The 138216-nt window shown below is 47.1% G+C and overlaps 7 protein-coding genes across 18 annotated transcripts; 4 read left to right on the forward strand and 3 right to left on the reverse strand.

Annotated features, from left to right (window-relative positions):
• The first annotated feature begins 19011 nt into the window (after positions 1 to 19011).
• On the forward strand, positions 19012 to 66385 carry phf14 (PHD finger protein 14). 4 transcript variants are annotated; one of them, XR_010878884.1, is made up of 19 exons: positions 19012 to 19076; positions 19938 to 20054; positions 20800 to 21557; positions 22061 to 22202; positions 28868 to 29027; positions 29773 to 29884; positions 30638 to 30775; positions 31875 to 32021; positions 32199 to 32469; positions 32959 to 33065; positions 34172 to 34267; positions 36994 to 37100; positions 37481 to 37612; positions 38874 to 39024; positions 43571 to 43630; positions 43821 to 43942; positions 53818 to 53935; positions 56098 to 56475; positions 65328 to 65412. XR_010878884.1 is itself a non-coding variant. In XM_067255699.1 (18 exons), coding segments are annotated over exons 1-18 (2820 nt in total). In that variant the 5' UTR covers positions 19012 to 19075; the 3' UTR covers positions 65409 to 66385. The 4 variants fall into 4 exon arrangements, 3 of the variants coding, with proteins under 3 accessions (XP_067111800.1, XP_067111801.1, XP_067111802.1); XM_067255699.1 differs by lacking the exon at positions 56098 to 56475 and having other exon boundaries at positions 65328 to 66385; XM_067255700.1 differs by lacking the exons at positions 43571 to 43630; positions 56098 to 56475 and having other exon boundaries at positions 65328 to 66385.
• A 9144-nt stretch (positions 66386 to 75529) lies between these two features.
• glcci1a (glucocorticoid induced 1a) lies at positions 75530 to 92387 on the reverse strand. Of its 2 annotated transcripts, none has more exons than XM_067256171.1 (8): positions 91613 to 92387; positions 85617 to 85768; positions 82416 to 82505; positions 80071 to 80193; positions 79692 to 79844; positions 79294 to 79504; positions 78907 to 79027; positions 75530 to 78438 (listed from the first exon to the last, which is right to left on the reverse strand). In XM_067256171.1, the coding sequence occupies exons 1-8, from the start codon at positions 91959 to 91961 to the stop codon at positions 78102 to 78104; spliced, it is 1536 nt and encodes a 511-aa protein (XP_067112272.1). In that variant the 5' UTR covers positions 91962 to 92387; the 3' UTR covers positions 75530 to 78101. The 2 variants fall into 2 exon arrangements, with proteins under 2 accessions (XP_067112272.1, XP_067112271.1); XM_067256170.1 differs by having other exon boundaries at positions 80071 to 80196.
• Positions 92388 to 92713: 326 nt separating this feature from the next.
• On the reverse strand, positions 92714 to 100919 carry umad1 (UBAP1-MVB12-associated (UMA) domain containing 1). Of its 2 annotated transcripts, none has more exons than XM_067255804.1 (4): positions 100808 to 100919; positions 100324 to 100414; positions 96042 to 96127; positions 92714 to 94554 (listed from the first exon to the last, which is right to left on the reverse strand). In XM_067255804.1, the coding sequence occupies exons 2-4, from the start codon at positions 100400 to 100402 to the stop codon at positions 94276 to 94278; spliced, it is 444 nt and encodes a 147-aa protein (XP_067111905.1). In that variant the 5' UTR covers positions 100403 to 100414; positions 100808 to 100919; the 3' UTR covers positions 92714 to 94275. The 2 variants fall into 2 exon arrangements, with proteins under 2 accessions (XP_067111905.1, XP_067111906.1); XM_067255805.1 differs by lacking the exon at positions 100808 to 100919 and adding an exon at positions 100512 to 100554.
• Positions 100920 to 101106: 187 nt separating this feature from the next.
• On the forward strand, positions 101107 to 102295 carry rpa3 (replication protein A3). The gene is made up of 4 exons (XM_067256123.1): positions 101107 to 101368; positions 101612 to 101686; positions 101884 to 101995; positions 102082 to 102295. Exons 1-4 carry the CDS (start codon positions 101270 to 101272, stop codon positions 102162 to 102164), a joined length of 369 nt encoding a protein of 122 aa, XP_067112224.1. The 5' UTR covers positions 101107 to 101269; the 3' UTR covers positions 102165 to 102295.
• Positions 102296 to 106761: 4466 nt separating this feature from the next.
• col28a1a (collagen, type XXVIII, alpha 1a) lies at positions 106762 to 119777 on the forward strand. Its single transcript, XM_067256265.1, has 34 exons — positions 106762 to 106775; positions 107342 to 107487; positions 107658 to 108235; positions 108565 to 108624; positions 109345 to 109398; positions 109496 to 109540; positions 109678 to 109704; positions 110240 to 110284; positions 110373 to 110417; positions 111361 to 111414; positions 111508 to 111576; positions 111684 to 111752; positions 111936 to 112004; positions 112117 to 112185; positions 112292 to 112360; positions 112750 to 112818; positions 112995 to 113063; positions 113247 to 113318; positions 113475 to 113543; positions 114408 to 114479; positions 115149 to 115217; positions 115495 to 115563; positions 115675 to 115743; positions 115959 to 116027; positions 116171 to 116239; positions 116362 to 116430; positions 116662 to 116730; positions 116826 to 116906; positions 117108 to 117143; positions 117264 to 117300; positions 117532 to 118086; positions 118225 to 118403; positions 118493 to 118772; positions 119095 to 119777. Exons 1-34 carry the CDS (start codon positions 106762 to 106764, stop codon positions 119265 to 119267), a joined length of 3588 nt encoding a protein of 1195 aa, XP_067112366.1. The 3' UTR covers positions 119268 to 119777.
• A 366-nt stretch (positions 119778 to 120143) lies between these two features.
• c1galt1a (core 1 synthase, glycoprotein-N-acetylgalactosamine 3-beta-galactosyltransferase 1a) lies at positions 120144 to 136579 on the reverse strand. Of its 7 annotated transcripts, none has more exons than XM_067256447.1 (5): positions 136522 to 136579; positions 127226 to 127303; positions 121615 to 121955; positions 120688 to 121349; positions 120144 to 120472 (listed from the first exon to the last, which is right to left on the reverse strand). In XM_067256447.1, exons 3-5 carry the CDS (start codon positions 121841 to 121843, stop codon positions 120299 to 120301), a joined length of 1065 nt encoding a protein of 354 aa, XP_067112548.1. In that variant the 5' UTR covers positions 121844 to 121955; positions 127226 to 127303; positions 136522 to 136579; the 3' UTR covers positions 120144 to 120298. The 7 variants fall into 7 exon arrangements, with proteins under 7 accessions (XP_067112548.1, XP_067112550.1, XP_067112547.1 ...); XM_067256449.1 differs by lacking the exons at positions 127226 to 127303; positions 136522 to 136579 and adding an exon at positions 122514 to 122527 and having other exon boundaries at positions 121615 to 121772; positions 121874 to 121955; XM_067256446.1 differs by lacking the exons at positions 127226 to 127303; positions 136522 to 136579 and adding an exon at positions 124954 to 125051.
• Positions 123832 to 127982, forward strand: sdhaf3 (succinate dehydrogenase complex assembly factor 3). The gene is made up of 2 exons (XM_067256452.1): positions 123832 to 124194; positions 127544 to 127982. The coding sequence occupies exons 1-2, from the start codon at positions 124018 to 124020 to the stop codon at positions 127742 to 127744; spliced, it is 378 nt and encodes a 125-aa protein (XP_067112553.1). The 5' UTR covers positions 123832 to 124017; the 3' UTR covers positions 127745 to 127982.
• Positions 136580 to 138216: the final 1637 nt, after the last annotated feature.

The following is a 138216-nucleotide window of genomic DNA, read 5'->3' on the forward strand; positions in this document are numbered from 1 at the left end:
ATATATATATATATATATATATATATATATATATATATATATATATGTATAGCCCGACTCCCTCACCGCTATATGTATAGCCCGACTCCCTCACCGCTCAGCCATCTGACTATATAGTCAGATGGCTGAGCGGTGAGGGAGTCGGGCTAGTAATCTGAAGGTTGCCAGTTCGATTCCCAGCCGCGCAAAATGATGTTGTGTCCTTGGGCAAGGCACTTCACCCTACTTGCCTCGGGGAGAATGTCCCTGTACTTACTGTAAGTCGCTCTGGATACGAGCGTCTGCTAAATGACTAAATGTAAATATATATTAGATATCATTGTCTTGCCTTGGTTTTAGATCATTTTATTTTTAGTATGTAGCAGGTGTTTCCACTTTTCATTGTGAGGTGCAAACACATAACTACACTGCGTGTGTGTGTGCATGTGTGTGTGTGTGTTTGTGTGTGTGTGTGTGTGTGTGCGTGTGTGTACGTGTGTATCATCATTAAATGTGCACTTGTGTGTCGGAGCAACACTATTCCATTCAGAAATGTTTTACAGTACATAAACACTGCTCAGCCAGAATGGCGTCAGCTCTAGCCTCTCGCTCACTGAGGTGGCAAAACAATCAGCTTCCTGTCACACCGCCGCCTGGGCTCCAGAGCAGGGGGCTTGGGCTCTTGACTCCAAGGCCAGGCAGGGCGTTGCATGACTGGCCATCACTGGCACCAACACCCTGCCAAGTCAGCCCTCTGTCTTATCAACCCAGTCACAATCGTGCTGCCACTGTCGCTGCTCCTACCTTGCGGTGCATAAGCAATATTTCCACCATCATCCTCCCCAAACACTCCCCAGAGATTTATCTGGCTGTTGAAGTAGAAAATGAATATTTTACAGTTCACTTGTCTGATCAATTACCTACAAGCTGTTGGTGTATTTTGTGGCTGGTGGGAGAGAGTGGCGGTAGGTAGTGATGGAAAGGTCTATAGGGAACCCCTCTCCGCCACCACAACAACACAGAAAGAGCAAGAAGTTGTGAATGAAAGGGTCTCCAGCGGGCCTCTCCATTTTGTATGCACATAGCTCCGGAATTGTTGTAAAACAAATTAAAGCTTTCAGATGATAATTAGGCCTGGCTAATTTCTGGAGGTTACAGACACACTGGGTTGATTAGGATTTGCTAAGTGCTCCTTGATTCAAGGCCAATTTGAATATTTACAAGAGAAAACGACAGTGTCTTCTGATTGAGATCAGAATTAACAGGAGAGAGAGACAGACATAAAGAATGGAGAGGGGAGACAGGAAGAGAGAGCGATCGAGAGAGAGAAAGGGTTTGCAATGTTATCATTGTAGGTGTAATACAAAATGGAAAAGGTAAGTCAGGAAACTGTTTAAACATGAAGACAGCGTTACCTCCTGATACCTGGATTGCTCTCCCCCTAGGAAAGGTTACCCTGATGTAAAACCATCCTGATATCCTGTGTGATTTCATCCTAATTTCTTCCTGCCAGTTGTTGATTTTCCATTGAAGTTAGATTAATGAAGAGTGAGAATTATGTCTCAATCAAACTCTTCCATTGTCCCCACAATCAACCCTGTGATTGTCAAAGGCTACACACGCAACCAGGGAAAAAAGGATGCATTTGGCAGGTTATTACCTCAGAATTATTATGTGTCGTGGATGGTATTCAACGCAGTCCATTGTGTCATTTTGTATTGAGTATTAACCCTTAATCCATAAAGCAGTAAAAATGCATGGTGTCCAGGGGGTGAATGATTGTGACTAAGCTTGGAGGCAAACAGCATGAGTGTAATCAAATTTGAGATATTCAGCATCCGTCACACTGAGATTCACAAAGACTCTTGGTAGTCCTGCCATGGATTGTGTATAAAATTCAATCTGAATTGATTTTGATCTGTTCATCAAACGAGATTATCAAATAATCCAGGTTTAAAAAAAATGATTACAGGGGAAATCATCACACTGAGTGGGATTTGCGAAACTTTTGTGACCTCATTGTTGTACTGTTTCATCAAAATGCAGATGAATACATTGATTCTAGAATGGGGTGTGAGATACTGAAGTGCCCATGGTCAAGTTTAGCATACACTGTCCTTCTGTCCACCCCAGTAAATGGTTCAACAAATCTGATGGAACCCACAACAAATTCCCTGCCAGAAATGACAGGGGTTGGTGAGTTGAATTCTAGGAGCATAGGGCAAGTTTAAACATAATCAAAATCAAGATTGCTCCCAGATGATCATCTCTGCACGAGCAGGTTGGATTTAAATGGATTTGATTCCCCTCAAATCTTGATCGCGGTCAGTACACTAGGAGATGCTCGCTGAGCTGAACCTTTGGTTTGTCGTTTTTTCAACAGTTCCCATCTCATCTCAATCTCATTAGCCTACGAGTTGAACATCTGATAGAATTAAAAGAATATAATTAATTTCAGATCATTTCTGCTGCTGTATCTGTGTTATTGCACAGTCAGTTATTAAATGTTGCCATAGTGACAGCAAGGGAGAGAACAGAGTGCAGAGTTGAAAGTCAAATAGATGTTTTGGTACTTTGATGCCAGTCTGGGAGGCCTGAAAACCAACCGAGGAACACGTTTCCTTCATTCTACACACCATACATTTCAGAGGGAATTTGATGCGATGCATGAACTTACAGTATTTTCAACAAAGTACAGTACAGTATTTTACGGTAGACAACAAAAGTAGTCAATGGTTCTGTAAGGAGTGAGAAATCATATTGCAATCCACATTTGCATGTGGCTGAATTGTTTTGCCCTCTGTGAAGCTCTCGTGTATATTCCTCGGGCATGTCAAATCAACACATCCAAACTAATTGATTGTTCACTCTGTCAATCGTCTCGTCCAGAAATACACATCACGCTCCCAGCACCCCCCACCCCCTCAAACCCCTAACCACCCTCCCCACCCTCCCACCTACTCACCCCCGACCCAACCAGCCATCGGATTGCATCAGCAGAGTTCCAGGAAGAGGTTTGGTTTTTATCTGACTTCCTGATTGTTTTTCATTCCCAACCTAGATTTGATCTGTCAACCAACAATAGATTGGAAGTTGCTAGAATTTTTTTCTCCAAGCATGATGTAATATGGATTGCATGATTATCAAAGGAATATTTTACATTGCTTTTACCTATTTCACTGTTTAGCATTATTTGTTAAAGGTGCAAGATTTTCCTTAATTATTATTGATCACATCAATAACAGATTTTGTTCCTCTGTCCAACCAACTGTTTCATGATGACCTAAACATGAGACTCTGTTGGTTCTCTGGGAACAAGAGCAGATGTGAAGGCCTACCAGAGCAGGCTAACAGAGACTCAACAGAAGGAGATCTGTGGTAACAGACATTTGTTTTTCAATCAAGTTCATTTTCCTCAAATGCTTTTGAAAAATCAAAGGTACTCGATAAGTGGAATTAATTTGTCTGTACCCCACACTGAATAAAATCAGCACTTTCTCTCAATCATCTAATTTGTTTTTGCTTATTACGTAAATTAGGATTCATGTTGGTATGTCATCAAGATAAACAGCAGTGTGCTTTTATCTGCTGGTTGACTGAAGGAGATCAGATGTTGCCAAATGTTCCCTCATTTTTACTAAGATGCTAGAATAATTTTGCACCTCAAACTTTAAGGAAGCACTATTTACTGTACTCCACAGCAATACATAGAAAACCAACACCAGTATTGCAGTAAGGGAATGAAAACTCAGGATGTATGACCTGGTATGATCAAATATAGCCTTTTCAACATATACAGGGAGAGTGCTCTCTCCATGGGAAGCATTGTTCATTTCAAAGGAGTTGATCATTTCAGTTCTCTGCCAGGGAGATGCACTTGATAGTAGTTCTAATGATTTGGTGCCATTTCAAGAGCAAAGCTTGAAAGGGGTGGTCAGCCACCACAACAATGGCAGCCAACACAGATGACATCATTAAAGTACTGACTATAAGAAAGACAGACAGACAGATGGTCAGACAGATGGATGGCAGGATGAACAGACAGACAGATAGAAAGACAGACGGACAGACAGACAGATAGACAGACAGACAGACGGATGGACAGATATACAGACAGACTGACAGACATACAGACAGACTGACAGACAAACATACAGAGGAACAGACTAACAGACAGACAGACGGATGTAAGGGAGTGGAGGAGATGGGTGGTAGTGAGGAGAAGCATCTCTCTGCTGTTGGTTCTCAGCAGGAGAAATATTAATCAAGCGGTTATGCCCGCAAACTAAACATGTTGATGTTGGAGTGGAATGGGGAGGTCTGGTGAGTGAAGTGAGAAGGGTAACGAATAGTTGTGTGGGTGTGTGTGCATGTGTGTGTGTGTGTGTGTGTGTGTGTGTGTGACAGAGAGAGAGGGGGGGGGTGGTCCTGTAGACGGAGTTCTCCTCTGGACATTTGGAAGGCCCCCAGATAAACAGAACAGCCCAGGGCTCGGCAGGAAAAGCTTTGTAATAGCAGAACGCATCCTTCTGTCCTCAAGTGGGGCTTACTGCATTTGCATCTCACTTGCTTTCGCTTTGAAGATTCAAAGGTTTCTCTCAGCCTGGACACTTTGTGGGTCTCCTGCTAGCTACACTAAAGCAGACAACTGTGCACCTAGTGTAACCTTTGTATGTCAGTGTGAGATCATGTATGTCTGTCTGTCTGTGTGTGTGTGTGTGTGTGTGTGTGTGTGTGTGTGTGTGTGTGTGTGTGTGTGTGTGTGTGTGTGTGTGTGTGTGTGTGTGTGTGTGTGTGTGTGTGTGTGTGTGTGTATTAATTGTATTCTCTTTGATTTGTTTTCATTTTCTCTTTTACTGAAAAGGAAAAGGTGACATAGATGAAGGATATCCCAGCAGTTGCCAAGGGTTCCCTATTTGTTGATTACTCCTTGTATTGTACAGCTACAATGTACGTTACCTTAATTGCCTATTTAACATATTCATATTTTCTACTATAGTTTTGATAACAAATCAATTTAGTAAAGCAATGATAGAGTGTTTAAAGACTGATCCAGTACCATTACAATGCTAAATCTCTAAACTTATGAAAAAAGCTAAATAAAAAGTACCTTTTTGAATAGGGTCAAAAACTCAAAGCAGAAAAAGGAAGGAACGGTTACCACCATGCAGAAAATGTGCACATTTTATGTGCGCAAGTTAATTATGCCACTTCAGAGGAGCTTGTGAAAGGATAAGGAAAGCTGCATAAATTTAGCTGTAATCCAGGCAGCCAGAACTCATTTGCAGGGATGGTCTTATCTGGGCACTGCAGCTTTCTCACAAAATTAACCTTGGATATTTGGGCCCAATTCAGCAAGCGTTTGATTCTCTCTCTCTCTCTCTCTCTCTCTCTCTCTCTCTCTCTCTCTCTCTCTCTCTCTCTCTCTCTCTCTCTCTCTCTCTCTCTCTCTCTCTCTCTCTCTCTCTCTCTCTCTCTCTCTCTCTCTCTCTCTCTCTCTCTCTCTCTCTCTCACAGACACAAACCCCTCTCTCACACACTCTTGTACTCTCAATCCCTCCCTCTCCTCATCTGTCGTTTGCGCTCTGTACATCATTCCCTTCTCTCCCTTTTTCATCAATCCCTCTTCCCCTTTCCCCTTCTTTCTCGTGTGTTTGCGCTTTCTCCTCCTCTCTCTCTCTCCTCTCCCCCTCCCCTCTCTCTGAAGCTGTGTATTACAATGTGAATACAGCAGGCAGTTGAGAGTTTATCACCACACTGTTCGACTGAATAAATAAACAAACAAACAGGACAGAGCTTCTTTATGAGCATGTCGGGTGGGTCGTGGCGAAGGGGGGTGAGGGAAGGGGGGTGGGCGGTGGAAGTGAGAACGCACATGCCCTTCAGGTTCTTTGACTGTCCGGGAGAGCAACAGTACTCCTGATCCATTCGTTCTTTCCAAAGCTCTGGTGAGTTTCCGCCTGCTCTGTCTCGACTACACTGTGTTTGTCCTTCAGGTAATCATGGCCTGTCCCAGTTTGGAGTATCCTTGGAGCACTTGGAGTCAAATATACACAGTGCAGCGTCACACGAGTGTGTCAAATGAATACAGAGGCTGCTGTAAAAGTCATAAGACGCCATAAACATGCTGTCAACCCAAAACAGGAGCCCACGTGAGACCATGTTTGAGTCCCAGTAGATCGTTCCTACAGAGCTCTTCCACAGGCCTACTGCAGCAGTGGGATGAGGGAGTGAGAGCAAGCAGAGGAGGCAGTGAAGCTTATTCCTCTTGTAACCCCGACCCCACGCTGTCATCTCCTCCTCCCCCGCGCCCTCTCCTCTCAAATCATTCTGCCAGGCGTCATCTGGAGACTGATCGTCCTGACAACGTCACCTGTCCCCATCCGTAACACTAATGTCCCTGTCAGGTGACAGCAACAGTGGACATAAATCAGGCCCTCAGCCCGGCTGCTAATGGGACAACTCCTAATGTATGTATATCCCTCTCAACAGCACTCCGTATGCCGGAAACATATGCTAATCATACCGTGGTGTCCGTGAGGCATGAGTCTTCAAAGTCCCCCCCCCCCAAACCTCCCTACCCCCGCCCCCCCACCCCAAATCTAAAATTAAGATGTTATTTTTCTTTTCTTTTTTTTCAGGGAAGGCTTTGGAGTGCTAAAGCTTCTCATGTCCTCAGACTTGCTCTGAAGTTTCCCCCTAAGTCTTCATGTGTGAGTAAGAGAGGGGAGGATGAGTTGTTCCTGCGACCAGACTGATGACGAACAGATGGACCCTTTGGCTTCAAAGAGCTTTCACTCTTGCTACAGTCATTCCTAACTTTTTTTTACAGTTTTTCTCAATTGCTTAAACACTAAAACCCATTGGCTGAACAAAGTTCTCAGTTGCCTGAACTCATGTAGCTAATTGTGCCTGTCTGTTGTCAATACCTTAAACCATTTGACATGGTAAAACACAATTTGCAGAACTCACTTTGAATTTTCAGCAAAACTCTAAACACATTCTCATTTTTAAAACACATTCTGCACTCTAATGCACATGTCATCCATACTGGTAAACACAAATGGCAACAATCAAATACAAAATTGTCAATGTTGATTTCACTTGTTTCAAATGATGTGACACAACCAATATAAGCCAGTTCAGAGAGCAAACAGGTTGTTGAAGGTGGGAAAATATTGCTTGTGATGTCGACAAAGTGCTCTGGCCTAACCCAGCCCAAAGACAAGAAGAAGCACATTGATCACATGTTTACTCCTTTGATTTTTGTCCCTTTTACTGTAGTATTGTATACTGTAGCACAGTGCATTGTAGGCTGTATACTGTACAATGAACAAATTGTATGGCCCTGAACATTGTGCTTTCCATTTGTTACTGTAACAGTACTGACTGCTCAATAGATTTTGACTGGTTGCAGATTCATATCAACAAAGAACAAGAGTGAGTTGTGAGTAGTGAGATGCAGGGTACAGTACTGTATAGGGGTACAAGGAGGAGAAAGAGCAAAAAAAAAGAGCAAAGCAGAGTAGTCATTTATGAATGTTTTGAGCTACTATGATAGAACATGTTTTTGTTCATCAAAAGACAGTGACGGATAAATATGAAATTTGTTTTGAGATTACGTAAAAATGTAATCAATATGTTTTGAACAATGTGTTTTCTATTTTTTGGTGTGTTGTTTACTGACTGCTTGATAGTGTATATAATTGTGATCACTTTGTTTATGATTTGAGAGCAGTGTTTGATTTTAAGCACAGGTAAATCTGTTTTGAGGCGAAAGTTTCATTTTGCAAAAGGATTCAAAGGTTTTGTAAATAGTGCTTGAAGATGAGGTTTTGTGTTTACAGTTTTGAGAAAGTGGGTGACTGTTTCAAGAAATTTGTTTTAGCAATTGTGAAAAACTGTAAGTTAACACTCACTAAAACTATTGTGCATGGTGAGGCAGGGGTATTTATAAAGTGTTTATTTCCCGGGCAGAGTTATTTGGATAATCTATGCATATCTTAGTTCCTCATATTCTACAAACTGTATGTGTCCGACTTGACTAAGAAATCCAATAAAAATAAATAAACATGTTTTCTTTCCTCTCTCATTAATTCAAAAGCACGTTGAGAGGGATGGATGTTCATTAGCTAGATCTAAACAGTTATATACTATAGTTTATTTGCCAACAAATGAGCTGAAGTTCTGCTAAAGTTTCCAGATATCTCATCTTTAAAGAGCATTAAACTTACATAAGCACTTTACGTGTTTTTACGCCAGAATACATTCTATTCTTTGCTGGATGATGGAAAAATTACTTCCCTTTCCTGTCTTCAGCTTTATAACATCTCTGTGTAGAATGTGACAAGATGACACAGTGAAAGAAAATCTCTACAAAAAGATCCCACAGTTATTTTCTACTGAGAAGCAGGCTTCCCAATGACAGGCAAAAAGCCGTTCTTCTAGCTTTTTTTCTAATTGAGTGGAAGGAATTGGAAGACAATTAACTATGCTTTTTTATCTGGGGTGCGCAGTCTGAAGAAGGAGGTTCAGTGGCGAATGGCGGCGGGCCCGCCTGCTCTGCCAGGCACAATCTCTCTCTCGGCTTCTCACAAGCTTTGTTTATCTCATTTTTCAATTAACCTCTGCGATTTAACTCCCCTCATAAAGCCATGTGCATGTTTGCTCCAAAGAACAAATAAAATGGTGGTCCTCTCTCTCGCAGTCTCTCTTTTTCTCTCTATCACTTCCTCTCTCCGTGTCCCTCTCCTCTCTCTTTTACTCTCTCCCTCTCTCTTCCTGTATCTGTCTTCTGGTTGTGTTCGTCTCGCTGTGGCGTGGTGCTCTCTCAGAGCAGAGTGCTGTGCTCCACAGGGCTGCTTCATGGGGTTTTAGCAGGTACAAGGCTGCATGTGTCAGATCAAAAGGGTAAATCTGAGGCCGGCAGAGAGAGCTTTGTAGATAGGACAGCATTGTAAAAACGCCCTCTCTTCTACCTCTCTGGACTCCGATCCTCTACCTCTGTGAGTCTTGGCTAGGAAGACATGTCGGGATGTTTTGTTTGATCAAATGACAGTTTTTGACCTTTGTCTTCCCGGTACAGAAGAAAATGTCAATCAATTTAGGATTGAGTAGGACATTGTGTTTAGGACCTTACATATTTTCCACTTTAATCAAGCATGTTGATACTTAATATGGACATTTTAAAAGGAGAGTTGAATGTGTAAATAGTAATCATATATAAAATTTAGTCTTATTATTATATTCAAATAACCTTTCTTTGTCAAAGGGTCACAGTAATTATATATAATGATTTCTTTGAAATGAAATCCATTTTCAAATGAATCTATTGTACGACAAATGATGATATCCAAGCGCCAAAGCAGTAACTTGGAATCATTTAAATGCAGTCTCTGCAAATCTTACTATTGGCTAAATGAAGTTAAACCCCAAGACAGCCAAATGGACAACTCCCTAATTAATCATGTCTAATGAGGTAAGAGGCTCTGGAAATACACTGTGAATCTAAATGAATTAATTGCATGGATTGGATGGGACAGTATGGTAATTGCAACGAGAGTTTGCGCCGTCGCTGAGCGCCATCCCCTCCTGCAATCAAAGGCCAGTTCTGAAAATCAAACACAACGCTGTCTAGGGCTGCTCTGCTTCTGACAAGACTGTGATTGAATGAATCCATTATTTGCTGTTCAAAGAAACATACATTGTTTGCCTAACGCCCCCCCCCCTCCCTCCCCCCCCTCCCTCCCTCCCCCCCCTCCCTCCCTCCCCCCCCCTTCCCTCCCCCCCCTACCTGGGATGTGGGGAAGGTTTGCAGCGGCATTGCTGTTTATCAGAGCTGCAGTGCCCCCCCACACAACCCCCCCCACCCCCCCACCCCTCCGCCACCCTGTTATGGATGATCCTGGGGCGACGCTGCGAAGGTTGTCCCATCCTGAGGAGCATGTGCGGTGCTTATTTCAGCAGAAAGTCCCAGCAGAGAGCAGGCGTTTAGCAGCATAAGCACATGCTGTGGTGGATGTGATGTCAACAGTGGGCCTTTATTAGATCAATCTGACGCTGCCTGATACATCTGAAGCCTCATGATCTTGAACAGACCCCCGGTATGGCTACCACTCAGCAAGTTTGGGATAACTGAGAAACAGCCCCAATGCTGGGAGATGACACCAAAGGTCTTTGGCATACAGTATATTGGCATATTGGTGGAAATATGTGTTGAATAGCATGTACTGTTTTGATGTGCTGTACTTGTGTGTGAGTAATTAAACACTTTAGATAGTATATCTCACCCAACCTCCAGCTTTGTTGATGACGAAGTGTGATAATTGTACCCTGCATGGTCAGTGTGGCATTGTGGGGGCGGTATTTTCTTTGCAGTGTACTTGGGACGTGACCTGTCTGTGTAAATCCTTGTAGTCTTCTAAGCCCCCGGAGCCACAGGACTGTCCTCATACCTCCAGGCCCCAGGAGCCACAGGACTGTCCTCATACCTCCAGGCCCCAGGAGCCACAGGACTGTCCTCATACCTCCAGGCTCCAGGAGCCACAGGACTGTCCTCATACCTCCAGGCCCCAGGAGCCACAGGACTGTCCTCATACCTCCAGGCCCCAGGAGCCACAGGACTGTCCTCATAACTCCAGGCCCCAGGAGCCACATGACTGTCCTCATAACTCCAGGCCCCAGGAGCCACATGACTGTCCTCATACCTCCAGGCCCCCGGAGCCACAGGACTGTCCTCATACCTCCAGGCCCCAGGAGCCACAGGACTGTCCTCATACCTCCAGGCCCCCGGAGCCACAGGACTGTCCTCATACCTCCAGGCCCCCGGAGCCACAGGACTGTCCTCATACCTCCAGGCCCCCGGAGCCACAGGACTGTCCTCATACCTCCAGGCCCCAGGAGCCACAGGACTGTCCTCATACCTCCAGGCTCCAGGAGCCACAGGACTGTCCTCATACCTCCAGGCTCCAGGAGCCACAGGACTGTCCTCATACCTCCAGGCCCCAGGAGCCACAGGACTGTCCTCATAACTCCAGGCCCCAGGAGCCACATGACTGTCCTCATACCTCCAGGCCCCCGGAGCCACAGGACTGTCCTCATACCTCCAGGCCCCCGGAGCCACAGGACTGTCCTCATACCTCCAGGCCCCAGGAGCCACAGGACTGTCCTCATACCTCCAGGCCCCAGGAGCCACAGGACTGTCCTCATACTGTTCTGTGATTCTGTTCACGCGCAACCAGGAAGAAAAAAAATCAGGAGGCTGATTACCACTCCGCCATAATCCCTTTTTTCTGATCTCCACTGATTTTAGTTTAATATTTTCTCTCCCTACTTTCTAGAGGAAGGAATTATTCAAATAAAACTGCTCGGTGGAAGCCTGTTCTTTGCCCGCAGCCCGGAGGGGGAGGCAGGGGAGGAGAGGGAAGGGAGATAAATTGGAAGAAACTGTTAAAATGGCCTCCAAGGTTTCGATCCCTCCCCTGTTATTTTTTCCCATTCCTTTCTATCCTGCATGCTCTCCTTTCCTACCCCCTCTGGACAACTTAACCGCTTCAGGTCCTGTTCTCTCATAACCCTGGTAACTTACTCTGGGGTGTGTTGTTGGCTGATCTCCTAAATCAGGCTCTAGAGCTGAGCCCCGCGGCCACCCGAGCTCAAACCCTGGGTCTGAGTTGATAGCTGATAGCCGACAGATAACCGGCGTGGTTTGCATTTCATTTCTAGCAGGATCATGCGAGCAGCAATGGGGCAGAGGAGCTATGTCCTCAGAGATAAGAGACTAGCTGCTAAGCATTCAGGTAATATGTCTGACTGGGAGGAAGAGAAGGAGGAAGATACCCTTCCCAGCTCAACAGAGACAGTAGGAATCATAACTGCGTCTGAAATGGATTTCTTCAATGTTCCAAACTTCTCTATAGCATTGAAATGGAACAGGTAACATGGATTCAGAGGGTACCTGAAATGCATTCAACAAAAAGGTTTGTGGCAACATCAGCTCTTCTGGCGCTTCTCCTACATACACAACATAACTTCCTTTTTTTTGCTAACATCTAGAACAGACCTCATTAAAATCTACCTTGTTCTTACACTTTTTCCTCGCTACATGTAATGAAGAGTGGTGGCAGTGAGTGATGTACAGAGTGTTGCCCAGGGCAGTCCTGGCAGGCGGTGGCACTGAGGAGGGGGTGGGGTAACTGTGGGAGTCAGCAGAGCGGCTAGAGAGAGCACAACACAGCGTGGCTCCCCAGGCTTTCATCCCGGCCACAACTTTGTGCCCGCGCCAGCCTGAGGAATCAGGGAATCAACTTCTCAGGAACAGCTGTCCCCCCTCAGTCAACAGGAAAAACCAACAACAGACGAAGCATCCAAAGCTGTCCCCTTTGTTAAAGTACAGCTTTGCGGACACTGCCAATTGGCTGATTGTCGGCAAGTGAGTTGAGGCTACAGGCAGAGAGAGCAGTACAAAGGATTAGCATCAGAAGTCTGTGGTAACAAATAAAAAAAACTAAATAAATAAATATAGATAGAGAGATAGTAATGTGGTTACTCAATAAAATCAATAAAAACAGGGTAGCAAGCATTGCTTTCCGATGTAATGGAAATTAATCTTCTGTAAGGATATGGCTAAGATAAAACACAATATTAGGTTGCACATAAATGCAAGGTTCAATGTAAGAACTAGCTCTGTTAGGTTTGGTCAGCTATGAAGATACTGTTTGGCATGGCAAAAGATTGTTAGAGTTAGGGTGTGTTCACTGCCCTCTTCAGGATATCAGAAAGACTAGCATTTGTGTCACACTCACATACACACACACATACAAAGATTCTTACTCACCTTGTTGGCATCGGTAGTGTGTCCTCTGGGGGTGTTTGCACTTGGATGAGTGGACAGCTTAAATTAATTAACTAAATCTACAGTTCTGGCCTTAGGGGACATATCCGCTTATCTTATGTTTGACATAGATGAATAAACCAATCAATATATAGTCCTCCATCAAACTGACTGTGTTCTGTCATTGTCTCTTTATAACTTCTTTAATTTACTCTCTCTCGTCTTCTCCCTATGTTAAAGTTCTTTACCAACTAATTACACAGTGCAACCTAATGCACCCTGTGTGCTGTTTTCGCGTCTAAATGTGGTAAATAACTGCAGCGATCACCATTTGTCAAACAAACATGATCTAAACAAAGCTAATGATGTGTAAATTGTTGATGATACATTGTGAAATGAGCAAGCCCAGCACACTGTCAGAAGGTAATCACAGACATGGGGAAGACATAATCAGTAGGAAATGAATGAACATCTACGCAGCACACTTTGGCCTTGAGTGGTCTGGAGGTGTAGGGCATATCGAAGACACTTCACTGGATTGTGATTGTTCCAGTGTGCACCGCAGTGACTAAACACGTGCCGCCTGTCAAATTTGTTTCATTTCAGAATGAATAGTACGTGAGAGAAGTGGCAGTGAATGGTGGCTTATAGACAAGCAGACAGTAAGACTGTAAGACAGTAAGACAGGCAGACAGGCTGGCAAGCAGACAGTAAGACAGGCAGACAGGCTGGCAAGCAGACAGACAGACAGACAGACAGACAGACAGACAGACAGACAGACAGACAGACAAATAGACAAATAGACAAACAGACAAACAGACAAACAGACAAACAGACAAACAGACAAACAGACAAACAGACAGACAGACAGACAGACATAGATCCAGACAAACAGGCAGATAGACAGACACATAGACATGTCAGCAGTCAAGCAGGCAGAACATCGAGTGAAACATGAACGGTGGCTTATAGACATACAGAGAGGCAGACAGACAGGCAGTCTGTGAGGCAAAAAGACAGAAAGACAGGCTGGCTGGCAGGCAGACGTGCAGGCAGGCAGGCAGCTGAGCAGTACAGCTAGCCTGGCGCGTGCTGGACTCCAGCTAGAGCTCTGCCAAGCCGGCGTATTACCACTGCTAATCCCACAGGCTGAAGTAGAGGATCTTACATCAGAAAACAATGGCTCTCCCTCCAAAATCTGACAGAGGCGCAGCTACAGCAGCAGGCAGAGATTTAGGGAGTTTTGGGGGGTGGCAGTGTGTGCTCCATGAGAGGATTTGATGGTGGTTGTTCTGGCATTGGACAGAGGGCTGCTTATGCAGTCTTTGCTTATGCTTGTCTTTCCTTTTTGGGGGAAAGGAACACAGTACATATGTAGAGACGGAAGTGTCTTTTGTCAGGTAAAACTAAATATACCCCCATAGTTTAATTCCCGCACAGAACAACTCCTTAATCCTTGTCAAATAAAAAACTGACACCTAATACAGGGACCTCAACAGACACAACGTGTGGGCACTCTGAGGATTATGTTCTCCATTTTAGTAAGGAAAACGAGTTCTTGCTGGATGGATGTTGGATGTAGTTGAATGTTGGATGTAGTGTGAATGAAGAAATCGTTTTCTAACCTGAAATCTCATATGATCCTTTTCTTATTTCTCAGAGAATGAAGACATGTAATATGTTGTATTCCCATAAACTAATTTATCATGGCAAGAGATATCTGACGGAGCCTTACCTGTTCAGATATTTCAGTAAATGGTTCTGTTTGGGTAAAACATGAATTTCCCATATCAAATCTCTCTGCACAACAGACAGATTTTCCCCTCCAGGATCTGAATGAAGAAAAAAGACTTTCAATATGTAATTACCTTCCATAGACGCTGTTGTAGAGAATTCAATATGCACCTATGACACTTTCAGTGCATTGGGAAAGAAACAAATGTTTGTTTCACAGTGCAGAGGAGGGGGAACCACCTGCATTGTTCATCATGAGAAATGGGTCGAACACAAGCAAGCGAGATTGGAAGATGCTTCCTCTCATAGACAACATAGAGTTTACTAATAGCAAACTTTTACTCGAGACGTTTCAATGCAGTCTTTTTAATGGTTGCGTGAGCTACACTCACAATATTTTGTCATTCTTATTAACTGCATGGGTGCAATTTATTTTCCTCTCAGGCGATGGAGGTGGTTTGGAGTGAGGGCAACTCTGGTCGGAGCTGATAAGCTGCTGCTCGCGAGCAGGCCCCGCTGGAGGGACCAGATTTTCCGGGAAGACAATGTCCACTAGGTCAGACACACACACACACAGACACAAGTCCTATTTCTCACCCTCTCTCTCTCTCTCTCTCTCTCTCTCTCTCTCTCTCTCTCTCTCTCTCTCTCTCTCTCTCTCTCTCTCTCTCTCTCTCTCTCTCTCTCTCTCTCTCCCTCTCCCTCTCCCTCCCTCCCTCCCTCCCTCTCCCTCTCTCTCTCTCCCTCTCTCTCTCTCTCTCTCTCTCTTCTAGACATGTACATATTGGTCACATACAAACACGTACACAAGCACTGCAGTATACACACTCATAAACACATTCATGCAGTCATTCATACATTCTCATGCAGTCATACAATATCTAACAGAATACTGTAATTAACCTTTAGTAGGTGAGGGATGATGATGATTTTGCATGGCACGCAAGCCACATCATAAGACAGTTACTAAAGGACCAAATTAATAATATTCTCTCCTGCTTGTTTGTGTTTATTTCTGGGAAGGAAACGGCAACGTAACGATAAGGGAGAAAAACGACGACATGCACTCCACAGTCAGGAGCTCAGAGACGTCTATAAACTAAAAGAAGCACCGCACTGTCGGAATATGACAGCCTATCCATCAGGGAAATGGAACCTCTGTCGAATGCACCAAGGAGAGTGCGCCCAGAAGTTTTATAAATAGTTTCACATTTTTTAAGGAAATTGGAAGTTGTCAGACATATGCCATCCACCCTTTTTTTTTCTTCTTTTGGAATCTCTCCACCAGATGAGTTCACGGAACACGATTGAAGCATCACAGCATACAAACTAGCAGAGTTGAAAGGCAACCTGGAAGCAGGGAATCTCCTTGTAGTACAGTGCAAGGTGGGTGTATTCATGGCCATGTGCCACAGTGTGTAAGTGGTATGAGGTAGAAGGGACACAACTGCAGGAGAATATATTAATCTGTTTGTGATTTTCTCTTCCCTCTGCCACCTAATCCCAGTGGACTGCGGTTAACAAGAAACACACACAAGGAGAGATGGAGAAAAGGGGAGGGGACGGGGCGTCAGAGAGCCTGTCAGCGGTCAATGAAAAGGTTAATACTGGAGGGAACCAAAGCATTTTGACTTCAAAGACATTTTGTACTGTGTCTAATTTTGAGGATCGCCGTCAAAAATGGTCAGCGTGGCAGTTGATTAAAGTTTACCACTTCTTCACATTGATATGCTAGGTGGTCGTGCAAGATCACGAGCCAGAGGGTTCCGAGCAAACGCGCTCCACGGATGTGTAAGAGCCCTTTCATCTCACACATGGCACAGCAGTCGACAGACAAGAAGCAGTCTGCTGAAATATTGCATTATAAATGGGAGACTGTTTCCTTGCACTACGGCATACTGTAAGATGAATTACAACCGTGTGATTATGTCCTATCATTCCCATTCTTGCATCAGTTGCATAAGTTCTCTGTAATTTAATAAAGGGGGTGGGAGGGGTATAACTGAAAACAGTTTAGTTAGCTGGCCCATGAGTGTTGAAAAACAATACAATGCATTTTATAGATTATATTTAAACATGTGTCATATACAGTAAAAGGACTCTAAAGAAAGGTAAATTCTACAGAACTAGTATCAAATGGTTTACAACATGTGAACGAACAGATAATTCAATTTAAATGCAAAACCTTGAGGAGGAGCAAAGCAGTAGATCAATAGATGCCTTTCGTTACATGCTACACCGCGATTCATAAATAACATCCAACACAATTACTCCTTTTCAAATGAGCTTTTAAACTTTCTGCTGCATGCCCCGTCTTCATAGTAATGTTTTGATTTCCTAAACCCTGTGTTATTCTTGTTCTTAATGTAATTGGTTCTGTCCACCGGCTCATCAGGCTGACTGATATCAGCACTGGGACAGTTTCTCAGGGTTTCCATAGCTGCAGGGCTGCCAACCTCTGACTGGTGCTGCTCTTAAATCAACCCACAGTCGCTGCCACTATCTAACTTCATCTTCTCACGCACACCATCCAATCATTTTTGGTTATATATATTTATTTTTCTCTGAGGTAAAAGTGTTTCATTAAAATATGCATTTGATATTTATACCGTTTATTTGGTAGGCTTTCTGAATGTCAAACCCTGCTGTCTAATGCCCAGATGCTCTGTCAGTCTAGGTGTTATTCACAGCTGACTTCTTCAACAGCGGTATAGCAACACCTCTAGAGCACATCACAATGTGTTCACACATTGTTGGCACATGCATAAATAAATTATTTGCTTTATTAAATCATGTAAAACACACTTAAGTAACCTGACACCCAATCACCTTAATGAGAAATTACTGTCATTAAAGATAGATTATTTCAAATCACAAGAAATACATTTATTGCATCCTTAGTGTGGTCTTTGTTGTCATTTTGACAATGACCAGTTTAGAAGTTCTTTAAGTATCTCACCCAGGTAGAAACTGAGAAACAGTACAGTTTGTTTACAATAAAATAGAAGAAAAAAAAGGTACTACTGTATGTTGATGATGATGACAATCATGATGCATAAAATGGTATCCCAAAAGTGTTTTGATGCCAGGTGATAAAGAATTATGGCTTTCTCGAACAATACAGTGCTATTTGTCATCGGGCAAGGACAGTTGCAATCATCCCTTTCGTTCACCTTCCCCATCAGTCTTGTACTCGCCCAGTATCAGGATCAATCTAGACCCATTTATTTTAATTGTCTCCTGTTTGCTAAACTGGCAAAGTCAAAGGAGGACAATAGAAACAACCTAATTTTGAAAGCAAGCCAAAAAAAGCTTTTTTCCTTTTTTTTTTTTGACAGTCTGAACATTATGATGAAACAAAAGAAGTTATTAAAATGATGTTGCTACTGGCATTTCTGACAATCTTACATGAAATGAGGTTTCAAATTAATGTTCCACAATAGGATACCGCCGATATAACTCGTCAGAAATGTCATGTTTAATGTAAACTACATAATGATATTTGATGGTATTTCATTTTGAGATTACCAGTGCACAGCTGCGGGCACGAAACATTTTAATAGGATGTCATATCAGTCTGTGATATGGATCACTCAATATGCATACAACATTAAGCTTTTAACTGACTCGTGGACTATATGCACAAGAACAAGCTTTAGTACTTAGTGTTAATATTCAGTATTCTCACTTACTTGGTGGTAAGAGAGTGGCAAGAAAGAATAAATGAGGTAAAAAAAAGACACTTGACATCTGACCCTGTCGAGTCGGGTATTTCCAGTGGTAGCAACCAGCTCTGCAAACCAAGGTGGAATATTCCAATATTACTCAGCCCAGGTGCCAACAGGGAAGCCCAGTAACCATGGTATCGTCAGTACTCCCAGAGACTGCACTTAATTTGGTTTGAGAGCTAGAAGAAATACTAGCTACTCCATGTAAACATGGAGAGTTTATGGACCTTTTGTTAACTGATAAGGCATCTCTCTGAAAAGTAAGAGATATCTAGCCAAATAGCATCCACTTAGAGCATTGGAAATTATTTACCAAAACAGTCTTTAATCATTTAAGAACGAGTGATTTAATAATTGATAGGATAAAATACTAATGCTCAGGATTTGATCAAATATATTTTTTACAAGAAGTGATCTAATTGAAAAAATATGGAATTGGTTGACATTGATATATACAACATATTAATATTATGTATACTCTACATACAGCAAATAAAGCACATATAGGCATACAGTACATTTTGTAAAAATAAATACATAAATACTGTCTCTCATTAGTCAATCAGCTACGTTAAATGAAAGCTCCAATAATGAACAGGAACATGATGTATTTGAGCAGTTTTATCTCAGCTCTCTTCAGCATCAGGACCAGACAGCCGTTGCCATGGTTTCAACATCAAACTGCCTCAAACGTCACTACTCTGTTTGCTACGTCGTACACACGTTAGCTCCATGGTTTGAGGAGACGTTCTTTGTGTGCCATTGTTCGCACAAGCAAAATTGAGTGGGGAAAAAACGATAAAGTGAGTGACCAATCCTTCGATATTGTTTCTGTTTGAAAATTGGGCTTTACATGCAACCAATAATAAAAAAATATATATATTTAGAGTGACCCAAGCCTATATGATTCAATGCAGGCTAGCTAACTAGCTAGCTAGTTAGCGTACGGTGTACAAAGCGCCAAGCATGCTACTGTAGCACCTAGCCACCTGCTGTCTTTAAAATAATAATGTGTTTGTATGTTACATGTACATGCCAGCTCATTCACAAGGTAGCTAGCCTGTTAACGCTACCTGTTTTGAGACGCTAGCAAGCTTTCGTTAGACATACTTTACTAGCTTGCAATAGCGAACAAAGCGTTACAGTAGCTAGCTCGAATGCTAATTTGCTAACGTAGCTGTGTGGGGAGTCAGATGTTTAGGCTGTATGGGCCGTCCCGCAGTGCACCAGTTTTAGTGAATATTAATGACAATACGTGAGGTATCTACACATATTTACGTGTGCGCGTGCACATAGCTCTGACTAAATGAGACATTTAAGTAACTGTTCAACTATTGACAGATCTGCGCCGTACACTCCAGTCTAGTAAATAGACTGTCATATGACATTACATCACCTGGTGTCAGATCAGTTCGCCTTAAAATATTACCATCAGACCATGCTGGCATGTTGACGAGCTAGGTTGCTATTATGAACTGCTAACCAAGTGGCCTAAAGTGTTTTCCCAATGAATACAATTTGGATACAAAACCTCTGTGTTTTAAAACACCAACTGGACTTTGCATTGTGTATGTACTGTGACATGCCAGTGCCCCTACAGGTATTCCTGGATGGTAATAATACTTTGCAATGATCTACCATACATGTGTTTCATCACTCCCCAGTGGACCGTGGTTCAAAGCGTAGGCAGGTGAAGCCCCTGGCTGCCTCTCTGCTGGATGCCTTGGACTACGACAGCTCTGACGACAGTGATTTTGAAGTAGGAGAGGAAGGAGCCTCAGGTAGGTCCAGCCACCGTCAGTGTGGGTTTTTAAACTGTCGTTAATGGTTCATTATTTTGCTTTTTCACAGGGACAGTTGCAAACTGGAACCCGAATTGAACATAAAAAACAAAACAAAAACTGAGCAATCAGACTAAGCCAACCCTCACCGTTTTGTGTTTATCAATCACAACCTGCCAGTGTTTCTCAGTAGACTACGCATTACGTCTCCATTGTTGTTGTGTCTGCCGCCCCAGTCAGACACTGCTGAGGCGGGAATGAAGTCCTCAGCACCCTGCCTGCCCGTATCCACACAGAGCCGAGTGGCTGCCTCCCTAGCCCTGCCTTCCTGGCCCTGCCTCCCTGCCTTGCCCCGAGATGGGGCCGCTGAGGCGATCTCGCCCTGTCACTGCAAGGCTGCTGGACTAATCGCTCTGTCTGCTCCTGAGGTCTCCATCCTCCCCCTGTCTGCAGAGCCACACGCCGGCCAGGGCAGGCTGGCAACTGATAATGAGATTCTACTGCACTAGTGAACCTCCAGGGCTGTTGTGGAGTTAGAAATGTAGACAGCAGCGCTGACATTTAAATATTGCCTGAACCGCATTGCAGATTGCAACATGGCTATGTTGAATCGAACACACACAACTACAAAAAAAGCGCTTTTAGGCATCATAATAGCGGCGATATTTTCCCACCAGTCAAGCTGTTCATTTGCTTGTGTCTGCATCCATGTGATTTCCATTCTGCCCCGTCTGTCTCCTGTCAGGTTCAGAGGGCAGTGGCATTGGCAGTGATGAGGAGGAAAGCCCCGCGGGCTCCGACAGCGACTCGGACAATGTCGGATCTGCCGAAGAAGAGGCCAGAGAGCTGACCGCAGACGACACCGTCACCGAGGACGAGGAGAAGACCAAGGAGCCGGCGTCCTCTGACGGCCCCTCCAAAGAGCCGCCCTCCTCTGACGGCCCCTCCAAAGACCCGTCCGCCTCTGACGGCCCCTCCAAAGAGCCGCCCGCCTCTGACGGCCCCTCCAAAGAGCCGCCCGCCGAGGCCCCCAAGTGCCGAAGGAGGTGCGACAGGGCGTCCGACTCGGAGGCCGGCGGCAGCGGGACGGGGAACGGCGGAGCCGGGAACCCGGAGGAGGGTCCGGCGGCCGAACCCAAGAAGTGGAACCTGCGCAGGAACCGGCCCATGCTGGACTTCACCACCATGGAGGAGCTGAACGAGATGGACGACTACGACAGCGAGGATGACAACGACTGGAGGCCCGCCGCCGGCAAGAAGAAAGGCAAGGCCACTGCCCAGAAGGGCGGGAGCGGGGAGGAAGACGAGGGGAGCGGCAGTGAGGACGAGGAGGAGGACGACGACGACAACGAGGACGCCGAGGGCTGCGGGGACGAGGAGGGGGAGGAGCCGAGCAGCAGCGACAGTGATGACGTGAAGAAGCCCAAGAGGAAGGCGAAGAGCAGCAACGCCTTCGACGAGGAGCTGACCAACGACAGCATGACCCAGGAAAAGGGCAACGAGGTGAGCGGGGCTGTCGAGCATCTCGCCACGTAGCGGTTTGCGTAGCTCGTATCTGGGCCGGGCCGGGGCGCCGGGCCTTTGTCTTTAGTCCCTGGTCATGTCCTTAGTTTAGCAACGGCCCCCTCATCCTGTGGTTCCCCTCTCAAAGTTCGACACAGACTGGTCTTTTCCTGAAGACCCCGGTAAAGTTGGTTTCAATGAGAGTTCCTCTCTCTGGTTGCTTGATGGATGACCACATTGTTTACAGTATAACACCCAGCACTCAGTTATTGGGCTTTGCAAAGTTACCACATAATCCAATGAGAAGATTTGATGGTATCACAGAGAGACTCGGGGGCTTGCATTGGCGCTGCGCTAAGCGACTTACGCTTACTGTCTATCATTGTGTAGAGGATTTGCAAACTGTCAATAACTGGCTCTGTGGTCAGAGGCGTGAAAGAGGGATGGGGGGGGGGGGGAGAGAGATAGAGGCTTTACCCAGACTCTGCTTCCTGTTTCCCCAGGACACGCTACTGGAGCGCGCCCAGACCTGGAGCTCCCAGAGGATGGAGCACATCCTGATCTGCTGCGTGTGCCTGGGAGACAACAGCGAGGACGCCGACGAGATCATCCAGTGTGACAACTGCGGAGTGACCGTGCACGAGGGTAAGAACCCCGCCACAGGACCACCGTCAGGGCCGTCGCCGCTTTTCAAAATAAAAGCTCCGCTCTCCGCCGTGGAGCCCTAATTAGTCTGTAACTAAACGAGTGGTTCTAGATTTAGAGGACCTTTTAAATAAGCCAGGGACTCGCTTTAGGCCGTATTCATGGTATATATATGGGGGGGGGGGACTTTTTTCTGTGGACTTGGAGCTCCTTAGCCCTTGAAATTGCATTATCATCTAAGGGAGCTGGGGAATAAACAGAGAAGTGGGAGTCAGCTTCCTCATCATCTAGCTTCATCAGCCCATTGTGTCTCTGACGTGTTGGAAACAAAATCAATGACTTTTTAAATCGTTTCTGAGCCTTGGCCTTCCCTGCCGGACAGGCGTAGTTAACGCTACCCATGCAGGGTGGATCAATGTGACACTGCTAATTTTCAATTACTCCAATTGTATTTATTTATTTATTTGCTCCTGTTTTACTGATCTGGAGCACCTGGAGAATCCGAGGCAAGCTTTTCTGTCTGAAGAATTCTTCATGAAAAACAGCCTGTAGTCTGTCCTTTCGAGCGAGCTTTCTGAAAAAGTGTTCTAACAGGGCACTTATGCTATGGCATTGAAGCTGGTTCCTCAGATGAATGTGTGCCACGGGCAGGGACTCTTATTCCTGTCCTCCATAGTTGACGCTGCGCCTGGTCTTACTTTGCTGAGATTTGTCTCAGGTGTGCAGAGGCAACACACAGTATGGTTCATGGCTGATGGGATCAATTGATACAGTGACCCAGGGACCACCTGATGCAATCATTCATGGCTTCAGCCCTTTTCCATCACTTTCTCCATTGAGTCACAATAGAATATAAATACTTTGTTCTCCAAAGCGGTGGATCGAATCATTCTGGAATGCCAAGACAGTCTTGTTGTTGTGTTTAAGCCTCGGTACTTCTGCAGTAGGCAGCCTACTTCCTTCCAAAACAGCGTGCCGTTGGGTGTGTGTACAACCGACCATCAAGCAACACACACACACTTACCCTGCCCTCACACCCAGAGCCACCGAGACAAACGACTTTATCGCTCCACCGCTAGCCGCACTGAAGTAAGCTTGAAACAGCCCCGGGGCTTGATGTGCCACAACACCGTATTGCAAAGTCAGTCCTTCAGAGCAGCACACATGGCCCTGAGGCCTGTCCCATACGCAGCAACACATGTACGCACGTAGCAAGGAAACACTGTACGGTCTAACAAGATATCAGAAGCAGGACTTCCATTTATCTGGTCTCCTGCGTGCTCCGAAGAGACAGCGGGGAGTGGTTTGGATTGAGGGCCCTGAGAGACAGGCGACGGCAGGCGGAAGGAGCAATCACGGCCATTCCTTATCTTTCTTCCTCTGTCTCTCTCTTTATCTCTCTTTCGAAGATGGGCATGTTGTCAGGAATGTTCAAAAGTCTTTAAATGTCTTTGAATTTTGGACATGAAGGGAAGTTCTAAAATGAGCCTACTAATTCTAGAAGATAATAGCTTAATTTTACTGTCTGAGTGCACACTATGTAGGTTTACTGTTGTAGCTCCCCTCGCCAGCTAAAGCTGGCCAAATGTATTCTATTTGACAGTGGGAAAACAAAGCAATATGTGCTCCCTAACGCAATAGAACATGTTTATGTTACTTCAATGGTTCAATTATTCTGGCCCTCCCTTTATTTGTTTTCTAATGTCTTGCTCGATTATAGTTAGAATAATGCATTCCATTTCCAAGACCCTGTCTGACTATTAAGGAAATGGATTGAAATGGAATGGCAGACTCCAGGAAAGGCTTGTAGTACAGTCTTCCATCGTTTTGTTATTTGTACTTCGCAAAAAAACAAGTGGATGTGGGTTTGAGAGAAGACAATGGAAGACGGAGGAGAGAGAGAGGTTAGAAAAGTCAAAGCGAGCAAGAGGAGGGCGAGCGGTGAAAGGGAGTGTGAGAGAGAGAGAGAGAGAGAGAGAGAGAGCAGCTCGGCATCCAGGATGTTGTTTCTCCTTCCTTGGTGATAACATAGCTCTGAACTCTTCTCCCTCCGGTGCCTTGAGCCGGGGCGGGCAGGTCCAGCCCCTCCAACGTACAGACAGATGTCCCCCCCCGAAACAGCCCCACCTCGCCAGCCGCCTGCCACCCTCACGTGCCAGCTGCGCCACAGCCCCACCGTTGGTGGAGGGGGGACGGTGATTGGGGGGGCGGCAGGGGGGCACAGCCCACATGGCTGTCCCTGTCACATCGGCTCGCGTGAGCCCCGCGCAGTCACACGGAAAGGTGACTCGCTCGTCACGGAGGCGCTGCATCGCTGCCACGAAAATGGGCAACAGCCAAGGCCTCTCACACCCCGTGTGCCCAGCCACCTCGGGGAAGCTCGACGAGCTGGCGCGCTGCCACCTTCTGGAAGACTTTCCAAACAGCAGGGCAAGACGAAGGCCACAGCTGGGACTGTCGTCACGGCCTCCCGGTTTGGAACTTTTTGGTGGTGACGTTCAGTGCCTCCGTCTTCTCTGTATTCACGACACAAGCCGACGATGGGTCGAGGTTCTGGTTTCGTTAAGGAGGATGTGCGTTTCGGGTGGGGGAAAAGAAGAGCGACGCCAAAGATAAAGGACAAGGGAAGCAATAGGCCGGTCTGTTCTAGAAGAGGGAGGCCCGGCCGAGGATTGCGGAGGCGTAAATGAGAGATGGGCTGTCATTATCTGGAGCTCATGTGAGTCCGCTCCCGACGCTCGTCTTTGTTCTCGGGCGCACGGCGCGGTCGAGCCGTCCTCCCTCCTCCCGGATGAGAGGAGACGACCAGATGAAAGGAAGCAGCCGAAGTCCAGTGTGAGAGATCAAAAGCTGGGGATGGGGGCAGGAGGGCCTCCTCGAGCCCCGGGCACCCACTCAGACCCCCAGCCCTCCCAGGGCAGCCTGGAACTCTGTAGGTTGGCTGCTTTTGATTAGCATTCCTTTCCTGGCCAGAGGTTTAAGCGGACATCATTACCCACACTCCCACCATAGGGCACCTCACCACTTCTCGTGCCCTTCCCTAAACAACAGTTCTTTGGGTAGAAAGCCCAATTATTGAGTTGTTTGTTTTGTTGGGGGGGGGGAGGGTTGTCCTTGGTATCCTCCGAATGTCTTGTTTAGCTTTACTGGTAAAATGTAATTGTCGCTGTCCTCATTCAAAGGCGAGCAGCCAATAAAACAGGGCCCTCATAAAAGAACATCATTAATAGACCTGTTCCCATTCTACCACCAATTAAATCAGTGTGCTATTGATTTCCCCTTGTTCCTAATGAGTTCCACATCGTAAACTTAATTATTTTTCCCCAATTGTGCTGAATTCATTCAGGGTGGTAGAAGTTTATTTGTTTAAATGCACCAGTAAGAAAAGTTCCCGAAGCGACATTGTGCATCACATTTAGCAGACTCGGTTAATTATAATTTATACCTAACCAATCCAAAACGAAAATGCAAACTTGTGTTTGGGAGCGAAGAATGGCTTGCCAGTCATGGGCCTGAGTGTTGAACCCTAGCCTCCCTCAGCTCAGGTCTGGTTTGGCACGGTGTTTATCTCACATAAAGAAACACCCGGCACATGAACAAGGTCTTCCTCAGCGTCCGTGCCCTTGGTTCCTTCTGCTTCATACCAGGTGCTCAGGTATAAATTCACTCTACGTCAGCACTACTGTGTACGGTACTGTGTCCGAGGGTATCACTCACTTTAGGCTGCTTCAGGGAAGCGAATAGCGCATTCCACTCCTTGCCAACCTCCTAAGTCAGCTTCCTAAATGACAGATATACCGCATATGGCCATATTAAGTTAAGCTACATTAACATACCCAGTATGTTTTCCAGTTATAATGTGTGAATCTTGACATGCTAGGTGCCTTGCCAAAGCCTAGATGTTATATTTTCACTTCACAGTAAGACGCCTAGGCAGTTTATTGTGATTGTTCGGAATGTCTTAAGATTTTATGTAAAACAAAAAGATGCATTGTTCCGGGTTATTGTCAGTTTGAATGCATTTTCTTTTGGGTTGTCATTCATAACCACTCTTTTGTCAGGCTAGAGCACTGACTGATACGTTTAATTGAATTAACTGTCCCGTTGTTCCTTTTAAACAGGGTTAGAAACGAAAATTGAAATCCCAAAAATAAAAAGCAACCATTAAACCTTACATGCCCCTTAATTAGGAAATGATTTATCGCACCGATTAATGCCGCCCATGAAAATGATTGCATTGTTTTAAGAGAAGGGTGCTGCATTTGAAAGATCTCCCCATTTTGTCTGGGGTTTGAATTCATTGCTGCTGATTTACAGGAAAGCAGCTGGCAGTTTAGATTTCTCTCCTCACCCCACATCTGTCATGGAACCCGCCAATTACTTCACTTGTAATTGGTCTTATACAGGGACTTCGTTTTCTTCTCTGCCTTTTCCAAGCTGTTTGGCATGCTAGCTTTGCTTACGCAAGTGCTTTCAAATAGGTCCACTTAATTTTGAAATGAAACCTGTTGCCATTTACGGGTAAATTGAACTAATGTAAGTGCCTTCATCTTCAACAATTTGGATGGGTTTGTGTAATAAAATCAATATTTTGACAGCCAAAGTTAGCTGAATACAAGATATTCTAGTGAAGGGTTAGGCCAAGACCTAATGCAACTTCTAATGAGACGCTATCTTGGCTTTTCAAACCTTCCGTCACCCCAAACGATGTATTTATTTGATGGAAATGATTTATGAGTAGGTATTTGTGAATTTCTGAAAATGTCTACTATTTTGAAATATAATGTGTAGGGATGTTATAGGACCATGAGTTATACTATATACAGTAACCATTTTCATCAGAGCCGTCCTGAAGGGCGTCATAGGGAGAGTAGTGATGGAGCAGGTAACACAGGACTACTGCAGATGATCATGAGCAAGACGTTACTGTAATAGTGCTGCTCTAGCTCTCCATCACAAGGGGAAACACAGACGTGCTTCTGGAATTGTTTAGAACTGCAAACAGATTATTACGGTGAGATTGCTGCCAACATGAAAATGGGAGCCATCAGTACGCTGTCAAAATAACAGATTGCTCTTTCCCCATTATGAGCTGCCCATTATTTCAGTCCTTTATCCAATGGGACAATAACAAACAGCCTCGGCATCATGTCATAACATGCAAGAAAACACAAATACCCACACTGTAAACATCTGCTCAAATGTCAAAAAAGTGTTTGAAAATGGTAGAGTTACCAAGGGATGTGAGCTTGGTCAGTAGAGTGAATCCACTCCATTCACACCTAGTGAATTAGCTCAAATGCTATCTGGCACACCCAGTGAAAGCTACACTGGATCTCGACACGGTTGAAAGTACTTCTTGATTTAGTCAACTACCCTGCTGCCCCCTCTCTCTTACTGCCAAGCTCGTCATTCCTGACAAGGATAATCTTCACTTCGTGGATTACGAAGCTATCCTGTAGTCATCACTTTTTGTCAGCTTAGCTCATATTAGCCAGCACCCCATGGCTTAGCAGTTCCAGCTTTGTATCGCAGTTCAAAAGGAACATCGGAGATTTTCCTGCGACGGTTCAGCCGTAAGTCGGTTAAACTAGCGCGGTGAATGCTCAGGGCGCCAGTTCGATGGCTCAAAGCCCAATCAGTGTTAAGCGCCCAACTGTTGCCAGAACTATTCCAGTAAAGTCTTTCTTTGATAAAATAAATGACATTGACCTTGCCCTTTCCACATTCGGTGGGCAAACACAGATGAGTTTGGTAGGCGCCATGTACATGCTAGATATTTAAGGCAGCTCCATTCAGAGCTGAGGTCCTTGTTTGGAGGTTGTGGTGGAGTCCCAGTGACGTCTCGATTCGTTTCTTCCCCCATTCAAATCTTCAGCTGCGTCACTAATTACAATCTTTCAGCTAGTCCCGGAGAAACCTCCATATGACAGTCTGTGCTAAATGGCATGAATGATTGCAGTTTGAATGCACCACAGTGCAGGGCGAGTCTGGAGTCCCTATCCAAAAAAGGAGCTATAGAGGACACGCACACAGGAACACAATAAAGAACTGAATCAACAGTGCCTTCTGCCCAGTGTTTGCCTTCCGCGGTCTGACTCCCCAGTGTGGTCCACGACGACAGGCATGCAGAACATTGAGCTAGGGATTTTTTGCGAGTCTCTCGCGTCGCTCAGGAAGGCCGGAGGCTGGGTCTGTCGAATTAGGAGCCAGTCTGTTATCTCTCCAATGGAGGCAGAGAGCTGATTGCTGCCCTCATTGGTAGTGTGGAGCACGTCCGAGCGCTGTAATAGCCACCGTGGAAACGGCATCAACCAAGTGATTGTTTTGGCAACCCCGGAAAATTAAGAAGACAACTTTAACATGCTCTCTCTAGGCTTCTCGTCTTGTGTCTAAGGCCTCAATAATATGATCAAATGTGTCTATTAGAGAAGAAAGAGATTGGAAAAAGCGTGGAATAGAAGGATTATGATAAGAATACAGGGTGGGTGTGTCAGAAAGCTACTCTCTGACCATCCTAGTTACATGGTTCGACTTTATAATTGCACCATTGTAGGAATTGTCTGGTAAACTCTTTAAAGATTATCAGAATTCAGCGAACCACACTTGAAGGCCTGCTACGTCACGCAATATATCTAAAAAACAAACATGTTTATGTTCCGAAGGTTGCTATGGCGTTGACGGCGAGAGTGACTCCATCATGAGTTCTGCCTCAGAGAACTCCACTGAGCCCTGGTTCTGCGACGCCTGCAAGAACGGCGTCACGCCCAGCTGTGAGCTCTGCCCCAATCAGGACGGGATCTTCAAAGAGACCGACGCCGGGAGGTGGGCTACACAACACAGTTAGCTGACACACAGTTTGGTCTGTACGCTAAGTTTGTACTTGTGTGAAACAGTCAGACGGGCCTTAAAACATGTAAAGTTGTCATTTGTCAAGCACCAAGGGCTAACCCTAAATTGCGCAGGTACAGAATTGAAGAAACCTAAGGGAAAAGGAGAGGGGGAAAACAGGAGCAAGAATACAAGAATGAAAAGAGTGGGAGAGAGAGGAGGAAGGAGAGAGAGAGAGAGAGCGAAAGATAGAGGAAGAAAAACGAGAGAGGGAGAGAAAAGAGTGTGTTATGTGAAGCGTGGAGACTTCAGCCACGTTATCGCTGATAGTGCTCCTCAGCCAGCCTGCACCCGAATTTACTACTTCACTAGAGCATGAAAAACACAGCAAATTAAACTGTGGAGCGCTTGCTTGCTGGAGATGGATATCTTTATATTGGACTTCGGATTCTCTTCCCCAAAGTCTGCATTTGAAATTGTGTCGCCAAACTGTAGCCTGTGAACGAAGCTTCAGAAATCTATCTTTGAAGGGTTTCTTAAAAAAAAAAATGTCTATTAAATATTTCACTGGTGCTAATTCCACGTCGCCCTCTTGATATCTTAATACATAGAGCAAGGCCTATCCTTTTTCAGCTTAAGTTCAACTTTTTTTTCTTGAGCTGGTCATATTAAAACTGAAGGACTATTCCATGAATTTTGCAATTTAACTTCATTTTGTCTTCTTCACATGTTCTTTCAGATGGGTCCACGTGGTGTGCGCCCTCTATGTCCCTGGAGTGGCATTTGGAGACATTGATAAACTGCGTCCAGTAACCCTCACCGAAATGAACTACTCCAAATATGGAGCCAAGGCAAGTGTCAAAGACTTTGAATTGACTCTGGGGGGGAAATGGAAAAATCGAAGAAAGGTTTGCAAGTAATACTCAGACTGCTTTTGAAGTGTAATACAGATCAGCCTTTCTTAAACACCATTTCATGGTTTCCCCACGGAAATGCTACATATTCAAGTAAAGTGAACATGGCAGAAATATTATGTTTTCATCAACAGTATGACAAACTTTACTTTCAGTTATTCCAGCAATGCTACGGGAGGATGATCCACACTGACTTTGTTCAGGCTCAGCATAAGAATTATTTCATTTTGGAACTTTATTTGGAAACAGGAAATGCTGTGTAATATTGTAGTGTTTTATTGTGAGTCACTCATAAAGATTGGAGTGAAACAAGCCCTGCTGGGTGACTGTACAGCATGTTCTGTCAAATCAAGCAGTGTCTTATTTATAGAGTGAAGGTACTTCATGAGACAAAAAAAAAAACGCTTTTGAAGGTCAAAAACAAGGCACTTTATATGTGAATGACTAGAAGCATTTTACAAATGATTTCTGCTCCGATTCAGACTTTTAGCAAAGTGAAAAGTTGAGTTCAAGTCTTTTATTGTCAGATGCACAGAACAACACAAGGTCAGACTGAGCACTGAAATTCTAAGTGCTTCCAATATTACTAGTCTATTATCACGAAAATGCGAAGTCATTTGCAGGTTTCACAAATGGTCACCTTTTCCTTCCCGCCGCTGACTTCCGTGGCGTTTTCTCTCCGCGCTCTAGGAGTGCAGCTTCTGCGAGGACGCGCGCTTCGCCCGCACCGGGGTGTGCATCAGCTGTGACGCGGGCATGTGCCGCTCCTACTTCCACGTGACGTGCGCCCAGCGGGAGGGCCTGCTGTCGGAGGCCGCGGCGGAGGAGGTGAGACGCGGGGCCGGGGGACAGAAGTCACATGACCCACCGTTTGGCTCTGGAGACGTGGTGTGCTGGGGAAAGGAATTCTCCTTTGGGAAAGTGGGGAGCTTCGGATGGTGTCCGCGTGGCACATCCTGCTATTGACGGATCCATGGAATGCATTTTCAGACTCGATGATCTGCTTCTCCTTGTCAATAGACTTAGGTGTTATTTAGGGAGTCAGGTGGCTGAGCGGTGAGGGAATCGGGCTAGTAATCCGAAGGTTGCCAGTTCGATTCCCGGTCATGCCAACTGACGTTGTGTCCTTGGGCAAGGCACTTCACCCTACTTGCCTCGGGGAAATGTCCCTGTACTTAAGTCGCTCTGGATAAGAGTGTCTGCTAAATGACTAACATGTAAATGTAAAATGTATTTCAGTGGCTTCTTGGGCCAAGAGATTGATATTAAAACAATCATTGAAACCATCGGGGGCGCCCTGGGCCAGCAGAGGTGTGTTGTGATGAGTATGCACGGCGTGTCTGTGCTGTAGCTCAGGCATGCGCCCCGCGTCACTTACTTTGACAGCAGAAAGACGCTATGGCTGGCCCTGATAAACAGGCCCAGAAAAGCGCCTTCTCACCAAAATCCACTTAATCCAGTCAGCTGTGCAAAAGGCCCCTATCAACAGGTAAGAACGCTGATAGCATCCAGCCTAGCACCTTAAGCCTAAACGGTTCCGGGGGAGCCTGGAGCCTGAAAATGGCTGTGCCTTTTTGTGTGTTTTTTCTTACTCTTGACTGTGTGGTAGAAGAAAAGGAATGTAGAACGACCCTGCTAGAATTTCATTGGACCAGTGACCAGTCATTTGGAAGCAGGAAATGGAGGCTAGCCTTGGCCCTCATCTTGATTTGTATTCAGTTTTTACATGACAGTTTATTTTAAGTCCAGGTTTGTCCCATAATTGTTTCCCAGAAAGGAATGACATCTTGTGTACATAAATATTGCATCTCTACCTTGAAATGACCTGTACTTGTGGCGGAGGTTGCACCGGTGGAGTGCAGGTTGCATTCCAAGGCATCGTTCCAAAATGGCGGCCCATGTTTGACCCGTGTCTCTATGATTCCAGGACATCGCCGACCCTTTCTTCGCCTACTGCAAGCAGCACGCGGACCGCTTCGACAGGAAGTGGAAGAGGAAGAACTACCTGGCGCTCCAGTCGTACTGTAAGGTGTCACTGCAGGAGCGGGAGAAGCAGCTGGCGCCCGAGGCACAGGTCAGAGGTCACGGCTGCCATCCGCCCAATCTGGTTAGGTTCTAGATCACCTGAAACAAAAATGAGGACGATAAAGTTACACTCCGTCGTGAAGTCCACCGTGACCGGACCCAGGACGCCAAGGTCTGCGGATCCCCAGTTTAAGATGTGTCGTTGGGGGGATCTGTCCTTCCGCAGGCCCGCATCACCACGCGCCTGGAGCAGTACCGGGCCAAGGCGGAGCTGTCGCGGAACACGCGGCCGCAGGCCTGGGTCCCCCGCGAGAAGCTGCCCCGCCCCCTGACCTCCAGCGCCTCGGCCATCAGAAAGCTGATGAGGAAGGCGGAGCTGATGGGCATCAGCACGGACATCTTCCCGGTGGACACGTCCGACATCAGCGCCAGCGTGGACGGCCGCAGGAAGCACAAGCAGCCCGCGCTGACCGCCGACTTCGTCAACTACTACCTGGGTAAGAGAGAGACTCGTTAGCATCGAGCCATCCTGCATGCTCCCGTCTTAAGCACAGACCGCATTTGTCTATATAAAAATATATATAATTGCTCTCGTCAAATCACAGAAAAGGGCCTTTTCATAAAGAGCCACCCTTTTGAACCTCGTAGGAATCTGTTCCTGTCTTAGAGGCTTTTATCGAGTTCCTGCCTCCAGGCTCTTCAGAAAGACGTGGGGGGGGGGGGGGTTTCGAGCGGGTGCCAGACATATGCGGGCTCTCAGCATGTAGCCTTGCGTAAAGGCATTTTCTCCCCCAAATGAATAATGATGATGCCAGATGTGGTGGGAAGACGACTGGCCCGCCGGTAACCTTGAGAACACACTCCATTACCCCCCCCCCCCCCCCAGCAGAACGGGCCTATCTGCCATCAAAACACTCTCATAGGCCTCCTCCTCCTCGATATAGATTAGGATCGTGTTATTGATTTGTGGGCCCATTGCTATGCAGAGAGGAACATGCGCATGATCCAGATCCAGGACAACATCTCGGAGCAGAAGAGCCTGAAAGACAAGCTGGAGAGCGAGCAGGAGAAGCTGCACGTGGACTACAACAAGGTCAGAGGCGCCCGCCATCCCCACCCCCCCGCGCAGCACGCGCACGCCCAGACCCCCCCCCCCCCCAACCCTGTGTGTTCTGACCGCACCGCTTCACCCTCTGACAGGGCCTGCTTGTTTATGATCATGAATATGCAAGACAAGTCATGACGCCCGCTCCCAGAGAAAAGTCATATTTCTGGAAGGCGGAAGGGTTTGAGGGGCAGGTGCATCCTCCCCCAGGCATGTGACCTCGGTGGCGGGCGCGCGGGCCGCCTCGCCGCTCCACCGGCCACGGCGAGGGGGACGGCGAGGGGGAGGCGCAAAAGCGGAGGAGTAACAGTCAGAAGAGTTAATGTCGCGTTCAGTCTCGGGCCGCTCGTATTAAGCGTTATTAATGGAGTGTGTGTTGCTAATTGCGCCGCTCCACTTGCTTTTACACAGCCCCGGCCTTGGGGCCAGTGGGAGAGGAATGGCTGCTCAAAGTTTCACTGGGACTGATACGTTTATAATAAAACATTATCATAAAAAAAACCTATAAAAAAAAATGCCACGGTCTCTCTCATTGTCTGTGTGTGAGAGAGAGAGGTGAAGGCTCATCTCTCTCAGATTAGGAGGAGCGTGTGGGAACACGTTTGCCTTCCGCCTCCTCTTCTGGCCGCCCTGATAACGTAAAGCCCCGAGTGTTGGGCGGGGCGGACTGTGTTTGCCACCCAGATGTGCTGAGGAAGGGTCTCGTCTCCCTCCCTGTGGGCCGTGTCAGAGCTCCGCCTCTTAGCCGCCGTCTGAGGGACTCCTGGGATAGAGAAATGCCAAGCGCTGGGCTTTTTCCTCGGCCCTAAAGTGGGTCCTCTTGATGTTGCGGGTGTGTAAGTGGGAGTACAAAAGGGCTGGTAAGTGGGGGGACCTTGGGGTGGATGTGTGCGCACACGCGCACCGGCGGGATAACGAGAGTGCGGGATGAAAAGCCGCTCACGCTTTGTTCTCTGTGTGTGCGCTCCCTTTCTCTTTCTCTCCCCCTCTCCCCCTCTGCCTCTCTCTCTTTCCCCTCCTTCTGCATCTATGCCCCCCCTCTTTCTCTCACCCCCTCCTCTCTCTCCCCCCCCCCCCCCCCCCCCCCCCCACAGCTCTGTGAGACTCTGGAGGACCTGCAGGGCGTCAACGGAAACCTGAGGAGCCAGGGCCAGGTGTTGTGGTCCTTACTGGGTGGCATGCTAGGCCAGGTAAGCTCTCCCGTCCCCCTGCCCAGTCGGCCCCTAGCCCCAGAGCTGCTTACAAAGTTAGAGCAGAAGAGCCAGGCCCGTGCCTTCCCCACCAGCCCTCCAGACTCCGTTAGGCGTCCGTGTTGGAAAGGAATCGAGATTGCCAGTAGCGACTGACACGGGCCCCTGTTGGGTAATTTGGTTGCGCCATAAAAAGCTCCCCCGTTTGAAGAAAAAAAAAAAAAAAACATTTCATTTGCACTAACTGATTGACCTGTCATTTGCCATGAAGGCAAACCTGGTTCCCTAGGTGAAAGCTGTCCGCTGCCATGGCAACGGCGCGGAGCCCGAGAACCCTCAGCAACGCCTCTCTTTGTTAAAAGTAGCAGGGCGGCTTTGAAGAACCGACTGTCAGCCAACCAGTGGAACATGTTCACACTTAGCAGCTGTGTGAATTATTCGCCGTAAACAAGCGTTGCGGGTACGTTTGGTACAGGTCTCGCATGCCTGTGTTAGTGAACACGGGGGGGAAAAAATGCTCTCAGACAATATTGATGAAGTGTTGGAATCAATGTTATCTCTATTTAGATGGAATATCTCGAGAAATCCGTAGAAGTGTTGCTTGAGAGATGTTTATCAGAAGGACCCGTGGTAGGAAACAGTCTGTGTATGGTAACACCATCATAACACAGTCACTCAGCGCTCTGTCAGATGCCTGCGCGCGCGCGCGCGTGTGTGTGTGTCCCATGCTGTGATGAGGTGAGAATGAGAGCTGGGGCCTTGACAGACAGCTACAGAAGACAAGGCCAATGTTTCCCTCTCTTCCTTTCTCTCTTCCATCTTTCTCTCACTTGTCTCCCTCCCTCTCCATTTCTCTCTCGCTGTGTGTCACACACAGACACACACCCACACACACATCCGATGCATGCGGTCCGAGGGAGGCCTGTGTGATGTGTGCCTGGACAGAGCAGCGCGGGGGTGTCAGTGCGGAGCAAGGGAGGTGTGCAGGGTGGCCCACCAGCCAGCTCACTGCCCCCGGGGCCAGCTGTACCCCAGCCCTCACCCTCACCCTCCAGTGATGCCTCTCTGGTCCTGAACCTCCACCCCACCTCTATCCAGGGAGCTCAGACCTCCTTGTGGCCCGTATGTGTTTTACCAGGCCAGCGTCCCCCTGGGATGAGTCCAGGCACTGGCTGTAACACGGAGACTAGGAATACGAGGACCTGCCCGGGGGGGAGGGGGGGGCAGGCTGTGAGGCGTAGATGTAATCAGTCCTTCAGAAAAGCATTTACGTAAGCAGTTAAGAGAATGTAGAAGATGCTTGATTAACAGGAGTGTTTGTAGGAGCGTGGGCCCCTGCAGATAGATGGTAGGGAAGGACCAGAGGCAGGGAGCGAGGCAGGAGGAGCGAGGCAGGAGGGAGGCAGGAGGAGGAGAGAGGCCGAGGAGACGAGCGGGAACGCCGGTGAATCCGCAATGACCGCCATCAATCACGTAATTAGAAACGTGCGCAGTTTAAGTAGCAACATCAGTCAAGGCGCCGTTCGCTTTTGTGGCATCTATCTGCGACGTTTTCATTTCCGATTTGTCATTCCGCCACGCACATTACCACAAATTATTGATGTTCCCAAAGGGAGCCCCCGCATCCCACCCTGGGAGCGGGGGCCGTGTTTGCGTCCGTGCATGATTTACCCCAGGAACAACAACACCCTCCCAACTCGAGCACCGGCACTTGCGACTGGACGAGTCGAACCCCAGCAGGAAGCGCTGCCTGACTGTAGTGCGTGGACACGTACAGCAGTGTTCCAACAGGCTGCCGCTCATGTTGTTTATGCATGTGGGCGAGCATGCAGAACGCTCCTCCTCGGTAGGGCGCTTCTGACAGAGACCCTGGAAGGCACCGCCGCAGTCAGCTGACCCCCGCTCCCACAATGCCGTCGTATCCGTCCCCCGCGGCGACCAGCGCTCCGTCTGGCTGCCACTCGGAAGACGCCAGATGGCCCGGGGCCCGCCTGTCTTGACGCCTTATTTTTAGCAAATACCTTCAACCACCCCCCCCCTCTCCCCCACCCCCCGCAGCTCCCGCCCCCCCGCAGCTCTGATAGGTCCAGCAGGCTGATGTGAGGGTTTGTCCATATCAGTGATGGGGGCTTGTTTCCCTACTGGGCGGGTGCAGACAACTGTTGTCCACTATTAGGAGATAACCCTCTGCTCCGTAGCTCCACCCGGCCCTGCCGCCCCGGCCTCCGACCCTCGCCCCCACCGTGATGACCAGCGCTCCACGCTGCGGTGCAGACTGAGCGCGCTCAGATTAGAGACGCCCCCGGGGAGAATGCTGTCTGTTTGGTGGTGGCGACGGGCCGTACCAGATACCTGTTAACTTTTCTAATTAACCTGGACAGCAGCGACGCGACCACCATGCTGGGCAGGGGGCCCGGGTACCGACTCTCTCTCCGCCAACCCCCCCACAGGCTGCGTCAGTGCCTCTCGCCCCCACGGTACGCCTGTCCTTCAACAGCCGCCGGCGTCCGTGAGCGGGGGGGTGGGGAGGGAACAAAAGTTGGAACAGCACGCCACCCTCCTCCCACCACCGCTTGTTCATACGTCTCCAAACATACGAAAATATCACGGCGAGAAGCGCTCGAGTTCAGTCCGACGAGACGCGCTGCAGTGAAATCAGCCGTGTCGGGGGGGGGGCGCGTGCGTGTGTGTGTCTTTGAGGGGTTGGTGTGTTTTTTCTGCGACAGAAACTGAACTCTCCAGCTGTGCTGAGAGCCCCGAAGGAGAGGAAGCCGAGCAGGAGGGAGGGAGGAGCCCCGGGGAAGTCTCCCAACCTCCCAGCCATCCTCTACAGGTAACACCAGCCGAGGGACCAGGGGAAACACACCGCCAAGATTGATGGCAACTCCCCTTGGGCTGGGTTGAATTGTTTGACCCCATCGTTCCTTAGTGTGTGTGCGGGGGGTATTCACCAAGGGTTTGATGGCATATGCTGTGCTTTTATTGGAGGATGTTTTTCCAAAGGAGTTGTCGTTTCTCGGATCCTCTCTCCGAGTTGTGTTTGGATTCATCGTGGAGGTGCTTGTGTGTGTGTGTGTGTGTTTGTTTGCATATGCTCTCGGGTGCATCTGTGCCTGTTTTCACGTGTGTACGCGCTTGTCTGTGTGTGCACGGGCGCGTCTGTCTGTGTGTGTGTGTGTGTGTGTGTGTGTGTGTGTGTGTGTGTGAATGCAGCTGTGGGATCTGTAAGAAGAACCAGGACCAGCACCTGTTGCTGCTGTGTGACACCTGCAAGCTGTACTACCACCTGGGATGCCTGGAGCCTCCACTCACACGCATGCCCAAGAAGACCAAGAACAGCTACTGGTGAGACACAGGGAGAGGGGAGACTAGCCACGCACCAGGAGCACGCACCAGAGAGATACAGGGAGAGGGGAGACTAGCCACGCACCAGGAGCACGCACCAGAGAGATACAGGGAGAGGGGAGACTAGCCACGCACCAGGAGCACGCACCAGAGAGATACAGGGAGAGGGGAGACTAGCCACGCACCAGGAGCACGCAGGAGACAGAGAGAGACACAGGGAGAGGGGAGGAAAGGAGAGAGGGCGAAAGATAAGAAGGAGGGAGTGTGTGTTACATACCCAGATACCCGGACCAGAGTAGTGAGGTGAACTGATTGTGGCACATATAGAGTCTTGCATGTGAAGAAGAGGCGTCTGAGCGAGCCACGTGCCCTGAGAGAGCTCCGGGTCTGTTTGGCACCTGTATGAAAAGAGCATGTTGTTGTTCACATACAGAGACAAGACACATTGGTGTTCACCAGTGATTTGCTCACATTAAGTGTGACATTTCAGCTTGGCGCAGAGAAGGGAAAAATGTATTACACACACACACAAATATAGGCCTACACACACACTCGCTCACTCACTCACATACAAACATGATCTCAAAGCAAGATATCCATGTAAGGAGGTGTACAGTTACTTTGTGCTTATTTCTCTATGGAAGGAATTGTGTTGTTTCTGCCACTTAATGAGCAAGTTGATATCGTTTTTTTGCTGTGTGTGCGCGTGTGTGTGCGTGCGTGTGTGTGTGCGTGCGTGTGTGTGCGTGCACATGTTTGTGTGGCACAGCCAAGTCGTTGCCAGTGTTTGGAGTAATTCATTTAATCCATGAATAAGAAAAGCGTGATGCCGTTCTGCTTCACCGGGTGAAAATTAGACAGCATTTGAAAGATAGAATTGTGTGGTGGCCAAGTCATACCTAATTACAGGGATCCACATGCCCAGAAATGCACCCAGGCAGCAAGGTGCTCGTCCTGTTTCTAACCAGAGACACTGAGGACACCCAAGTTCACTCTGTGTACTTTACTTTGACTGTGAACACACCTGTCAGAACAGGCGCACTTGTCTGCCTGTATCGAGCTAAATATTGAGCTAAATAGCTCAATATTTATGAATGTAGTTATAAGGAGCATCGTGTCAGTCAATGGTATTTTGATTCAAAGAAATATGCGAGGACACGTCAGGAGAAGCAGGGCTCCAGGTTTGAAATGTTCTCACCGAGTAAGGGCTGCTTCCGAGGCTGACAGCGTCCTCTCTCTCTCTCCATCTCCTTCTCCCCAGGCAATGTTCCGAGTGTGACCAGGCCAGTAGCGACGAAGCCGACATCGCCATGGAGACGCTACCAGACGGCACCAAGAGGTCCAGGAGGCAGATCAAAGGGCCAATCAAGTTCATCCCTCAGGACCTGTCTCCAGAGCCCAAGAAACTGCAGGTGAGAGGCTCGGTGTGTATGGCCACACCGCAGTACATCACACTCTCACACGCACACACACACACACTCACACACCTCACCAAGCTGCTCCTCACGCACAGCATGGTCACTCTGGTGGGAGTTAGAGAACAGTCGACATTGTCCTTTTTTTCCCCCTTCTTTTCAAACACTTGAAATTGACAGCTGGCGTCACTAATTTAGATTTAGCCTAAGAAATCAGAGTAAGCGATCGATCTGTGCTGATTAGAAAGCATTGACCCGAGCCATCGTTAGTCTCACGAGTCTTCAGAGAGGTGACCAGCGTTCCAGACAAGGTCACAGCGTGGCCACCCAAAGCGACAACACCTACGGGCCCGGGACAACAAGTAAGTAGTGTGATGATGTCATGTGTCTGAGAGCGCAGCTGGGAGCGCTGTGGACACGTTCCACTGAGACAGCTGAACGGAGAATTGAAAACGGAAGAAGCGACCCCAACCTCGTCTCCTACAACGTAACAGGATAAAAGCCAGTGTGTGCGTGTGTCATGGTGTGGCGAAGCTCGGTTAATCCTCTGTTGCCGGGTAAGCCTACGCGTGCCGGGCCCATGCAGGAGCCCCGTGGTGTCTGGGATGCTGGGCTGTGCCGCCGAGGTCCTGCCTGTCAGCTGGGAGGGGCAGGGCGAGATAGGGACGCTAGCGTGTCTGTCTTCATGGATCCCACTTATCTGTCCCCTCCATACCCCTGATCCTGCGATCCTCCCGCCTTGCCGCCCGGCCCTCCTCCCTCAAGGAACACCCGATACTCATCTTGTGTGTGTCTTTTGCGCTCTCCTTGGTATTAAGGCACTGTCAATAACTCCCTCCCCCAGCCCTCTCCTCTCCCCCAGCCCGAGCCCTCTCCTCTCCCCCAGCCCCCTCTCTCTTCTCCCCCAGCCCCAGCACCCTCCTCTCCCCACCCCCAGCCCTCTCCTCTCCCCCAGCCCCCTCCTCTCTTCTCCCCCACCCCCAGCCCTCTCCTCTCCCCCAGCCCCCTCCTCTCCCCCACCCCCAGCCCCCCTCCTGTCCCCCCCTCCTCTCCCCCAGCCCCCTCCTCTCCCCCAGCCCACTCCTCTCCCCCAGCCCACTCCTCTCCCCCAGCCCCCTCCTGTCCCCCCCTCCTCTCCCCCAGCCCCCTCCTCTGCCCCAGCCCCCTCCTCTCCCCCACCCCCAGCCCCCTCCTCTCCCCCAGCCCCCTCCTCTGCCCCAGCCCCCTCCTCTCCCCCACCCCCAGCCCCCTCCTCTCCCCCAGCCCTCTCCTCTCCCCCAGCCCACTCCTCGCCCCCTCCTCTCCCCCAGCCCACTCCTCTCCCCCAGCCCCCTCCTCGCCCCCTCCTCTCCCCCACCCCCAGCCCTCTCCTCTCCCCCAGCCCTCTCCTCTCCCCCAGCCCTCTCCTCTCCCCCAGCCCACTCCTCTCCCCCAGCCCACTCCTCGCCCCCTCCTCTCCCCCACCCCCAGCCCCCTCCTCGCCCCCTCCTCTCCCCCACCCCCAGCCCTCTCCTCTCCCCCAGCCCACTCCTCTCCCCCAGCCCACTCCTCACCCCCTCCTCTCCCCCACCCCCAGCCCCCTCCTCGCCCCCTCCTCTCCCCCACCCCCAGCCCACTCCTCTCCCCCAGCCCACTCCTCGACCCCTCCTCTCCCCCACCCCCAGCTCTCTCCTCTCCCCCAGCCCCCAGCCCCCTCCTCTCCCCCACCCCCAGCCCCCTCCTCTCTCCCAGCCCCCTCCTCTCCCCCAGCCCCAGCCCTCTCCTCTCCCCCGCCTCAGCACGTCCGCAGAGCTTGTCTGGGGAGCCCTCCGTGCACTCTCACTGCCCCTGAGAGAGAATAGGCCTTCGTCAATAGAAATGACACATAAAAAAAAGAAAAGGATAATCTCTTTTTCCTATTCACATATATATATATATAACAAACGACATGCTGTCTCGAGGTGTGTGTGTGTGCCAGAGGAGCAGCAGCAGGCCTCGTCTGGGTTCATGTGTTTTCTCCGTCAGCTCCCTCCTGCCCGCCGGTCTGCAGAGGATCCTGCTGGAGTACCACAGGGATTAAGCGGCTTTTCTGATTTCTCTCTCTGCCGCGTCCGCCCTGGTCCACCAGCTTCAATGCAGCATTTATCTTCAAATGCAAGGCGCACGGTGGCAGGCGCTGAAAGGGCCCTGCTTTGCATTTTTAATGCTTTTACCAGGGCGCCCTTGCTGGCTCTGCTCTAAAGCCCTGTACCACTTTATCAGGGTTGGTTAATCGACCTCCCGCCGGCCTCTCTCTCCCTCTCTCTGTGAGTGTGTGTGTGTGTGTGTGTTTTTTCTGTGCGTGTGTGCGAGGGGGACCACGCTCTGGGGTCACATGGCCAAGCGTCACATGAAACATGGACATCTCTGGTCTTTGTTATGTCCCTCCAGCGTGTGAAACCTGCTCAAGGATCACCTCTAAATCCCAGTAGCATTCCTGAAATATTTTGTTTCTATATTTAAGACATCTAATATATGAATATAATCTATGTATACAGTGACTTGTTGCAACTCAAAGAACCTAATACATCCTAACCAGCAAAAATCGAGATCAATACACACTCCGCACTCGTGGGTTGTTAGTGCTTGTTCTGGTATTTTCTCAACCCCAAGCTTTACCTCCCCCTGCAACACTTCTGGGCCAATCAGAGCGGAGCCTCCCATATGAACACTGTCATTAGTCTACTGAGAGTCATGAGAATTAAGTTGCTACATCTAGTTACTGCTAGGGCCTATGTTCCGTTAATTATTCCAGTCCAGTGTGAAATGATTCATGGTTGTTAAAGATGCGATGATGTACTTAATTAAAAGATTGATTCTGCACAGGTTTAAATTTAATTTCCTCACCTGTGCAGAGCTTGTGATTAGGTGTGGGTGTGTGTGTGTTCCACTTGAGTTTGCATAGCATTGAGCTCTAATATAGATCTGTGTTGATCTTTTCCTGGCCTTTAATAGATTACCTAAATAGAATCAGCAGTAATGGAGAAATAATATAATAAAAGTCCTCCCTTTGTTTGGTGGAGCTGTTGTGAAAGAAGTGGCGAGGGTCTTCCAGAGCCAGTTGGCAATGTTCTTGCAGTTAGCGTTTATAATAATAAGTATTCCATCTGGCCAAGTGGTGGCGAGCCAAAGGCGACAGATGGAATTGTTTTCCCAATCTGTTTAAATATGTTGACCATTCCCCTTCTCCCCCTTAAAACCAAAACCAAAAAAGGCAGGCCGGAGTTGTGTTGCTCTTGTGTGTTATATCCCAACTCCCTCAGACGCAACTCCAAACGTGCCTCTGGTCGGTCGTTCAGGGCTTCAGCTTGGACCTCTTGAAGCATGTTGACAACGGAGCCTGGGAACCAGGGAGTCAGGTGGCTGAGCGGTGAGGGAGTCGGACTAGTAACCCGAAGGTTGCCAGTTCGATTCCCGGTCATGCCAACTGACGTTGTGTCCTTGGGCAAGGCACTTCACCCTACTTGCCTCGGGGGAATGTCCCTGTACTTACTGTAAGTCGCTCTGGATAAGAGCGTCTGCTAAATGTAAATGTAATCTGTGTGCGTGTCTGGCATGTCCACCAATCAAGTTGACTAGCCGGCCCCTGTGCAGGGGCCGGCTAGTCCTGTGAGCGGGCCCTCCTCTGTACACCTGCCTGTCCATCAGTCTAGAGGATCTGTTGGGTCGTGGACAAAGACAGCTCAACTCCTAGGAATAGGACCAGCTGGGCCCAACATGAAGGATGGGATTCATCCAGTGCAGGCCCTCGAGAACCCCGTTCTCACACTGCTCAGTACATGTGCAGGTCCACTCTCTCTGGTACACAAGCGCTTGGACTGAGACCAGACGGTCATGAAGGGATTCTCCCTCTACTCAATAATACAATTATGTCACATAAGTGAATGAGACCATAACGGGCTTAAAACAACAGTATTACCATAGTAACACATCCACATGTCACTTACTGTAAAGTCAATAAAACTCTTAATTTCACAATTACATTTAGATTCGGCAGCAGCAATTAGATTTCCATAGAACTGCAGCACCGCTTGCTGAACTGGCTTTTTAGTCTGAAAGTTGTAACTTTCTGTTGGGAACCATCTGTTCAAAGATGTGGATGATTTCCTCTCTGTCAATAGGAATGTCAGTCTGTATCCCAAGCAGCCGCCAGTCAGACCTGTAGCTCGTTCTTACCAACACATTCCCTCCCAATCTGTAAAAAAAAAAAAGCCTGCCTGTTGAAGTAGGACACGTCATTGCAACATGACAATGAGACTATCCTGACGGCAGACTCGAGTCAGACAAATCGCTATAATAATTCTCGGACTTTCTTATGATTAATTTGCTGCTGTTTTGTGCACACTTTGAATTTGAATTCAAATGCTTATTACATCCTATCAGTGTTTATTAATTGATGTTGAGAGGGGCACTTAATTTTTTTTGTTGAGAAAGGGCCTGGGCTCAAGCCCCCAAACCCCCCCCCCCTCCCTCTGCGCCTCCCTGGGTCTGGGATGAAAGAGTGACAAGGTTGTGTGTTCCACAGAGAACCAGAGGACAGAAGAGGAAGAGGGTGTCCATCTGTGAAGATGATGACAAGACTGAGGTACAGACCCTTGTCGCAAACATTCCCACCCTCTCCTCCGCTAAATCCCCGCCACGGTTTCACCCCAACCACATCCACCTCAGGGGAGAACGTTACGTTCTCCTGCTATCACGGCCTTTACATGCCTACTACCCCCCCCGCCACACAAACACAAACACGACTACCGTTCTAATCCTCCCTGTTTCCATAGGAACCGCCCCAGCGGGAGCGTCGCCAGCGGCAGGCTGCCCTGCAGAAGAAGCCCAAGGCCGACGACACCCGGACCGACTGCACCACCTGCCAAGGACCGGGCGATAACGACAACCTAGTGAGGTGAGTGACCACTTGTCGGGGGTGGGGGGGGTCTCTCTCTCTAGCCCCTCTTACACAGCCTGTTCAAGGCAGGAATGTCCCGCCTCTTCACCGCCTCGCTCGATCATACATGGAATGGGGAGGGGAAGGGGATAATTGTTGTACCGGCATTAAGCCGGCAGCAGAGGTAGTCTCAGAGCCATATCCACTTCTGTGTAAAAGGGAGAGCCGACATGGCGGGACTACACACACCAGGTGTTCTTGGGGGCAATAGTGCGTGATCGCTGTATAAAAGGGGCTAGAATTCTGTGTGTGTTTGCACTTGGTCAAGGGGGGAGAACTCTCTTGGGGCGGGGGGGGGATGATTAAAGTTCAGTCTTCATTAGGCTGCGTCCGCCTTCCCTCAGAGGGGAGCAGGGGGGGCTAGCAGCTTCCCAGGCCACCTCTATTGAGCTGCCACATACATTTGCACAGTTCATTAAGACGTAACGGACACGCTGGATATTTGGGTCCTCTCGGGTGACTCGCACCTTTAACAAGACCTATCTGGGACATCACTGAATCCTCTCGCCCGATCCCAACCTCCTCGCATTCATTAATTAACGGTAATAAGTGATTATGTATAACCTGTGCTCTCGTGGACTCAACAGTGGACTAAACTGTGTTGAAGCAAATGCACATATTTGTTTCCTTGTGGTTTGCAAACTGTCACTGGCTCGTTTTACCTTCATGTGTTGTTGGTTTAGAATGATCTAGACTTGCAAGGGGGGGCGGGGGGAGGGGGAGGCTCAAATATACCAGCTACAGTAGATGCCAGTCAGATGCTTCTACATGGGTCTTAACACGTGTGTTTGTGGTGGTGGTGGTGTTTAGCTGTAGTGGGCCCTAGGCCTGGTGTGATGAGCCAGTGTTGCAGGGGGAGAGTGTGGCGGTCAGGCTGTGAGGTGTGCTGCCCTGACTCTTTCTATCTTTGCGTTGCACAGGTTGTGAGAGCCGGGGCAGCCAGCTCAGCCAGCCCCCCTCCCCTCCCCCCTAACACACTCGGGACAGATGACCTTAGAGACAGAGAGAGGCTAATTCAGGCGTTGGAAGGATGGCATTGTGGGGGGTGGGGGGGGGGGGGGGAGACAGGGGTCAGGAAGTACCCCACCCCGCACCCCCCGCACCCGATGGACACCTGCGATCTCTCTCTGACCCAAACGGGACCCGTGGCTGTCCAACGAAAATTGAGGGAGAGAAGAGAGAGCGCGCGATGAACTCGAGGACTCGAAATACTTTCTGTTGAGTGGACGGGGGCTTGGTTATGGGATTGTGACCTTACTCTCCCTGTGGACTGCAGACTTTGGAAAGATTCCCGACACAAGATCCCTTCCTGAGTTTAGCTCCTATCAGACACTACGCCGATGTTACCTCTCATCCCTCATCCTTCATGGGCAGCCTGGCTCTCTCTCTGCCTCTCTCTCACTCTCTCTCTCTCCGTCTCTCACTGTCTCTGTCATCGCTCCATCCCTCCTTCATTGGGAGTCTCCACGCTGCCCTGCGGCCCCGAGTCCCTCCTCTCCCCGGCTGGCTCTTTCTCATTCCCCGTGCCGCCGTCGCTCCTTTGACCTCCCCCGCAACTTATCATCCCCTCCAATCAGTGGTATTGACGAAAGTCATCTGGGCCCCAATCACCCTGTTTTTCCAGCGTGAATGCCTTTAATTGCGGATGCACTTGAACTTCAGTTCTAGTCTCCCAGTGTTGTGGCGTGCCCGTAGAACTTTCTAGAGTAGAAGGAAAAGACGAGATATTGTATCATATGTAGGAACCACGAAGCCCTAGAGCATTCCATACGTAACATAGCAACCGCCCCTCCCAGGTGTTTTCATGTGTGTAGCCTAGCAACGTTACAGTTACACAGGTAATAGTAGTAACGTGCAGTTGTAGCGAGTAAGTAGCAGTAGAGGTCCTTCTAATATCCGTGTGAGTGTCCATGTCGAGGGACTTTACGACAGTAGGTCCTCCTTTACGGCGTGTTTGTAACTTGCCAGTTGACGTGACACATCCTCAGTAGCAGCCCTGCTCTCGTCTCCGGGGTCCCCCGTGCCCCCAAGTCACTGCTGTCAGCACAACAGCTGCCTCCTGGCCTGTCAGGCCTCCTGACGTGTGTCACTGCCCCCCCCCCCCCCCCCGACCCCATCCCAGCCTCATCCCCGCCCTGTCACTCCTCCGCCCCGCCCGGAGCCCCATACAGGCCTGCCTCTGGGAGCACCCCCCAGCTCCAGATACTGCTTGCGTCTTCTGGAAAGCCCAGCCTCATATCCCAGTGGCCCTCCTGAGGAGATGCAGAGGTCGCTGTGTAGGTTGACCCCCCCCCCCCCCCCCCCCCCCCCCGACTCCTCGTTGTCATGTCACCCCCCTCACCCCAACCCCCACCCCCTCCAGCACCCCTCCATGCACCCCGCCATGTAAAAGGAAGAAGAAAAAGCCTGCTTCTCTCACACACACTACAGACATTGTCCCTCTGCATGGCTGGCCAATATGTGATGTGTTCCCTTAGAGTGTTTAATCCTGATAGCTGATGTGTCTCGTGTACGCCGTATACAGTATTTATTGAAGAGGTCAACTGTCTCTTGTGCTCGTTCTTTTGATGTGCCTACATACTTGATTATTGTCATTGAAGCCTTTTTATTATGTCGTAAATGGAGTGGAACTTTTTTCTTTTTTTTTTGTACTTTATTTTTATGAGCCCCATATTTATTCGCGAGGTACATATTTGTTTACAGACATGCCTTGCGTGTGATTGTTTCTGAGACTAATATTGTGTGAGACATAACTGTGTTATTACTGTGTGAATGTCACCGCTCCCCCATGTGTACAGAACGTGTGTGTGTGTGTGTGGTCACCAGGCCTCTGGCCCCCCTCGCTCCCAGCATCACTTGAGCTCTAATAAACTCTTGACTTTTTTCACCTTATTGCCGCAGTGATAAATGAGTGTCAGCGAAGCAAATTAATTGTTTCTGAAACGCGGTGGCGGCGGTCCAGTTGTGCGTCCGCCGCCCTCTGTCACCACTGATTTATCACCCGGGAAGAGCCCCCGGTCTCTGGGTCGGCCCAGGAAGAGAGAGGGGGTGGAGGATGGGCTCTCACTGCACAGAGATGATCTGTTTATCTCAGCCCAGGTACTAGCATAACCCCCCCCCTCCTTTTCTCTTTCTACGTGTCTCTCACACATACTATCTTCAAGTTCCTTTCTCAGTATTCCTCCCCTGTCCCTCTCTCACACACACACACACACTTTTAACACGATCGCACACAAACGCAGCCAAATACATCAAGGGGAGGAGATAATAGAGAGGCTTCCAGGGACAATCTGGTTAACAGCATAACAAATACCTAGTGTGTCTGACACCGTGGAGAGCGGCAGCGATGCATCCAGCACTCCTGCATCCACTGAACACACAGAGAGAGAGAGAGAGGCTGGTGCTCGGGCCAGTCAGAGAGGAGGAGAGAGGCTGGGGTCAGTCAGAGAGAAGGAGAGAGGCTGGGGTCAGTCAGAGAGGAGGAGAGAGGCTGGGGTCAGTCAGAGAGAAGGAGAGAGGCTGGGGCCAGTCAGAGAGAAGGAGAGAGGCTGGGGCCAGTCAGAGAGAAGGAGGAGAGAGGCTGGGGCCAGTCAGAGAGAAGGAGGAGAGAGGCTGGGGCCAGTCAGAGAGGAGGAGAGAGGCTGGGGTCAGTCAGAGAAAAGGAGAGTGGCTGGGGCCAGTCAGAGAAGGAGAGAGGCTGGGGCCATTCAGAGAGAAGGAGAGAGGCTGGGGCCAGTCAGAGAATGAGAGAGGCTGGGGCCAGTCAGAGGGAAGGAGGAGAGAGGCTGGGGCCAGTCAGAGAGAAGGAGAGAGGCTGGGGCCAGTTAGAGAGAATGAGAGAGGCTGGGGCCAGTCAGAGAGAAGGAGAGAGGCTGGGGCCAGTCAGAGAGTAGGAGAGAGGCTGGGGCCAGTCAGTGAGAAGGAGCAGAGAGGCTGGGGCCAGTCAGAGAGAAGGAGAGAGGCTGGGGCCAGTCAGAGAGAAGGAGAGAGGCTGGGGCCAGTCAGAGAGAAGGAGAGAGGCTGGGGCCAGTCAGAGAGAGACAACCTCAGGCCCCCAGGTCTCTGAGAGATGGAACCAGCGCAGCGTGGCGATCTGTAAATGCCCCCCATCCCTCACCGTCCCGCCCCTGGGCCCAGAGAGCAGGCGGACACACAGAGCCCAGCTCCAGCTGGGATCTTTTCTCAGGACGAGACAGGGCCAACGATTGAGGGAGACAGAGAGAGAGGGGGAGGGAGATGGAGGAAGACAGCGGATGGAAGGAGGGAGGTTCTGGAAGAGCAGTAACCTTTCCGATGATGAGTGCGTTTCCCATTACTGATCCTGACACGGGATCCGGGGGAAATGATTTAATGGCGGCATTTTGTTTTTGCTGACTTCACCCTTCTACCCCCCCCCCCCCCCTCACCTCCCCTCCCCTCCTCCCCCCCATTAAGAGAGAGCGAGTGCAGGCGCTCGGGCCGGGGCTGTGTGGGAAGACTGGCCAAGCAACTCCAATCTATTACTCCCCAGGCCTGTTCCATCCCCACTGGTTCCTCTGCAGTGTGGGCCCGCTCGGCTTACTTCCTGGATGCGCCCAGCTCCTTCCTCTCTTCCTCCTCCCGACATTCTCCCCCTCCTCGTGTCCTCCCTTTCATCAGCGACGACGCAGGGCGTCTTCCCTCCCTCCGCCCCTCTCTGCGACCACACCGGAGGTGCCTCGAATCCTGATCGGTGCTCTGTTTTCCCCTGCACATGCTCCGCAGTCAGGGAGGAGTCGACGTGCGGCAGGCTGCCTGCGCTGCTCTGTGTCGGGGGCCCGGAGGGGGGGTGCCAGGCTGGCCGGGGCCGGGAGTGAGGGCTGGAGCTGTGGTTGGGTCAGCAGAGCGAGGGAGGGGACGGAACCTCTGCTGTCCGAACAGCCTGCCTGCCTGCCACCCTCCAGAGCCTAGTTCACTGAGGCCCCCTGCTGGCAGACATGGGGAACAGCAGCCTCACACTCTTCCACGTGAGGTAGAGCCCCTCCACCCCCACCACCCCCCCGGCCCGTCCCAGCGGTGAATGAATTGTGTCCTAATGAGCTAATGAAGGCAGTGTCCATGGCAGGGGTCTCTCTCCAGGACATGGCTCCAGCTGCCCATTCATTACCCCTCCCCCCACCCCCTCCTCCCTCTTGTAAAACAATGGCTCCTTAATAATGTCGCAGCGCTCCAACAGTAAATCAAAGAGTGGGAGGTGAGGAAAGGTCTGATAATCCACTCCTTTTCTATAGAGAGGATTCGCAGAAAAAGCCACCAGCGCACTCTGTCATGGACCGAAGTCAATGGCTGAGTGCTTTGTGCCATATTGATCCTTGTCCCGTGGCCCCTCCCTTGGTCATTCCGCTGCCCTCTTGCGATAAATTCTCCCGCCTTGTTTCGGCCGCCAACCACTCAAGCCAGCGGGCAGACGAGAAGAAGTTTTTAGGCTGCGAGCCCTCTGTGGATACCTGGACTCCCTCGTATGTGGCCCCAGAGCGGGTTGTAAAGCAATCTGCAACACACCCTCCTGCTGGCCGGTTCAATGTGTTGTCATGAGGCGTTTGTTGGCCATGTCGACATGCTGAATACTTGGGTCGATACTTTGGAGCAGCGGCGCTGCTTGTAAGGCAGTGATAGTGTGCGCCTGATGACGGGAGAGAATGTAAACAGACTGTTTTTTGTTTTTCTAAGGCCTACTCGGAACCTGTCTGTTTCTAGCTAATCCACGCGAATGCTAATTAAAATTGGTTAGCAGATCCTGCCTCGGAACAAGTAAACAACACTTAATTACAAGCGTTTTCACCACTAATCTTTTTGCGACTCTGCTTATTGAGGAAGTGTTTTTCCTCCTTATCAGATGTGGGTGCATGCACTGCCCCTCGGGATTGGCCGCATCACAGATTCCTTGGAAAGGCACCCCCGAGACATCCCAAGTGGATCTTTTTCGACGTGTTTCGACCATTGACATGTTGCAAAGTAGAGCACACTATTTCAAGTCTAGGACCGCTCAGCCTCACTTCACCTCGCTGGAAGACCAACACGTAGTTGGCTCCCTCCACCTCTTACACAGACTGCGTCACAATTAGACAGCTCTAATTCCTCTGTTTCTCCTTAACATCCAATTAGAACTCAACCCGAGTACTTCAGGAATCACTGTGATCTGACTCCAATCCTCTAGCTGATAGAACGGTTGATGATTCAATTAACATTTGCTCATCCCCGTCCGCGCGCCAGCCCACAGCCCTCCTCAGCAAGTCCCTTTGACTTCCACCCCCTCCAGTCCCCTGATCTGGCATAGTGTCACATCTCTGGTGTGCTTTAATGGAATCGAGTGAGGCGTACGAGAGGAAGCGTAGACAGGGGCCAGGAAGAAGACCCCCTGGGGACACACACAGCGCAGGTCCCACTGTGTGTGTGTGTGTGTGTGTGTGTGAGAGAGAGAGGGAGAGGGTGGGTGGGTGCTGAAGAGCTGGATGGGAGCAGATCAAGCCCAGCTCAGACACCCGGGAAAGCTGGGGGTGAGGTTCCCGAGCGGGGGACGGGCGGAGCGGCGTCCCTGGAACCCTCCGCGGAGATGAAACACCAGATGAAAGAGGATACAAGTTGCCAGCAGAGTGGGACATGTGTAGCGGACACAACAGAAGAAAAAAAAAAAGGAAAAAAAAAAAAACAATCAATCGTGTCCTTTCCCCTCCCCAACCTCATGCCCAATAAGATTACATCAATCAATAACCTCTCTTATGAGGGATTGGATTGTGTGCTTCCAGAGGAGGGGGGGGGGCTGCTCAATTTTCCCAATGATTAAAGCGGAGCCAAATTGCTTAGATAAGATCAAGGACCTTGCTGTGCCGGGGCCGTGAGGGCAGTGTGGGAGGCTGATAGAGGTGGGTGCTGGTGTACCAGAGAGACAGTGGACAGATTCAGGGGACTGTGTACATCACATAGCTTAACTCAGTTACCCAGTCAGGACCTCAGCCGTAGTCCCTGGCAGAGGCATCGCTCATCCTCCGAGCCAAGGTGTCGGTGCATGTGGTACGCCTTGATGTTCTGCACATGTGCAGAACATTAGAATGTCAGCTGACATGACGCAGTTAGCCCTTCTTGAACGCCGGCAGAAAACATACGTGCCGTCATTTTGAATTCCAATTAACTGTAATCACCGCCTCCCCCCCCCTCCCCGACCCGCATCACTGAGCAGTGTTTTTAATTCAAAGATGTGCGGCGCGATACAACAACAAACGTCACAATAGGTTCATTACGGTAAAGCAAATGAAAGAAGTGAGCGGCAAATCGTGTGGAGCTCGGCTTCTAAAACAGCCCAGCTCCCTCGGAGCCGGGGCAGGGCTGGGGTGACTCCAGCAGGGAAGGGGGCTTCGCGGGCCATTTTCCTGCTTCTCAGAGATTCATGGGGAATCAATCAGGGGGGGGGGGGGGGCGGTCTGTGTTCAACAATAGGAGCGTGCTCGTTAGTGTTGCACACACACTTGTGGTCGTTTGTCTTCTTTTCACAGGATGGCCACTGGTTTGTTGGGGGGCTGTGCTGCCTCCCTCGGTAGATATGCCGTCTCAGCCCGTCAGTGCTGATGTACACCTTGTAAGTGTGTGTGTGTGTGTGTGTACAATGTGTGTGTGTGTGTACAGTGTGCGCGTGTCTGTGCCACAACATGTGTGTGAGAGCAAAGACAGTGTGTGTGTGTGCAGCCACATCCACCTGTGTAGACAGATCTTTGCTCAAAAGTAACAGCTGCTAAACCCGGCCTCTGGAACTAGTAAGACAGCGATTAGCCCCATGCAGGCCAGTGCCAAGTCACTAAGCACACGAAATCCACCGTAGTTAGAGTGTAACTAGTATATATGCACACTTTTTTTTAGTCCCTATATTCATCGCCTCCTTGTCTACATATGTTCTTGTTATGTGTTTATAGGGCTTACTTTCTACCCTTAACCAGCTCATTTGTACTTGATTACTTAAGGCAGCTGTGTTTCGAATCAAGCGCATCACTGGTTAGGTGTTCTACTAACGAGTGACTGGGGATGTCTACCCAAGCATTTAATATGACTTGAGCGAAGCAGCGCTTTCCTCTGAACGGCCCTTTATTTATTTTATTTTTTGTTCCCCCCCCCCCCCCCCTTACTTTCAAGGGAGATCATGTAATAGAGCCTGCTCTGAGTTGACAGTCTGTCGCCGGGGGCAGCCCGTTTCTTCATTGCCCTGTCACTGTGAATATATGGTGGAGATACTGAGCTCAGCTCACACAGACAGAGACCGAATGCAAAAGACGTGGCTATGTGGAATGAATTGGCAATCACACTGATAAATGATGGTTGTGTTCTACCTCTGGGGGTTCAAAGAGGGATCCCTTCCTCCACAGGAGATGAACTTAGAGTACAGGTACACGTGAACATCCTTTGGCGACATTTACCACGTTAACGGTGTTGGAATGGGAAGTTTCCCCATCGTGTCCTTCAGTATAATGTGTTTTCTGATTATTTCTGGTTTTGCCTTGAACCAACGACAGTCCACCGAAATGACGAGCGTGAGGTGTCGTAGCAAGTGAGCCAGGGCCAGATCACAGTGGGCCCAAATTTTGATAGCACAGAGCAATAAAGCGTATATCCGAATCGTACGACCATTTGGGCCCTTTACACTTCCACAAGTCCCACCCTCCTCGGTCTTCTTTGTACATCATCACAACCAATGAAACACTGTCCACCGTGACTCTAACAGCCACAATCAATTTGTAGGAGCTGTGAATGATCACCTATTGATTTCCCACAAAGGCATGTTTATTCTATCGACAGGCAAAAGGAGGGCTTTGTATTCCAACTTAGGAGGAGCTGGTGAGAGTTTAATGATGTGGGCCTAGTTAGCGGCGCTGCCTGTGAGTCATCACCATCGCGGTACTGCAGAATGAAAGAACGGGTGATGTTTGTCCAGGCAGTCTTCTAATTGGTCTCGCTAGTCAGCCCATTCCATTTACAGAATATACCTAAATGGACATTCTTCAACCCCAAAATATATTTCTCATACACTGCCCTTGAGTTTGAGTAGAGAGCCACGGCACTTTCCTCTAGACTCCTACAACGCTGTTTGTTGAGACCGCCTGCTTTGCGGCTGTTTGCCAGGTCAGAGGGGATTTATCTCTTCTGGGGCGGACGTCTTTCTTCCTCATTAGAGGGAAATGTGGACCTAGCCTTTCTGCGATCAGAGGGGCACTCTGGAAGATCCCGCAGTGAAAAGGGCTCGTCTGACAGGAGGTGACAGGTTCACTTCTCTACACGCATACTGGGACTGGAAACACAAGGTAGCTGTGCCTGTACCCTGCTCCTGAGCGGTGTTTGGATCAGGTTTCAGACAGATTTACTGCTTTATTAAATAGCAACTCAGCAACCCAAACACCCACGACTGGAGCATAGATAGATTTCTGGGATTCTGGGGAGAGATCGGGGGCTTGTTAGTAGCATGCGAGGCCGCTTACTCGTTCCTCGCTTGTTCAGAGCGTCGTCCACCACACACAGGCAGTGTTGAATGACCCCTGTGGCTCAATTCAAGGACGCCAAGGCCGTCCAACTTCAGGACAGCAGACAGGCATTTGTTTGAAGCTCATATCTATCAGTCCCTTGATACTATCCACCGCCCATGTAAGGCCGTGATCATTGTGTTTTGAATCTATTAAGAATCCCATGACTGACAACTAAGTGTCTTGTCACCATCTATCTTGGTAAGTGAGTGGGGATGGGAAGGAATCTCTTATTTATGGTGTGTGGGAAGGCACGCACGCACACACGCAGGCACACACGCTCGCCCGCGCGCTTTAACCCCTCTCTTCCTCTAGGTGTGACGAGTGTCGTCTCTGCTACCATTTTGGGTGCCTGGATCCTCCCCTGAAGAAGTCCCCGAAGCAGACGGGCTATGGCTGGATCTGTCAGGAGTGTGACACGTCCTCCTCCAAGGTGAGTGTGTGTGTGTGTGCGTGTGTGTGTGTCAAGGGGCACTGGTTGGCTGTGAGCTCCAGCAGTTTTGGACCTCATCACATTAGGTTTGACATTAAATCACGACAGATAGCCGTCTGAAAGGTGTCGACGCTCCATTGGAGGAATTTTGTAACTTTTTTATTCATGCTGCGCATTGGATGGAATTTGATTTACAATAACTCTGCTACGGAGTTTCTGTCATTGATTCTCATTCTTCAACCATAAGCTACATGACTGTTTGTACTACAGGGCATCATTACCATGTTTTGTGACTGCTGGATTTGCCCTTTTAGAAAGACACTGTTTCGCTGTAGCAGTTCAATGAATAGGTGTTCAATAAACTGTATACAAATCTGAAGATTTTTTTTCTCACAAAATCATCAAGTGGACAATTCACATTTCCTTCCTCATGAATGCTCTGGTGCAGTTAGGGTTAGGTCTGCTTGTGTGGTTAAGGTCAGGGAAGAGATCCTAAACCAGAAATCGTTGCACTTTGCTGCAAAGTTTTTTGCAAGCATTTCTTTTTTTTTTACTGCATTCCTGACTGATTCGCATAACACAGATGCCTACACTACACAGACGTTTCCTGTGTACACATGAAAAAGACAAACAGGTTTGCTTTGGTGCAAAAATAAACAGGCGTACGGCTTCCAAAACAGTATCCTAGTGATCCTACTACACATCGCGACGTGCTGTGTGCAAATTCTGAAGAAAAGTTGTCACAGCAGCATTTCTCCACCCTTCTCTGACTGGGAGTCTATCAGCTGCCACATCGCCAGAGTCACGCAGGCATGCCAAATCCCTGCAGCTCCTGCCTCTCTAACCCGCCACTTCACCACAGCTGGAGACACGGCCGTCCAACCAGGCTTATCGTCTTCTCTGGGCTCTTAATTACGGATCAAAGGGGAAAGTCTCTGGCGTTTGAAGTCGCACGAGCGTTCCGACGGCGGCGTGGACAACAAGCGGCGGTTCCGGTCTTATTCACCGCCGCCTTCCTTCCCGACTCCCTGTCTCTGCAGCTGCGGCTGGGCCATCTCAGCGAGCCACGGGGCGGAGCCCAGATGGCCCACGCCGCCGCAGGCATGTGTGCCCGTGCAGCCTCTCCCTCCAGTGACACGGCACAACGCATTCTTTTTATGATGTTGTGTCCCCGAAAATGGCACTTCCCACCACATGCACGCACTACAATTTCTTCAAAAATATAAATGTTTTCAATATTGAATTACGGTGTAATCAAGGGTAGCGTGTGGATGCTTGGAAAAACCTAATTACGTTGATAAATGCGTCCACATTTCAATTTCTCTGGGAAAGGGCAGCCTGTCCTGCCAGGCTCTGTCTGGGTGGAAAATGGGGGTTAATTGATGTTGCCAGAGACGAAGAGACACATAAAAGACAGAGTGGAGATGCTGCAGAGTGGAAGCGCAGCTCTAAATTACAGGAGCAACGGAAAGGTTAAAGCTCAGTTCAAATGTTAGATGGCGGAGGACCGACTGCCTTCCCGTAAAGATCAGGGGCTCCAGCCCCTTCAGGGAGAAACATCGCTTGACACGGTTCGATCTCTCCACAGAAATTGGGACCGTTTATAAAGTGCATGACGGTAAATAGTTGTTTCTTGCCCAACGTGGCGATGCTCTCTACGCTAACAAACATGTCATGATGTTTCGAATGGATCGCAGTGCAGAGACAAATCCATGCGAATGGTTCGTTACATAGGCCCGTGGCCCATCGACACCGTTTGAAATTCCGGTCATATAAAGACACATTGGAGTATTACAACCCATAAGTCTAAAAGCCTGTGTCTTTCGTAAAGAGGGCTATTATGTCAAAGGGGAAGAAGAGAAGCCTAAATTGGTCGCCTGCTGTTAATTTGTCAGGAGTATATGGTTCTGAGCTGAAGCGGGGGGAGAGCGACTTGTCGAGGCAGAGAAAGGAGCTGTTAGCTGTGGGAGGTGGAAGGGGGGCACAGGGATTAAACAAGCCTTTGCTTTTTAAATGTGCTCGCTGGCACCCTGCTGAGAGAGCAGCCAGTCTCTGGAGGCCCCCAGGACCCCACTCAATCCTGTTTAATCACCCCGCTCCACACACACACACTGTACTCTCCCCCATCTTTGCCTCTTTTCCCCTCTCTCTATCTCTCAAAGGTCTAAAGCATGGCTGCTCCATTCCCACTGGAGTAGCGGATCTGTGTGAAGATGCTCCACCTCCTCCTTCCTCCCACTGCCTTCATGCTGCTCCCGAGTCCTCCGCACTCACCCCCCACCCCTCCACTCCCCCAGTCTCCTCACCCCCAGCAGGCAGCGTCTCCGTGGTGACAGAGAAGGGGGAGAAGGCTTGACATGTCGTTAGCGAGGCCACTTTTGCTCCATCCCCAGCTCGACGCACGACAGCGTCTGCTTTGTTAACATGTGTCACCATCCAGTACGACTGGAAACCTACACAGCTTCTGTGACTGTACGGGCTGTACTGTACTGGCTGTACTGACTGCATAGGCACTGGCTTGGCTCAGTCTGAGTGGACAGGTAATAACATTAGCTTCAAAAGCTTCATTTATTCCAGCTAGTGGCTGTGTGTGCCAGTTCATTACAGCTACAGTGGCGTTTAAACCTCTCACATGTGTGCGCCTGCAGTGGTTTGTAGGTTTAAGAACGAGCAATGTCCTTTACTTGATCAGGCACAGTACTAGTGCCAGACCTTTTAAGGCCAAAGGTTTTCCGTGCTCTCTAATGGCAGGAAGTGTGGGAGATAATTGACTCTACTCAGGAGCTGAAAAAGCACTCTGAAGATGAGAGCTGTATTTAAATAAAGTTTTATCGTCTGCCCGTAAATGCCATGCCGCCTGGCATCTCGCCTGTAGGGTAGGAAGGATTTTTTCATGTTGTCATTTTTTTCTTTTTCTTTAAATGCCATCTTTAAGTGCAGAATCTCACCTGACCGTCTCAAGTGTGATTTAGTCGTTTGAGGAGATAGCGGGGGTCAGCACTCTGTCTGCCTGCCAGTCTGGAATGAGGAAGTTGCTAGTTGCCGGGGATGCGGCTAAGTGAAATGTGGTTGGTTAGCCTACCTACCACCCAGCCGCATTCACTCCCCGGCGTTGGGGAAAGAGAGCAGCTCTCCAACAGGTAGGTCGTAGAAACTAGCTTGCAGCGCACAGTAGCCTGCTACATGCTTCTAACTGTGTAATTCGAGATATAACTTTGGGCTGCTGATTAGACATTTTTCTTGAACCAATTGGATTCATGGCCCTGCAGTGTGGTGTCCCCACCATCTCTCTGGATGCTTTGGTCTGTCCTCCTAAAGGTCACATTAAATGGAATACTACCTCAGAGGTCTTGATTAATGCCGGAAGGGTCGCGGCATCGGGCATTTGTCTGTGTCGCTTTGTGTTCTGAAATTGTTTGTATTATTAATTGTCTGGAAGAAGGGCTGGTGGTTTACAGGTGTGTAGGCTTGCTTGTCGGGGGGCGCGCGCCCACACACACATGCTCACTGGGACAATAAAAGGGTTTATTAGACAGGCTTGAGTTCATTACGGAGGCAGTGTTTCCCTCTGCCTGTGTGGCTTAGATAAACCTCTCGCCAACCAAGACCACATCCCTCCCTCTGTCACCCCAGGCCCTCGCCAAATTGATTCCTGTAATAAAGTGACAGTCCTGCTGTAGTATATGGATGGCCTTTAATTCGAGAGGCTGGGGCTGGAGGCACTTGTTTTAAGCTTTATTTACACCCTGGTGGGGAGGCAGGCCTGCCCCGCTCGCCTCCATGATGAATCGGGCAAGAGCATCTTGAGGGGAGTTTAGAAATACCAACTGCTTTAAAGTGCACCAGCAGTAGTTAAAACGCCCGTCTCAGGACTTGTGTGGGAAGTGCTGCTTTTGATACCGTTTGGATTTGTCATCAAAAGGCTTGCAACTGTTGCAATTACCGCCATGAAAGTGATTTCGCCCCCCCCTCTTCCTGTTCCTTTAAGGCAACGCTGACAACAGCGACGCTTAATTTGTTTGTGAAGTTCTAGCGTGACCTTGAAGTCTTCACTTGTGTGTTTAAGTGATTGAAGTTGCGTTTTTGGTTGCCGTGCTTGTCTCCCCCCCCCCCCCCCCCCCCTTTTGACGACCATCCACTTTTAACGAGTCATGTGCTCACGCAGTGTGTTCATCATTGTTTACAGGGCTCGCCGTTAATGTTCGGTTTGATGTTGTTCCCAATTCAGAGGAAGATTACCTTTACAAGCAATGCCATCAATCAGAGTCTTCACAGCTTGACCTGTGAAACAGCGTAATTAAGTTAGCCTAATTAACTTAATGAAGTGTCACGCTCCGCTGGCTTTACCAGAGAGAGGAAATTGAAAGAAAAATAGGGATCATTACTCATCGGATGTAATGGCATTCAGGATGCGGATGATGAGAGACCCCCCAAAAAAGAAAGAAAATACAGGAAACATTTTGCATCCATCGCAAAGGTCTTATCAAAGCGTGGAAAATACTGTTTAAATCTGACCATTTTGACCAAAGAACTTTGAAGATATTGTAAGATACTTGATAATATAGTGAGCCATGGCTGTCATTTCGAGTGCCACCTGAGTGAGGGAAATGAGGAGGTCTTCCTGTATAATCTCCCTCCCATGTTTACCCCGTCCATGAAGGCATGAGTCCACGAGGCCCACATCAATTGGCCCCAGTGCAGTCTCGCTCCCCGGTGGGTCGAACTCCTGACGCATGATAAAGTCATAAATGAAGGTTGTATTTCAGACTTGGTCCGAGTTTAACCACAGTTTAGTGTGATTTAGAGGCTAGCGGGGAGGGCCAAACTAGCCTGCGGGGACTGGCAGGGGGGGAGGAGGGGAAATCAATGTGCAGGAGTCACTTTCATCACTTTAACTAGACGGCTCGGCCGCCCACGCCCCTCTCCGGGGCCAATTTGCGGAGTAAACAGGAGAGTGTGCTGCAGCGCTAGGTCCCCTGTGTACACCCCCACACCCCCCCCCACACCCCCCCACACACCCCCCCAACACCCCCTGGCCCATTACTCTGGGCCATTTTAATAACACTGCTACAAGGGGCCCGCTGCATGTGGCCACTTACCAGGTCCTCTTCCAGCTCCTTACTGTAGGACCTAACGACCATCGCTGCCAATGGGGCTGGGAGACCCGCCGTCTTGCTGAACCTCACCAGGAACCCCAGACCTGCTGAGGGGGTGGAATCCCCTCTGATCCCCAAGCCCCGGGCTCTCATAGGAGACTCACTTAGTTTACCCCTTGTTTACTGTGTCAGTGATTCTGGTGCTATTGTCTGGAAGGATTACCCTGTTTGTTGGCTTGCCCTTGTATCAGCAGTTTGGCCTACCGCTATCCAAGTGCCACAGATTTATAGAAAGACAGTGGAGCGATTCTTTAGCGACAGCAAGGAAATGTATGATGTGGCACCTGCTCGTGTTGAGCTAATAGCTTTATTAGTCGAGGGATTTCGAGATTGGGAGTGGAAGAAGGGTTGCCTCCCCAGTTGACAGACAGGCTGCAGGTAAGCGCAGCGCCTCTCTCCCTCTCCCCCAGACATGCATTATTAATAGACACAAGACTGCAGTTACCTTATCACTTCCCTAAAGGTGACATTGAGCATTTTCCGCCTCCGCTCTTACACATTCTTAGCCAATTAAGATGTTGGTTTGAGAGTTTGTGGTGTTGTGGTAATCTGCCACACATTTTGTTGTTTATGTTTTAATGATTAATACTGGTGTAGACTTTGTCTTTTTTTCCCCCTATTTGTGTGGAAAGTGCCTGTTATAGAAAGTGGAAGTTGTGGAAGAGGCTATGAGGCAGTGATGTTATTACTACACACTCAAACACACACACACTCCCACACAAGCACCTGGTCGGAGGAGTGTGTCTTATCGATGCCATAAATCACACTAATAGGGATCAGGGGAAAGCCTCCTGTTCATGTTACCCAGGCTTCATAGACTGTCCCCTCATGAAGACTCCATCGCTTCACTTATTCGGGGCCCTATCGCTTCCTCCACGAGGGGAACCATTTAGGAGGCGCACCCACAGGTAGAACCCCCCACCTGGGCCGTGTCCTGCCTCTCCCTGCCAGGAGGTTCAGGGCTGGAGCCTCTAGTGAGATCGGTCACTAGCTAGTCATATAATAGCTCTCTAATGCAGCCCAGTCCTCACACTCACCTGAACTCTAGCAATCTCTCAGCACCCACAACTCACTGCTTTTCAGCTTACCTGACATTTGGTCGTTTTCTTTCTGATTTGTTTTGTCTTCTCAACACTACTCAGCAGTAATAGCGGAGACATGCGGCCAATTTGCCCACAGTGACGAAGCACTCAGCCTTGTTTGTGATTTAGTGCTATATTCTAAATGACTCAAATTGGAAACAGAGAGAAAGCGCCTCTCCCCACCATATATTCTGTACTTGGAGCATCAGCTCTTATCAGACAGAGGATAAAAAAGCCCGCTTGTGAATTTTACCTCTGATTAAATTAGCCGTCGCCGCGGTAAGTTCACCTCTGTATCTGTCACGCCTCACTAAAATGGAAATTCGTTTCTCGGAAAAAAGAGGAGATTAATGAATGCCCTTTGTAATAAATGAAATGGGGAATTGCAAATATGCCCCGTCATGAAATTTAATTGTGCTTTCTGGTGACTGGTTTGGGCGAGGCGATGGGATAGCAGACGAGTGGGAAGGGGCAGGGGTGGTTCGTTGTAGCGCGGAACGCTCTGTCTGAACGCCGCTAATGATCCCACTGTTTATGACTGACTGCCGTTGTGTCGTTTCATGAATGGCAGCAGGGTGTTTAAGTCACGCCGGTGCACACAGTCACTAGAGTATCGTATATGTGTATGCTGTATATATATACATACTCAGTCACACTTACACACAAACACACACACGTTGACGTTCCCACACACACCATATTCCCACAGGAACTGTGGGAGTTTTGATGATAGCACATTGACTGTCCCACATTATCCTGAATCATAAACATAATTTCCCTTTGTTAAATCCTCTCCCCCCCCCAAACCCCAACACGTGTCTTTTTGAAAGCCACACACCAGGATGTCACTCTTGTCACGCTCGCCGTACCCAAAGTGAGTTGGACGGCTTGGTGGGGAGCGAGGCCCAGTGCTGCTCCGTCTCTGGGGGTCTGAGCCGAGCCAGACCTGGTGTCTGGGCTGAGAAAGGACTTCTGATCTTCCGGTGAGCTTCAGCGTCCGACCCGACGGCGTGAGTGTTGGGTCAGGGGCACGGGTGTGTGGCCCGGGTAGGGCGTGGCTGCGCTCAGACGGGGCAGGGTCGATCACAGGAGACGGAGGCAGGAAGGATTCCCCTTCGTCTGCAACATGCACGTTGTGCACAGTAGACACACACACACAAGTACATACAATAAAAGCCGAAAACACGATAAGGGAAATAAGTCATACTAATTAGCTGCTAATTCTTTTGAGGGCTGCGCCCGCTTGATAAAGAAAGCCAAAGCTTATTAAAGTACACGCAGCGCTGTACATTTAAAATTCTTTTACAGCATTATTTTTAATCCCAGTTTATGAAGTTGACTGCGTGGGGGAGGGAGGGGGGGGGGGGGAGGGGGGGAGGGGGGGGGGGGGGGGCGGGGGTTTATTCATCTTTGGAAGGATTGCATTGCTGCAGGCGGTGGGGTTCTCCGCCTCAAACACATTAGCGCTCGACAGGCCTTTGTTGCCACCTAGGGTTGGGTCTGCGCTCTCCTTCTCATGCTGCCTCACGTGAGCAGCAGGGAGCGAGGGGGGCCGGCTGCTTGTGCCCTTTAAGAACACCCAAACTCAATTAGAATGAAAAATGTGGCATTTCATTATCATGTATGTGTAGTAGGGAGGGCCAGAGGCTTTGCGACGCCATGGAAGGAGATTGGAGGGAGGGGGGGTTGGGGGACGGGGGGACTGTTCTTTTCTCCTGTCCCTCCCGCCTCCTGTCTCCCCTCTGTGTCTTCCCCTCGCCAGCCTTCTGTCTCTCCATTCTCTCTCCTCCCTGTCCCTCCTCTCAGAGGGACGTGAGGGACATGGCCCTCCATGCAGGGGAGCTGCCTTCAGGCTCCGAGCTGAGAGGGGGAGCAGGAGTCTTGCCCGTGACTCTCCCTCTTTCTTCTCCCTTTCTCCTCCCTCCTCTCCCTTTCTCCTCTCCCTCCTGTCCCTCTCCCTCCTCTCCCCTTCTCCTCTCCCTCCTTTCCCTCTCCCTCCTCTACCTCTCTCCTCTCCCTCTCTCCTCTCTCCCCCTCCTCTCCCTCTCTCCCTCTCTCCCTCCTCTCCCTCCTCTCCCTCTCCTCTCCCTCCTCTCACTCTCTCCTTTCCCTGTCTCCTCTCTGCTCATCCTCTCCCCACAGTACAATTGTAACACTGTCAGAGTGTGTGTGTGTGTATGTGTAACAGGGATTACACTCCTTCATAAAATCCCAGAAACCCCAGTTGATTGGTGTAGTTAAAATATGACTAACAGCTAGTCTTCTCCAACTCTTCAAGAGTTTGAGATTGCCTCTGCAGCCTCACAACTGGGTAAGACTGAGGGTTTGAGGACGGGCCCTCTAACCCACGACCACCTCCCGCCCTAGGGGTGTCAGATGGCTGAGCGCTTAGGGAATCGGGCTATTAATCAGAAGGTTGTTGGTTCGATCCCTGGCCGCGTCAAATGACGTTGTGTCCTTGGGCAAGGCACTTCACCCTACTTGCCTCGGGGGGAATGTCCCTGTACTTACTGTAAGTCGCTCTGGATAAGAGCATCTGCTAAATGACTAAATGTATATGTAAGCTAGCCACCCTCTGAAAGGCAAAGCAAGAAGAACACAAACAGTTCAGGAGAATACTCCTGCAGTCTTAACCCCTCTCCTCCCCTGCCTTCCCTATCCCTCCCTCTCATAGGATGATGGGACTGGCAGCTGTCTACTAGCAGGGGTGCAGCAGTAGGGGAGAGGCAGCAGCTCTCAGTGCAGTCCAGGATAGGAGTCCCTCAGGCCCCAGTAGATAGACTGGTGGGAGGAGCTGATGTTGGAGAGAGGAAGATGAGGGAGGGAGAGGCATGCCCCGCAAATCAGTCCCTGAGAGGCCGGGAGCACGGGTGTCACCCCTCACCCCAGGGACAGACACTCAATCAGGGCAAGGAGGGGAGGGAGGCTCAGCTTTATGAGATTGTTAGCATGCACTGGCCCCGCCTTCCCCCCCCCCCCCCCCCCCCTTGTTTCCCATTTAAGAGCCGACCGGTCTTCCGATAACCGATGGCGCCACAGGTAATTGGAAAATTGGCAGGCTTGTCAAGGGGACGTGGTGGATGGCACGGAGGATGCGGTGGCGTGGCTCGTGAGTTGTTGACCTCCACCCCCACCCCCAACACACCGTCTCCACCACCATGGCCACCCCCCCCCCCCCCCCCCCCCCCCGGGGGAGATTTATACACCCACCCACCTCCCTATGGATCCACACACAGAAAGGAGCCAGAGTTCAAGAAAAAAAATGAACACATTTCTCGTGGTGGTGGGGGGGGGGGAAGAGGCCACGGGGACCCAAAGACAAGGCTCCAGTGAGTGAGGAGATGAAATATGGGCCGTCCTCACGTCCAGGCCTGATTTACTGCTCATAGGGAGGTCTTAACTGCCAGGAGCTACGGTACACTATCGGCACAGTAAGAGGTATTTATAGGACCTCTGACGGCTCAAGACACCACCTGGGAGAGGAGCTGCTCTTTAAATGCTCCATTTATCCCGATTAGCTGATACTCTGTTGAAAATGGGGGAAGTGAGTTGGCTTCTGTAATTAAATAATGTCAAGTTCTTAAAGAACAAATGCCTCATGTCTACTTCCTCCAACACGGCACGCTGAGAGACAGATATGAGGATTGCAATCCTTGTGATGTCGATTGATCTTCTCCAGGCTCAGAGAATATAGGTAATTGGCCTACATAGGAGTGAAGTACATCAATGGTTATATACCCTGTACCCTAGCTAACCTTACTGAAGATGCGTTTTCGTAATTTCGTATGGGCTTATTTTAATCACAATCAGTAGATCCACTATTGCCCTACTGTTAATGTATTCTGTCTTATTATTCATTCATGTCTTCCTTCTGTAACATATACTATGTTCTTATTGAATATCGAACACCTGTTGGCTGTATGTTATCTTTATTTCCCCCTTTCTACTATGAATTCTGTCCTCCGACCCATGCCTCAGAGAGAGACTTATGTTATCGACACCGTGCGTATTGCCTGTTCATTATTCTTGTCAAGAGTGTTTAGATTCTCTCCAATCTGCAGATTGCTTGATACTCATAAACCCAGAACCGAACAGTCACACCTTTCGGAAGAGACGGACACAATCAGTAACATTACTGAAGATGTATTCATAGCTAACCTAAAGCAGTGTTTCTAGCAAGTGTTATTAGAGGAGTACGTATATAGTCAACCTTGTAGTGTGTGGCTAACCTCCAGGAGTGTGTGTAGCCCAGCCACAGGCAGGCAGGCAGGCAGGCAGCGTTTCAGGGAGGTGCTGTGGGCCTCCGGTCGAGGCTGGGTGCTGATCACACATTACTGGGAGGAGATGTGTTTATTAACCTCGGGAGGAGAAGATAATTGCATCTGTCAGACTCGTTTAAGCGTCACTGCAGCCATCGGCGACGTCGCTTTCACTTTGTCATCGTCCCCCCCCCCCCTCCTCTCTCTCTAACTGGGCCCAGTCTGGGTCTGCCCATGTCTGGGTCCTGCCACCCAGACCCTCGCCTGCTCCCCATCGGGAGGCAGGGCGGGCTGTTGAGCGCCCCCTGTCCACAGGTCTGGTCCAGACATTTAGGTATGATATTTGATGAGGAGGATATCAAATATTGTTTCGGTACAGTGTGTGTTTGTATCTGTAGTTATTTCAATCCATCTTGGCGTGATCATCCTCAATACACTTCAATAAGTGTACGTTGGAGCGTCCCAGGTTGTCAGTGAGAGGCTGCAGGAGACCCAACACGGCTCCTTCCGGCCCGCTGCATGCACACTGAAGACGTGGGATGGTTTCTTAAGTCTTCCTCAGTTCTCCTTCCTCCTCCGTTTTGAGGCCGTCCATCTGAGAGTCGGACGGTTTGAGAGCGCTCCTTTTGGATTCTTGTTTTCACCTCTGTTAGCATGTGGTCATCAGGGTGCAAATGAACGACCGTCTAAGGAGCCATGTGGTACCCCCTCATTCCAGAATCTCAAGTCTTTAGCATTAAAGAGTTGGGGGCAGGGTGCATCCCAGCCGACAGAAGTGTCTTAAGTGTTTAGAAAAGCGCTATACAAGTTGAATATATTATTATTACCATGGCAACATGTAGGAGAAAATATTTGACACCAGTTTGATTGCTAATCTGCTCCTTTCTTCTTTCAGGAGGAAGAGGAAGAGGAAGAGCGGGAAGGGGAAGTGGACTACATCAAAGAGGAAATGGCAGAGCATGAGATTCCAAACTGAGAGAGCAGCGAGACCGTCCAGAGCTCACAGGGATCAGTCCTGCAGTGATCATCATCTCCCAGGACCTACTTTGTACAGTATACAGTCTCCCTGTCGTGAGGTTGCAGCACATCTCCTCTGGTCAGCCAGACGACAGATTGAGATACCACTCACTTTAGTTTTGTAGCCAGAGGAACAGTATATTTAAAAAATAGAAAAGAGAAAAAAGAATGTCTTCTGAATGGTGTTGCCTTGTCGGGAGAAGCAGCAGTATTGTTCTGTATTTTCAGAGGAAAGGGCTCAAGTAACAGGAGATGGTGACGTTGACCTCTTGTTTATGCATAGCATCTCCATGAAGCAGCACATTGATGTATTCAAAGGGGTATTCTATTCCGAAAGGCCCGCTGAGAAGTCACGTTCCCAGGGACACCAGAGGAGAGAATCTGCAGCAGAGTTCAACTCAGGGAAAGTGTCTGGTTGGACATGTTCATAAAGGCCACCACGGATTTATGAGGCCAACCTTAACCTTTCCCTGCAATCTATTTTCATACACTAATCAGCGTCCAATGTTTACAGTAGCCCATTTACTGTGGTGAGGTCAGATCAGAGTGGTGTACAATCATTCTGCAAAACACTGTTTCAGGAACACCATGTGAAAACCATGGTCATTTTGTCACCAGTTCAAAGAAGATTGTTTTTTAATCTGGTATCTCCTTCAAATTTCAGGACCTTTTGTATGATTTAGTTAATATATCCTGTATAATATTCTGTCTAAAACATACCAGTACCCTAAAATAAATATTTTAGTAGCACTTTATTTGAGCATTATTTGATTTGTTTAAAATGTAAATGGTCTCAAAAAAAGGTGCGACATTCAGTACTATACAATTACAATATATTACCTCTTGAAGTGATACCAATAAGTTTTATGTTGGGGTTTTTTCAAAGCTAAATGTGTGTTTACTAAGAATCTGTATTTAGATACTTTATAAAAGTGACAGTGCCAATAAAGGTCACATGACAAAAGCCTCCACCCTGGTCTGGTGTGTACGGTGGAAGAGGCTCCACTGTTTACAGTATACAGAGGTGGGGGAGGGGCTCAGAGGGTTCAGTCACCATAAACACAGGCACACATACCGCACCCAGTCTCTCCCACATTCATAGGTGTGTGTGTGTGTGGGCGGGGTGTGGTGTGGTGTGGAAAGAAGGGGGGGGGGGGGGGGGGGGGGACTGGCTGTCGGATCTTTATATCTTGTCGCCTCACAAACCCCCCCCATGTCAAGGCACCAGCATTCTGACATTAATGCATTGAGGGGTGTAATTCCAATTTGTTTCAAAGGAACTATTAATTTGCCCATTTCAAGGCCAGGCAGGAGGGAACCCCTGTAACGCCACCGAACCGTGAAAGACATTATCTGGGGGGCTCAGACTTTTTGGAGGAGACATGTAGAATTGATGCGCTTTCATGGGAGGCGTCGACACCCGCGGACATTTGAGCCGGGCTCCCCGCCGCCGAGCGCCCAGCATGCCTTCTGAGGAGCGATGTCATTAGGCCTGTAATAACAGCGATGGGCGCATTAATGACGGAGCAAGCCCGCTCTGGCGTCCCGCGCACCGCCAATCTCTCCTCTACACCTCCGGCATACTAAACAGGCCCTAATGACACCCATGCAGCCACGCAGAGAACGGAGAGCGGTGCTCAAAAGCCAGCTGTCTAGAACTGGAGAGCACTAGTTCATTTGCTATCGAGTGTGTTTTTAGTGGGCCTTTTTTTTGGTTGACTTGATGTGCACTGCAGCCCTCCACACAGTCTCATGACAGCTCAGGAGGCTAATGCTCTGATGGCCATGATGCGCTCTAACGTATTGTCCACATTATCCAAAATATCGTCCACAGTCAACGGCTGTTTCTAATGCCATGTCCTTTATTTGGACTGCAATGCGAAATCATACCATGAAAATGTTTTTTTTCTTGCTTTCTCTAGAGAACTAAGTTTAACAGACTATTGTAGATGCTTCATTCACTGCAGCCCAGAGAAAGTTTAGGCTAAGCAATAAAAGTTTTGCAAGTGGCGGCACTTCTCCAGGTTACGCAGTAGATTTATTATCCTGCCAGATCTTAATCAGGGGTATCTTTGTTCTGACAGTGGTGCCCTCCCTTGCCTCACCGCTACCTGCCTCCACCTAGCTCATGACTAATACCCACACTGTTTGCTTGTGATATAACAGTAAAGATTTACTTAAGTGGCACTGCGACATTTACGGGGAGATTTGAATGTTCTTCTGTGCTCTCTCTCTCTCTCTCATCTCTCTAAAACTCTTGAGTGTCTCTCAGTTTTAATTGCTGGGGATAATTCCTAAGATAAAATCTCCTTGGTATGGAAGAGGTACCTGATTGACCTTTTCTAAGCTCACGGTGTTATGACAGAGCTTTTCTTCCGCTTTATTGGTCTGGGTATGTGTGTGTGTGTGTTCTGAGGGCATGTAATCTCTCCCTTGCTGCGCCACAGGAAGAAGACACTCATTAAGAGAGAGGGTCCTGAAAAGGTTCCTGACACAATAGAATCTCCCTCTTCTCTCTGCCACATTAGTGACGCACACAGGTGGGACTGAATTAGTTCTGAGAGGAAGAGGGGAGGGGGCGGGCGGGCGTACAGAGGTCTTCAACACCACCACACATGGGCCACCTCTGCTCCTGTTCCTAAGAAGATGCACATGCTGAGCCTTTGCTCATTAACTTAGAACAACAGCCCATGATTTTGCCTCGCTCACGCCCCGGTCCTATTGTGACAGCTGCAACAAGGAGCAATCAGAGGGCCAGCACAGGAAGGGTTATAACGCTGATATATTTAGAGATGTGTTGTAAAACAGCCGAGTTGGATTCGGTTTATTTTTCAACGATTAAAACAGGCTAAAGGCGGAACACGTTGGTTCCTAATATCACCATTCCAGTAGAACGCCAAGAACGTCTGTAGTGCTATAAATCCCCGGTGTCGTTACAGCAAATCTCCCATGAGGCAGTGTCTCTGTGTCGGTTCCTTTCCCGGTGGTGTGGGACTAGAGGGAGCTTTTGTCCTTGGTTCATGTCAAATTTACACTCGCATAAAAAGGTAAATACTCCACAAGGCCGCTCAGATACGAACTCCTGATTGGCTCTCTATTACAGCTTTATGGATGCTGTAATTCACACAGACACTAGCAAGCCTCATAGAGAACAGTGTACCTGCGGAGGATGGTGACATGGTGATAGTGTCCTGGCCTGTAATAGGCCCGCGGCACAGGTGACGCAGATACCTAAGATTTATTGGTTGTTATGGTTATCTGCCGCTCCAGGTACAGCTCGTAAGCCTAAATGCTGGTTATCATTACCTGCTGTGTTTTACTCAACAACGCCAAGGTTAGCAGTTGTCAACACAGTATTATCATCAGAAAAATGGCCGCCAACTTTGCTAGAATAAAGACTGCGTTTTAAGGTTGTTGTTGTTGTGGAACTCAGACCCATAACTAGTCTCAGATGTTTTGACTTTTTCAGTGGGTGTCGACTATACAGAAAGCCCCACACATATGCACACACACGCTCCATGAGTAGATGACCCTCAGGGGGCTGATTGATACATGCTTACTGGAGGGTGTGTGATCAGTCATAGGGAGTGTTGGTGATAGTGGCTCTCAGTTGGAGAGTGTGTCCCTCTCCCAGGAAACACTATCTCCCAGCAGCCCATAAAACACCCTGCTCAGAGGACATGCAGGAGCACAGCATGCCACCAAACACCATTCCTCTTACTCCACCAAGGACAGGCACATCACTTATGTCAACTCCTCACTTCCTCCCCCGCTCAAACGGTTCACCTTATATTTGCTTGGACTGCAGCAACTTACCCACGACAAGCCGACAACCTTCCACCGGTAAATTCGGATCGAGTTTGTTTCCTCCCTTTTGGGCCCTTTTAGTACATCTCCAGGCATCAGTCTGGGAAGGTATTAAAACTCCTGTTAAAATACCACCCACTGTTCTCTGTCAATAATGATCATATTAACATGACATTGTTTAGGCTTGGAGTCCAGCCCTTGTTGTGTGTTTATGTAAAAGACAACCAATTAACTCAGAGGAGAGATATGTTATCACCCTAAGCTCAAAATGAGGGGAAAATAGCAGTCCAGCTAATCTCCTCTGCATCCCTTCAGCGTTCAGTAATAAATGATCTCTATCTGCCCACTTACTGTATACTAAGACCTCTCGTAATTTTCCACACTATTTCTCTACAAATCATTAACTTCACGCTTAGAACACCCAATTATGTTAGATTTACAGAGATGTCCACCTTCCACTGTTTCTACCCAATCGATGGTCAAAAGGACATAAACTGCTAGATTTAATGCCAATGGTGCACAAAGAAATGTTCTTGCCTACTTGCGTGTATTTCAGAGTCAGGGTGAGGTGAAGTTACTTCATCTCACTTAAGTCTCGTCCTGCCAGCGTTTGCCTGAGCGTTATTAAATCGCCTTGGCGTTGCAGTGCTCTCCATGACCTGCCAAGGATAAAGAATCTGTTTACTGTAAATTGCACCCCACTCCCTCTCAAATACCATCTGCCATACTGAACAGCGCTGTGCTCGCAACCTCTAAAAATAGACTCTGATTGGCTCCTGATGAGACAGGGGTCCACAACACCCCGAAAAAAACCTCACCGCTTGTCTGGGATTCAGTCGGTGGGCTGTGGGTTATCACCATGTTCACCTCTTCCAAGACCAACTCGCGTCTCAAGTCATTGGACTAATTTGGCGTGAACTTAATGAAGCTGTAACGTTTGTGTGTGTGTGTGTGTGTGTGTGTACACTAGTGTCTGTTGACACCAAGCAAGTAAGTGCGAGAAGCAGGCTTTTTTCTCCTCTTTCTAAACAGGCTGGTGACGGATGCTCGGATCATGCTCGGTGTAATTGGCTTCTGCCAGCTTGTTTTACAGCTCTGTCTCTCTGTGCTGTGATTTGTCAGTTGCTGATGCAGAGGGCCCCACCTGTAGCTAGAAAGCCATGAGATGCAAATGTAGCAGGAATGTATACCCTTGCATCTGTTGCCTATGCTCAGCTATTTGTTTTCTGTATGTGTACTACAACCCAGCACTACAACCACATGGATTACGTCATAGTTCTCTGTTTTTCAATAGAATGGTACACCATACCTTGACACCAGTTATAGTTTGTGGCATACAGTAAACTAGTATTAAGTGAGTATTGAGTTTTTACAGCTTTGCAATCCCAAGACAGTTTGGAGTGAACTTGATGATTGCTCTTCAGCACTCTGTTAAGGTTGAGCTGACTTAAAAATCAAAAAAAGAAGTCTGATTCTCGACTGCCCTCCAAACTATAGAACTTTTCCACCGATGCAGATAAAGCAGCTCCTTGTGAAAGAGCTGAGGAATCCATACTAATCTTCCAGAGGCAGAGCCCATATCTCCAGCTCGGCACATATTTAAAGGTCATCTGTGGTTTTACAAGTGGAGGTAATGGCGTTCCTACATTTCCATGAATTGGCTGATCTGTCACTGAAGGCTTGTTTATGAGCCGTTTGTTCCCCGGAACGCTCCTTCCCCAGTGCAGAGCTCATTCCAGCCACCATAAAATACACAATTGCTCCGATTCATCACTGAATTAGTGGGAGCATGACGGCTCCTGCCAAGCGGTGGCGCGCTCGCTGATCCAGGTACAGCCACAAACTATTATTATATTAACTGATTAGCAAAGACTGTCATCTCTGGGTGGCTACTGTAATATTGGCCTAAGTTATGCCCTGTGTCTATATGCCCTAGGCCATATAAGGTTTATCAGGCCAGGTAAACAATAGGTTGATGTTGTTACAGAATCACTTAATAACTATTGCTACAAAAGTAAGTCACGTTTTTTACCAGTTGATTTGGTAATATTCATAAACCAACATTCATAAATGCAACACACATAGTGAGATTTATTGAGCACTGTGGTGGCCTATGGTCCACTGTATCGTGTTTAGTTCACACTTCCTAAAAGCAATTCTGTTGTGTTCTTCAGGGCATCCTAAATGAAGTGCTACCCCCCAGAAGTGAAGTCATATTTCTCAGGCTTACAGGGTTTGTTTCGATGTTCTGAGTTCCCCGGCCGGCCTGCCTGACTGAGGAAAAACAGCTATTTAAGCGAGCGCAAGGGTTCTGGAGACGGGGACAAATGCTTAGTCTGCTCCCTGTGTTCGGTGAAAGGTCGTTCCTCACCGCCCAACGTTTCCAACTCAGTTCTATCTCTCCCCTCCATGCTAGTGGGTGATATTGCCATGGTGCTACGCTGTAATTTCCTTACATTTTCTCATCTTTATCTTCACCTTTGGTTTCCTGTCCATGAGCAGAGCTTGTCCTACACACAGCCAGCCGTGTAATCTCCCACTCTAAAGCTGCACGTAAATGAGTTATTTTTCAGGGTCGTCACCTCTCTTACACACCTACACGCACATACAGTACAGTATTTTGCAGGAAAACACACACTCCCACAAACACATATACATTTTGAAATGAAACCTTGCACTCTTTTTTTTTGGTTCAACTTTCAATCTCACAGTGAGAAATGTAGCATTAGAACACTATTTTTGCTTTGCTTTCAATATTTACTTGGTCCTCAACTGATAGGGATGATGGCCAGAGAGAGATCATCCATCATGCTCATCCACAGTGACACCTGTCAGCTTTCTCTCCGGGGAGAGGGGGTCCTTCCAGCCAGTCTAGCTACAGAGCTGCCTCTGACTCGCACAAAGACAACCTCCAGCACCTTTCACAGGATGAAACGGCCTGGAACAAAGGTAATAGACATCAGCGCTCCTCCCTCCCTCCTCCCCCATTCGTCAGTGGAAGCGTTGGCATCACGTCCAGGCGACGTCATGGTGGAACCGCTCCCTCTGCCTCGGGGCGACGCGGCGAGCCCGACCCAGCACTTGAGCGTTAGAATGTTCTGGAGCCGGGACAGCTGGCTCCAGACGCCACGGTTCCAGCAGAAGGCGAAGGAGCGGAGGAGGCCTGGCGTCCGACTGGCAGGCACCTCCCGTCCCATCACGCCCGCAGTCTGAGCCCCACACGATAAGCCCTCATTACCATAGGTTTATTTTCTCCTATTGAAACGGCTGCTAAAACAAAGGCCGGTTGATTATTTTTGCCTGATCGTTGTAGCATTCAAGCCGTCTGTTTGAAAGGGGGAGAGAACAATGCCGTCCCTCATCGGGAAAAGGGAGCCTGACATGCACACAAGGCAGGAAGGAAGGCAGGAATACTGACGTGAGTTCAGCCTGTCCACTCTCCACAATGGGCCCATGAGACAGAGACAGACAGACAAAAGAGCTGAATCTGACAGTCCTGTCCATCCACTCCAATGGCCGCCGTCCCTGGAGATGATGGCCTGGCTTCAGAGACCTTTTCATTCATGGCCGACATTTACATTCTGACTGATCTCAGTGTTTGATGTTTGATTGTTGATAGATTAATGGTTGTCGATGAAACAATTGGAATTCTGCAATGAGATTCGACATGTGAAAGGATATTGTAAACATATTGGTATTGGACACAGGAGTCTTGCTTCCTTTCCTTGTTTTTGTTTTCGACTTTTGTTGAAATTATCCTGAAACTTTCTGTTCATTTTTGTCTACCTCTTGAACCTGCTTTTGCGTAATGTATGATACTGTATCTTCCCCTGTCAATGGGCTACTATTAATACACTATTAATACACTACTAATACACCATGAATACACGATGAATCCTATTCCAGGCCAATGTAGGGAGGCTAGAGGGGAAGGAAGTTTGCTGTTAAACCTCTCAGGTTGTAGTCTAAGTGACTGGGTGAAGGGGCTCTGATTGAGGCCAGATCTCTCTAACGACTCAGTAATCAGAGGCTTAATTGCAAAGTGTGGATGAGGGTGAAGGGTAAACGCATCTGTATGTCTGTCCGTTTTTTCGTTCAATGTCTTTGTCCCTCTGTCTGTCCATCTGGTCATCTCTGCCTCCAATCAAGCTATTGCATTTAGTCTCATTTCGATGTTTGTGTTGACTGCATAGTGCCAGTTAGCAAAGCAACACATAATGCATTATGGGTTATTTGTAGTCATTGAATTCCAAGCAATGTACTGTGTTAGCTTTATTCCTTAATAGATGGGGATTATTACCATGCATGGAATTGACTTTAAATTGGGGAAATGCTGTAGCAACACAGCTAAGAGGGACAGAAAACAGCGGATTACAAGGGTTTTTTCACTCCATAATGTGATTTTAAAGTAAAGAGTCTTACCTTTGTAACATGTTCCCAGTAAGGCTGGTGGGAGGTTGAGATTAGCAGAGAGAATAGAGTTTGGGACAAAGCCGATTAGTTGGAATTGAAACACAGCCAAATTGAGTTTCTTCCCTTTTTTCAAATGCTGTTGTTCAAAATGTAAGATTAGTTTTGTTAAATAGCATGAAGTGAATTGTTTTAGTTTTTTTGTATTATAAATATTTTATGTCTGACAGAAAAAAACAGACTTTTTTCAGTTTTCATTTTAGCAGAGACATAGGTTTGTTATTATGTGAAGGGCTTTATTGAATAAAATAATTGATATCTTACCAGAGTGGACATTTCTGAGTTGATCTGGTTTACCATTTTCTTTATTTGAATTGACATTTTATAAATCCAATATGTGTTTGTTAGTGGGCGTGAAAAATACTTCCAGTCTTGCACTGCCATCTGCTGGTTACTAACCCTGTGTAACTGTATTCTAAAAGAGACACGTCAGGGAATAAATAAGAATAACTAGTCAAGCTAAGGACACGTCACAATTCAGTTTGTAATTATCTTAAGTAAGCTTTATTAACTTACAAAAGCATAATTGAAGCATGGCTGAAGACATAAACCCTCTTCACAGGGTAAAAAGGATCAACTATGTTCTGCTTGTCTGCAAATTGATAGACATGGATTGTCAAATAAAACCTTTTGAAAAAAAAAAATGACATTCTGTTTTAAAATGTAAATAATATTGGAAGCATGTAGTCAGCTGGGAAAAGTTGGCAGGAGGTCCGGCAGACCATAAGTGATGACTATGCCTTGTTTTACAATATCTCAGTGGGCATAACCCACAAGGAGCTTTTTGAGTATCCTGAAGCGTGAAGTGTGCTCGCCCCCAATGAGAATTATTACACAAACTGGCTCTTCCAAATCCTGCCGTGTCATTTCCTGATCCGATCAAATGAGATCGCGGTCACCTCTCTGCAGTCTCGCCGAAAAGTCGAGGATGTCTCTCACTCGACCGGCTACACGTCTCATCTTGTGCTGAGACCTCGTGTTACTTTGAGGCTATATTTACCTGTAATGGTACTGCTCTCTGCGCCGCTCGTCATTCCCGCTTCCAGCATTCAGGGTTATCTGTGAACCTGTCACTCCATCCAAGGCCGGAGCCGCGAAGAGACGGTGATTTATGCTCCTCTCAGGGTAACATTCAATCCACCACAAAGAAAGAGAGAGAGGGGTTAGAGCGGTGGGATGAGGCGCAGGGGATGAGTGGTGTTCAACCGAGACACATCCATTCACCCCTGACAGGGAGATGTCATCCGGGAGTTAAGCCAGGGTAGTTCACTCATAGTGCTGGGTAAGTGTATGGTCTGAGGTTCAGGAATTCACTGTGAAATATGTCTTTACCCTAAATCATGTGTTGTGTGACTCCAGCCCACAGTAATGCCCATAACTCCCTACTCTCACAACTGTGTATTTCTCCCCAGTGCATGTCAACCCCCATACATTAGCCACAGTTTAAAATAATGGGGACATGTTGTTTCTTATTCTTCTATTAAACCCCAAAATATCTTCTGTATATTTAGATAGTCTTTATCCATGCCAGAAAGGCATGTATTGGAGAGCAGGTGACATGGTAAGGTCAAGCTACCCTGGACTGACTTTTCCAATTTGAGCATCTCTCAGCCACTAGAGGGGGTTCTATAAAATGTGACTCACTGGTCCATTCTTGATCATTTACTGTAATACAGGCCCCATCTCATCAGCCTGTCCTATACATCTGAAAGAAAAGACCTACCTATAATGTCTTTATAGAATCCACATATTCATACTGCACTGCAGGGTCATGTATCATTCACACATTCCAGGGCCTGTCCCTTCGGTTCTGCTAATAACTTTATTTAAATAAGACAGATCTCTATGTTGAAAAATACAAAATAATTAGCCACACACGGCCATCCCATTACAGAAAACAATTGATCCTATGGTGGCATCAGGAACAGTCAGCAGAGCACAGTGCCTGGACGGTAACAGTGGACCTATGTACTGTACAAACAGTAAGCAAGCTTTCGGTCTAACGCCGGCAACACAAGCCTTTGTGCACACACCAAGGGCAAAGTGAGATATATGTGGGAAACCAAATGCACTACGTTTTTTTGTGTGTGCGTGTGTGTGTGTCATGACCTAATAAGCTAACCTTGCAACAGTGGGAACTACAAACACAGAGTTGGAAAGAGGCTAGTTTCACTGTGAGTGTGGCTGTACACAGGACTAGCATTCTGGAGGGCATCACAGGACTAGCATTCTGGAGGGCATCACAGGACTAGCATTCTGGAGGGCATCACAGGACTAGCATTCTGGAGGGCATCACAGGCAGGGGGTTTATTTGTGCTGTTGTATAGATATACTGTATTTGTGAGCTGTTTTGATTGCATTACCCCCTAAATAGCAGGTCAGCAAGTTTCCCTAAATTACAGTCAAGACCTCTCCCTCTTCTGTGGCCTAGCACACAATGTTTTCGAGAAGTGGCCATAGCAGTTGATCGCTTTATTGCCAGTGTGCGTAAACTTTGACTGCAGGTTCAGTGTGGACTCAGACCTGGTGGTCATGTGCTCTGGTTACTGCCCAGTGCTGGTTTTCGAGTTGGTTAATGGCTTCCACAACAAGCCGAGTGCTGACCTGACTCCTTGAGGCCTAAGAGTACAACTAGGGAGGGTTGAACAATAACAAACAGCTTTAGAAGGGAAACACCTTCTCTATTATTGCACACGTCTAGTTAACCAATGACATCATGATGTCAGTCATTGGATAAGCTATATTTTTGATAATAAGGTGCTGGATTGAAATCAAATAAAAACAACATGGAGATTCCTCCCTTTTAAAGCCATATATATCTACAGAGTAGGATGAAAGGAGCCTCAATGCGGAATTTCCTTGAACCCACAAGATATTAAAATAAATAATGTTACTTTTGATTATGTTCATCTCTTAAATGTCTTGATAAGTTGAAGCGTCGATCATTTACGCTTGGATAAGTGATGTTCAACGCGGTACATTGTTACTACCTATAGAGGAACTCATTTTGCACAGTAGACAATACGGAAGGCTCCCCAGAGCTGCTTTGTTTGAAACAAGTGTGCCAACTAACAACACGTATGGTAGAAAGGTGGTCAAAAGGTGTCAACCTCCCTCTCTGTGATCTACAGTTGAGATACATTTGAATTTGGCTTGAGAGTAATTTGATCTCTAAACAGAGGAAGTTATGGAATTCGTTTTCTGCTTAGCTAACAGCTAAGGTTTGAGCGTGACATGTTTATGTGTGATTTTTAAACAGTCTTCGTACGGGCATCACCTGAATATAACTGTCTCTCCTGTAGCTGTTTCTCAAGAAATTGTCACTGCAGGTTAAGACGTGACTTTAGATGACATCAACCACTCAGTTCTCTACCGAATGGTTGACGGTTCCTACTACACCACACCTATGGCTATTCTTACTTCCCTACAGCATGTTTGAACTAATCTCAGTCAACACAACCAGGCATCAAACCTCTCTCTGTCTGTCTCTCTCAAATTGTGTTCCTGGACCACAACTCAACACCTCCACTAACAGGACTAAGAGGAGGCCACCAGAGTAGACTGTCAACACACTCCTTCAGTCTGCAAGCATGGGTCTGGGAAAAGGACGGCACGTGGCAACATGGAATGTCTAGGGAAACCCCTTCATCTGGAATGAGAACGCGCGTAAAGCGATCCAAACTCTTCTACTTTGAGCTACAGATGTTTTTATGGACATACATTCCAAATTACCTGAGTCTAGAGTGAGATACCTGAAGCAAGGCCATAACAGACACTGTGCAACGGATCTGGCCATTTTGTATGTTTGTCCATTACCTCTTCTCATTTTGTGTTTTGCTTCCTTGTTTTGCATTGCGTATCTTAAAGTGGGTTTCGAAATGTGTTGTGGATAGTGTAAACATAATCCTGAACAGTATAGCTGTTTTCCTGTTACATACGTACATAACACAGCAAATACACCGTTTTCAATTGAAACAAGCCTTGTTATTCTTTTCATAGATATATGAGACTATAATATGTATAGCGAGAGCTTATTCATACTGTGAATGTTGAAACGGAATACAACACAGAGTTTAATCTTAAACATACGTACTACCAGTTTAAAATGCATGCCGCCCCTCTATTCGTGGTATTTCATTCTTCCCTCAAACGTTGGCATATCTATCACTGGACAGATCACCGCGTCCAGCCAAGACGAGAACAGTGCTTTTAAGAATATTCAAGGAACAATAAGGTGACTTTGTCGTCTTGTTTTGTGGGTGTTGTTGGTGTTGTTGCTACGCCATGCAGAGAGTGGGGTTCAGCACAGAGGGGGACAGAGGGAGGAGTCGCTGACGGTGAGTGGGCATGGAGCAGAGGCCAGCTCTGCTCCCGTCTAGCTGATGGCCAGGCCGTCTGTCTGGGAGGCAGTCTCTGGGGGCGGGGCCGCCCCCTGCGAGGGGGAGGCGGGGGCCTCCGGGGGGTCGTCTGTGCTGGTGCTGGTGGAGACCTGAGTGGGGACACAGTGGGGCGGGGTGCCGTACGCGGGCCCCGAGGAGGCAGAGCTGGGGCCGGCCTCGGGGGCGGCGTCCTCTTGGGGTTCCGAGGCGGGGGCGAGGTGCAGGGAGCCGGGCAGCCTGACGGGGCAGAAGGCGGAGCCGGTCGAGATGAAGTTGACCTTGTTTTTGTCGGGGCAGGAGAAGAGGGGGACGGACGCAGACTGCTGCCTGGAACTGCAGAGACAATGTGGAGAGACGAGTGTTGACAGCCGCTTAGTTTTAACCCTGGGAGTGTTTGTGTTAGGGCTGCTCATTAACAGGCTCCAATCTTAATCGTGATCTTAATCTTAAGGTAGAATAGGAGAGCATTCGACCTGGTGCATTTTTATTAGTGTTAGTGTACCCTGTGTACTTCCCCTTGACTAGCATTTGTAGCAGAGCGCTAGCTAAGCAGTAACAAGCTGGAGGTGTGTGCATGTAACATGCCCCAGCCTGGCTAACAGTTTGGGCTGCCAGTGGGGGGTGAAAGCACACCGCTAGAAGGGGTGCGCTGGATTGACAACCAAGACAACACCAAAGCATCGTTGCGAAACGGAACGCGGCGCGATAATCGTTTCATCTCAATTGTCTTGTTTTCACAAGCGTTGGAAGCCAAAATTGGACTTCAATATCAGTGCCCGGCCCTGGTTTGTGTGAACCTACCTCTGCTCCTCGAACACTTTGATCTTCTCACAGCCCTCCGGAGGCTCCCGCTTGAACATGTAGCTGTTGTTTGGCTTCGGGGATGAGGCAAACTTGGGCAGTGGTGAGCTGCTGCCACTGTCTGTGTACAAAGAGAGAGAGAGACAGAGAAAAGGAGAGATGGAGAGAATGAGAGTGATAACAACATTTTAACAGGGAACCCTCAGACATAAATATCTGCGGCAGACCTAAGACGATATAGACATAAACTATTTTCACGGTAGCTACTTTTGATCCATTTCACACCCCTCCCCCAGGGGGTGTGAAGGGGGCAAGACAGGAGAGGAAAGGGGGGTAGTATATGGAGCAGAGTGTGAGAGGGCCTGGGTGGGGGGGTGGGGGAGCTACCTTTATCGTGGTCGTAGAGCAGGTCGTCTGCGGAGTAGGGGCTGCCGTCGTGGGAGCCGGGCGGGCAGGCGGGCGAGGGGCAGGGGGACAGGCTGGAGCAGCTGCTGGAGCGGCCGGGCACCGAGGGGGTCTGCGTGTCCACGCTGCGGGAGCTGCTGCTGCGCTGCTGGGGGGGGAAGGGGGCTCGCCGGCCGTCAGGCACCTCCAGAGCCTGGAGGCGGGGGGAGAGGGACAGCATGGGACCCTCCAGCCGAACACAGGCCGTCTCCATGTCCGACTCGACGGCACGTCGACATCTCCGAGGCAAACTGGCCACAGCTGTGCAGTGACTGGGCGTGTATTGTCGCATGGGGCTGAAAGGAGGGTGCGTGATTGGCCGGTTCCCCCCCTCCACCTACCTTGAGCTCCTCCTTCTCCCCGTTGTCTCGGATGAAGACCTTCTCCAGCTCGTGGTTGATGCCCTCCATGCTGCTGGGAACCCTGGAGATGGAGGGCTTTGGCACCGTGATGTTGGTGAGAGCCATCTGGGACGACTTCGACATGGATGAAGGCTGGAGACACACACACACAGGCATACACAGGCATGCACATGTTACACACTGATAGCCGCTGCGTTGTATCTAAACAGGACGCAGGGTACACTAGTAGTTCAAATCACTTAAGCCCCTTTTGACAGTCTCTGGTTCCGTTTAAACACTGAGAATAAATCGAACAACCACTTTGGTGCGGTCGGTTGCCAGGTTGGGGTGTTACCCGGGTGGGCATGTGGAGCGGTACCTGAGCGTGGCTGGTCGTGGTGAAGGTGGAGGTGGTGTACTGAAGGGGAGACAGGCGCTCCTTGTCTTTGCTGTGACGACCTCCCTGCTTACTGCGCTGGAGCTGCTGCCGGAGCTTGGCAATCTGCTGGAGGAGGAGAGGAGGAGGAGAGGAAGAGGAGGAGGAGGAGAGGAGGAGGAGAGGAGGAAGAGGAGAGGAGGAGGACAGGAGGAGGAGGAAGAGGAGAGGAGGAGGAAGAGGAGAGGAGGAGGAGAGGAGGACAGGAGGAGGAGGAAGAGGAGAGGAGGAGGAGGAGAAGAGGAGGAGAGGAGGAAGAGGAGAGGAGGATGAAGAGGAGAGGAGGAGGAAGAGGAGGAGGAGAGGAAGAGGAGGAGTGAGACAGTGAGACAGTGGTAGCTGGAAGAAAAACTAAAGCGGCAGATGGTTGTGTGTTGATGAACAGTCAATGTCATCTGCGTTGCTCTCAGGACAGTAACTCCAAATGTCCATCAGGTGTCGCTGGTATTCTAGTTGAAGACCCTGGCAGATGTTATGGATGCCTCACATTACTACAGTAGTGGGCTTAGCTGCCCTTGTCTAGCTATCAGAACTAGTGGAAAAACAAGACTGACTGTGTCTGATCTCACATTGATCTCATATGTAAAGGAGAAATGGTGAGGTATTAACTGCAAAGAGTTTTAGTATGGAAATGTCTCTTAAAGAATATTTACATATAGACATTACATATAGACAATGGACTATCGTTTGCATAGATCCGTAAAACACCTTTTTGAAGGTGCACTGTAGGTCTATGGAAGAGTAGATTTGTAGATGAAAGTGTGTGTGTACGTGTGCCTATGTAGATCAAGATAGTTCAGTAGTCTAATACACAGGGCTGTTTCTACACGGTAGAGAAAGGTAGCTACGGACATGTTCAGACAAGTCTCTTTTCTGTGTCTCACACACACACACACACACAGAGTTCTTCATTAACTCTTCACCCAGCCCCGGTCCCTCTGCACACTGATCCACAGCACTATAGCAACACAACACTCAGGACCAAACACACACACCACAGCCTAACATGGCCCACTTCTCAAAGGAGCCTATGTCTGTGTGCAAGGCCTGATACGCTATTTCTTGAGCCATACAACCTGCTAGTCCCATAAGGAACTATCTGCTTCTCGATCAGTCAGACGACTCACCTCCGACGTTAGCTTTCAGTAAGAACACAGCGAGAGGGTGACCTTACAGTCAGACTGTGGGTTGCTAACAGTGAAAATACTACTGTAGCATCTGCAACGGGCATGAATAGGCCTGTGTTCCTACTACAGGGCTGGTCAACGCAAGTCAATAAACATGCCCTAAACCCACTTAGGCGGTGTAAGCCAGTGGGTGAATGCACACGACATGTGACTGAAACCCAAGAGTGTGACCAGTATCCCATTAACCGGTACCAAAATAACGCCAGGAATGCAAGTTTGTGTGCTTAGCGAAAGATGGCGGTCGGAAAAACTACACCTGCACCTGACATGCAAATGTGGAGCCAGTGCCTGCCAATAATACCCAGCGACTGCCACGAGTCATCAATCAGAGAAAGAACCAGGTTGAGGGGGCCTTATCGGTTCTCTCTGGTAGCCTATATTCCACACCGGCCCGACTGATATCAGTGGCTCCCTCTCTCTCTCTCTCTCTCTCTCCCTCTCTCTCTCTCTCTCTCTCTCCCTCTCTCTCTTTTTCCCCCTTCCTGGTGGTGTGTGTGTCAGCTGTGCTCCACCACAGCCCTGCTCTGTTACTCAGTAGCGTGCCAGTGCACACATATTTGAGCAGCGACTAGGCTGTTTATATTGTCCAACTCCACCCCCCCCCCCCCCCCCCCCACGCACCAGACATCCATCTAGACAGGGAGGCAGAGAGGAGGGAGAAAAAGAGGCAGAGAGAGCAGACAGAGGACAGAGGGAAGGCAGAGAAGAGGCAGGGAGGTGAGGCGGGGAGAGGGGACAGGGAAGAGGCAGAGAGGTGAGGTAGAGAGGAGGAAGAAAGGAGGAAGAGAGGAGCCAGGAGCCCGAGCCAAGCGGAGAGACCATAAATTGTAGTGGGTTATGGCTGTTGCGGAGAGGGGAAGTGGGTAGTTAGAAGCGAGATAGTGTTATCTGCCGCCTCCCTGCCGTGGTAGAGTATCGTCAGGGTGGAGCTGAGGGAAGATGATAAGACAAGGGCGGGCGCCCACCAACACCCAACGTCACAAACTCTCAGGACTGCGAAATTCTGAGGTCACACAAATAGTCCCTAAAAGCCAGTGGCCTATCGAGGCTTCTGTGTCAGGTGTGCCGGCGTGTGTGTGTTGCTGTGTGTGTGTCCAGTACCTCTTTGAGCTGGTCGGCGCTGCCCCAGGACGCCGAGCGCTGGTGGGTGCTCCGCTTTTCTCTCTCTTCTTCACTCCAACATCCGGGAGTCTGGAGGTGAGATCACACGGGACGTCAGCCTTGCCCACGTCCCGTCATCAGCGCCGCTTACGGCATCGTTATCGCTTCACCATCAAATAAGAATAGGACGGGACACGGGCAATCTCCACGGGACAAAGTCCGCATGCACACGTGCGCACACACATGCCGCACATGTGCACGCACACACTCACAAAAGGACCACTCAGGAGTGAAAGATGAGCTGAGCTGAACTGGGTGTGCCAGTGTTTCTCTACACCGTCTCTCGCTCTCTTTCTCTGACACACACACACACATTCTCTCCTCCCTGACACCCAGAGGAAATTGAATTGCTGCCTTACTCATCTTAATGGGCATGACTCAAAGGACCGTTTGTTTATTTTGAGCACTGAGTCAATTACTAGAGAGCCTGCATTTCCAACCCTCCCTCTCTCTCTCTCTCTTTCTCTCCCTCTCTCTCTCTCTCTCCTTCTCTCTCTCTCTCTCTCTCTCTCTCTCTCTCTCCCTCTCTCCCCCCCACCACGCTCAGACCTGCTCCACTTGGTCACGAGAGATGATGAAGTGACACTGGCCAGAAGATTAAGAACTGCAGACAGAGGACATCTCTTTCTATCTGCGCTGACTTGAGATCCCGTCGGTGCCACACACACCCTCCACCCCGAACAAGTACACACACACACACACACCCATCCCCACCGCCCTGCTCTCTACTTTACACAGCAGCAACCCAGGAGCATCACACCACCTCCATCTTCCTGGCGAACATTCTAGAAACGTACAAAACACCAACTGTCCCCCTCACCCCGCCACCCCAGCCCCCACCAGAGCCACTGGGCGTCCATACGGACTTGACAGTAGGCTCTTAATGCCAGGTGGTGGTGTGACCCACCAATGCCCGGGACCCCAGCAGCGCTCGAGATAGCTGGGGTTGGCAGTGCTGCTGTTGCTCTGGGCAGGACGGGAGGCGGGGCAGGCCAGCCATGCCATGCCACCAGCCACCACGGACCTGGAGCAGAGGGGGGGAGATGGGGAGGAAGAGGGGGAGGGGGGAGGGAGATGGGGAGGAAGAGGGGGAGGGGGGAGGGAGATGGGGAGGAGGGGGGAGATGGGGGGGAAGAGGGGGAGGGGAGGGGGAGATGGGGAGGAAGAGGGGGAGGGGAGGGGGGAGATGGGGAGGAAGAGGGGGAGGGGGGGGAGATGGGGAGGAAGAGGGGGATGGGGGGGGGGGAAGAGGGGGAGGGGGGGGAGATGGGGAGGAAGAGGGAAGAGAAGAGTTGGCTGAAGAAAGCGTTGGAGGAAGCAGCCCAGACACGGTCAGTGGTGGTGGTAGGCCTGTGTGCGAGGCTTGTTTCACTGACATGTTTTCAGTCGGACGGGGTGACTGAGCTTTGATAAAGAGAGACTCTGTGTGGCTCGGCTTTCCCCAGGGTGAGGAGAAGAAGCCGAGGGAAAACAGCTTGCCACCGAGGGAGTGATGAGAGGTTCAAGGCCAATGCTGTTTGCCAATGTTTGTTGTTAAATGGCTAGTTCCTCTATTCATCTTTGGTGAGACGTCCCATTTCAAAGGTTGTCCCTCTGCAAACAGGTCGGCAGCAGGGGCCAGGAAATGGCGAGGCGACCGCTTTGAAGACAGCGTTTTTCATGTGCTCTTGAAAGCGGGCGAAGAGAAAAACCACACGCGTGCACAGACACGCACTTTGTCTTTATCTCTCCCTTCTCTCTCTCCCTCTTGCTTTCTTTCAGAGAGAGACGCTCGCACATCCACATATCACATGCAGTCGGACCTCCCCCACATCCCTCTCTTTATCTCCATTCCTCTCCCTTAGCCTTCACTTTGCTCTCTTCTAAGACTGGACTGGACTGTGACCGCATACCGACCCCTCCTAGGTCCACCTGCCCTGCATGTGTCCTGTCAATGAACAAACATGGCGGGGGAATTCCAGGTTTTCCGTTGGTTAGGCTTGGACATACAGTATGAATAGTGCCCTTATGGTGGTAGCATAGAATTCCAGGCCAAGCACAAGTCTAGTACGTGTTGCAAATGTGTCAAGTTTTTTGGTGAGTTTAGAGCGAGAGGATGAGAGAAAGTGAAACAGACAGCTTAACGTTTGGACGTTTTTTCGAAGGATTAAAGCTGTCACAATTGATTACAGAAGCATACACACATTTGGCTATATGGTTGTTTGCTGAAGTAAATACGCCGGTTGCCGAGCAGCATAATAAAAACAGGATGTATGTAATGCGGGTTGTCACTTGTGACTGACACAGATGACTCTGGTGGCACAACCTTGCAGCTCCATGGGGAAAGTGTTGCAAGTCCACCTTTCGACAGAACCAAATGCCATGCGAGCGGGTTGTGTTTGTACTGCACACCTACCCTGCCTAGCTAAATATCTACTTCAAAATGGACGTTTACACAAGTCAGCTCACGTCTGTGGCTACCTCGCAAGTTAGAGTCCTACTGTTACAGGTCACAATATGGAGCAGGAGTTCCCTGAAACAGAGCACGGAAAGTACAGGAAAAGGAGCAGGAGGAGAAGCAGGAGGAGCAGGAGGAGGAGGTCGGGAAGAAGAGAAGGGAAGAAAGAGGAGGAGAATATTCTAGAAGTGGTAGGAGTACTCTATTGACAGGAGCTCGCAGGTCCTTCTAATCATTATCAGGCCGTGGCGTCCATGCTAGTGCCTGCCCTGCTTCATAACACACTGTGCTGCAGAGGAGAGGCTGTCGACTGAAGGCCAACGGATGCGTAGGTGGTAAATGTCACACTGCCGGGAGGAAAACAGGGTGGTGTGCAGAGCTGTGAGAGAGAGACCACGGGAGGCTAACCACTCGGGCATACTTCACAGGCCTGCAGGCCCACAGAGAGGATCTTTAAACACACTGGAAGAAATGCTGATGGGGTTGTTGTTTTTTCACATCTCTTCAGACATGGCATGAGCAAACTTAAATAGTGACAGAGTGGGCTCGTACTTCCTCATGACAACAGCGTGGAAACACTTCTGCTTCGTAGTACCCTTTGCATATCGGTGTGCCAGACGCCTCTCTGGTGGAAATGCCACATTCATCTCTGTGGGGAGGAGCAGTTATAATGTGAAACCGTGGCGCCCAGGAAGCGGGCCTACCTGTGTGGATTTGTCTTTCATGCAAGAGGGGTAGTGCACGTGGGGGTCGCGTGGCCAGTGTCCTGTGAGGTAGGGGCCTGTGATGGTGCCCAGGGAGGACGTCCGGCGGATCGCTCCCGAGTTACGCACCTGCTGGGCCTTGGAGCTTTCAACTGCAGGGGGAAAGCAGACACAACACAGAGAAGCCGGAGATCAAATACGCGAAATACTTTGTGAAGCGCTGTAACCTTTTAAGAGGAAATAGCTCCTTTTCCACTCAACAATGCAGTAAAGAAGTAGAAAGAAAAAAACATGCAACATGCCCGGGTTTCCAAAATCCTTCCAAAATTCCAAATCTTGTCACCATTCTTCACCTGCTGCTTCATTAAACTGGATGAACTAGAAAACCTCCACCCACATTTGTAGCCAAGGAACACCTGAAATCAGATCAAGGCATCTGACACGCTCTTACTCCGCCCTCTACCCTCTGCACAGGACGGGGAGTGAGGCTGCATACTGAAACAGGCACTGCCTTGATTTGGAGTTATTGACCAGAGGTTGATGTTGTTGCCCTTGAGGGGAGAGACTCTGTGTAAGTGAGGCAACCGTACACCTGATGAAAATACCTCACAAAACCCTCCAGGCAACACCAGACTCGAGGAACTGTGTCAAGGTCTCGTGCTTTAATGACAACACTCAGTGCTGTGGGCCACGATTCCAGGGTAGAAACAGCAATATTTACACCCTTGTAACCCTCCGGTCGTGTACAGGTGCGGGTCCATCTTTGCACGCCTCTATGGCCCCTCCTATGTCTGAGCCAATATGATTTGAGGTGTAAGAGCAAACTTCAAGCCCTTTTTTTAAGAAAAGCAAACAAGGTCCCTGACCTCAGAAAAGCTGGATAAACAGGAACGGTTTCTAGGAACTACATTCCAGGATGTAGAGGTAAAATAGATCGGCCTGGATCTGTCGCTACAGTAGAATCCATTCTTTTTTGTTTAGATGAGTCGACCAAAACCAATCGCTCATCTACGTCAACCTGACGTAGATGCAGCCGTTCATCTTGCATTCTGAATCACATGGACTGACGCCCCAGATGGAATGGTTTCCAGGTTTCCAAGACAGATGCTGGATCCCCAGTGGCATGTGGTGTTAGAATGCAGAAACTGTTCACAAGCATGCCCTTCCCGCCGCTTCCTCTGGCATCAGAAGCTGTTAAAGTGAATTGACATCCACGAGGCAGTGTGAGTGGTGCGTGTTCGTGGTCACAACTTAGCGGTAAACTCCGACTGACTCCTGCCCACGATTGGTCAAAAGCAGTTGGCCAACTGTAGGCTGGGTCCGTGTTGGGTTGGTACCAGGCACAGTGACCTCAGCCTCCTACCCTGTGGCCCTATTGGATTGAAGCTCCACTAAAGCCAAAAGAGGGCCGGGTCAGCTGGTGCCAATCCAGGGGATTACAGCTCCGCTCTTTAGGGAACTCATTTAGACTTGGTCGTGATCTCACACACGGTGTAAAGGTGTCAGATCTCCGAGGCACAGGATGGAAGAGACCCACTGAGGCTGAGCTTCACTTGCAAGAGTTGTGTTTTGTCTCTTTGAAACCCCCTTAGTCAGCACGTCTGGCTAACCACAGCAGGGAAAACGCGAGGCCTGCAGACCGCAAACACATGCAACCTCCATCCGTCCACACGTTATATGTGTGTACAACGTTATTTATAGGATTCATGGCCTCCTTCGTTTACTTGTTATTTTGTGATTTTTGTCACACTGTACTAGTGTTGAATTGACATACAAGTTCCTATGATCTACAAAATGCACTAGTGTGCAACACATTTTAAAATAACTAGAGGGGGCAAATATAGGCCATTTAAACCCCAATCTATGTTGCTGCATGGACTAGCCTAACCCTTGCCTTGGTGTGTTGTGCTCCAGCTAGCCTTGTCTGGAGCCTTGGGCTGTGCCTGTTCTGGTTAGTTAGTGACACGTAGGGGATTATTGCTCATGAGGCAAGGTGGAACTGGTCTGATCTCCAAATGGGACAAATGTTCCACCGGGCAGACAGACAGACTGGCAGCCAGGCAGCCAGACAGACAGGCAGGCAGGCAGGCAGGCAGGCAGCCAGACAGGCAAGCTGCATTGGCCAAAGGCGTTTGGTGTCAGTGCCCTGGTACTTTTTTTTCCAACCCATTTTTTACGGTTTCCTGAGAGCAGATGGAGCGAAAGGTGCAAGGCCATGCCAGGAGCTCTCACTCAGCAGGGCTCAAACAGGGACAGGCCCAAATTAGGCCCAAGAGATAATGTAACTGTGGAATTATCTCCATCTCTTTCCTACTGCAAATTCTAGACGATGCAACGATGTAAAAATTATAATAATAACAGTTTAATTAGTTTAAGTATTCATCAGAAAACCAAATATCATTAATCTGTGCATGGAACATGAACTATATGAATGAAATACAGTTACTTTGTTAACATCCCATAGCCATTGCTTCTTGTCACTCACTGCCTATATGAGGATAATCAATGTCAAAATCCTAGCTGCCTCTCGAGTCAGTGTCTATTGTGGACCCAAGATCGGGAAAGTTTGGGTTAACTGGACCAATGCAGAACGACTGGTATTGCAACAGAGCCCGCTCTGATCACCCGCTCCATGACTGAGTATTGCAGGGTTCTTTACCAAAACATCTGGAGTTGAGATATGCAGGTTAATGAGAGCCAGGAAAACCTCAGTCAGCACTCCATCACATTTGTGCAAAACAGCAATGAAATAGGAAGATGATCATGTTCTCTACGTGCAATATTGTTCATTTAACAATGTATGAAAACGCTACTTCCTGTTATTAAAATGGCTGCCTCAGACAGCTTTTGGGCCTAAACTGAGTGAGAGTCATGCAACTGTCATCACATCATTAAAAACATTCCCATTGCGAGAATGCTTTCCGGCTTTTTCAATGATTCCAGTCAAACAAAAATAGACACAAACAATGGAAGGAATATCTCATAATAGCACTGGGTTTGGTGCAGATACAATTCTCCAGCAAAAGACACTGTATTCATTGTAGAGTCCATGGATACTTAATTGACAATAGGGACTGAAAGTATGTAAGAAATCTTGGCTAAATCATAGCCTAGCCTACTAAGTAAAAATGGCATACCCTGATGACTCAAACTTTACAAAGTAATACTGCTGAAATGTTTGAATGAGTGTCTTCAACAGCTGCTCTGCACTGAGTTACTTATTAAAGCAGTAGGCTCGATTTAGGCCTAGTAGGGTCATGAGAGAGGCTGTGAGAAAGAAGCGCAGCTGGTTCATGCAGGGGACGCGAGACCTAGCGCGTCACTAGCAATCGTCATCACGCGTCAAGGCACACCTTCCTAATAGGGTGGGGTATATAGCAGGGATCCCGGCACTTGCGTTGCTAGTGCGACACAGACGCTCTCGGTCTCCTGCGGCCTCCGCCTCCCCGGCCTCCACCCTTTGTCTGTTTTTTTTTTCTTCTTTCCCAGGGGGAATGCGTTCGCTGCTCTCTGCCCGGATGTGAGACACGGCGTCTCAGGAGACACGGCGTCTCAGGAGACACGGCGTCTCAGGAGACACGGCGTCTCAGGAGACACGGCGTCTCAGGAGACACGGCCTAATTATCGGAAAGAGCACCACAGTCACTATATATCCTTCTAAAGCCATACTTGCCTGCAAAGTAGCCTATGTCTATACTAGGATATGAGAGATGAGAATAGGGGAAAGGCATCCTGTGAGTGGTGCTCGACAAGGTATGAGAGTAATCCTATGCACATGGACGCCATTCAGTTCTTCTTAAGGCAAATGTCTTGCAGATGGGTTAACAAGTCCAACAAACAAGACTCTCCAGGAAGTGGGCCATCTACTGTGATACATTCTTTCATTTAAAAGTCCACTGAGTGCGGAAGTCAACCGTTTCATGGATTTACAACCCGGTAGTTAACTGTTCAACGGATACACTTCACTCCCTTTTTGTCTCTGTTTAAAGATGATCATGGTTTTAACACAAATATATCTCTGGCTAAGTGGTGTAAACTCTCAATTTTGCAGTATACATGGTATAATTTGGATCATTTAAACTGTACATGCCAAAGTAATGTATTCTAAATCACTCCTTACTTTCCGTCCTCCAAAGCTTGGTTTACAGAACGTATGCTTAAAAACCTGTAACCATAACAACATACTTTTACTGCTTCACCACCCTTCTCGCCTTAACCCCATCATTAATACAAACGAGTTTGATAATTGTATTCATGAATACATATGAAAATGGTTAGCTTTGTAAAGCTGCATGACGTAGCATAAGTGTACAAAAATGCCTGGGATGGTTAATATAATAATAGCAGGGAAGGTTACCTAGCTAATAGACAACCCAGACCTGAATGGATGATAGCATTTCTGGACATTTTAATAGCCTGAATCCCCTGTAAATGTGTGGCATTAGAAGCACCATTAGCCATAAATGATAGGAACAGTTTGTGCGCAAACAGAGCTGGGGCTTAGGTGTGATGGGATCACTTAGAATCTTAAAAGGTCATGTGTTAGAATGTCACCTGACCTTTCAGAATCTACCAAAGTAGTGTTCAAGATATGGTCCCTTGATCATGGGGACTGACTGTCCAACCCAACCATGTTCTATTCCTAAGAACAGAAGGTCAGGAAACTTTTGCCAAGAAGAAACCATTTTACCTGAAGGGGACACTTCTGGGATAACATTTTCCCAACAAATGCACAGCATTGTATTCAAGCCAAGGGTGGTTTTGATGCCAGAGGACTCATGTAAGAATATAAGAGTAGTGTGTGCCTATAAACTATTGTTTTACTAGAACCGCAACTACAAAAACATCCTCATTCCACCTTTTAATGATGGTTGTCTGCTGGGATATCACTAAACAGGATGTCAATGTTCAGTGACTAATCTGAACACTGACTTTCTGGGTGCAGAGAGTGGGCAGATACCAGCAGATCTGCCTCAGTCAGTCAATGTCTACTATAGAGCTAGCAACACCATCACTGAAAATGCTTGTGCTGAAAGTAAGAGACTGATAGCAAACTAAGACACATTATAGCGGATGAAGCAGATGTTAAGTGCGGATCTATCTATGCATCTATATAGATATTATTTATATAGGTATAATCAGTGTTTTCCTCGGGAGGAAATAGTCTTCTGAATATGTCCAGGACCGTTTATGAGTGACAAAGACACCATTAGAGCAACTCTGTTCAGTCTTTCCAAATGTTTGCAATAAGAGCAGCATTCACATATTTGCAAAATATTTTTTTCTGTTTTCGTCTGATATGCGCTCGTGCTAGGCCCCGATGTTGCCATACGCGCGCGACCTTCCAATTGACGACGTAATTCTTTCCATTTCTTCAAGCAGTCAACAAGCGTTTAAATGGTCGACACACGTAATCCATATCATGCATATTTAGCACTGTATCAAGCTCTCTTCTGTATCAGCATCGTTTCTTTCGCTGATAAAATGAAAATACCAATGCTTTTATCCTGGCACGCTAGAGGTAACTGCATACTCATCACTGCCACGATTCACATCCATAACACAGTAATAACAAAATATCTACCTTAATGAGCACATCTGGGTTATTCAACGGATCTAAAATACCGGATTATTTTTAAACACTCAGAGCTATGTTGATCATGACACACGGATTCAGCATGTATGAAACATGAGCAACGTACGATACGCACTAAAAAATCCCTTTAATGCATGCAATAAAGCACTTGGTTTAGTTCCAATAACATTCCATTAAACATAACCATGGTAATGTAGCATGTAATGTAGTAATTCGTGGATACATTAATGTTAGCCAGCGATATCTTGCTACCTTGTGATGCTATGGCGTCTTAAGCATCCGTGCGACCCCCCAATCTGACCCAATTAGGACGGTAAAGCTAGCTAGCTAGCTGGCTAGCAACAAGCTATCATGTTCTGGTGAATGCAAAAATGGATTCGACACTTGACAGATACTGCACCTTTTAACACAGGAGAATTTGAACACCGCTCAGGTGAGCCCTTGTCAGGCGGTGAGGGTCTCTGCCTTGCGACCAGTCTGCCTTCGGAGCAGCTTCCACCCGCGTTTCCAAGCAGCAGCTGCGTCGGGCTGGTGGGACTGGAGCAGCGGGATGTCGTCGGTCCTGTATTGCTCCCAACTGAGAAGGATGAGGAAGAGCGGGTTGGGCTGTGTTGATTACCACGCAGGAGCTGAAACGGCACCGTGGCACGAATAGGCTGCAACCGGATCGTAGTGCTGTTGCTGCTACAAGCTGGTGAGATGGTCGGAGAGCTGTCGCTGCTGCGTTTGCTTGCTGATGATGCTGACATTGTCACGGTTAAACACTTCCAAATGGCAAACTTAAGAATGACAATTAAAAAAGCCTAAGTGTTTGGTTAACTTAAACAGGCCTCAACTTCAACTGCCTTGTGTATTTCTCAACGTAATAAAAAGCGGACTAATAACCGTAGCAACCTCTTTACGAGATGACTAAGTTAGCCTACTTGGTGAAACATTTTGTTTACACACTTATCAGTCCAAGCCTGGTCAGTTGTATCGCTAGACTGCTCCCGACGTTACATTTCAGCAATGTTTCGACTACTTATCCTTTTCCTAAACGCTTCAATGCTCTGCGTTACGATACAAACTATTAGAACATTAAGAAGTCCCAATAAAACCAGTAAGTCATTTAAGTTTGCAATACTAAGTTCAGTACTCAAAAAACAACGTTCCGACAATACTAGTATCCTAGTGAATTTGCGTTCTGTGTCTCAACCCCCTGTACTACGATTACTCGTTACGTTCAGAATCAGCACAACCACCACTGGTTGACAGATAGGGGCGGAGTAAAGTCACCATACTGTAAACTTGGTTGGCCAAAAAATACATGGAGTAATTATTCATTGGTTACAATGTATCTATACATTCACCAATGGCTTCAATGAGGATTACAGTAGATTGGATACGATTGTAAGCGCGTCTGCTTTACTAAATATAATTAGGCATTATACTTTCATTCGGTATCATACAGGTCCAGGAGCTGCAAGCAGTGACTCAACGACACAATCATTTAATTACAATATGTATTTGAAATACTTCTAATCATAAAAATCTGATAAATTGTAAACCACATCCAAACTGTTAAAAGATTGATCATCGAAGGACAAAAAGTTAAAGAGGTCAAATATAACCATCAAAAGTCACGTGACTAAAGGTGAAAGGTGTTCACACAGTGGGAAAACAAAATGTCTGACAGAAAATGAACACGTTCACCTTTAAAGTGCCATATATTCTTCGTTATGCTTTACAGTTTTCCGTATATGTATTTAAAGGCACAACAGCATCAGATAATATTGTTGCAAGTAACATCCTGACACAAAACCTAGTGCAAATTGTTTGCAGGCTCCAAAATCGAAATTATTAAATAAATGAGTGTGTAGTACACAGAAAGGATTCATGCTCTGAAAACAAACATCTCCTCTGACAAAAGAATGAAAATAAATTAGAGAGAAATAACATTGACCAGTAAACAGTTGCACAGCACAACCAGTCGTGCAAATAAACACCATAAACAAAGCAAAACACACCAAGCAATAGCTAAATCATAAACAAGCTATGAGCATGCTCACATTCAACCTAATATGAGGATGTAGGACATAAAAAGAGCATTGTTGAATCTACAGTGTTTGATCAGAAACACAGATTCTGTCTGGATAAATTCCTGACATGTAAAACAGTAAACCTGATTTACTTTTGGTGAAATATCACAGAAAAAAAAATATTTGATTCCATAAGTGGTCATAAAAGTGTAAACCATAATGGGTTTGATATTGTCCTGATTATACAATCGTTCACATGTAAAACACAATGGGCACGTCAACTGTCAAATCTTCTGCATTAATGATGGGGAACAATGTAAGTATACAAATAGCAATGCAGAAATAACCATACAGTGTTAGGGAACATAACTCAAAAGGTAAGGATGATTGACTAAAGGCCACAGAAGTCTTATTAAACTTCAGACAATAAATGTAGATGAGAAAGCATCTTTGGAAAGAGATATGGAACAGATGGGCTAAAAGTGCTACATTGGATGTTGTAGGAAATGCTGGCTACACAAAAATGTTCACAGCATTTCCAATGTGGTTGGCAAAGGTAAGCTAAGCTCATATGAAATCTCCCACATATATAGGTTCAAACCTTTAATCCCTAAATCAACAATTCCCATTCTAGTAGAACCATACAAATATGACTTTATGGAACTATTCCTTAATAAATGATCTATAGCTATCATTGGACATTAGACTAGCAAGCTGTAACAGCTTCCTGAAACAGCACAGAGTTCAAAGCAAGTGCTTTAGTCATAGCAATAGCAGATACTAAATGTTCCTGAACATCTCCTCTCTCGTCATAACCACAGTACTACATGAACCTACAGTGTGTGCATTAGAGCCAGGATTTGTGGAGATCCCACCTGACAAACACATGGTCTCCAAGTGGACCATACCCAGGTTTATCACTAACGACAGTCAGCGGTCTCTGAGCCCCTGTGAAACCAAACATTATCAAGAACCAGGACGGTCCAGGGCTGGCAGGACTGGCAGGGCCGCAGTTCAACGTCCGCCGACAGATGGAAGAAAAAAATCACAGGTCACAGAGTACAGAGTTCTCCAGCGTGAAGTCGTAGTGGAAGTTGGCAAGGTTGTCGTTGATGTCCCGGGACAGGCGCAGCTCAGGTAGGAGGGGGAAGCCGGCCTGCATGGCCAGGATGTGGGGCGCCAGGGTGAAGGGCACATCTCCCAGGAGCTCCGGGAGGGACAGAGCCACCTCTACGGTGGCAGGCCCCGGGGATGACATCACAGGAGGGAGGACGGGAGGGAGCTGGACCCCCTCAGCGGTTCTGACCGGGCTGGGACAGAACGGCTGGGGAGCAGAGGAGAGAAAGTGCGCTATCAGTTAGAGGCGCTGCATTTGATACCATGTTTGCCATTAAAAGCTATCCTGACCTCCAATCACATTTTAAAGGCTGTGTCAAGTGATTCATTTGCCACTCCCTTTACTAGCCTCCATTACAGTTTGGTTCAACGGATGTGGGAAATAGAGGCCTGGGCCACAGCTGGGTCACAACCTGAACGCCACTTATTGGTGACCTTCAAAAGTTTCCACACTGGCCTTGCTAATAAACAACAATGTGAAACACTGATCTCTGATAGGGATGTGTTCACTTAAGTAGGCCTATATTATTCGGACATCCAGAATAAGCCTTTGATAGCTAATAGACACATTGGGGGGGACGGGGGACGAAAGAAATACAAGAGGTAGCGGGTTGTTGATTAAAAAAAAGAACTGTTTCACTTTAAAGGGACTATGGAAAAGAAACCTGGGGGTGTGACACAGCTGAGATGAGGTTTCACTGTTGCCTGTGCAGCTTTGCAACATCCTAGCTGAGGAAGGAAGTCACATTAACAGCTGAAGAGCACCACTAAATGCAACCAGACAGCACTCCTATAGACACATTGCCACGCCGACGGTTTGACTACCACATTCAACTGCTGACATTTCAGCTGCACAAACAGAAACTATCATATCATACCACACGTACACGTTTCATATTTACAACATCTACTCCCCATATATACATACGTGTTGAAATAGGGTTGTTGAAGTTTCACGCATTATCCGGAATGGCCAATTAGTGTCTTGGTTGTGCTTTGGCATGTAATTATGTTTAATTCATTTTTTGTATGTTCCTGCATCACAGCACTTCCTGTTGCACTGTGAGTACATAGGAGGGTAGGGCACTGTGGGCACACTCTAGATTTTACCAGCTGTGTGCCATACTCCAGTGACATGTCACACTATATGGAGCTTATAGTTCACTGCACAAACACACAAAAACACACACTCTCTCATAGCTTCCATTTTCCACCATGTCCTTGATTAAACTCACATGATTCCCAACACAAGAGGCACCAAGGCTCAGAAAAACCCCTTGAAAATAGTGAGCAGAAGCCCTCGAAACAATAGAGCTTTTCTGTGGCACCATATGTCCCGGCCCAGTGTTCCAGGCAGCGTGGTGAATGGCAGTGGCATGTGTTGGCCCTCGTGTCTGGCCCTGCCAGCCAGCACCTGTCAGACACACAGCGGTACTGACTGTGCAAGTCCGCCCAGTAGGACTGAGATGAGAGAACCGACAGCCATTTTAGCACCGGGCTGCTAAGCTCACACACGTCTGTTCCACTGGTTCTGTCCAGTGCACACCATATGGGAGATGACTCCCAGGAACGGTTAAGTTACAACCGCCACACAGAGAGGTTCTCTGGGTGGATCCACCTCGTCATGGTTTCAGATTGATTTCGAAGCTGCTGGAGGTTACGGGCAGGCCTGCTCTATTGTGTGGAGAGAATCACCTTTGAAGGCCCCACGATGACATTGGTGGCTAGCTGGCTGGTCTTTACGGTTTGGGTCTTCTGCCATTGCTCCTCAGCCGTATCACCTGGAGAGGAAACGAGACAGGCGTTAACGATGTGATCAAGTCCAGGTCAAATTCTCCCACTATGGGCTACAGAACTATGCCCGACTGAGGTTTCAACCTCGCTCCAACCCTAAAATAAATGGATCTGACATGGATCTATGTATTTTTTCCCTCAGGACGTCCCGGTCAATTGCGTAGATTATCTGTGCTTAACAAGTGGTTTTCTGAGCACATTAATGGATTAGAAAGCATTACGACTTAACACAATTCCGCAGCACACTCCTATGTTGACCATTCGTCCAGCTCCCACCATTCCAAACTGCTGTTTACATAAACTGGGCCACATCCTCATTCCACTTGTGTCGTGTCACTTTTAGGACAATTGGGCATATGCAATACACATTGTCCCGATAAATAGTCTCTGCCATTCCGCTGCACCCATTCTTCTTTAGCGGAAATCGAAGCAACAGTATTGGAACATTTATCAAACCAGAACATTATTATTGTACCACAGTAATGATAATGAAAACAAAAGAGGAAAAAAAACCATATTCTAGATATTCTAGTTCCAGTTTGGGTCGACCACATGGCCAAATTGTCAATTGATTAAATAATGCATTGGGTGTCAGTGCATGGTTCTAAGTGACACATCTCTGAGCCTATTCATTGGATCCCTCTCTTGATAAGCCCAGTGTCATACTGTGTTGGTGAGAGGAGAGACAGAAGGAGTGTGGGAGAGAGATTGCTAGTCTGTCTCCCTGCTATTCTCTGTCCTCCAGGGCTTAGGCAACAGATCCCTCCTTCCTTCCTCCTGCTCCTCTCCCCCCACCCTGGCCGCGCTCACTCGGCAGTGTGGAGTCATTGTCACTGATCTCACTGGCTGCCCTTGATCTGAGCTTCGTGTGTCGACACAAACAACTTTCCAAGAGAAGCTCCTTGAGAGAGGGGAACGGAGGCCCACAGCGCCCTGAGGAACGGCCTACTTCAGCTTTCAGTTTATTCTGTTTTAAAATTCACATCTGGTCTGTCTTGGGTGTTTATTAGGGTATATCTATTACCACTGGGAGAGACATGTTATCTTGCTTCCTCTATGACAATATTCAGATGGTGCCTTCAATGTATGGCTGTCATTTCGCTTCGCAAAAAATAGACCTATCCACAATTTCCTGACCAGATTTAGGCATAGGCCTAAAACGTCCACAACATCTGTGAGTGTATTTTTTGCACGGTCTCAAACAGTAGAACGCAGGGGCCCGGGCCTAGTCCAAAGCACGCAGAGCAAGTTTCCCGAGGACAAGGGCATGCAGCACAAATAAATAATGCAATGTAAAGTAAGCCTGGGCTATATTCTCCCCTTTAAGTGCAGTCAGCATATTCTGCATGGCCTTGCCTTTGAGCTCAGTGAGACAGGGCATATGTTCAATAGCGTGCCGGAGTTCATCCTCTCCAGTCCCTGAAACCACCAGGATGAAAAGGGCTTTTCATACACCTTCTGCTTCATGGTACAGGGAATTTGTTACAGCATTCACACAGTCAGACCACATATTTTTGGGCATCAGCACTTGCAGAATATTTCCTATTTTGTCGATTGGACAAAGGCCAATATAAACACTGTCAAAGGCATTTCTTTTAGTAAAATGTGAATTGGATGGAGTCTGGTCAGGATAGTTGTTAGAGGTTTGAAAAGGCCTGGCTTGAATCATGCAGTGATCTATTTTACACAGGAGAGTCCGAGAAAGTAAAGGGATCTGGGGACCTGGAGGACACAGATACACAGCGGAGACGGTTCTGTGAATCTTGACCAAGACTTACTGATGTTTGAATTGTTAAACAGATGGGTTTAGCGTTGGCAGGTTTTTCCTAATGAAGTTCAAGCCTGATAGGAAGGAGTTAGGAAACCGACCCACTAATGCCTTGTAAGGGTTGTCGCTGCTGGCTGCTCTTCAGGGAGGTGCTAAGTCACAGACACCATTTGATAACGACGCACAGCAGATACAGCCCATCTCCGGAACGCTAAGCACATACGGAGAATGATCTGTCTGACAAAGCTGTGGATGCAACATGGAAGTCATTAGCCTTGATCCTCTGGGACCGTGATGGGAGAAAGTTGCGTGTACCACTCCCAAACCAGAGCTGGAAGCCTCTTACGCTATCCAGGCCAAATAATCAGCCACATGACCTACGGCAAGGCTTTGTAAATAGCACATCACCACACCATTGTTTTATTGCCTAAACAGTGCACTCCAAACTTGCAATTGTCACACAAAAACCTTGAGGGAGCATTCAAGATACTTTAGTGTGACTGGGACACCCAGGCACAAGTGAAGCCATTGTACGATGGGAGAGCTGAGAACTTGTGAGTCTTGAACCCCCCCCCCCCCTCTAGAAGAGGCACATCTGCTTATGACTTCAGCCAGCCTGGCCTGCTCCTCAAGGAAGAACGAGAGAGAGTGGGGGAGAGAGAGATAGAAATAGAGAGGGAGGGAGGTAGGGAGGAAGGGAGAGCGTCAGCTGCAGATACACAGACCCATATCCTGCCTTTGAGGCACTAAAGACTCACACAGTCTGACACACGGCTGATTATGACAGTGATGAGGAGAGGAATACTAAGCCTAATTCCTTCTTCACCTATTCCATCTGACAGAAGGCTACTTGATTGTAAAAGCAGACCAAGGCTATAAATCAATGCCATACAACAATGTAGTCTCACAAATAGAGATTTAAAAATCACTGTAAAGCTCACATTTAACACATTAAAGCTGTTTAATAAGACTGGGATCGAAGCAATCCCATAATGTAGGTTAACTGTACTTGTGCATCATACCAGTTGAGTCCAGCAAAGGTATTACATTAATAACTTCTGGTACTGCAGTGCCACATGGTACTACCATTTTAAAGCACAGCCAAAAGCTTACAGCTAAATGTACGATCCTTCACTCTTAATGAGCCTCTATACACTTTGACCCACTCCTCCACCTAGTGTCAGAGCTGGACTCAACACGTTGTTTTTCTCCAGGATTTCTACCAAGGAGTGCATTTCTGCCTGAATTACCAAATGTGGATGAGTAGGAGGGCCACTGCCATGTGGGAGTTGGCTGCCCATAGTCCCACCCTGCTGGGGCTTTCCCTTGGCGGACAGAACCCCTCCTCTCACCCTCTGGCTCTACTCACAGGAGCGGCCATGACGACAGAGAGGGACCAGCCCAACCAGCTCTGCTTTGTTCCCACATCTGCTCCGTTTGGTTGCCACTGGTAACAGACTGATTCACATGTGTTTGTAGTGAGAAACATTCCCCCTTTTCAGCATGCAACATTCAATTTAAATAGAAAAGAACCCAGACTAAACAATGACTCCAAGGTTACCTTGAATATGCGATGCTATTTCCTTTCAACATTGATCCCAAGGGACCTGTATGAAATCTGTTGACGCTGTCTAGTCATTGGAATGTTTATGCTTTAACCACTACCCACCTGATGCCTCAACAATCATGGCCCTGACAGTGAGACCATACCTATTCTGATCAGAGAATCTGAGTTGTGGGTTTACATCGAGCGTCGGTGAGCTCTGTCTCCTTGATCTCTGAAAGAAATGCTGGCTCTATGAGCTGGGTTTGTCTGCCAAGAGAAACATCTCTCTCTCTCTCTCTCTCTCTCTCTCTCTCTCTCTCTCTCTCTCTCTCTCTCCAACACAGTCCTAACCATCTGTGTCAGCATCACCAGAAGCAACTGCTGTTAAAACCACAGGATGTCAAGCAAATTGTACTGCACTATGCTGGGAGAGGAAGGGCGATTACCAAAATGTTCATTGTTTCGATCTTAGCTTTGTACGGGTAAGACTAGCTTGCCCTGGAAGTATGTGGCAAACAATAGTATAAAAGTACAATAGTACAAAAGTATATCAGCTATTGAGGGGGGGAATGTCCCTGTACTTACTGTAAGTCGCTCTGGATAAGAGTGTCTGCTAAATGACTAAATGTATTGAAATGAATGAGTTGTGTTCTGTCTGCAACATTAAATAATGTAACTTTGAGCAGATGTTACCACTTCCAACATGCAAGTTATCCAGTCTATGTCAGTATCCTACAGAGCACAGGGCAGGGGTCAGAGACAATGCTTGCTGAATGAGGTGGTTCTCAGAGTTCTAGAAGCACCCAGTATGCCTTCAATATAGCTCAAAAACGTGTCAGGCAAAGTGAATGAGCTCTTGAAGGTTTTACCTATGATTACGAATCCGTCTGTTTCTCTCTCTGATGTCGACTTCTTAGAGTCTTTGCGCAGTCCCAGAAAACTTAACATACTGTCTCCTTGCTATAAAAGACGAAAAAACAAATGTTAGCTCTAGATATCGTGTAAAATCAAGGCAATCAGCAAGTGGTTTACATTCAGCTCTGCTATATCTGTTTACCAACTGTAAGCCAAACTGGTAGACTGGTTCTTCCCGCAGCGATAGCTAACTCCTGGTTTACTACTTGATTGATGACCCCAACACATTGTCAACTAATAAATTGTGGGATCTTGACAGAAACAGCTGTTGCTTGCTATCTGGGTAGTCACCTTGTCGCCTGCTTACTCTCAATGTGTCGTTACAGTAGCTGAAATTTGGTAGCTAGCATAAGCTAGCAAACTGTCTTATCTAACTAGCTAGTTGGTGGTTTCCATTGTAATATTGAAATCACTGACATTTTATGTATTGTAACTCACCAATCTTTGCTAACGTTGTTGTGACGCAAAGTAAATCAACATTTAATATCAGTTGGATAAATAGAAACTAGATTCGCTTCCGTTTGATAGGCCACTGTGTTGTTGTTTTTTGTGCAAACTGATGTCATAGCTCATTGACATTTTCCGCTGTCGAAGGGAAACTAGAGTATTCTTCATTGGTTCCGCTCTCATGTAAAATCAGTCGTATTTCCTTCTGTTGGGTATGGATTAGAATTTTCTGATTTTAATTTGTACAAATACTTTTATTAACAAAATACGTCATTCGTTATACCTTACAAAAGACTACATAATAACTAGCTGGATCAACGACTTCCAGGGCTTGTGTTCCGGAGAGATAAAAGTGTGACGGACACGGCGGAAATTCCGTTTTCTGATACTTTCCCGCCGTCTGACTTCATTCTTTGACATTATTAAAAAAGGTGGAATATCACACACTTCAAAATGACAGCTGTTTTCGATTCTCCAAAAGCTAGAATTAATACATCTATGCTTTCGCAATATATTAGCAGGGCGGTTTGTTTTGTTGGGCGCGTTGAAAAGGTAATGCAACTTGCGATGGAAAATTCATTTAGTATGTGTCGTAGGCAACAGTTCGATCGTTCCAAATAATTATGGAATGGGTAATGTCTGTGTACTGTACTCGTGGCTCCATGGCTGTATTTTTCCGAAACGGACAATCATTTCCAGTCAACGTATTGGTTATAGCTGAGGTATCATAGATCTGCAAGTCGTAATGGCTTTGTATTCCAACGCTTGATTTATGTTTGCTCTTATGCATAACAGGTACATCCGACTGGAAAGTCGTTCACGATTACGGATGGTGAAGGGAAGACAGCATCCGTGGAGCTCAATGAACCTGTGAGTACTAATGATATTGTGCTTATGTAGACCGCGCTGTACCTTGCCATGTAGTTGGTTGTAAATGTGACATTTTAACTGCTATCTTATTGATGTATTGTACACTAGCAAATGGTACGTAGGTGACACTCAGCATGCCCATCCATGGGCTGAAAAAAATATTTGTCATGTTGAAATGCAATTGTCTGTCTCTATAGCTTGACGAGGAGCTGAGTGGAATAGTAGAGGTGGTTGGCATGGTATCCAACAAAGGCACCATAATGGCCTCTCTATATACCATGTACAGAGAAGACAAAGGTATTCCATTTGGTAAGCATATAAGATTTCCCTCCCCTCTAACCAAATAATTTCAGATCGTGTTGGCATCTGTTCACATCTTTTTGCTCTTTCCTCAGATCTTGAGCTGTACAACGAAGCTCTAAAGGTCGTCCATGACTTCCCACAACATTATCCTTTTGAACTATCTGCCAGTGGATGAACACTTCAGAACTATGCCTTCTGTTATTTCCAATGTTTGTCTTCATATCCTTTTGTTGACTTTTTATTTGGTTTAATGTTTTTTACTTTATTTGTACAAATGTCTACTATGCTGTTTTGAATAAAGATTGTTCTCTATACAATGTTTTTCATTTTCATAAATCAGGTTTGTGTTATAGCACCCTCTGTTGGAACACTTTGACATCATGCATTGTGCACTTTTTCAGTGCTCTATTCGGCCAGGAGGTGGCAGACTGGAGTTTTTGAATTAGATGACAATACAAACTTGTCAATTGAAAACGTTGTCACTTTTCGATCAAAAGAAGACTAATACAAGTAACAAATGTAAAGCGAACAATCCAGTGACGGAGATCTTGTGCCCTGATACCCCTCCAGACCTGTGATACCCCTCCAGACCTGTAATACCCCTCCAGACCTGTAATACCCCTCCAGACCTGTAATACCCCTCCAGACCTGTAATACCCCTCCAGACCTGTAATACCCCCCCAGACCTGTAATACCCCTCCAGACCTGTAATACCCCTCCAGACCTGTGATACCCCTCCAGACCTGTAATACCCCTCCAGACCTGTGATACCCCTCCAGACCTGTAATACCCCTCCAGACCTGTAATACCCCTCCAGACCTGTGATACCCCTCCAGACCTGTGATACCCCTCCAGACCTGTAATACCCCTCCAGACCTGTAATACCCCCCCAGACCTGTGATACCCCTCCAGACCTGTGATACCCCTCCAGACCTGTAATACCCCTGCAGACCTGTAATACCCCTCCAGACCTGTGATACCCCTCCAGACCTGTGATACCCCTCCAGACCTGTAATACCCCTGCAGACCTGTAATACCCCTCCAGACTTGTGTGACGAAGGTTGATTGAGAAATAACAATTTTGAGTAGAATTTCATAAGTGCTTGTTTAAAGTTAATGATGGAATTGATCAAATTCTTCCATCACCCTGTGGCAAAAAAAAAAACCACAGGAATTTGATTTGTCTATCATGACTCAATTGAGTACTAGATAAACTTGAGTTTTGACAAATTGTATTTGGACTAAAAATCATAACTGTAAAATGTGACTTAATAGCAAATTGATATCTATATCATTACAGAACACATTCACTGAATTTACTGTGCTCTCCTTGATGTATGGGAGAGGAGATGCCTTGAGCTATGCAGCTGCCATATATTGTGGCAAGTTCAGACATAGCGGTGATTCTTAAGGCATTTTCTACTGCAGCTACTATGCATCACTGCTATTGCTGTCACCAGACTATCTGTTCAATCAGTCACAGACATTTTTGTTGTTGGTTGGCATTCAGTTGTTCATTTGTTTCCATTTTGACCAGGTATCCATCTTCAGAAGTGCCCTGAGATTGCTTTAACAATAAAGGGAGTACTATAAATATAAAACTATTATTAATCCCTTTTAATTTTGAGTAATAAATAAACTTACTGGAATTAGACTGAAAGAAAGTGTTGTATTACATTATCAGGCAGTTTCAGATGGAGCCATCACATCTTTGACAGATGTGTCAAGATCATCTTGCAATGTACATTTAAAGTATCAATATATGTTGACCTGACAGTGTATTTTTCCATGAGTGAAATGTCTCCATAGTACAGTATGAGCTGACATGTCTTAATCAACCTTCACATATCTAACACATACCTTGTAGGGCCTCATGGGAGAGGTCTGATCCAGACGCATGAAGCTGTCATGCCCTCCAGAGCTTCAAGGGCCACAGAGAGGTTTCCTCATGTCCCACCTGTGACATGTTTAACAAATGACCCAGGCAGGCATGGCGGGTTCAGGGAAACTACACACCTGCAGGCTACTCATGTAAAGACCATGAGGTATAAAACTGTCTCACGGCTTGGTGCGGTTCCAGATATATGTAGTACTTTGAAGTCACATTTCAGTGTGAGTACCTTTTTATTAGACTGAACACCCAAAGTTCAGGACGGCAAAATGTTTTTTTTATAGGTTTGAGGTTCGGAGTCTGATGCATTAGTGCTTGTACACATGAAGGAAACACCACAGTATTACCTCCCACTGCTGACCCAGTATTGTGTGCAGAAGATCCGTGTTGAGATTAACTGGTGCCATAGCATGGATGGTTGCCAGTCCAATTCTCTATAATGGTTACTTGAGCATGTATTCAATAAGATACAACCTTCAGAAGGTTCCAGTGAGAATAGATCATTCAGAATGTTCCAGCCAGCGTTCTCATGTCAGCAGAATGACTAGATTTAGAAGTGAAACACCCTAAATGTTAACACATAACCCCCTGGGACATCACTCATCCGTGGCCAGGCACATTTCTGACACACTCTCATCCTCTAAGGGGATAGTGTGAACGACAGCAAACTGAGAGATACCCGGTGCGGGATTCCTGCCTGTCATCCCAATGTGTCACTCCTCCCCTGGTTGAGCATGCTTCCACAGCCTTGTTTGTCTTGCTTTAGCTCAGTCTCATGCTGTTGCTGCCCCCGGAGAGATGGAGCAGGAAGCTCCCTCCAGAATCCCAGCCCAGGCTGGCATTGGAGCTGCCGCCCCGGCTCTGTTGTTTCAGCACAGCCCTGTCTGCAGACACCCAGAGCAGAGCTCTAACAACAAACGACCCCGTTGCCACCACCGTGCGGAGCCTGGTTTTTTTCATGAAGGCTGTGCAGACATGTTCTGTGTCCATGAACTTCCATACTGTACCGTGACTGCAGGGCTAGTGCCTGGAAGCACGATTCGTAGGAGTCTTGTCACATGTTGTATGTCAGCGCCTCCCTCGAGCAACGGATTGTTTATGACTGTTGAGTCGGGGTGACATTTTAAGTATTGTAAAAGAGGCATGAATTACAAATGCAACTCTCATGTTCCATTGTCAAAACATAGAGGTAATTTGGGTAATTTGACCATTTGAACAGTTAATTATGTAGTTGCAAGTGTCTTTCACAACATGTTGTATGGTGTTTGCGCTAGCTCACACAGCCCTGATTCTACTGTTAGTATTTTAAATACACTTAGTTTGTTCTTAACATCGGTTGTTTTATTACATCTTTTTTCTTACATGCCAGTGACTTTCTCCGAGAATTTCTGCCTGAGAAAGTCTGCCTTTCCACCTTTCCAGATGCATTTGATTAACGGCAGGAATTGGGAAGAAGACCTTCTCTGGCCTGCCCCAGTGAGTTATGGGAAACGACGTTTTCACAGTACCGCTTACCTCAGGGTCCAAACATACCTGTGTATGTGACTCAATTGTCTTAAGTCCGTCGTTTATTTCTTTACTTATATTGATCTCCGTTATAAGTTGCTCTTGCTGAGGTCCACAGGTAATCCCAACAGATAGGGATCTCTCCTCTCTCTGTGCTTCAGTCCGTCCTCAGCAGCCTCTGACCTGCTTGTACTCATGTTCCGTTCCTGTCTGATGTTTTCACTACATTAGTCATTTTTAGTGCCTTCTTGCCCCCATCTGATTTTTGTTGCCTGTCAGTAGGACCGGTATTTGACTCAGAAGATCATGGTAAGAAGTTGATCATTTTCATATTTTTGTACTTGTATCATATGAGTTGACCCCCATGGTGAAAAAGTGCTCACCACACATTCTACAAAGAATTCAGGGATCATAAAAAATAGTACAGGTTTGCAGGAATTGGGGTGGAGCAGGGGTGACGGAGGATCTCATCCTTCTGGATCCAATTACATCCCACGTTCACGAATATATACAGTAAAATACAGTGAAAAGAGTGAAATGATAATAATAATACAATAGCAAAAAATAGTCTTTGGCTACTACAAAGCCAGCATTAGAATTTGCAACTAAATAGTATGCTTATTGCCATGATAATAATAATAATAACCTCAAAATGAAAACAATTACACAACTTGTGCAACCCATTCATTATTTCTTGTAATGATTTAATGAACTATATTGATTTAAGCTAACTGTGAACTTAAGTTCACAGTTTATGAGCATGCACCATAGTCACCATAGTTCATTGATATTTTCCAAAAATAGCAATGAACTATGAAATGAAATATTAAAAAAATGTCAACGATGTGTTCACATATGTTTTTTGTTTAAGCTCTAAAAGCACCATAATATATCGTATACTGATAGGAAGTCGGACCTTTTGATTTATAAAGAGATCGTGTTGACCTGGCTTTCCTGCCGCTTGACAGCGTTGTCCTATCCCAAAGCGGTGCTGAAGTGCGCTTCATGAATATTCAGGAGAGCGAGAGCAGCGCCCCGGTTCAGGTTTGAATTGAACGTTGTCGAGCAGCGTTTTCACATTGCATAGTAGGAATATACCGGGCGAAAAGAGCTTCTGGATTTTATTATTCAAGCAAAAGGAGTTTATAAATATAGACGCGTTCAATTAAGGTACAGTTTTAATTTATTCCTGTTTCCTTTGATTGTCTTGTCAGGTTTTAAAGATAAAATATTCAGCCTTTCAAGTTTAAGAAAAGTATTGAGCATTTGCAATCTCTTTCGCGTTGACCGTATTGTGTGAAATATCCATATGCTTTATATTTATTCTTCTTTAAATCTGTTAAAATGACAAACAATCTTGCAAGCTCACTTAAAAATGGAACAGGTATGGTAAGGATGTGTATGCTTTATAGAAACCCTGCATATAATGTTTTTTGTGTATTGCAGCAATATAAAGAAAGTAGCCTACTTGTACTACTCATTAACATTTGAACATGTTACACATTCACAATGATCACATTCCCAAAAGCAGATACTTAAAAAAAAATATATATAAGGGATCCCTTACATATAAAAAGTATCTATAGTAACATTTTAGCCAACTATTCTGTGACCGGGATCATTGCTGAATATAAGAAGAAATGTAAATGTCTCAGGAAGTTAAACCATCAACACTTTATTTACAGCAGTAAAAAAAAAAATGAAAGAAGAGAAATCAGTGTCATTATAAAGCATTTGTTGTGGTGCTGTCTCCCCCTAGTGTACATAGGAGTCACATCAGACTGTTGTGGATGGTGAAGGGTACACACTGCAATACTAAACTTAATGATTTCAGAGGTTCAATTTCTACTTTAACAGGTGGGTAAATACTGTTCTGACGCATTGTACTCTACTTTACTGTTCTGTACTCGAATGTGCTCTGCTGTGGTTGACTCTACTTGTGTGTTTGCCTCCAGGCTAAGTTGGACCAGAGCAGGCAGCATGAGGAGAGCAGTGCAGCTGTTCCTCCTGTTGGTGGTGCTGTCCCACACGGCCAGGGGTCAGGGTAGGAGACGCAAGGGAGAGAGGGACGACAACCAGATCATCATCAATGAAGGGAAAAGTATGATTTTGTTTCAATCACTTTTTATCAGAGAATCTTTTTTTTTTAACAGATGTTGATGTGAATAGCGACACCCATCCAGTAACTACAGAAGCCCATGTAGGCCCCTCCACTATATTAAGAGTCAAAAGCTTACAACTCGGTTTATTTCTGTTGGTTTCCCTGCTAAGCTCTGATTTGCCCTGTGGAGATCATGTTCATCGTGGACAGCTCAGAGAAGGCCAAGGCGCTGCTGTTTGAGAAGCAGAAGGAGTTTGTCCTGAGGTTCAGCACCCGTCTGATGCAGCTGCAGGCGTCGGGCTGGCGTCTGAGGGTGCGCCTGGCCGCCTTGCAGTACAGCAGCTCCATCTCCCTGGAGCACAACTTCCGCGACTGGCAGGACGTGGACGTGTTCCAGAGCCGGGTCGCCGCCATGGCCTACATCGGTCACGGCACCTACTCGGCCTACGCCATCAGCAACGCCACGCAGGTGTTCAACCGCGAGACAGCCGCCTCCAGCCTGCGGGTGGCGCTGCTGATGACCGACGGGGTGGATCACCCCCGCAGCCCCAGTGCGGTCAGTGCTGCCGCCCAGGCCAAGAACTACAACATCCGGGTGTTTGCTATCGGGCTTTCCAGTCTGTCCAGGGACCGTCTTACCAGCTCCCGGCTGCGCTCCATAGCCAGCGCCCCTCCACAGCAATACGTCTTGAGCCTCACCGATGACCAGCTGGAGGATAAACTCTTCAGAGAACTGGTGAGGGAATATGTGTTTATGTGAGTGTGTGTGTGTGTGTATCTGTTTTGTGGTTTGGAGTTGTGCACGTGTCAACCATAACCTTTCATCACAGACTCTCAATTGACACCTTGATCGCATTTTAACTAAGCTTTACTTTTTGTTTACTTTGCCACTTTCTTTTTGGGCTTTCTTTACAGAGCGCAATTGTCAACACTGGGGTAAGTACTGTCAATGGAACATAAACTTAAAAGAGAGTGATACACTGGATACACCAGAAAGCAATCCAAATCTTACCACAGACACAGATCAAATTGTTCAACTTAATGGTGCCTGTGCATTTCCCCTTCTCTTCTTTTCAGTGCCCCCTGCCCAAATCCTGTTTGTGTGATAAAGGAGAGAGAGGTCCTCCTGGGAGCTCAGTGAGTAACCTAAGCTACCTCCTTCCTGCCCCCCTCCTCTACTCCAGTCCAGACAATGAGTATTCATAGATGTCAGTTAGACACAGTAATCTAACTGGCATCTGCCTTCCAGTTGAGTTAACCTTCAGGTGAATACACCGATCCAACCTAGTCATGTTCCCCAGTGATGTGCGTGTCTGAAAGCTACAGTAAGACAGTGGTTTACTCTCAGAAGGGACCAGTAATCCTCACTACTTGGTGTTATTCCTGGCATCATAGCAGCTGGACAACCAGCGCAGTCCCAGCCATGCTGCCCTGCTGCTCACCCCATCCATCCCCTGAATGAAGCAGGTGCATATGGCCTTTGTCCAGGGGAGGGGAGTGGGGCACATGAAAGAGCAGGAAGTGTTTCCCACACTGCAAGTGTAGCAGGCACGCGGGGCTGTGTTTTCACTAGCAGCGCTTTTGAAGAGCCCCTGTCTGGACGGGTGGGGGTGGGTGTGGGGGTGGGTGGGAAGGTCAAGGACAGGAGATTAAGGCAAACACATAGGGAGGGGGAACTGTGGGCTGGCTGCACTGAGCGAGAGGTGTTTAAAGCCTGGAGGTCACGAATGGGGTCACAAAAGGGTCACACACTGGAATTATCACGCTCACCTAAGGCTACATGTGATGGGAACAGGCCCCAAGAGAGGCCCAAATTAATCACGTTCGAACCGATCTCTGCATTCTGCTTTAATCCAGGGGAAAATAGGGGAACCAGGATCTGATGGGGCTCCAGGGCCTAAAGGATCTCGTGTAAGTATTTGCTGTCTAAACGACCATTTACAGTGAATGGTGATCCATGGGGACAGTGTTTTTTCACTGGGTTTTTGTCTGGTGTCTGTCCATTTAGGGGGAACCAGGGATCAACGGACGCCCAGGAATGGAAGGTCTTGAGGTACTGAGCCATGTTACATTAGTGAAACAAATTAAAATATACAAATGTTTCATAATAGTTATTTAATAAAGTATTGGTAAAATACTGCGTAGTGAGCTGTGAGGTTATTGTTATTATTTGTTTTTCTCTTGCATTAGGGTCGTTCTGGCACTAGAGGGGAGAAGGTAAGTAATATTATGATTTATTTTGTTGCATCAAGATGTCAGTAACGTGATTTCAGTCAGATAGATACAGTGGATACTGCCACTTATATTGTATCTTATATTTTATTGTATAGTTCATTTGAATTCTAATTCCACTTAGTATTGCTAGATATGTACCCTTAGTATAGTTAGTCCTCATATTTAAATTTTAGATTCCTATATGTTTAATGTTTGCACCTTCCTGCCAAAGCAAATTCCTTGTCTGTGCAAACTTTCATGGCGAATAAAACCCATTCTGATTCTGATTCTGTATAGAAAGACATGTAGATTGCTGTAAAAATAAACAGCAAAGCAACCCACTCATGCTGATCGTCACACTTCCTGAAGTATCAATGCAACAGTCGAACACTGCCACCACTTGCCACAGTGTCAACACCACTGTCGTGACACCAAACAAAACGTTCAGATGCAGCAGATAAGGCCGGCTGAACCAAGCCCGGCGGTTGGCACGCTAGGATTGAGTCCTCTCTCTCTATCTGCTTGTCCTGTCTGCCAGGGGGAGCGAGGCGAGTGCGGCGCCCCAGGGATGAAGGGAGATCAAGTAGGTTTTATGATGGTGTTGCACTGGTCTGGCCCAGGACCGAGAGCTGGCTGTGGACTGATGGTGTTGTCATGGCTTCTCCCTTCAGGGTCCAGATGGTCCACCAGGCCCACGAGGACTCAGAGGAGAGCAGGTGACCCACCGTGGTGACCTTTACATTGTCTTTGTCATAAACTCGCTTATGTTGGTTGATTTCCTTAGACGACGGCCCCATGTCAGCCCTCTGTATGATCAGTTTGTGTTTTTCTCCTAGTGACATTGTGTGAGGTCCATTCAAGAAGAGAAACAGTAAACTTCTGGACAATAGTGAAGAACTAATTACTGGTCATGTGAATAGACACCAAAATCAATCAAAACTGTCCAGAACAATGTTTTTCAGCCAAAAATATTTAAACTGCACAGTACCATGTTTTTTAAAGGTCAAGCACAGGACGTTGATTCAACAGTAGTGGTCCCATGGGGTCAGATTGTAGCATTTTCTGTTTGGAGGGGGGGTACCTATACAATGATCAGCCATACCTGTGAATGAGTGAATGGTGAAATTGAATGATTCCTGTACCATCCCTCCATCCACGACATAACAAACAGCAAAGCACGCAGACACACACAGAGTTTGGCCACTTCTCCTGCTCTGCACTAATGGAATGTGAATCAGGGATTAGATCTTATCCCACTGCCCATGAAGCCTATCTAAAGCAGGGAATTCAAGCTTGCACTGTATTGTTTTAATCACTGAGCAGACTTAGTCCCAAAGGATTAGTGTTTCAGCACTTGTTATCCATTCCCGCTTTCCTCTCTTGAAACGATTTGCCCCTCGGAGGGCTGGTGTGACGATAGCAGCCGTGGTGAGATGTGGATGTGGGTGGAGATACCCCAGCTGGATCCCAGGTTCCCATGAGGAGCACCTGGGAACTCTGGATGACTGTCACAGAGATACCACTGCCTGGATCTCCTCCCAGATTCCCTCACTCACTCCGCCGAACCGAAATACACGATAAGCCTTGCAATGTTAGTCCCGGAGTGGAATTTGGAACCACTATTAAGTGAAGGTCAACCTGCCTTCTGCTGTCTTTTAGGGCCCAAATGGAAGTGCAGGAGACCAGGGACCTGAGGGACCGATCGGGCCCAAAGTAAGGTGTTTGATTTGGTTGTCGATTCGAAAAAGTATGAGACAAACATATTGTTCGAAATAAATAAAAAATTGAAATGTTGCAACTCTACAGGGTGACCGTGGACCCAGTGGAACAAGTGGACCTCCTGGTGATACTGGTATTGGGTTTCCTGGACCAAAGGTGAAGATTCAAAGATTCTATTTCATTAATTCATTCATTTCATCTGTTCCAGGTGAGCCACCAGCACAAACATGTATTTATAATAGTAATTAATTGTGATACCGCAGGGGGATAAGGGGAACCAAGGAAGACCAGGACTGACTGGACCAGTAGGCATGGGTGAACCAGGCTTACCGGTCAGTATACTCTGCACCAGAGAGCATCATGTACCACGGCAGTGCCAAACTCTTGCATGCATGTGTCAGATTATCCACATGGTGGCACTGTGTTTCAAAGAATAGCATTGAGGAGACTGACAGTTGAAAATAGATTTTCCATACAGTATGGTACCTCAAGTGTGTTGTTTGTTGGTGTACTAGGGACCACCTGGGCCCTCTGGTCTGCAAGGGAGCCAGGGCTTTCCTGGAGAGGGTCTCCCAGGCCCGAAGGTCAGTCATCTGTCACCACCTGGTGAACTCTCAGAGCAGGGAAGTGAAGGTCATAAGTGTACATAAGGGTAAGCATGTAACTCTCATAACCTACCTGCTTACTTTGTTCCAGGGTGACCGAGGTTACGAGGGGCCCAAGGGCAGCCGTGGACCCCCAGGATTAGGGATAAAGGGTGACCAGGTATGGTGGGGGTTTAACCCCCTGAAAGCACAAGCTATTTGGCACTACGTGTTTAAGTTACTAGCACTAAAGATGCCCATGAAAACCCTTTCCCTCTGACCTCCAGGGGAACACAGGCACCCCTGGACTGGCTGGCCTGATGGGATTTCCTGGAGCAGGTATCCAGGGAGAAAAGGTCAGGGTGATGTGAGAGTGTTGCATTCTACCAGAATAGAATGGAATAGAAAGACTTGTCCACACAGGTGGAATTGTTCATTTGGCTGTTCTGGCATGTTACATACATAACAAAACATATACACATCACTGGACTAGATAAAAAAAACAGATTCAATATGATTGTGCTCTCTGTCTCTGTCTCTCTCTGTCTTTCTCTGTCTCTCTCTGTCTCTCTCTCTCCCTCCCTCCCTCTCTCTCCCTCTCTCTCTCTCTCTCTCTCTCTCTCTCTCTCTCTCTCTCTCTCTCTCTCTCTCTCTGTCTCTCTCTCTCTCTCTCTGTCTCTCTCTCTCTCTCTCTCTCTCTCTCACTCTCTCTCTCTCTCAATAAATGACCTGTGTTTCTCTACAGGGAGACCAAGGGCCAGTGGGGCCTTCTGGACCCAGAGGGCCCCCGGGGCTAGGGATTGTTGGACCTAAGGTGGGTGTTGCCTACCATCCCTCAACATTTTCCCCTAGGAACGAGAAAGTTTCACTCTACTTTACTTTACTTTACTCTACTCTGCTCTGCTGACCCCACTACCTACTGTAAAAAGATGGATTCATGGTGGAGCTCCACTGGACTGATCAGATGTGGATCTCTGTGTTTCTCTCTAGGGTGAGCAGGGCTTCCCAGGGGTTCACGGGTCTCAGGGAGAGAGGGGTGTCGGGGAACCAGGGCCTAAGGTGAGGAAGGACTCAGCTGGCCATTCCGCATGAACTAACTCTCCTAGATAAAGGATCTTCACCAATATGCTGCAAATGTGCCACAAGATATGTATATACTGTTTGGAGTGAATGGCCTGGAGAAGAAGCTGGAGGTTGAGTGGAGAGGACACTGCGTAATCTGTCTTCTGTGATCCACTCCAGGGGGATCCAGGACCGGATGGAGCTTCTGGGTTCCCTGGGATCCCAGGGGAGGATGGAGCTGTCGGGCCCAAGGTGAGATATCAGAAGTACCACAGGTCACAGGTCACTGGGTTTCACTCATTTCCACATATTCATGTATGACTGATACATGTATTCATGGAGATTGTGCATGGTGATGTTTTTGCCCTCATCTGCTGCTGTTTCCTGCTCTGTGGCATATGAAACCAGGGGGAGATGGGACTGCCTGGCCACCGTGGCACTGAGGGTACGCCTGGGAAAGGAATTCCTGGAGATAAGGTAGGATGGTCACTTACTGTTTCCCAGAAGTCAAACTGAGTCACAAACTACGCCTTCCATACGTCAACAGAGCGGTAAATTTCTGTTGAACTCCGTTCATCCACAAGCATCCGGTAATAGTATCAGACACAAGCAAATATTGCACAGTTTGGATTGGCGTCAGCTGGCGTAAAGTGTGGTTGGCAGCTATGAGCCCATTGTAGGTTCACATTGGGTTGACTCATGTTACCTTGGTTGACTCATTGTCAATACACGTTATTCAAAAAGTAAATATATGTAAACTTTATTACAGGCTCAAGGCCCACATGGTAAAAAAAACATTACATACAAACAATTCATTACATAGAAACATAGAAGGAAAGAAGGGATAAAAAAAGCACTCATGCCAGTGTTCCCAGATCTTAGATGTGTACTTGACAGAGCTGCGGCCAGGGTCTGTCATCAGATCAATTATAACATTTGTAGAGCGGTCCAGCCGACTCATAAACTTAAAAGTAAGTTTCCTCAGCAAGGCCATGAAGGTGGTTAGACACATATTACAGAATAGCTCACTGGCTCTAATACTCGTGGGTTTCTTCAGGAGTATCCTAAGACAGTCATTAGAGGCTACTTCCAATTTACGCCAGCTCTCCTCCTTCTATCCACTGCTCAGCATTCTTAGCGAGACTCTGTATTGAAACATCATAGAATCGAACGCAATGCCAGTACAGCTAACAAAATGTATTTGACATTAAATCAGTATTCTTTGTTCTTTTGGTTCATGTTCTGTTGGTTACAACCCTGACCAAGGAAATCGAAGTTGTATGTATTGTAATGTTAATAGTCAATCTTGTTTGACTGTCAGTGGTCTGGGTCTTTCCACAGGGTGACAGGGGTGACCGGGGGCTAAGGGGGCTCTCAGGATCTCCAGGGCCAGTGGGACCAGCAGGAGCCAAGGTAGGTAACCTCTGGTTTACTCATGAGCAGGTCTGCTGTTTGAGTAGATTAAATGTGAACTTTGAGGTGAAGGTCAAAGTTGTGTGTCAAAAGGCAGCAAGGGCCTTCTGGCAACCTGTTATGGTTTAGGAATGTTGGGGTTTATGGTACAACATCATCTTTGATGAGTGGGTTTAAAGAATTACCTTTTGAATGGGAAAGTGGTGATGAACTCAGCTTTCAGTCATAAAAAAGGTTTTCCAGGAAAGGCAGTGTGAATCCTATTTCTTAAGTCAAGAGTACTACGGTACTTAGGAATGATTTGCTGGACCTGATGTTAGCTTCCTCCAGGAACACAATGACTCTTACTGAGGGACTTGTTGCTCTTGTTGGTTAGCTGTAACTGACTTAACCTCTTGTACTCGCTGTGAATTATATTATATTATTGTTGCTTGCTTTTTCTACAGGTACACTTTTGAGGTTCATGTTGTTTAATTTGTAACTTGTTTAACTACATGCTCTTATGACCTATGCACTTTTGTAAAGCTCTCTCTAGGAAGTCGCTTTGGATAAAAGCGTCTGCTAAATGAATGAATGTTAATGTAAGAATGGTTTAGGAGGCTTTCAACAAATACAATAAAAGATGCGTGGTCCATCCTCAGTGAGGTAAAATACTTGTTGTGTGTTTAGGGGGAGCCGGGCAGCCTGGGAATGATGGGCCTACCTGGTCCCCCTGGACGAGGCCTGCCTGGATCAAAGGTACCCCCCTGCCCCAACACACACACACACACACACAGAGTGAGTGTGTGTGTCAAGCCGGAAGGGAGACTACAACCACATTAAACAGTTAATGTTTTGGCACATACGTATATCGAACGGTACACACAAATAGATGCACACTAATTTGTATACGTGCACACACATGCACTTATAGAAAGACAGGATAGCCTTTCTCTTTAACAAGATCAGATCCGGACCCCAGTATGTTGTGGTGAAATGAACAGAGAGTATTTTGTGCTTGTGTGCATGTTGGCAGGGAGACCCAGGGCCAGTGGGTATCTCTGGGCCTGTTGGGGAGCCAGGCATGGGTATCACAGGGCCTAAGGTAACACTGACACACACAACACCTGTTCTCCTAGTAAAATACACTGTACGAGTTTTCTAGAGTAAGTTTGGTTGTCTCTGTGTGTGTGTCTCTGGGGTTGTGCATCCTCAGGGTGACAGAGGGAATCCTGGGCCTGTTGGACCTCCAGGGATGAAGGGAGATGGTTATCCAGGACCCCAGGTAAGACGGATGGAGAGGCTGATTAATACACAACCGCTTTGGAGATGATTGTGTCTAGAATCCAATGAGGGATAGAATGAATAGTCAACACACAGGTCTTTCATTGGGCTTCATTCCTTTGCCCTGTAAATCATGATTTGTTTCGGGAGGTAGGTAGAACCTCAGATCATTTTGATCTGAAACACACTCTGACACAAATGTTTCCTGAAACACAGGGACTACCAGGGTTGCCAGGACAACCCGGGGAAATGGGACCAGAGGGGAAAGGACTTCCTGGCCCTAAGGTAAGAGTTCAAAATGAAAATCAGTATTGCATTAAGTTTTATTTACTATCTAGCAAATCTTTTAGTGTAAACACACAAAGAGACAGACTTACTGTATACCATCCAGTGACATGTTAATTGAGATGATTGGCCGTGTGTTTTAGGGTGACAGAGGTTCTCCTGGAGTCAGTGGGCCATCAGGACCACCAGGGATCGGCCTCTTCGGACTTAAGGTCAGAACTGCAACCACACATTTCTTCCCTAACTCACTCTCAATTGGCTCAGGGGAATATACTTACCATAGAAATAAACATGTCGACTTGAAGTAGACATAAAGATGTGTGTGTGTTTTCAGGGCTCAATGGGACAGCCTGGTGCACCTGGTCTGTCTGGTATCCCCGGGGAGGGAATCCAAGGGCCAAAGGTACTGTAGGGCCATCCCATTGGTGGTAATGGCTGTCAGTCCAGATTCAAGTCATGTAATCATGTAATTTAATAAGCTGTTGCTGGGACATTTTTCGAACAGCCGCTTGAACGATGATTGAGTGCTGTGCATTTAGCTTGAAACAACAATTCAAGTAGCAAATGAATTACCCTGCACCGCTGTTCATCATCGCTGACATCCACGTCTTTTCTTTGTCTCTGTGATGTGTAGGGAGAGCCGGGCTTCCAGGGGCCAATGGGCCCCCGAGGGCCCCCAGGGGATGGCCTAGCAGGAGAGAAGGTAAAGACAACACAGCATGTCTGTCCATGACATACAACCACATGGGCTCTCCTCATTTGTCTGAAAAGTGGATGTTGATGTTTTGAATCTGTTAGGGAGATAGGGGTGTCACAGGTGACCGTGGAAGGAAAGGAGACAGAGGCAACCTCGGAGAACCAGGATCAGGAGGACCAATGGTAGCCTGGCCACAACACTCTGTGTCTGTCTTACTTCTTCAGCTCAATATGAGTGTGTTTGTGTCCTAAGTTCACTGCAGCTATTGTGTAAGAGTAAATATGCACAGAGTAAATACCTAGGAGGTTTTATGATACCGATAAAATAGTATGAGGAAAGGGTTATTGTTGTCAGAGACATAATCTGTGTTTGAATACTTTCAGGGGAGACCTGGTGAAAAGGGAGAAGCTGGACTGACCGTAAGTGAATCACAAGAGCACACAGTACATCCTGCTGGATGCTGGTCTAAACAGTTAGACTATTTGAGTCAGAGTCTCTCTAAAGTCTCTCTCTGAATGTACTCTTCTTTGCATCTACAGAGAGATCAAGTTATCAAAATCATCAGGGAGATATGTGGTAAGTTAAACCGTACATGTGCTGAATAATTTTAGTCCCCCAAGTTTGAGGAAATTTAATCCGACCCACCGAGCAAAGTCGAATAAAAGTGACATTTCTTCATCCTTGAGTAACAAAGTCTAGTGTGATCCCATGGGCAACCAGGGCGCTCCTTAAGTTCAAACCTGTCTGCTGACTGGCTGCTACCAACGCATACAGAATGAGCTTCTCCTCTCATGTCTCTGTGTGAAGGCTGTGGACTGAAGTGTCGAGAGAGCCCCCTGGAGCTGGTGTTTGTGATCGACAGCTCCGAGAGCGTAGGCCCCGAGAACTTTGAGGTGGTGAAGGACTTTGTCAACGCTCTGATCGACCGCATGTCGGTGAGCCGCGAGGCCAGCCGCATCGGCGTGGTGCTGTACAGCCACGTGGACGTGGTGGTGGTCAGCCTGACGCAGCTGTCCAGCCAGGGCGACGTCAAGGCCGCCGTCAGGAAGATGGCCTACCTGGGCGAGGGCACCTTCACCGGCAGCGCCATACAGCGGGCCAACCAGCTGTTCCAGGCCGCGCGGCCCGGCGTCAGGAAGGTGGCCTTGGTTCTCACGGACGGGCAGGCGGACCGCCGTGACGCGGTGCAGCCCGAGGACGCGGCCGCGGAGGCCCATGCCGCCGGCATTGAGATGTTCGTGATAGGCGTGGTGAATAAGAGCGATCCCCAGTACGCAGAGTTCCAGGCTGAGATGAACGCCATCGCCTCCGATCCAGATGAGGAGCATGTTTACCTGATCGATGACTTCATGACACTCCCCAGTAAGCAGCCTCTCCTGCTTCTCTCTGTTCACCCACATTGTTTCCGAGCGTTTACTTTAATGGGAATTGTTCTTTCCACAATCGATTTGGTGAATTGTCCCGAAGAACAGTTTAATGACCTCATTTCCTTCTGCACAGCGTTAGAAAGCAAGCTACTGAGCCGGATCTGTGAACATGACGACGGCACCCTTTTCATCCCCAACTCCTTCCCTCCGCCTGCTCCTGTCGTCACCCTTGCACCTGTCTCCCCACCTGAGGTCTACAGGGAGACCCCAGACTGGGGGGCCTCACCCGGCTTCGACGAGAAGAACAGACGAGTGAGATGATGTCAATACGTTCTGTCAACACGTCCCCCTTGGTGACGCGTTCACAGGCCGTAACACTAACACTGCCATTTTCCCTGCAGTACGACACCGAAGCAGAGACGGTGACGTCGCCGTATTCTCAACCTGCCGAGCCAGAGGACTTTAATGAGAACACAATCGCTACCAGCTTTGTGGAGGAGCCCTTCTATAAGCTCCCTGACCTCGGGACTTCCTCATCCGAGGGCCGGGGAAAACAGCAGTCTCATGTCATCTCAGTAGTGGGCCCCCAGACCCCCAATAACTGGCTTTACGTCCCAGAGGCCACAAAGCCCACCACCACTCAGCCACCTCTACCTGCCCTGCCAGACATTTTTGTACCAGGTAAGGACCACCATATTTGTGGCCCATATAATGGAATTAGGACCAGGTAAGGACCACCATATTTGTGGCCCATATAATGGAATTAGGACCAGGTAAGATTTGTACCGAGTAAACCCGAGTATTTCAGAAAGTAGAGCATAGATTAGAATAGCTAGCACTGTAATAATACACTCTACTTCAACATCTTAGTACCTATCAAGTTCAATAAGTCTTTTTATCTTAATGTGTTCCTCCATCCTTCATTCAGATTAATGTCAAAGTTCAGTTTGCATAGTTATGGTATGGTGAAACATCTTTAACCAACACTCTTTGTGTTTTTCAGATGTTGGCTGTAGGCTGTCCTTGGACCCGGGGCCATGTCGACAGTATGTGGTGAAGTGGTACTACGATCCAGAGGCAAATGCCTGCGCCCAGTTCTGGTATGGAGGTTGCCAAGGCAACGCAAATAAATTTGAGACTGAGGCAAATTGCAAGAACGCCTGTGTCTACACGTAACAGACACTGTGCTGAGATAAGGGAGGTGTGCAAAACCAACACATCAGCCCAACATCGTCAGAGCAGATGGTCAGGATGTACTGACTGGACATGCGTTTGACACACGCTCCGGCGGGTGACAGGAAATCTCCAGTAACAAACCCATGCTGTGGCCCGGGAGAACATCAGCAGCAAAGGCCCTGTGCACTGTCTTTGTTATGTAGTCTGTGGACCAACTCCCCAAGTAAAATGTCTGTACTGTGTCTGTTTATATGTTGCAGTGTTTATACTTCAACTTGGGATATATATAAAAAATATATAAATTTGAACTATCAGTCTATTAGGTAATATTTTCCTGGTGCCTTAAAAGACACATTAAATATTGATATTGTCAGCAATATTTACAGTAAATTCAAAGCAAATATATACTTCTGCCACCTAATCCTTTGTAAACATCTGCAACTGATCTTATCTATGGCTAAGTCATCTTTTGTCAATTTCTATTACAAACAAAACCTGCAAATGCTGCTTTGATGGGATGTATTTGTTCTCTTGTTTACATTTGTGATTATGACATGGTCTTTTGTAATATGCACAAAAAACTAAGTAACTGATAAATGACTGTGAACTTCTGTGCGTTCTCAACTACCATTTCTCTAGATTGTAACTAATACCCTAGTAGGTTAGCCAACTGAATGTAAGTATATAAGCATTTTTCTAGACCTTCAAAGAGTCATGCAGGAAACATACAGTACATCTACATGTATTCCAAAATATTAACTTCTGACACTGTATGTTGTAGAAAACAGACACTTGACTGTAAAAAATATAAAATACTGTTTAACCTTGTACAACAGAAGGAAAAGTAAAACCAGACATGTTGCATTTCATACCACAATTAACTTTTATTAAATAATACAATGTACAAAAATAGACTTGACTTAACCAATCATTCATAACAGATGTGACAACAATAAATAGGTCAAGTTCAACTATGAGACACAGGAGGTCTGGGCATATAGCAAATATTTTTTGCAATGTAACCATTATAGCTAGTGGATACTGGTTACATCAGAAACAAGGCTCGATTGAGTAGTTTCATTAGGATTATCTCTGTACTTGTACCCATAGGGACGCAGGTGGTAGGTAAAGTATTCCAGGGTGTACATCTCTAATGGGTAAATGTAGTGAAATGACACCACAAAGTCTGAGCAGCAATCAGGGCCCTGGAAGCAGAAAGAAATGCCTGGTTTCAGTACATTTATGTGTGTATGGCTATATTGTTAACTTGATATATTGTCAGTATAGAATGAGATGGGCGGTGGTCAATGACAGGATACATGAAAGTTGACACAAAATTACATTTCGAAATGTTTATCGTCTTTACAGCAAAATAGTGAAAATACATCTTGTAGGGTATATATTATAGTATTCTCCTTACTTCTCTTGGAGTGTAGTATTCATAGAGGAGATGCATGGGTCGTTTTCTGGGTGGTTGTCTGATCAGGTAGTAGTCTGGTGGGTACGGGTGAAACGTATGTCTTCCTCTCTCATCTCTGGAGTCCCCAGGTTCCACCTTCATGATCTCCATGCATTTGCCCAAAGCCATGTCCTCAAGGGAGGAGCTGTGAGAACATTTTCCTGTCTGGAAGCCATCTATAAACCGCCGGAGAGCCTCCTTGCTAAGGACATAGCCCGCACCCCCACTCATGTACCCTTGGTGGATGAATGGGGCGAACCTTCGGCCAAGGTACACTGGCTCTTCTGGGTTGTATTTGGACAGGGTGTGGCGTAGATTCTCCACGACAACATAGGTGTCGTCGTCCGCTTTCAGGAACCAGTCTGCGTCATCGAAGTGGTGCTGATGGATGTACTGGAAGGCTCTGATGGTTTTCCAGTACAGCTGGTCCCTTCCCTCGCTCACATTCAGGCCAACTGTGGGGAAGTCTGTCTCCACCGAGCTCATGTACAGAATTTTGTTACAGCGATTTGCCCATGTAGCACGGATGTGCTTGGTCCTGGACTCTAAATTCTTGGGTCCTGTCATGATCCAGCACAGCAGACGTGTCGTCTGGGAGAGATTGACTGCCACACTCCAGTCCTCTAATGAAAAGTATAGGAGAAAATGTGGTCAAATGGCCAGTAATAAAAGGAACATAATCAAGCCTATATCTAAACTGTCACCAACCTGTATCAATATTGCCGAGTTCACAGTGACAACAAAGTTAAAAGTAACGGATTTTTGGAATACTAGTATGACCAGGTGAAGTTTCAACATCTGATCATCGTGACATAAGACGTGCCCCTAACAGACTACAGTCTTTTTTGAGAAGGCACCAGTCATAAAGGTTCCCGTGACCTCACATACCTGAATGAATATGACGAAGGACATGGCTCCCCAAAGTGAACAAAGACCGCGTGGACCAAGAGTTTGAAAAAGAGAGCAATCTGAATGACAGGATCCCAATCAACACTCCAGACGCAAAGAAGAGTGGTGACTTCATGCCCTCCTTTGAATACTTGACACTGTTATTGACAATATGAATATCAGCCACAGTATGTAAAGAATAAAGACCAAAAATACTAATACAAAACATAGTATGTTCCCTTGAGAAAAATAATCTTACCTGTTCACTCAAATGTGTTTAAAAAAACGTTTTGCCTTGTGGCTGCCCTGGTGAGTGTCGTGGAAAATCTGAAGACAGTGTTCTGGAATAGTCAAGATGCCGGATTAATACAAATGATTTATTCTGTACCATACATTACATTTACATTTACTCATTTAGCAGACGCTCTTATCCAGAGCGACTTGCAGTAAGTACAGGGACATTCTCCCCGAAGCAAGTAGGGTGAAGTGCCTTGCCCAAGGACACAACGTCATTTGGCACGGCTGGGAATCGAACTGGCAACCTTTAGATTACTAGCCCGACTCCCTCACCGGAGCCACCTGACTCCCCACATTACTTAACAGAGCACTCTGTGATCGATCCACTGGAGGACACGTAACGCAAACGCGTCGTTCATCCGAGTTATACTGACTCCAAAACGCAGTCTTATATAGACTCACAACATCACAGGGGGTATTCTAGAAAATAGGTTATGGGACATAACCAGTTATGTAGCCTAACCTGCTTTCTGGAATGCCCACATGGTTATTATAAACAACTGTACATACAAAAAATTCACACATTGTTCTCCATAATGGACTGTATATAACAAAAGGTCTCAACAGCAAAAGGTCAAACAGCTGCTTCATTAGCACCTTACTGTAAGTCTCCAACTGACCCTTTCAAGAACTTCCTCCTGAGGTCCCCAGTGTATCAAGAATCTTATATAGAAGTCCATATAAGATGCCCCACCCATCCAAGGATCAACAAGCATTCCCTTTCAGCCTGCACCTGTTGCCAGGGGCGGATCTATAGATTTTCCATTTGGGGTGGCAATGTGGTGGCAGAAGGGAGTTGTGGGGGTGAATCAAAACCCTACGTTAAATGATTAGGCTATAGTATTGTAGTTTAAATTAAAAACTAATATTAATATTTATTGAAATGTTCTGTAATGTACAAATAATATTTTTCCATGGGAAGATTGGGGTGGCAAGTATTTTTTATTGGGGTGGCAATAAAAAATTTGATCCCTCAGATCCGCCTCTGCCTGTTGCTCCGACTCCCTTCATGACACAGCAGGTGTCCTTAACAATAGACATAAAAACCATTGTAAGTCAAATCACTCTTGAAACCCACAGAAATTCTATTACGTGAGACATCACCATGCAGAGTAAGGTGTGATGAGTGAGAGAGCACTCTGCTGGAGGTGAGTTGTATAGCAAGGTGCTGCCCCATATCAAGTTTGACAGGATTATCCACGCTCACTAAAGGATTACGTGTACTTTGTGATGTAGAATAGCCCAAAATTACTGATTGCGTTAATCAATAATTAAATCTGAGATATATTACATTTCTAGAGGCACTTCATTGTGTAAATATTTTATAAATGATCTTGTTGAACTAGAACAGTGTTTCCCAACCTTTTTTCAGTTATGGCACCCCTACAAAAGTTTGTAAATTGTGTGGCACCCCCACCCCACCCTCTATGTAAAAAGCAGTGAGTGGCTTTCACATGTGGGTTTTGTACTCTGACTCTGCTAATGAAGCCCGAGCCCCAAGGCATAAGCGAACTAAGCGGCTGCTTAGGGCCCCGTGGCCCCCAAGAGCACATGAAATTACAGCTTAATTCAAAAAATATATATATTATGTTAATGTATTTATACAAATTCGGAGGGGCCCCCAAATCAATTCTGCTTAAGGCCCCATAAAGGCTGGGCCAGCCCTGAGCAAGGAAAGTTTCTATAGCCTAGTAGTGCATTGTGCGCAGCAAGCTTGGAAAAAAAAAGGATAGGGCCTATGAATTAGGGGCATGTGCCCCAGCAGAGTTGTCTAACAACGCCTCTGTTGTGAAGTAGGCCCATACATTTTTATCTATGGGACCGCCGCTGGAGGGCAGTATAAAAATACTTAAAGGTTTAAACCACGTCCAAGGCGAACGATCAAGAAGACCATTTCCTGGGTAAACAAGAGCACACGTTTTACGTAACTGTCATTGTAGCTTTGTGCTAGAATAATTCACGCAGACATGTACTGTTAAATGCAGTGTTCAATTATGATTTTCCAAATCTTGCCTCTTAACATTTGAAAGGTGTCGAACGTTACGTCTTGCAAGTTTAATTTCGCTACCTTCAGTAGTTGTCATAAACTAGTTAGACTACTGTAGAATGGCAAATCCTGCCCACGTATCTCGAGTCCGTACTTTATACAAGAGGATTCTACTCTTGCATCGATTTATGCCAATAGACCTAAGAGCACTTGGAGACCAATATGTAAAAGACGAATTTAGAAGGCATAAAACGGCATCTCCCGACGAAGTCAAATACTTCATGCGAGAATGGGAGGTAAGAGAAATAAGTCGTTAAATCATTAGTTGACAAGTACCATTACCGAACTCTATAGGTTCTCATGCTTGACTTCCTGTGCTGTTCAGGCAAAACTTTTGACTTAATGCTGATGTATCTTACTGTCAAGCATGTTTTTAAATGTTTGGAGTTGCTGTTTCAATTCAACGCCACGCGATGGCAGATTTGGCTTTTTATATACCAAGCCTACAGTAGCAGTATCAGGACCTTTCAGATTATCCGCTTCCTATATCCACAGTAAACCATTACATTATTAAACATTGCATACATAAGTATGAATCGATCTATACATTTCAGATGTCTTTGTAAAAAATCTTTTTTAGCAAATGGACAAGGCCAGGTGAACCTGAGTTTCGTATAGTTGTTCTGTTGGAGCAAGACATTGAATATTAAGTTATATTGTGTCTACCATCTGCAGCTGTAGCCTACAAAGTTTAAGCATATCCAAGCCTCCTTCATGCCGATCCTCTGGGAGAATGTCAAAGTCTTAGTCTATTTTATGTGGTTTCATCAATTAGGAAAGTGAACTTCCCATTAAGTTGCCTGTGTGCACTGGCAAATGAACACCATGAAACAGTGCAACTCTTGAAATGGCATTCATCAGTCACAAGTTCTGAAACTTTGATGAAATAGCCTAGCTTCATTAAGACTGACAATGGCATTGTTCTGGCATCCAATAATGCAGGTTTATCTGATCTGAAAACTGCAGCCCATTGTAGATTTAAAAAACGCTGTTACCTCAAGATGACTTCATACAGGGGACTGTAATTATAGATCCACAGCCCTGTAAACGTGTCAACTATTTGCTACATTTGAGTAATAGTGATCAATGTCTTCCTATGGTAAGACATTGATCCAGGCAAGGTGCTGAAGGGAAAAGAGGAACAGACACTCCCAACCTGATTATGGATTCCAGGCCATGGAAAATTACCCACCTGCTGGTAATTACTCTAATTAAGTGGATAGTGATTACAACTGGATTCCAGTACCTTGCATTTGTCTGTGCCTGCAGCTGCTGTGACAGCAGGGTACAAGAACCCACCCTGTGAGGAGAATCTGCTCTCTTTTTACCTCTGTCTCCATCACACCTCTCAACCACTTCAAAACTTTCCCATCAGTCGAAGTAGTCGGCTTACGTCTCAGATCATGTTTGAACACCAAGCCTGTGTCATTAACAGGCTTTCTGGGAGGGTGTACAGTCCACATAAAAAGATACCCTGGCAAAGAGTGTGCACCGTTGAGAAGAGGGATCAAAGACGAGATGTTCGCCATGCTTTTAACAATGTAGCATAAGCAGGGCTTGTGAGGGAGGCAAATGGATTGGACTAAAACCAAGGAGCATCTCGCTCCCTCTTCCTGTTCTCTCTCCACACTTCCTCCGTTCATTGAGGACTAGGTGAATCACCACTCCATCTTGGGTTCCAGCTGCTTGTGGAGGGTATGGAGGGGCGGCAGAGGCAGGAGCAGACGAGGGCCGAGACTCCCAATTTGATTACAAGCACTGACTGTTCAGTCTAATCCAGTTACTCCAGAGGGCCCCTGGGACTTCTCTGATCCTAATAAATCGGCTGCATCGAGACAGACAAGCTCTCCCCCGAGAGAGCTAGAGGGAGGTGGAGAAGGAGAGATGCAGAGAGAAAGGGGATCCGTTGAAGCAGTGGCCAAGAGGGGGGGGGGGGCGGGGGGCTAGACTGTTACCAAGAGGGGTAAAACTGTTGAGGGGGGAGGTGTGGAAAAGCAAGGGGTTATTAGCTGATGGGCAGAAGTTGGGCCTTGCTGTGTCGAGTCAGTGGGAGGTCTTGACATGGAGCACCATGTTTGCATTCCCCTTCTAATCCAGTGTGATTGCAGCCTTGCTGCCGGATCAGGGGAGTACTTTAACCAAATTGCTTTAGAAGGATTCCGGGGCTGTGAGTGGGTTAGTGAGGGGCTGTATGACAGAAATATGAACACGACTTGTTGGAGCGGGTGAGACGGCAGGGCAGCTGAACTCCTTCACAGGGTTGGATGACATTAAATTTTGTTTCTGGGGGGAAAAAGTGAAAGTAAATCTGTAAGACATTGGTGTTTTGTTGCTTAGTTTTTTTGCCGAGCAAACTCCGGAGAGTTTTTACTAGTCGTTCAGCTCAAGACAACTATTGTCTCCCAGAAAATATTATCCCTTGGCAAATGCTCCAAATAATTACATTATGGACAAGAGAAACCCTTTCAGACAAATGGGTTGCTATTTCTTGCGTTGAACCGGTTCCAACTATACAAAGAGGTTTTTCTTAAATGGAAGGACATGGTGCTTTAAAATACTTGTTCTAACCTGGTATCTTTTTATGAATGAATATTAGTGGCATATTTATGATGTTTTTGGCTATGTTCCTGTCTTGATTTATGAGTTGCTTCGAAGCATCTGACAGATCTTGTACTATATGGCGAATTTTAAGTGAGTCATTACATTGTGATATAGTGATGAAACCAGCTTCAACAAGTTTGGTATTACATTTAGCAGACGCTCTTATCCAGTGCGACTTACAGTAAGTACAGGGACATTCCCCCCGAGGGAAGTAGGGTGAAGTGCCTTGCCCAAGGACACAACGTCATTTTGCACAGCCGGGAATCGAACCGGTAACCTTCAGATTACTAGCCCGACTCCCTAACCGCTCAGCCACCTGACTCCCCAACATATTACAAAACATATTACGTATTACATATTACAACATATTACAAAATAAAGCATTGCACTAGACACTGTGAAATAATTGAAGCTTTCAAACTGTCCGCTGGTGCAATTAATAGATGGTAGTGAGCAGGCCTACAACAAGCTTTAATCATTTGTGGGTCATTCTTAGTGGTTATAGCTTTTAAGTCTGCTTTTTGAAAAGAAATATTTGAGACTAAACTTCATGCCCATCCATATGATTACCTGTCACAGTCATCTGAAATCTTTGCAACAGCGGCTCCACTGCACATTCATTTCTGGTCAAGTGTAGGGCAGGACCTCCATTACTCCAAGACTGACCTCAAATCATCCTCTGGTGATCCTTGTTGTCTCCAGGCAGTATCCCATAATAGCCAGTGCATCCCCTGAAATGGGAATCTGAAATACAGTGGCAGACTTACTCCATTGCAACTGGCTCTATTTGAATAGAGACATGGTGTGTTTTTGGCAAAGGAAGTATGACAAGGGAGTAGGCTCAGCATTTGTCTCCATTCTTGCCATTGTATCAGCATCAACGCAACGAATCCTCCTACAGAGGACTTTGCTTCTGTTGTTCACTCACAATGGCATGTTTGTGAATTCATGATGTTCTATTGATGTGGTCTCCTGTTTCTACAGAACTACAAGGACACTTTGCAGACCCAGGTGCTGGAGACTGCAGGTGGCTGGGTGAAGAAGATGGAGTTTGGAGCAGAGCTGACGGAGGAGAAACTCAAGCTCTTCCAGGACGACCAGGTGGGCCAGCTGTACGAGCTCATGCGAGAGTCCACCAAACCCAACAGACAGTTTGACATCCAAGAGGATGGCCCTCAGAAATGATGTGGCAGCCAAACTACATCCACATCTGGGAAGAGGGTAGGAAGGAGGAAGGGAGAAAGACTGGATGCCTTCCATTGAAGAACAGTAAGCTGAGGCATTGGAGGCATTTAAGAGATTCTGATTTTATTGAAGTGTTGTGAAAAAAATACCACAGAATGTGTATCTGTTTATTTCATTTGTCATTTTGTAACCGTGGCAATAAAACAAGTTCCTGTATGATTGAGGGGAGCCGAAAGACTTGCTCGGCTGACTGTCTTTACTGGAAAACATAGATGCACAAGTTTAATTTTGTGCTTCTCCTGACAGACACAAGACGTCAGTTAAGATGTTTTTTGAAGAAAGATGCGAGGAACACTCACATCAATAACGCCTCCTTCAGCCTCATTGATGATGTGCCACTACCAGAGCATAACCCCTTATCTTCCAAGTGGAAATTGTAAAAGTACCCCCCCCCCCCCCCACACACACACACACACACACACACACACACACACAAACACACAATCACCAAGCTAGACATGATAATCATTGTAATGTGCTCTCTATTCCACATTGCAAAGCAATTCATATGGGTCTGCACTCTTCAATGATTACAGAATAAGCAAATATACATCACTCAGCCGTACACCAAATTGATACACTGTATTGAATGGTTGTTGAAATGAGGATTGTTCTTTTCTATTGAGTCTTTCTTGTTTGTTCAAGTATAATAGGACCAAGAAAATAGGTTCCAGTGCTTCCAAACCTTTTTTTGTTTGCCTGATAGATCTACATTATCCATCAATCCATCAGTCTGAGCGCTATTGTATGCTGTATTTTGTAAAATAACGAAGCGAACAATCGCTCCTGTGGGGCCTGGATCATACAGCCTTCTGTGGAAACAATAAACCACTGAAGAGCGTTTGCCGCTTTATAAGATTTAGAAGCAGTCCGAAGAAGGGCATGTCACCTGGCCTGGATCGGTTCTGACAAGCGAAAGAAAAAGTGTTTTTCCAGGAGGATTAGGGCATCGTAGCAGGTAATCTCTGCCTGGCCTTCCTCTGTCGGTGAACAGAGACGTGTGCGATAAGGCTGGGTCGTGCTTGGCAACCTCCTCAATGCAGACACTCACAAGAAAGGAACTGACAGGACTGAAGAGGAACAAAGCATAAATCAATGTCTTCTCAACAGCTTAATTTGCTGGCATATGTGCGCTGAATTTAGTTGGAGCAATATTCCCTTCAGTCTCGCTGGTTGATCAATTGTCAATTTGCAAATTCCACCCCACTAATGAGCTGAATATTTGCACCAATATGTGCAAGGGGGAATCAAGATTGACACTGCATATGTGGCAGGTTTGCTACAGGAGAGACAGTCTTGATTTGTTTCAGTCAATTAGATGTTCCTCAGTTTAGGATGAACGTTACTTAACCACGTGTAGTGTCAAATGAGCTAAAGCACAAACAGGAGAGGTATATAAGTATTCAAACTGTCCATGATAACCACCAAAGTAGCTCACATTTCCCCCCACAAAAGTTTAAGTTTTAACTTCACAAACGTTTGATCGTGTTTTGACAGATTCCTGGTGTCCTGAGGAAAATGACAAGGCTATCTGAACAGAGCCAGATACAGGGCTGTGTCCTATTGATGATTCACTTATTATTTGATGACATGGTGAATTATTCATGAAGCAGGGGGGGGTTCTTAGATCGAAAACAAACAAGACCAATGACAGTAAACAATCTGATGTGACAAAGAAGGACAGGGTTGGAATAACAATCATCACTCTGAAAGCTATGCCATATGCTCTATCCAGTTCATAAGTACAGGTTTTTTGTGCTTGAGTATATTTAGCGTTGATTGAACTTTTTCCGATTCAAATAATAATAACAAATATTCTCAAAATATAATCATTGCATAATTCGTGGCCTACGTGTGTGTCTGTGCTGCGTCACTGGCTGTTAAATGAGTCAAGCTGTTTTCATAATTTACAATTCTGCTCAAAAAATCATCAGCAACCTCAGCTCTCAGAAAAGGCACCGATTTGAAGCACTTCACGGTGCTTTGAAAAGAAAACGTTGTGTAACTTGAGCACTGCATTCACCTCTGATAATAGTTCCCACTTTCCAGCGCTGTGCATCCAAAGTGTTAATAGTTTACGCCTAATTTGCATAGAAGAGAGTGCTACATGTTGACTCTGAAGTCCACAGTTTCACTCGGTCATCTGTGACTCATTCTGCCTCCTTGTTCACAGAATAGGCAACCCAGGATGAAGAGCTCTTTCTCTGTGTGAGTATGTGTGTATGTCCCTCTGTGCGTACAGTGTTGAAGTGTGGCCAATGGTTTACAAACACTTGTTACAAATTGGAATAAAACTGACTAGGTTTAGCTCTTTACACCCAGATGTTGGCTGTAGCTTTATTTAGTCATTTTAACAACAAAGATTCAATCATTGTTATCACGACTCCGGACGGAAGGAGATCTGATCTGACCTGAAGCAAAGATGCTCAGGGGCTTATTGCAGGCTAGATGTACAGTGGCACACAACCCGCTATAATGAACCTGTGTTTCCTGTGCAATGTGGTGTCACAAGCCCTTTGCAGTTGGAGTCCCCCACACCCACTCATCACGCTGTGCACATCTCACTCGTTGTTATCCTCACCCTGGGAGCTCCATACTGTTCCCATGTCTTCACATTCACTACGGCCCAACATTCCCCACAAAGCCATTTCCGTATAGTGGATAGTCGTCCTCCCACTGAAAGGGTCTTACACACGTCAACTGGAAAAAGACGGAGAAAGGAGTGAAAAGCAACTCTATTGTTGTTTTGAATGTACAAAGCTTTGGTTGTAATTGCTTAATCTGCCTTTGTCCCTGAGTCCACAGCCAATTCTAAAAAAAAAATAAAAAAAACTATTTCCCACAAGAAATATGACTGACTGCTGTCTTGAACAGTTAAGAGTGACTAAATGTGGGTTTGCGCGAGTTGCTTAGTAGAAATGTTGAACAGTTCTCATTGTGCTTTTTGGTTAGATAAGCTTTATTCTTGTTTCCAATTATTCCCCAAAATTTAAAGGAAACCTCTTTCTTTTAATATTTGTCCTGGCTGTCTCTCACCATGTTAGTTTTCTCACACAGAGCGTTGTTAATATTTCCCCTGTATAATCTCTGTTCCCGCTGAACAGTACATCCTGCCTTCAAGAAAATTAATAGGCAAAGGATGAATGAATTATTCAAAGTAAATTATTCAGTTCAATTCAATTATTCTATAACCCTTCCATCTGTGGTATTTTTACCTATTCAGTGTCTTATTGCAGAGACGCAAAGGGATATTCAGGGGTAGCAGTAAATCTAACCAGTGGTCTTGTTAACCACTTAGATTTTCTGTACCTTAATCTTATCAGAGTGAACTCAGGGTCCAAAAATCTCTTTGAGGTGGTACTCAGGCAATGTTCTCAAAAAATATGTTCTGCACCCACTGTGAACAAACACTGATACGTACCAAGCTGATACCAATTATGCATGATATAGGATTGAGAAAGGACAGTTTCTGATTTCCCTGTAGAATAATCACAGTTATACAAGTGAAACTTTTCCAACCTTGTTGGGTATCAAAAGAGCACCTGTCAGTTGTGATTGTTGGGGTAGTAGGAACTCCCAACCTTGTTGGACGGAAAATGAAGGCTTTAGGGAAGAGAAGCAAGAAGCATCTGTTCAGTGAAACTCTCACAGTTCTGCTCTAACATTAATCCTTCTGTTTCTGCCCCCTCCTCAACCCGCCCCCACACACACACATACACACACACAAAGACACACACCTCCAGTCTGCTGTCTTTGAGAGAAGAATAAAATAGGGATAAATACAGGTTTTTAGACTAGCAGAAAGGATGTGCGTGCATTGCCTCTTTTAGACAGATAACCTGAGGGTGCTAAATCCAGACACTGTGGGTCATTAAACAGATTTGCAAAACTGTGGAGAATAACCTTACGCTGATGTTTTCAAAAGATTATGTGTAGTGTAACTCATTTCTCAACAGGAAGTTCCAAAACTAAGGTTTGCTTACCAAAATAGCTTAATGGTGTGAGTCACCACATAAGTGCCATAGGTTGTACAGATCCCTTGTTATTGTCAGTCAGACGTTGGGAGCTTGACACATACTAATCACATGTTCTTCTCTGGTTTTGTACCAACTCATTTTTGCATGAATGCACTCTGACCCCTGAGCAAAGATTCACATACTGTACGCTGTGTGCTTGTGTCTCGGGAGGCCCCTTACACCAAGGCCACGTCGCGGAGGAAGGAAGGAGTCAATCAGACCAGGCGTAATCAGGAGCCTAATGCGAAGAGGCAGCGGAAAGAATAGAGTCGCCTTCCTGAGTGACACGTCAGTAAAAAGGCGTGACATTCCATCTAGCCTGTTTCCGCCTGCCCACCGCGGTGACACGCTGCAGCTTAGCACACAGAGGGCATCGACTCGCCACCAATAGCGAGTTCACCAGGCTGACTCTCACACGAGCACTTCACCCCATTGGTATTCTGGCCACAAGGCAGTTCATAGGATGATCTGATGTGTGTTGTAGGAGATCTGATGGATGCTTCGTTTGAGTGTGATATGTTCTGGCACGCCCTTTTTTTAGGGATGTCATACTGTGTCGAAGTGTCGCCTCACTGTGTCGGCCACTGTTTGCTTCGTAGGAGGCACTTTAGAGGAAGTGATGCTGTGATGTAAAACCAACCTCAGAAACACTTTCAATGGTTGCATCCCAGACGGATTGAAATCCAGTGTGTTATCTTCAGGTCATTGTGACCCCTTCAGTCATTGTGACCCCCCACGTGTTGCGACAACTTTACCTCATACAAAAATACAGTGAAGCATTTTCTTTTAACCGTCGAGCTGTCTCACACCCCCCACAGCGCGAAGGTTAAAAGAAAATGCTATTTATTTGTTTTTGTATTGGGTAAAGCTGTCGCAGCACAACGATGGGTCGTTGTGACCCAAAGGCAGCACAAGGGTTAAGATAAACATAATAAGACCGAAAGAAATACATCAAAAGTGGGGTCATCAAACACAGATGGGTGGTCTGTTTGAATGAGAAGGAGAAGACAATATCAACCAAAAGTGGAAGGATATCTCAGTTTTTCCATCATCAGGAAAGACCACATCCTCTGGGATGGTATGTAATCAGGCCTAAATGTTTCTTTCCATTTTCAGTAGCTCACTGATGGTCTGGTAATGGGAGTCTATTGCTTATCATATCAACAGATTGATCCACTGGACTTGAACTGGGAGAGCTTCTAACATGAATATTCATGGTTGTTTACGCAATTACACTCCAGGATGTAAATAACACTTAGCTGTGTCCTGTAGGATGCTGAGGGGTGACTTTGGAGAGAAACATTTCAATCTCCTTCAATAACCTTAAGGAAGATAAACTAGCATAACCGTATATTAAATACTTTCACCAACAGTCAAAGCGTACTTTAGAAATAAGTTGTGAAAAGGCAACCAACATTATAGTCATAATGTATAGCTAGTTCAGTCCATCTGACAGGGCATGTGCTGTAAATCTCCCAACAGCAGGTTCATACTGTACTGTACATTCACTGGCAAAATAAAATTGCCAATGATTTGCCTTTCATGTCCACTGCCATTTGCATTGTGTTCATGGTAAATTCATGTCCATTCTTGAAGTGGTCTAAGAACACCGAGAACTCTCAAGTATCTCTCAGTACTGTGAATCTCAGGCATCCATTGTTCCTACAGAGTAACAAAGGAGGCTGATTTAAACCCAAGGTTATTTATTATATTATTATAAAAAATTGATTGAAAAATATCTTTCCAGGCTCCCACATGGCTATACGTGGCGACAAGGACGTAGTGTACTAAGATGTATAATTCAAGAACAGCTATCTGGAGTGAAGGATTAGGGATTGTCATAGTGTGAATATGTTCATGGGTTTTGAGGTCAAGGGCATGCAATAAATAAATTGTGAAAGAGAGACGGTATCGGAAAGGAAATCTTTTATCATGTGTCCCTGTACCCTCTTCCTTTCTTTAAGGAATCATTGACAATTATCAGCAGGATATTACCCTACAATAATCTTGCTGGATGAACTGTCACATCTCAGTATTAATGTGTTTGTGTGTCCAATTAGATGTTGCAAATCTAAACGAATAACGAGCATTCATTTCCTTGTTGGTCTGGGCTTAGACTCAATATTAAGGTCATGGCAGTAGCATGACAAAGGTGTTCGCTGTCAGAGATGTCATTTCTTAATCATGGAGATGTGAAGGTACATGGCAGGACAGCTAACAACCTGAGCCGTTCAAAGAATGTGCTTAAGCACACACGTCTTTCTGGCATGTTCTCAGTGTAGTATGCGACCGGAAACAAAACTGTACATCTGTGAGTCGAAATCAGGTCTAATAATACAAGCCACCCTTGAATACAGATGAAGCAGTACACCAGACCTTTAGAGACTAATTGTGTCCCAATCCTCTAATGCAGTCGCAATCAAGGTCAAAGGATACTTCTCAGTGGGCACTGAACCCATCAAAGAGGATCATTTGGATCCTGACTGGCAGTAGAAAGACCAAGGAGACTAATTAACGACTGCTGCTTTGGTGTGGGGGGTCTCTGATCCCTCAGTCAGAGTCATTGGAATGGGTGAATGGAGGGAGTCAGGTGGCTAAGCGGTTAGGGAGTCGGGCTAGTAATCTGAAGGTTACCGGTTCAATTCCCGGCTGTGCAAATGACGTTGTGTCCTTGGGCAAGGCACTTCACCCTACTTCTCTCGGGGGGAATGTCCCTGTACTTACTGTAAGTCGCTCTGGATAAGAGCGTCTGATAAATGACTACATGTAAATGTAAATGGAGGGATCTCCCTGATCCCCCCTCAGCTCCCCCCTCCACTCTCACACTCCTATTTCGTTGGCATTTGTGGAGTCTGTTTGACATCAGGTGGGGGTGGGACGTCTGCTGGGAGAGCAGCAGGAGCCGTTGGGCTGCGCTGAGCGGAGGTGATAAGAGTGTCCGGAATTCGAAGCAGAGTCTTTCCATTGATCCCTGGTGCTCCATAACAGTGGGGTGATATCTCTCCCAGAGCCGCCTGGCTGAAGGGAGGCGGACCCCCTACATCACACTGATAATTACTCGATTCCCACAGGCACTGGGATTTCACCCAGTCTATTAGCAACCACAGTTGGATGTGGGCAAAAGGTCAGAGCTGACCCCTCTGCTCTTAGGGTGGCTTAAACCACAAGGCTATTGTTCAGCCCCAAATACTGTTCTTACCTTTGTGACCAGGGCAGAGCTGGCCCACTATTGTGTGTTGAACTCTGCTGATGCTTGGGTGTAGTGCTTTCTAAGCCACTGTTTTACTAGTAGTCACTAGTCATTGGTTACCATTAAAATATGAACATATAAAGGATACGTTGCATATTAAATAATAATTATGCTCCTTTAGTGCTCACTCCTTCAAGGCACTTTTTAAGAGAAATAATCAATGTTTACAGTAAGCATAACAGCCCATGGCTTGCCCTGGTATTAAAGGGTGTGATAAAGCAGGCAAGGAGTCAGCGTCTTTTGGATGAAAGTGCACGAGGTCTTTACTTGAAAATAAACAAGGTTTCACTAAGCAAAGGTCAGACGCCACACGGCCACACGGCCATTAACATGAAACAAGAATAAGACTCCACAACGAAGTCGGAAACATCTCGGCTTATATAGCCGTCCTAATTAGTCCCAACACAAAACAGGTGCGTATTAGAATTCCGGCGACGCAGACCGGCGCACCGTCGCTGTGCGCTCCATGACAAAGGGCATTAGTGTTTCATTGTTCACAACCGTGGCATAGTTAGCCAAAACAGAAACCTTCTCTGAGCAGTTTCTGCCTAAGAAGCATTTGTGAAGCTTCTTTTCACATTTAGATTAATGAGTGATTCATCCAAATTCACAAAGACAACCCCATATCCTCTCTGTAGCTAACACCAAGTTGCTGACAAAGGATGGATCCCGGTGTTGGGGATTGTATTGGCACAGGCATGTACTTGATCGCCTGTCTGTGTTTGTGTGTGTATGTGTGTGTGTGTGTGTGTGTGTGTGTGTTTGACAGTGACAAAGAGAGAGAGAGTAGGGGGTCTCCCTCCTCATTAACAGCGAGGGTAAGCTGGGGGGGGGGGGGTTGTACATATCGCTCAGAGACAAGTGTACAGGGAGACTAGAGCCTTTCTAAACATTCGCCCACATGAACCAATGTAGCAGCAATTATGCCGTCAAATTCCCAGCTGGGTGCGATGTGACCAACCACCAGAAAGAGCATCCTGCAATGCTGTGAGTGCCCAAGTCTAAATCCATCAATCAATACACCTTCCACAAAGCTTAAATAAAGGTATTTCAAAACTGAAGGAACAAACAGTACTACCTTGTTGGTATTTGTTCTTCAATAAACGGCATCACATGAAATATATATATATCATACTATACACTAAAACATTCTAGAAATTCACCATGACAGTAATTCACAGTAATTTGCTATATAACCTTGTGGATATCAAAGCAAATCATGCCAACTTGGTCTCACAGTAACAACAACAATTGGTTATCAAGCTATCCAACCATGGCACATTAATTTAGACAATAATTTGTTTGTAACTTATTTTGTAACTTATTTGTGTAAAATTTGTTAATGGTTCTCAAAAGGTTTTTTCACGCCTTCCATAATAACCTTGCATTAAATGTGCACCAAGTATGCACACGTATAGTTTAACAGTTCTGCATTGAACCAGAGAGCTTACCTTGGTGACGGCACTGAAAACCCCTCTTAATCTTTTCACCTTCACAGGAACTCAATGTTCTATTCCCCACTGCAACATAGATCCTAGTGTGTCACTCAGAGAGATAAAAAAAACAAATGCTTATGCTCAGTGATACTGTGGGAGAAAGAAACTGTATGACTGACCTTAGGTAAACCAGACTAACGTAAGATAAACCCAGAACCAGGACTTACCTAAGATAGAACCAGTAGCCAATAAGATGGAAAGTAACAGAACAAACTCAAGCTAGGAACTTTAGAACTTTAGGAACTCTAAGGCACTCACTCGCCTTTTTATGACAAGGAGAGCAACAAAATAGGAGACAGAACAATGACACATTGAACAGAAGTGATAACACACACACACACCCGTGACCAATAACAATAAAGGGAACAGACATGCGATAACAAGGTGTTTCTGTCTACTCAGGATTGGGAGGGGGTGATTTCTTGAGTGTATAAAATAATCCCCTGTCTTTTGATCAGGGCCTCTCTGCCAACACTCTCTTCCATGATTTCATGCAGATTGCCCATTAATTTGTAAACCATGTATTAAGTTTGATTAAACCAGTTGTACTTTGATTCAAAACCAGCCTCAAAAAGTGCCTCCTTGTAACCCAGAATTTCCCTCCTACAATACCCCTGAATGATATGTATTTTAAACTGCCTTCATTTGTTACCCTGTGCACATGTATCAACTAATCACTCATAACAACTGCAAGGATATCAAGGGATGTGTCAATCACAAATGAGTCACATTTATTTGCACAATCTAGTGCATTACCGTTATTATTCCTGAACAGAAAACTATCATCACTGTATTTTTCTACATTTGACTGTCTACGGCTTTTCCTAAAGACTCTGAACAAAAATTACCAAACTGCCCTGATAGCTCTGATAAAAGAAAACTTCACCAACATATCTTTATGTACATCAGAGGCTATAAACGTTGTAACTATGTAACTACACCAAGCTCAGAATGGGATGTGGCTGAAAGATGCAACCCTTTGCTCCATATTACCTTGACAACCCAGAGTTCCCCCAGCAAGGGGCACACTTCCTGCTCCTACATGGCCTCCTCCCTCGCTTTCACAACTCTGAAAACTCTAGCTTTGAATCCATGTCTTTGAGATGTCATGCCATGTTGGAAACAAAAGCATTCCGTATATTCATTCTGTGTGGCCTCTCAAGGACATTAATAGTTTATTCTCTGGAATCTAAATTGAATTTTCTTGGGGGCCAGCACGAAAATAACCTCAAACGACAAAACAAAATACATGCAGTGAAATAAAAAAAACTGCCAGCATAAGGAATGGAAAAATCCCACTAATATGTACACAAAACATTGAGCAACTTTACGGCAGTCAATAATATATTTTAGGTTAAACTGCCCAGACTCCAAGACTGATGTCAGTCCTAATAGGATTTATAAAACACTATCTTCATGTACAGAGCATATGTAAAAATTATGCCATTACAAAGCTACAGAGATCACAAACGAGTGTCCCAACTAGAGAAATGCTGTTCCTGCTATGAGAATTGTGACATTTGATAAAATGATCTTGTTCTCAGAGGATGAGGTCTTAAAAGCTAATGGTTCCTCAAGCTCTCTTTAAGCGGGTACACGTTTCACCTCTCATCATGAACAAACGTCAACAGCTCTCATGGGAGGAAACAA

The sequence above is a fragment of the Osmerus mordax genome, chromosome 18 (genome assembly GCF_038355195.1).
Source record: "Osmerus mordax isolate fOsmMor3 chromosome 18, fOsmMor3.pri, whole genome shotgun sequence".
Taxonomy (NCBI): domain Eukaryota; kingdom Metazoa; phylum Chordata; class Actinopteri; order Osmeriformes; family Osmeridae; genus Osmerus; species Osmerus mordax.

Excerpts from the sequence above, each read along its gene's own strand:
- phf14 (XM_067255699.1), top strand. Across the intron at positions 32,470-32,958 it reads CTTCGTCAACTACTACCTGG|AGAGGAACATGCGCATGATC; the intron begins GTAAGAGAGAGA and ends ATTGCTATGCAG. Across the intron at positions 34,268-36,993 it reads TGGGTGGCATGCTAGGCCAG|AAACTGAACTCTCCAGCTGT; the intron begins GTAAGCTCTCCC and ends TTTCTGCGACAG.
- glcci1a (XM_067256170.1), bottom strand. The coding sequence starts at position 91,961 with ATGTCAGCATCATCAGCAAGCAAACGCAGCAGCGACAGCTCTCCGACC. Across the intron at positions 85,769-91,612 it reads AAATTCTCCTGTGTTAAAAG|TTGAAAGCTCCAAGGCCCAG; the intron begins GTGCAGTATCTG and ends TTCCCCCTGCAG. Across the intron at positions 80,197-82,415 it reads GCGCCGACCAGCTCAAAGAG|CAGATTGCCAAGCTCCGGCA; the intron begins GTACTGGACACA and ends CTCCTCCTCCAG.
- umad1 (XM_067255804.1), bottom strand. The coding sequence starts at position 100,402 with ATGTTAAGTTTTCTGGGACTGCGCAAAGACTCTAAGAAGTCGACATCA. Across the intron at positions 96,128-100,323 it reads AGACGGATTCGTAATCATAG|GTGATACGGCTGAGGAGCAA; the intron begins GTAAAACCTTCA and ends TTTCCTCTCCAG. Across the intron at positions 94,555-96,041 it reads TCATCGTGGGGCCTTCAAAG|CCGTTCTGTCCCAGCCCGGT; the intron begins GTGATTCTCTCC and ends TCTGCTCCCCAG.
- rpa3 (XM_067256123.1), top strand. The coding sequence starts at position 101,270 with ATGACAGCTGTTTTCGATTCTCCAAAAGCTAGAATTAATACATCTATG. Across the intron at positions 101,369-101,611 it reads TTGTTGGGCGCGTTGAAAAG|GTACATCCGACTGGAAAGTC; the intron begins GTAATGCAACTT and ends TATGCATAACAG. Across the intron at positions 101,996-102,081 it reads AGACAAAGGTATTCCATTTG|ATCTTGAGCTGTACAACGAA; the intron begins GTAAGCATATAA and ends CTCTTTCCTCAG.
- col28a1a (XM_067256265.1), top strand. Across the intron at positions 116,240-116,361 it reads TCGGCCTCTTCGGACTTAAG|GGCTCAATGGGACAGCCTGG; the intron begins GTCAGAACTGCA and ends GTGTGTTTTCAG. Across the intron at positions 116,907-117,107 it reads CAGGATCAGGAGGACCAATG|GGGAGACCTGGTGAAAAGGG; the intron begins GTAGCCTGGCCA and ends GAATACTTTCAG.
- c1galt1a (XM_067256447.1), bottom strand. The coding sequence starts at position 121,843 with ATGTTTTGTATTAGTATTTTTGGTCTTTATTCTTTACATACTGTGGCT. Across the intron at positions 121,350-121,614 it reads CCTTCGTCATATTCATTCAG|AGGACTGGAGTGTGGCAGTC; the intron begins GTATGTGAGGTC and ends ACTTTTCATTAG. Across the intron at positions 120,473-120,687 it reads AATACTACACTCCAAGAGAA|GGCCCTGATTGCTGCTCAGA; the intron begins GTAAGGAGAATA and ends TTCTGCTTCCAG.
- sdhaf3 (XM_067256452.1), top strand. The coding sequence starts at position 124,018 with ATGGCAAATCCTGCCCACGTATCTCGAGTCCGTACTTTATACAAGAGG. Across the intron at positions 124,195-127,543 it reads ACTTCATGCGAGAATGGGAG|AACTACAAGGACACTTTGCA; the intron begins GTAAGAGAAATA and ends CTGTTTCTACAG.